The following is a 144,179-nucleotide window of genomic DNA, read 5'->3' on the forward strand; positions in this document are numbered from 1 at the left end:
AGTTGTTATACTTTGCATTCATGAGCATTCAAGTATGTCTAATGCCACCTTATGTGTATATCTATATGTTTCTTTAACACTCTGTCCTTAGTGTTGGGATACGCTAGCATCAATTCCTATATACTATACTCAAAAAAAAAAAAAAAAAATTTTTTTTTAAGAATGTATGTGCTGAGCATCTCACGTTTGGTATATTGTTTGATATGACCACTACCTGCATTATATGTTTATATTCTTGCTTAGGAGCTTTTAGTGGGGGGCCCTGGAGAGCTGCCCAGTGTAGATAATGCAAAATAATATTCGTATCATTACTATAACGTCATTGTTGTGTGCGGTAGATAATTAAACATAATCTCTTTCCCCTGGGGCTAGCGGCCGAAGCCACAGGAGAGACAGAAACGAGAAAAGACGCATACAACACATGCTTATCTGAGACCTATATACCTAACATTACGATATTATTTATAAAGTGCAGGAATGTGTTTGCACACAATACATATGGAACCTAAAACCTTGCTCCCCTTGAGTTTACTTTAATATTTCTGAAATAGTTCATACCTAAACATGGAGAGTTAGAATATATTATTCACAAGATATAGTAACCCTTTGTTAGATAACTTTGCATTTGTTATGTATGTGGGTTTTAAAAACTTTATATGGTTTTCACCCACTATATTTTGCAGCTCAAAATTATAAGTGATTGTGACCTGTCCAAGGTTGAAATCTACATACTGATTTAGGAACTGGCATTCTCACAGAATAACAAATCTATGGAGCAGTTTTAAATACTGTGGTTATCGCCATAATACTCCTTACCCTCACTTTCACACTAAAGAGCTGGCTAGCTTTAGTTCCACATCCAATGGGATATATATGTGCCCGTATCTTTCCTTTACTTTTTTAATTTTAGAGTAAATAATAATTTGCAGACCTAGCGGTCTAGCAGGTCCAATAGTTGTAAGCTATTTTATAGTATTCTGTGACAATTCAACAGAGGTTCTGTTACTTGTGTTTTTTTTTTTCTTTTTTTTCTTAAAATAGAAAATGAGGTTCGCCATTGGAGATCCAAAAGTGGTCTCCTTTGTTCATGTTGTCCCCCTATAAGTTTGCTTTATGGTTCTGAGGATCAAAAGTGTCCTCTTGTGTCATTTAGGGGGGTGGTGCGTTATTTGGCATACTGGCTGCACAATATTTTCTTTGAATTTGATTCTGTGCTATGTCTTGCATATTTTGTGCCTTTTTTGTACTCTATTGTTCTTTTTTTTTACATTTGTATGCCTTGATTTGAACTTCAATAAAAAAAAAAAAAAAAAAAAATATTTTATCTGATAAAAATGGAACAAAAATAAATATACTAATTAATTAAAAAAATAAATCTTAAAAAAAAGAAAATCTATGTAAAAGAGGCTAAAAAAACAAGAAAACTGCAAACTCAAATACTTCTAGACATTTTATACATTGTTAAATCAGTGGGGCCTATTTAACAATCTCCGTATCGGCCCCAATATCCCTGTTTCCGCTGCTCTGAGGCTGCGGACATCAATCCATCCGATCGTGTCCGCGAATCTGCAGGGGCGGCATTGCACAAGCAGTTCACCAGGGCATTTAGCTCTTTTACTGCTCAGACCCTAAACTAAAAAATAAACCCACCCAATAAACCCTTAAAAAAGCCTAACACTAACCCCCTGACAATCCACAGTTTTTGAAGTCCTGCTTGAACGATCTTCATCCCGGTGTTGAAGTCCTAATCCAGGCGGCGAGAAGTCTTCATCCAGACGGCCTCTTCAATCTTCATACCGGTGGCAATGTCCTAATCCAAGCGGCGAGAAGTCTTCATCCAGGCGTCCTCTTCAATCTTCATGCAGACGTCTTATATCTTAAACCCAGAGGCGCGGAGCGGGTCCATCTTTAAGACATCTGGCGCGGAGCATCCTCTTCACACGGTCGCCGCCGTACACTGAATCTGCAATGCAAGGTACGCCAACCAAGATGGCATCCCTTGCATTCCTATCAGCTGAAAAATTTGAAGCCGCCAATAGGAATTAGAGCTTCTAAAATCCTATTGGCTGTTCAAATCAGCCAATAGGATTTAAGCAGCTTTAATTCTATTGGATGATGAATCAGCCAATAGAATAAGAGCTGCTTAAATACTATTGGCTGATTTGAACAGCCAATAGGATTTAAGCAGGTCATTTTCATTGAGTCATTAAAAATGGACTAAGCAAGCAAGTTTTTCCAGCTTATGTTCTAAGCCCAGTTTAGTGCATCTCTGTTTTTCTGTGTCATTAAAAATGGAGCCTTAAATGGACATGAAACTCAAATTTTTTCTTTCATGATTCAGATAAAGAATACATCTTTAAACAACATTTCAATTTACTTCTATTATCTAATTTGCTTCATTCTTTAGATAACCTTTGTTGAAGAAATAGCAATGCACATGGGCGAGCCAATCATGCAAGGCATTTATGCGCAGCCACCAATCAGCAGCTACTGAGCCTATTTTAGATATAATTTTCAACAAAGAATATCAAGATAATGAAGCAAATTAGATAATAGAAGTAAATTTGGAAGAAGAAAAAGAAGGATTGGCAGCACACCGGGAATTCCAAAGATAAAAATACAAACTTTATTGCGGCTTCTTAAAAATACATACACTCAACACACAGGAGAAGGGGGCGTGTCCTTATGCATTTTGTGCCGTGCGGCACTTAGTCATACCTAATTTGAGAGATAAGCTAGTAAGGAGTGATGTAGGGCCTAGGAAGACAATGAACCAAAAGTATATAACAGCTAAGAAAACTGGCACATATCCTTGTCTTGGATGTGCAAGCTGTAATGCTGTAATTAAAGGCGAGTTCTTTTTACATCCCCTAACAGGCAAGAAATTCAAGATCAGGGATTTTTACACGTGTGACTCATCCTATGTCATTTACCTTATAAAGTGTCCGTGTTCCAGGATCTACCTAGGTGAGACCACTAGAAAGGTGAGAGATAGGATGAGTCAACACAAGTCGAATATCAGATGTGGAGATACCAATGCTCCTGTGTCCAGTCACTTTTTAGAGGCTGGACATAGTATCAGCCAACTAAGATGGCAGGTCATTGACAGTGTAGGCAAGCTACGTAGAGGAGGCAATAGGGAACAACTGCTAAAACAAAAGGAATCCTTTTGGATCCATAAATTGAATGCAATGACCCCTATGGGTTTAAATAGGGAGCTTGATCTAGCAGTGTTTCTGTAATGATGAATTTAAAATAAAGTATAATCTATTAAGTATGACTCATAAAATCTCTGTTTAAGTGTTGTTTTTAATTAGATTAACAGGTTGAAATATATGTTTTTAATTATAATGTATTTTTCATTAAAATTAAAGTCACATTATTGTGTAATTTTCACTAGATGGCGCTATTTCTAACATAAGGTGTTTAATATATGATGTTAAGACATGTGAAGGGTTAAAATTTTCCCTATATAAGCTTTGTAATCACCTGTTGATACTATGCATGATTAAGGGAAATATTCCCGAAACGTTGCTACTGTTTGTACCACAATAAATTTCTTCTTTTAAATCCTGGGTGCTGTGGAACTTCATTATATTCACTTAGTCATAGGATGACAAGTACATATCAATACAGCACTTATATAATGAGCACCTCCAATCACACACCCGCATAACGGTAGTCATGGAGATGAATCAGCATACAGGTAAACCTAAGGTTAAAACAGTTTAATTAAAACAGAATTGTCAAATAGAAATTCGGCAAATTCTAAAAGGTTAGACTGTATCAAATTCATAAGGTTACAATGCTAAGAAAGGATGGAAAGGTTAAATAAAGGGTTAAATAACCCTAATCAAGTTAGGAGTGAAATACCTAAAAGGTGTGGATTATACACAATGAAATGTACATGATAACATTCAGGAAAGTATATTATGCACAAATAAAATATGCATAATTAGGGGTATGTCAGAAATGCAATATTGAACAAATATTAACTCAGGGGGTAAACATTTTCCTCCGGTTATGGATAGTACTGGAAATAACACCAAGAATAATCATACTGTGACAAAGGGGACTATCGCAGATTCATTGATCGATTTCATTACCCTCCATTTTAACTGGTTACATTTTACCCATAAGTCCAATTTTTAGTATTAGGGTGATAGATATTGCCAAGCAACCACTCAGAGGTGGTAATAGGATAGGAATAAGATCCTCACTAAAAAAAGAGTTCTATTGGATCTTGACACTAAATACAAGAGAACCCACAGGGATGAACAAATAATGGGACATCAGTCTTTTTGTTGATTAATTGGTCATACAATGGATATTTATTGCGCTCGGCATGCATTGTCTCCGGTTAGTGCTGGCACATGTCTTCTTTTGACTCAAATTGGTGCCATGAATTAGAGGTGGTATACTCTCTCTTTTTCCTTGTTTGAATATGCCATTTTCAATGCATTTCGATTTACCGTGGGTTTCCCATGTTATTTTTACCATTTTTACATTCATTTTGTCTTTTTTGGAGGGTAATGGAATCGATCAATGAATTTGTGATAGTCCCCTTTGTTTCTAATCACAGCATGATTATTCTTAGTGTTATTTCCAGTACTATCCATAACTAGAGAAAAATGTTAACCCCCCCGAGTTAATATTTGTTCAATATTGCATTTCTGACATACCCCTAATTAGGAATATTTTATTTGTGTATAATATACCTTCCTGAATGTTATCATGTACATTTCATTGTCTATAATCCACACCTTTGAGGTATTTCACTCTTAACTTGCTTAGGGTTATTTAACCTTTCCATTCTTTGTTAGCATTGTAACCTTATATATTTGATACAGTCTAACCTTTTAGAATTTGCCGAATTTCTATTTGACAATTCTGTTTTAACCTTAGATTTGCCATACAGCCTGTATGCTGATTCATCTCCATGACTACCGTTATGCGGGTGTGTGATTGGAGGTGCTCAGTATAAAAGTTCTGTATTGATATGTACCAGTCATCCTATGACTAAGTGGCGCACGGCACGAAACGCATAAGGACACCCCCTCCTCCTGTGTGTTTAGTGTATGTGATTTTTAAGAAGCTGCAATAAAGTTTGTATTTTATCTTTGGAATTCCCGGTGTGCTGCCAATCCTTCTTTTTCTTCTTCGATGCTGTTGGCTTACTCAGCCCTTAGCTTTTGGCTTGCACCTCGCTACTTGGTATGACGACCAGAGTCTTGTCGGACGCTGCCTTGCATTGTTGTTACTGTTACCCGGAAGGAGTTGCCAATATGGTTGGTTGAACCTGTAGCTGTGCTACCCCTCTTCACTCTCTTGCAAAGAAAAATGTAGGTTTCATGTCCCTTTAAGCTACTGAAGTTTACATATTTTACACAGTGCGTGCAGTCATTTTTTTTTTTGTGTATGTGTAAGTTAACATTGTTTTAATGCTTCCATCTGACGTCGGATTTCTAAAAAATTGCACCTTAACAAGTTTGTTACCTGTGATTGCCTCTAGAAAGACACAGCATTATGTAGGTCACAAAACAAATATACAAGATATAAAAAAAATGTTTTATTTAAGGAAATTTTTTTTTTTTGTTTTATTACATTTTTACATTTGTTGCTATATGTACAAATATTTATTGCTGTCCTAGTTGGAATTATGGAGAAAAGTGCTTGATTATATTTCTCCAACATAGGTGTGTCCGGTCCACGGTGTCATCCTTACTTGTGGGATATTCTCTTCCCCAACAGGAAATGGCAAAGAGCCCAGCAAAGCTGGTCACATGATCCCCCCTAGGCTCCGTCTTCCCCAGTCATTCTCTTTGCCGTTGTACAGGCAACATCTCCACAGAGATGGTTAAGAGTTTTTTGGTGTTTAAATGTAGTTTTATTCTTCAATCAAGAGTTTGTTATTTTAAAATAGTGCTGGTATGTACTATTTACTCTGAAACAGAAAATAGATGAAGATTTCTGTTTGTAAGAGGAAGATGATTTTAGCAACCGTTACTAAAATCGATGGCTGTTTCCACACAGGACTGTTGAGATGAAGTAACTTCAGTTGGGGGGAACAGTGTGCAGACTTTTGCTGCTTGAAGTATGACACATTTCTAACAAGACTTGGTAATGCTGGAAGCTGTCATTTTCCCTATGGGATCCGGTAAGCCATTTTATTAACAAGTTATAAAGGGCTTCACAAGGGCTTTAAAGACTGGTAGACATTTTTCTGGGCTAAAACGATTATTTTATAAGCATGTTTAATGGTTTATTGCTTTGAGGAGTTATTTTAATCTTGGGAATTTTGTTAAAAAAAACGGCAGGCACTGTTTTGGACACCTTTTTCACTGGGGGCCTTCTCTAATCATAGGCAGAGCCTCAGTTTCGCGCCACTAATGCGCAGTTGTTTTTGGGAAGCAAGGCATGCAGATGCATGTGTGAGGAGCTCTGATACACAGAAAAAGCTTGTTGAAGGCGTCATTTGGTATCGTATTCCCCTCTGGGCTTGGTTGGGTCTCAGCAAAGCAGATACCAGGGACTGTATAGGGGTTAAATATAAAAACGGCTCCGGTTATTTTAAGAGTTAAAGCTTTCAAATTTGGTGTGCAATACTTTTAAGGCTTTAAGACACTGTGGTGAAATTTTGGTGAATTTTGAACAATTCCTTCATACTTTTTCGCATATTCAGTAATAAAGTGTGTTCAGTTTAAAATTTAAAGTGACAGTAACGGTTTTATTTTAAAACGTTTTTTTGTATTTTGTTATCAAGTTTATGCCTGTTTAACATGTCTGAACCATCAGATAGACTATGTTCTGTATGTGAGGAAGCCAAGGTTCCTTCTCATTTAAATAGATGTGATGCATGTGACAAACAATTTAGAGAAAATGATGCCCAAGATGATTCCTCAAGTGAGGGGAGTAAGCATGGTACTGCATCATCCCCTTCTGTGTCTACACCAGTCTTGCCCACACAAGAGGCCCCTAGTACATCTAGTGCGCCAATTCTTCTTACTATGCAACAATTAACGGCTGTAATGGATAATTCTATTAAAAACATTTTAGCCAAAATGCCCACTTATCAGCGAAAGCGCGACTGCTCTGTTTTAGATACTGAAGAGCATGAGGGCGCTGATGATAACGGTTCTGACATGCCCTTACACCAGTCTGAAGGGGCCAGGGAGGTTTTGTCTGAGGGAGAAATTTCAGATTCAGGAAAAATTTCTCAACAAGCTGAACCTGATGTTATTACATTCAAATTTAAATTGGAACATCTCCGCGCTCTGCTTAAGGAGGTGTTATCTACTCTGGATGATTGTGATAATTTGGTCATCCCAGAGAAATTATGTAAGATGGACAAGTTCCTAGAGGTCCCGGTGCCCCCCGAAGCTTTTCCTATACCCAAGCGGGTGGCGGATATTGTAAACAAAGAATGGGAAAGGCCCGGCATACCTTTTGTCCCTCCCCCTATATTTAAGAAATTGTTTCCTATAGTCGACCCCAGAAAGGACTTATGGCAGACAGTCCCTAAGGTCGAGGGGGCGGTCTCTACTCTAAACAAACGCACTACTATCCCTATAGAAGATAGTTGTGCTTTCAAAGATCCTATGGATAAAAAGTTAGAAGGTTTGCTTAAAAAGATGTTTGTTCAGCAAGGTTACCTTCTACAGCCAATTTCATGCATTGTTCCTGTTACTACAGCAGCGTGTTTCTGGTTTGATGAACTAGAAAAGTCGCTAGATAAAGATACCTCTTATGAGGAGATTATGGACAGAATTCATGCTCTTAAATTGGCTAACTCTTTTACTTTAGACGCTACCTTGCAATTAGCTAGATTAGCGGCGAAAAATTCAGGGTTTGCTATTGTGGCGCGCAGAGCGCTTTGGCTAAAGTCTTGGTCAGCGGATGCGTCATCCAAGAACAAATTGCTTAACATTCCTTTCAAGGGGAAAACGCTGTTTGGCCCCGACTTGAAAGAGATTATTTCAGATATCACTGGGGGAAAGGGCCACGCCCTTCCTCAGGATAGGTCTTTCAAGGCTAAAAATAAACCTAATTTTCGTCCCTTTCGCAGAAACGGACCAGCCTCAAGTTCTACATCCTCTAAGCAAGAGGGTAATACGTCTCAAACCAAGCCAGTCTGGAGGCCAATGCAAGGCTGGAACAAAGGTAAGCAGGCCAAGAAACCTGCCACTGCTACCAAGACAGCATGAGATGTTGGCCCCCGATCCGGGACCGGATCTGGTGGGGGGCAGACTTTCTCTCTTCGCTCAGGCATGGGCAAGAGATGTTCTGGATCCTTGGGCCCTAGAAATAGTCTCCCAAGGTTATCTTCTGGAATTCAAGGAGCTACCCCCAAGGGGAAGGTTCCACAGGTCTCAATTGTCTTCAGACCACATAAAAAGACAGGCATTCTTACATTGTGTAGAAGACCTGTTAAAAATGGGAGTGATTCATCCTGTTCCATTAAGAGAACAAGGGATGGGATTCTACTCCAATCTGTTCATAGTTCCCAAAAAAGAGGGAACATTCAGACCAATCTTAAATCTCAAGATCTTAAACAAATTTCTAAGGGTTCCATCGTTCAAAATGGAAACGATTCGAACAATTCTTCCTACCATCCAGGAAGGTCAGTTCATGACCACGGTGGATTTAAAGGATGCGTATCTACATATTCCTATCCACAAGGAACATCATCAGTTCCTAAGGTTCGCCTTTCTGGACAAACATTACCAGTTCATGGCACTTCCATTCGGATTAGCCACTGCCCCAAGAATTTTCACAAAGGTACTAGGGTCCCTTCTAGCGGTGCTAAGACCAAGGGGCATTGCAGTAGTACCTTACTTGGACGACATACTGATTCAAGCGTCGTCTCTGCAACAAGCAAAGGCTCATACGGACATTGTCCTAGCCTTTCTCAGATCTCACGGGTGGAAAGTGAACGTAGAAAAAAGTTCTCTTTCTCCGTCAACAAGAGTACCCTTCTTGGGAACAATAATAGACTCCTTAGAAATGAAGATTTTTCTGACAGAGGCCAGAAAATCAAAACTTCTAAGCTCTTGTCAAGTACTTCATTCTGTTCTTCTTCCTTCCATAGCGCAGTGCATGGAAGTAATAGGTTTGATGGTTGCGGCGATGGACATAGTTCCTTTTGCGCGAATTCATCTAAGACCATTACAACTGTGCATGCTCAGACAGTGGAATGGGGATTATACAGACTTGTCTCCGACGATCCAAGTAGATCAGAGGACCAGAGATTCACTCCGTTGGTGGCTGACCCTGGACAACCTGTCACAAGGGATGAGCTTCCGCAGACCAGAGTGGGTCATTGTCACGACCGACGCCAGTCTGGTAGGCTGGGGCGCGGTCTGGGAACCCCTGAAAGCTCAGGGTGTTTGGTCTCGGGAAGAATCTCTTCTACCGATAAACATTCTGGAACTGAGAGCGATATTCAATGCTCTCAAGGCTTGGCCTCAACTTGCAAGGGCCAAATTCATAAGGTTTCAATCAGACAACATGACGACTGTTGCGTATATCAACCATCAGGGGGGAACAAGGAGTTCCCTGGCGATGGAAGAAGTGACCAAAATAATTCAGTGGGCGGAGAATCACTCCTGCCACTTGTCTGCAATCCACATCCCAGGAGTGGAAAATTGGGAAGCGGATTTTCTGAGTCGTCAGACATTTCATCCGGGGGAGTGGGAACTCCATCCGGAAATTTTTGCCCAAATAATTCAATTGTGGGGCATTCCAGACATGGATCTGATGGCGTCTCGTCAGAACTTCAAGGTTCCTTGCTACGGGTCCAGATCCAGGGATCCCAAGGGGGCTCTAGTGGATGCACTAGTAGCACCTTGGACCTTCAACCTAGCTTATGTGTTCCCACCATTTCCTCTCATTCCCAGGCTGGTAGCCAGGATCAAACAGGAGAGGGTATCGGTGATCTTGATAGCTCCTGCGTGGCCACGCAGGACTTGGTATGCAGACCTGGTGAATATGTCATCGGCTCCACCATGGAAGCTACCTTTGAGACAGGACCTTCTTGTTCAAGGTCCGTTCCAACATCCGAATCTGGCCTCACTCCAACTGACTGCTTGGAGATTGAACGCTTGATTTTATCAAAGCGAGGGTTCTCAGATTCTGTCATTGATACTCTTGTTCAGGCTAGAAAGCCTGTAACTAGAAAAATCTACCATAAAATTTGGAAAAAATATATCTGTTGGTGTGAATCTAAAGGATTCTCATGGAACAAGATAAAAATTCCTAAGATTCTATCCTTTCTTCAAGAGGGTTTGGAGAAAGGATTATCTGCAAGTTCTTTGAAGGGACAGATTTCTGCTTTATCTGTTTTACTTCACAAAAAGCTGGCGGCTGTGCCAGATGTTCAAGCTTTTGTTCAGGCTCTGGTTAGAATCAAGCCTGTTTACAAACCTTTGACTCCTCCCTGGAGTCTCAATTTAGTTCTTTCAGTTCTTCAGGGGGTTCCGTTTGAACCTCTACATTCCGTTGATATAAAGTTATTATCTTGGAAAGTTTTGTTTTTGGTTGCAATTTCTTCTGCAAGAAGAGTTTCAGAGTTATCTGCTCTGCAGTGTTCTCCTCCATATCTGGTGTTCCATGCAGATAAGGTGGTTTTGCGTACTAAACCTGGTTTTCTTCCGAAAGTTGTTTCTAACAAAAATATTAACCAGGAGATAGTTGTGCCTTCTTTGTGTCCAAATCCAGTGTCAAAGAAGGAACGTTTATTGCACAATTTGGATGTAGTTCGTGCTCTAAAATTCTACTTAGAAGCTACAAAGGATTTCAGACAAACATCTTCATTGTTTGTTGTTTATTCTGGTAAAAGGAGAGGTCAAAAAGCAACTTCTACCTCTCTTTCTTTCTGGCTTAAAAGCATCATCCGATTGGCTTATGAGACTGCCGGACGGCAGCCTCCTGAAAGAATCACAGCTCACTCCACTAGGGCCGTGGCTTCCACATGGGCCTTCAAGAACGAGGCTTCTGTTGATCAGATATGTAAGGCAGCGACTTGGTCTTCACTGCACACTTTTACCAAATTCTACAAATTTGATACTTTTGCTTCATCTGAGGCTATTTTTGGGAGAAAGGTTTTGCAAGCCGTGGTGCCTTCCATCTAGGTGACCTGATTTGCTCCCTCCCATCATCCGTGTCCTAAAGCTTTGGTATTGGTTCCCACAAGTAAGGATGACGCCGTGGACCGGACACACCTATGTTGGAGAAAACAGAATTTATGCTTACCTGATAAATTACTTTCTCCAACGGTGTGTCCGGTCCACGGCCCGCCCTGGTTTTTTAATCAGGTCTGATGAATTATTTTCTCTAACTACAGTCACCACGGTATCATATGATTTCTCCTATGCATATTCCTCCTTTACGTCGGTCGAATGACTGGGGAAGGCGGAGCCTAGGGGGGATCATGTGACCAGCTTTGCTGGGCTCTTTGCCATTTCCTGTTGGGGAAGAGAATATCCCACAAGCCGTGGACCGGACACACCGTTGGAGAAAGTAATTTATCAGGTAAGCATAAATTCTGTTTTTTATATGTAACTACATATTGATATTTAAAGTGAATGTAAATTTTGATGATAAAGTGCCCGGTTTTTAAAAATTTGATTAAAAACAGGGGCACTTTCATCAAAATTTACATTTCACTCGTACTGTAAAAATACTTACCTTTTAATCTTGACAGCCGTTCCAGCTTCCCCCGGTCTTCGCAAGCCTCTTCCTACGTCAGAAATGACAAATCGGTCATCCTTCAATCACGGTTTCCCCCCCGGGGGAATCAGTGTCTGATTCAACGCCGTGATTGGAGGAAGCTGGATTCCTCATTTTAGACCCAGAAAGTTGCTTTGCGACGGGCGGAGGAAGCGATGCAGCGGCTGTCAAGATTAAAAGGTATTTTCACAACACAAGTGAAATGCAAATTTTGATGAATTAAAGTGCCCCTGTTTTTAATCAAATTTTTAAAAACCGGGTACTTTATCATCAAAATTTACATTCACTTTAAATAGGAACATAACTCCAACTAGTCCTAAACCTGAGCCATTGATAAATATTACATATAACAATACATTTACAAAAGTGAAACACTTGCCTTGTTTCTATACTTTAAAGGGATACTAAACCCACATTTTTTCTTTCATGATTCAGATAGAGCAGGCAATTTTAAGCAACTTTCTAATTTACTCCTATTATCAATTTTTCTTCATTCTCTTCCTATCTTTATTTAAATAAGCAGAAATGTAAGCTTAAGAGCCGGCCCATTTTTGGCTCAGCACTTGGGTAGCATTTGCTGATTGGTGGCTAAATGTAACCTTACATTTCTGTTTTTTCAAATAAAGATAGCAAGAGAACCAAAAAAAAATTGATAATAGTAGTAAATTAGAACGTTGCTTAAAATTGCATGCTCTACCTGAATCATGAAAGAAAAAAAATTGGGTTTAGTATCCCTTTAACCCCTTAATGACCACAGCACTTTTCCATTTTCTGTCCGTTTGGGACCAAGGCTATTTTTACATTTTTGCGGTGTTTGTGTTTAGCTGTAATTATCCTCTTACTCATTTACTGTACCCACACATATTATATACCGTTTTTCTCGCCATTAAATGGACTTTCTAAAGATACCATTATTTTCATCATATCTTATAATTTACTATAAAAAAATATAAAATATGAGGAAAAATAGAAAAAAAACACACTTTTTCTAACTTTGACCCCCAAAATCTGTTACACATCTACAACCACCAAAAAACACCCATGCTAAATAGTTTCTAAATTTTGTCCTGAGTTTAGAAATACCCAATGTTTACATGTTCTTTGCTTTTTTTGCAAGTTATAGGGCCATAAATACAAATAGCACTTTGCTATTTCCAAACCACTTTTTTTCAAAATTAGCGCTAGTTACATTTGAACACTGATATCTGTCAGGAATCCCTGAATATCCCTTGACATGTATATATATTTTTTTTAGAAGACAACCCAAAGTATTGATCTAGGCCCATTTTGGTATATTTCATGCCACCATTTCACAGCCAAATGCGATCAAATAAAAAAAAATTGTTCACTTTTTCACAAATTTTGTCACAAACTTTAGGTTTCTCACTGAAATTATTTACAAACACCTTGTGCAATTATGGCACAAATGGTTGTAAATGCTTCTCTGGGATCCTCTTTGCTCAGAAATAGCAGACTTATATGGCTTTGGGGTTGCTTTTTGGTAATTAGGAGGCCGCTAAATGCCGCTGTGCACCACACGTGTATTATGCCCAGCAGTGAAGGGGTTAATTAGGGAGCTTGTAGGGTTAATCTTAGCTTTAGTGTAGTGTAGTAGACAACCCAAAGTATTGATCTAGGCCCATTTTGGTATATTTCATGCCACCATTTCACCGCCAAATGCGAACAAATAAAAAAAAAAAAGTTCAATTTTTCAAAATTTTAGGTTTCTCACTGAAAACCCCCCAAAAATTGGGTTTAGTATCAATACCCTGAGAGTGCAATTATGGCACAAACTGTTGTAAATGCTTCTCTGGGATCTCCTTTGTTCAGAAATAGCAAACTTATATGGCTTTGGCGTTGCTTTTTGGTAATTAGAAGGCCGCTAAATGCCGCTGTGCACCACACGTGTATTATGCCCAGCAGTGAAGGGGTTAATTAGGGAGCTTGTAGGGTTAATCTTAGCTCTAGTGTAGTGTAGTAGACAACCCAAAGTATTGATCTAGGCCCATTTTGGTATATATTTTTTGTAACTATTTCACTGCCAAAAGCGATTAAATAAAAAAAATTGTTTACTTTTTTATAATTTTTTTTCACAAACTTGAGGTTTCTCACTGAAATAATTTACAAACAGCTTGTGCAATTATGGAACAAATGGTTGTAAATGCTTCTCTGGGATCCTCTTTGCTCATAAATAGCAGACATATATGGCTTTGGGGTTGCTTTTTGGTAATTAGAAGGCCGCTAAATGCCGCTGTGCACCACATGTGTATTATGCCCAGCAGTGAAGGGGTTAATTAGGGAGCTTGTAGGGTCAATTTTATCTTTAGTGCAGTGTAGTAGACAACCCCAAGTATTGATCTAGGCCCATTTTGGTATATTTCATGCCACCATTTCACCGCCAAATGCGATCAAATAATAAAAAAAAAAGTTCAATTTTTCAAAATTTTAGGTTTCTCACTGAAACCCCCCCCAAAAATTGGGTTTAGTATCAATACCCTGCAATACCCTGAGAGTGCAATTATGGCACAAATTGTTGTAAATGCTTCTCTGGGATCTCCTTTGTTCAGAAATAGCAGACTTATATGGCTTTGGCGTTGCTTTTTGGTAATTAGAAGGCCGCTAAATGCCGCTGTGCACCATACGTGTATTATGCCCAGCAGTGAAGGGGTTAATTAGGGAGCTTGTAGGGTTAATCTTAGCTTTAGTGTAGTGTAGTAGACAACCCAAAGTATTGATCTAGGCCCATTTTGGTATATATTTTATGTAACTATTTCACTGCCAAAAGCGATTAAATAAAAAAAAATGTTTACTTTTTTATTATTTTTTTCACAAACTTGAGGTTTCTCACTGAAATTATTTACAAACAGCTTGTGCAATTATGGCACAAATGGTTGTAAATTCTTCTCTGGGATCCCCTTTGTTCAGAAATAGCAGACATATATGGCTTTGGCGTTGCTTTTTGGCAATTAGAAGGCCGATAAATTCTGCCCAGCAGTGAATGGGGTTAATAAGGTAGCTTGTAGGGAGCTTGCAGGGTTAATTTTAGCTTTAGTGTAGATATCAGCCTCCCACCTGACACATCCCACCCTCTGATTCCTCCAAAACAGCTCTCTTCCCTCCCCCACCCCACAATTGTCCCCGTCATCTTAAGTACTGGCAGAAAGTCTGCCAGTACTAAAATAAAAGTTTTTTTTTTTTTTTTTTAAATATCTATTCAGCTGTGATGGACCCCCCCTTAGCCCCCAACCTCCCTGATCCCCCCCAAACAGCTCTCTAACCCTCCCCCGCTACCTATTTGCCGCCATCTTGGCTGTCTGCCAATACCCAGTTTGACCCAAAAACAAAGTATTTTTTTTTTTTATAACTGATAGATTTTTCTGTAGTGTAGCTGCCCCCCCTCAATACCCCCCTCTCCCAGATCCTTTGATATATTTTTTTTTACCCCCTCCCTCTCACGCTTTGAATTTCAATGATCATTGGTGGTAGTAGTTGCTGCGCGCGTGCGCCCCGCAGGCCCCCCCGCACGCTCCCGGCACCAGGCGTGCACATTGCACTTACAGGTACTGGAAGCGGGGTAGCGATGGGCCGCCCACCTGCCTCCCTGCTAAGCTCCCACCAACGATTGACACCATCGCTACCGAAGCAGAGAGGGCCACAGAGTGTCTCTCTCTGCATCGGATGCTTGAAAAGCGTATTGCAGGATGCCTCAATATCGAGGCATCACTGCAATACCCTGAGAGCTGCTGGAAGCGATAAGCCTAACATGCCTGCTGCCTCTAAACTTCTATCCCTTACCACCTCTTTTGGCCTGTCCCAGTGGACAACATCTCCAACCCACTGTGAAGGCATCTCCATAGACCTGGTCTTCACTAATCTCTGTGCTGTTTCCAACTCCCTTAACTTCCCCTTTCCTCTCTCTGACCACCATCTACTAACTTTCTCTCTTACTCTACCTGCTACATGTTTGCAAACCCCCCAAAAACTGCTACCTTACAGGAATTTAAATGACTTGGATCTCACAGACTTTTCCACTCAACTGAGTCCTCTGCTCTCTGACATTTCATCCCTCTCTTGTCCAAACCTGGTGACTCTACAGTATAATTCGGCACTAAAATCAACACTTGACAAAACTGCACCCTCCACTCTTCGACGTACATCAATCACTCAACGACAACCGTGGCACACCAAACAGACCAGATATATTCAGCGATGCTCACGGGCTGCTGAACGGCAGTGGAGGAAATCACGCACCTGTGCTGTTTTCCAGCATTATAAATTCACCCTTAAGTCCTACAACTCTGTGCTCAGCCTGGCCAAACAAGTCTATTTCTCCTCCCTTGTGTCATCTCATGCATCCAACCCCAGAAAGCTGTTCTCAACCTTTAACTCCCTTCTGCGTCCGCCTGCACCAACCTCACTGCTCAAACTATTGCTGATCACTTCAAAAATAAAATTGACACCATTAGAAAAGAGATCTGCACCTCACACCCCTCAAACCCAGCAATCCTACCCACCCCTTCTATTAACAAAACTCTATGCTACTTCCCTCCTGTAACAGAGGAAGAAGTCTCTGCACTCCTATCCTTGGCTCATGTAAGTTCCCACGGGAATAGGGCCCTCGATTCCTCCTGTATGTGTTTGTAAATTCTGTCCTGTCTCTTAGTCTTAGAAGTTTTATACTATTGTTTTATTTAAATGATCTGTATCCACGGACAGCGCTGCAGAATATGATGGCACTTCATAAATAAAGTATAATAATAATAATCTCACAACCTGCCCACTTGACCCTATTCCTTCACGACTTATTCCCTCTCTCTCTGCTTCACTAACCCCTACCCTAACTCATCTCTTTAACCAATCTCTCACCGCTGGCACATTTCCTGACACATTCAAGCATGCATCAATAATAACAATCCAAAAAAAGCCCTCGCTTGACCCCTCCACACCTTCTAACTATTGACCAGTCTCCTTGCTTCCCTTTGCTTCAAAATTATTGGAACGACTAGTCTATAATCGGCTAACTCAATTTCTCACAACTAACTCCTTACTTGATCCACTACAATCTGGTTTCCGCCCTAAACACTCAACATAAACCGTTCTTGCTAAAGTAACAAATGACCTGTTATCAGCTAAAGCAAAAGGCCATTACGCCTTACTAATTCTTCTTGACCTGTCCGCAGCTTTTGACACAGTTGACCATTCTCTCCTGCTAAAAATACTACATTCATTTGGCATCCGAGACACAGCCCTCTCCTGGTTTGCCTCATATCTCTCAAACCACTCGTTTTCAGTTTCCTTTAACACTATATCTTGTTATCCTATGCCTCTCTCAGTTGGAGTACCGCAAGGCTTTTCTCTCTCTATACATCCTACCTTGGAAAACTTATAGCCTCCTTTGGATTCCAGTACCACTTATATGCTGATAATACCCAAATCTATATTTCCTCTCCTGATATCTCTCCCTCTTTACTCAACCAGATTTCTGACTGCCTCTCTGCAATTTCCTCTTGGATGTCTTCACACTACCTCCAACTCAATCTGTCCAAAACTGAGCTGCTTCTTATCGTCCCCTCTTCGAGATATCCAACACCTGACATTTCTCTGACGGTTGGAGACTCTATTCTCAACACCTCACCCAAGGTCCGCTGTCTTGGGGTCGCACTAGACTCAGAACTCACATTCAACCCACATATACAAGCGCTTACCAAATCCTGCCGTTCACACCTTCATCCCTTCCTTACTCAAAAAAACTACAAAAATACTTATTCATTCCCTCATTTTGTCACGCATTGATTATTGCAATCTACTCCTAAATGGCCTTCCAAAACACCGCCTTTCCTCCCTCCAATCTATTATGAATGCTTCTGCTAGACTCATCCACCTAAGTTGCCGATCAGCTGCTCCTCTCTGCCAGTCTCTACACTGGCTCCCCATACACTCCAGAATAAAATTTAAAGTATTAACCCTAACTTACAAATCACTCAACAGTCTAACTCCCAACTATATTTCTTCTCATCGTGAAATATTCCCCATCCCGTCCTCTTCGATCAACTTCTGACCTACGTCTCTACACTCCTGTTATCTCTACGTCCCACTCCCGCCTCCAAGACTTTGCACGTGCTGCTCCTGTCCTCTCTACCCTGCTCCATAAGACTGTCTCCAACCTTGTATAGCTTCAGACGCTCCTTGAAAACTCACCTATTCAGAGTGGCTTACCATTTCTCCTCCATCCCTCATCCGAACCAAACTAATACATGTACATGAACTGCCTGACTCACTTCTGCAACTACAACTGATGTAACAAGCTACCCCAACCTTATGTCTCTGCACCCTAAACCTATAGACTATGAGCTCTCTGGAGCAGGGCCCTCTTCCTCCTGTACTAGATTTGTTTAGTTTTGTTATATTTTGTATTTTATCACAAATCCTTGTCATTGTATACCCCTATCATTGTACCCAGCACTACGTAATTTGGCGGCGCTATACAAATAAATGATAATAATAATAATTAGACCAAGGACGTACCAGGTACGTCCATTGTCACTGACAGTTTTTGCAGGGCGTACCTGGTACGTCCTTGGTCGTTAAGGGGTTAATAACTTAATGGGAGCTAAGCCTCAAGAAGCTTATTTTTCCTCTATTACACCTATATCACTATGCCGTAATGTTTGAGACATTATTGACAACTTCCGACAGTGCTTTACCTGTTTGCGCGTTCAATGGAAACGGAGTAATTTTGCTCTTTTCAGCTTCTATTATTTTCTATGGGACGTGTAATTAATGATAGAAAACACGCCAACAAAAACTGTAGATAAGCGTAATAGCTTCCAACAGTAGTTTTTTTTTTTTTTTTTTTTTAACGACCTCGCGAAAACCCCATTGCGGCTCAATGGAAACGAGCCCCAAATGGGCTGAGCTTCCAGGGAGTGCAGACCTCAGTAGCTTATTTATCTCTATATATTTACACAAAATCATCCTCATCTAATCTCTTTATACACAATGACACCAATCAAAAGTGGAAAGTTTTTTTTTTACACTCTATTTGAATCATGAAATACATTTTTTGTTTTGTATCCCTTTAAAGGGACAGTATAGTCAAAATTAAACTTTCATTATTCAGATAGGACATGTAATTTTAATCAACTTTCTAATTTACTTTTATCATCAAATTTGCTTTTTTCTCTTGGTATTCTTAGTTGAAACTAAACCTAGGCAGACTCATGTGCTAATTTCTAAGCCCTTGAAGGCTGCCTTTAATCACATGCTTTTTAAATTCCTTTTCAACACAAAGAGACTGAAAGTACACGTGGGCCATATAGATAACACTGTGTTCAGGCACAGGGAGTTATTTAAGATCTAGCACAACACAATGCTAAATGCAAGACAATAGATAATAAACAGTCACAGTCATGTGATCAGGGGGCTGGAAGAAGGTTCTTAGATACAAGGTAATCACAGAGGTAAAAAGTATATTAATACAACTATGTTGGTTATGCAAAACTGGGGAATGGGTAATAAAGGGATTATCTATCTTTTAAAGCAATTCTATTGTAGACTCTCCCTTTAAGTAATATTTACAGGTAACAAAAAATGTTATAATATTGTATTGCCCCCACCCGGCTACCTCATAATGGCACCCAGGGGGCAACATCTTCTGTGGAAAACATTGCAAGATATATGTCAAATGCATATTACCTTACTCGCTACACACTAGTTTCAGCGTAATAATGTAGGGTGGTTGAAATAACTTAAAATAAAGAATAAACCCAAACATGAGCCCTGTTATTTGAAGACTCCCATTTTCAAACAACATATATCTCAGTCCTACTGTATAATTGTCAGGGGTTAAGTATTTAGATTCTGACAGCAATATATAAAAATGTCAACTATCCTAAAGGTCTGCAAACTAAGCAGTGAAGCATAGTTACACTTGAAGCCAGTAGGGGTGAGTAAAACTGCTATTATGTACCATACCACTCATGTTCACGTTTCTGTCTGGCTGTGGCCTCTTCTCACTCCCCCAGCACACACAGGCCCTGAATATGATGTTTGATACAGCACATTGTGCACTAGTTAAACAGCACTTTTACAGAGAATTAAAGGGCTGCAGGGAAAGGAGTCTAATATGATGCGTGACGGTGCATCTGGCTGACAGAGAGGCTGCAGTTCCAGGCATCTGATCTGAGGTCTGAAGTAGCATCTAGTTGATAGAACAGATGCAGAGCTAGGGGTCTGATGGAAAAGCTGCAGAGCAAAGTGTGAATAGAGATTTTATAAAGGCATGAGGCTGACAATAGCGTTACATGGCTATGGGTTCGATCTGAGTTCTAATGTGGGTATGAAGCGGACGGTGGGGTTACAGGGCTAGGGGTCTGATGTAGGTATGTGACTTATAGAAAGATTGCATGGACAGGGGTCTAATTTGAAGTATACTATGGGTATGTGACTGACAGTCGGGATAAATGGCCAGGGGCTGATGTCAGTATGTGGCTCAAATAGGGGTTGCAGGACCAGCATTCTGGTCTAAGATGTGTGCAGGCAGTGTTCACACAAAAGTTAGTTTCTGTTATTTATAAATGTTACTTAAGCTATTCAAAGCACACTTTAGTTACATAATTTGACAAATGTATAAAATAATTTGTGCAACAAAGATTACAAACATTTAATATTAACACATTTTAGCTTAATATTGACTTAAATTTTAGCAGTGTGGTCAGTAAAATCAGCCGGGTGGTGCACCCGCTAAATAGGCCCTGGGGAGAGCACTGGGAAGACTCATAGAGGAGCTGAAGGACCAGCGATATGGTCAGATCTTGTGCTAACAGATGCATCATAGCCAAGGGTTTGAACTGAGGTTGAATCACCACCCAATTATACTTCCTGGACCACCATTGTCCAATATTTTATGAAGGGCAGCAAAAGTAAAAAATCTTTTAAGAACTTATCTGAAATGAGAGCAGTCTTCCTTTATTCCATTACCTTGATATATATTATTTATATATATATATATGTAAATATATATAAATAAAAAATATATATATAATATATATATATATACACCTTTATATGTAAATATACACCTTCATACACATATATATATATATATAAATCCATAAAACAATTATGGCATGCAATGGAAATTCCTTATTTTCTTTACAATCTCTGATAACAATGTGCAAGACAAGCAATGCCAAGCATTACAGTCAGTGACAGAACTTCCAGAGGAGGAAAACAAAATCCCGGATATGAACAGCAGGAAGAGACATCTACAGGGAGGAGCCTGAGACACAGGAAAAACACTGTAGAAGACAGGGCTGACATAGGACAGTATTGTAAGCTATAGACAGGAAGAGATACTTCACGGCTGGTAAACAGAGACACGCAGAGTGAAAGTAACAGAGAGACAGACAGGGAGAGAATGTAAACACGGAGACAGCTAAGAAACACCTCCAAGAAAAGACAAAAAACTTCCAGGTGGGTGTTTGCAAGGAACGATCGCAAGATGTAAGGTTACTGTTATTATATAAATCATAATGTGTGTATGTATGATACATATATGTATATAAGACATAGGCACGCACACATATATACATACAGACTCCTGTGTTAATCTCTTGTTTGTTATCAGTATACACACAGGATTTAGCCTCTCCCACTGCTCGGTGCAGTGTATTATTTATAATTATTCAGATAAAGCTGTTTGTCTTTCATAAGAGGCGTGTCCAAACCGTGTGTATCAGATCCATATACCTTGCTAGAGCAAACAATAGGGGGTAGCACGTGTTATATGTTAATAAAAGCTGCTCACCTTCAGGTGACACATTATACTTGGAATATAGACAGACTGTATATTAACAGAGAGTGGATATGTGTAACTGTGTATCAAGGTTCACAAATTCATTGAAACTATATATGCAGTAATTTAACTCATTGGTTACCAAGAACAAGGTAAATAACTGCAATGACATGCAGCAATGACTGTTTTCTAGAAACACACAACTAAGGGGTTAAATCACAGCAGCATAACATATTTCCATCAGCTTTTTAACCCCTTGATTTGCCCAAAACATACCTACACTCTTGACTTAAAGGTACATAATACTCGTATGCTAAATTACCTGAAAGTGACTGTAAAAAGCTGACAAGAAAATATCACCTGAGCATCTCTATGTAAAAAAGGAAGATATTTTACCTCACAATTTCCTCAGCTCACCAGAGTAAGTGCTTTGTAAAAAGTTATCTTTCAGTTACTGCCCAGCTGCATGTTTAAAAAAAAAAAAAAAAGGAAGAAATGAACAGCAGCCAATCAGCATCAGCAGTGCTGAGGTCATGAACTCTTTTACTGTGATCTCATGAGATTTAACTTAACTCATATGAGATTTTATAGTAAACTTCCTAAACTGAATAGGGAAATAAGATGAGTGTGCACGAGGCTCACTCCCTTGCCTGTCCCGGGACAGCCATACTGATTTGCTGCTTAAAGGGACACTAAACCCAAATTTTTTCATTCATGATTCAGACAGAGCATGCAATTTTAGGCAACTTTCTAATTTACTCCTATTATACATTTTTCTTCTTGCTATCTTTATTTAAAAAGCAGGAATGTGATGCATAGGAGCCGGCCCATTTTTGGTTGAGAACCTGGGTTATGCTTGCTTATTGGTGGGTAAATATAAGCCTCCAATAAGCAAGCGCTATCCATGGTGCTGAACCTAAAATGGGCTGGCTGCTAAGATTTACATTTCTGCTTTTAAAATAAAGATAGCAAGAGAACAAAGAAAATTTGACAATATGAGTAAATTAGAAAGTTGCTTAAAGTTTCATGCTCTATCTGAATCATGAAATATAAAAATTGGGTTCAGTGTCCCTTTAAAGTCCTTTACAATGGGGTGTTTGAGGTAAAATCTCTTTTTTTTTTTTTTTACATAGAGATGTTCAGGTGATATTTTCTAGTCAGCTTTTTACAGCTATCCTGCATCGTTTTCAAGTGTGTCAACATTTTAGTATCACGGCCCTTTAACTGTGCTATGCCTTGAACACACAATCTTGAGTTTAAACTCAGCTGTGATTTTAAAGGGACAGTATATACTCATTTTCAAATAACTGCATGTAATAGACACTACTATAAAGAATAAGATGCACAGATGCTGATATAAAAATACAGTATAAAACTGTTTAAAAACTCACTTAGAAGCTGTCAGTTTGGCTCTGTTGAAAAGGTAGCTGGAAAGCCCACTGCAAGTGGGAAAAAAGACACTCCCCCCTCCCCCTTCTTTTGCATATGAAAAGACCCTTTACACAAACAGGAGCAAGCTGGAGAAGGTAGCTGACGGTATTCACATAAAACTTTGGGGCTTGGTTAGGAGTCTGAAAATCAGCGCAATGTTATTTAAAAATAAGCAAAATTATACATTTATTTTTTAAAAAAAACTTTATGGGCTATATAAATAGATCATCTACAAAACATGTATGCAAAGAAAAAAATGAGTGTATAATGTCCCTTTAATCTTTGCTTGAGTGTATGCAGTAGTGATATTAAATGTGTCACTTCATTAGTGACATCATGCAGTTTAAAGGGACAGCAAACACTTTGTAATGATATTTTTCTGCAGTCTTCAAATAGATGTAACATATCGGCAGAGTCTAAATATTATAAGAGTAACACCTTGTTTGCTGCAGTTGTTTTTTCAATGGTCAAATTCCACTCACCGCTTTCCTTATTTGATGGAGCCAATCTGGACATGAGTTTATAGAAAATAGTGCTTGCCACTGTTATTGTGTTTAACAAGATCTCTATTATTTCACTCTAGCCGAAGCGTCAAGAATAAGTGCAAATTAAGGAGAGATAAGTGGCAGGAGTAGGCTTGTGAAGACTGCCATATTGTTCACAATTTTCAGACTTAGAACATGAAACCCCACATTTTCTTTCATGATTCAGATAGAACATCCAATTTAAAACAACTTTAACTTACTAGTTTATGTCTATTATCAAAATGTCTTTGTTCTCTTGGAATCTTTTGTTGAAAAGCAGGGATGTAAGCTCAGGAGCGTGTCCATTTGCAAGAGCAAGGAAGGAAGCACTATTTCCTGCCATGTAGCGCACCAGAGCCCTACCTAGGTATTTCTTCAACAACAACAAAAACATTTAATGGGAATGAAGCAAATTTGATAATAAAAGTTAAATAATTGGAAACTTGTTTTTAAAATTGTATGCTGTGTATGAATCACAAAATAACATTTTTGGGTTTCATATCCTTTAAAGGGACACTGAACCCAATTTTTTTTCTTTCATGATTCAGATAGTGCATGCAATTTTAAGCAACTTTCTAATTTACTCCTATTATCAATTTTCTTTGTTCTCTTGCTATCTTTATTTGAAAAAGAAGGCATCTAAGCTTTTTATTTTTTTTGGTTTAGTACTCTGGACAGCACTTTTTTTATTGGTGGATGAATTTATCCACCAATCAGCAAGAACAACCCAGGTTGTTCACCAAAAATGGGCCGGCATGAAAACTTACATTCTTGCATTTCAAATAAAGATACCAAGAGAATGAAGAAAATTTGATAATAGGAGTAAATCAGAAAGTTGCTTAAAATGTCATGCTTTATCTGAATCACGAAAGAAATAATTTGGGTTCAGTGTCCCTTTAACCCCTTAATGACCGGACCATTTTTCAATTTTCTTACCCTTAATGACAATGGCTATTTTTACATTTCTGCAGTGTTTGTGTTTAGCTGTAATTTTCCTCTTACTCATTTACTGTACCCACACATATTATATACCGTTTTTCTCGCCATTAAATGGACTTTCTAAAGATACCATTATTTTCATCATATCTTATAATTTACTATAAAAAAAATATAAAATATGAGGAAAAAATTGAAAAAACACCCACTTTTTCTAACTTTGACCCCTAAAATCTGTTACACATCTACAACCACCAAAAAACACTGATTCTAAATAGTTTCTAAATTTTGTCCCGAGTTTAGAAATACCCAATGTTTACATGTTTTTTGCTTTTTTTGCAAGTTATAGGGCAATAAGTACAAGTAGCACTTTGCTATTTCCAAACCACCTTTTTTCAAAATTAGCGCTAGTTGCATTGGAACACTGATATCTGTCAGGAATCCCTGAATATCCCTTGACATGTATATATTTCTTTTTAGAAGACATCCCAAAGTATTGATCTAGGCCCATTTTGGTATATTTCATGCCACCATTTCACCGCCAAATGCGATCAAATAAAAAAAATTGTTGACTTTTTCACAAATTTTTTCACAAACTTTAGGTTTCTCGCTGAATTTATTTACAAACATCTTGTGCAATTATGGTATAAATGGTGTTAAATACTTCTCTGGGATCCCCTTTGTCCAGAAATAGCAGACATATATGGCTTTGGCGTTGCTTTTTTGTAATTAGAAGGCTGCTAAATGCCACTGCACACCACGCGTGTATTATGCCCAGCAGTGAAGGGGTTAATTAGGGAGCTTGTAGGGAGCTTTTAGGTTTAATTTTAGCTTTATTGTAGTGTAGTAGACAACCCAAATTATTGATCTAGGCCCATTTTAGTATATTTCATGCCACCATTTCCCCGCCAAATACGATCAAATAAAAAAAAACTGTTATATTTTTCACAATTTTAGGTTTCTCACTGAAATTATTTGCAAACAGCTTGTGAAATTATGGCACAAATGGTTGCAAATGCTTCTCTAGGATCCCCTTTGTTCAGAAATAGCAGACATATATGGCTTTGGCGTTGCTTTTTGGTAATAATAAGGCCATTAAATGCTGCTGTGCACCACACTTGTAATATGCCCAGCAGTTAAGGGGTTAATTAGGTAGCTTGTAGGGTTAATTTTTAGCTTTAGTGTAGAGATCAGCCTTCCATCTGACACATCCCACCCCCTGATCCCCGCTGACCCCCCTCAAACAGCTCTCTTCCCTCCCCCACCCCACAATTGTCCCCGCCATCTTAAGTACTGGCAGACAGTCTGCCAGTACTGAAATAAAAAGCATTTTTTTTTTTTTATTATTATTTTCTTCATACAGTCTGCAGTGATGGATCCCCCTTACCTCAAAACCTCCCTGATCCCCCCATACATCTCTCTAACCCACCCCCCTACCTATTTGCCGCCATCTTGGGTACTGGCAGCTGTCTGCCAGTACCCAATTTGCCCCCAAAAATAGTTTTTTTTTACTTTTTTTATTAAAAACATTAGTTTTCTGTAGTGTAGCTGGCCCCCCTCAGTAATCTACATCCCTCCCCCTCCCAGATCCCTTACTTAACAATGGAGATCCCTTGATTCAATTGCATCATCGTTTTTTTTTTAGAGGAGTGTATAAGTTGCGTGCGCGCGCACGCGCGTGCGCGCACACCCCCCCAACCCCCCCGCCCCCAACCGCCGACAGAACAATATTTGAAGCGATCGGGCTGCTACTTTGAAAAAAAATAGCCACCGCAATTGAGAGGAGTTGCTCCCACCCACCAACGAATGTGTGAGCCGCAATAGCCGATGCAGAGAGGGCCACAGAGTGGCCCTCTCTGCATCGGTGTGTAAAGTATGGGATTGCAGTGATGGCTCAATGTTGAGGCATCACTACAATCCCTTGTAAGCAGCTGGAAGCGATCATGATCGCTTCCAGCACTTCAAACAACAGAGGACGTACCAGGTACGTCAATTGTCATTAAGGGGAGCTTTTCCTATGACGTACCTGGTACGTCCTCTGTCATTAAGGGGTTAAATTACAGAAAAAGGGGACAAAATAAATAATTAAAGCATACTGCAAAGTTATTTTATTATGCATATAAAGCATTTTATACTGCAATTTCAATGACCCTTTAATTGGTGGCTATATGTAAAGTAATATTGCATTATTTTATACACTGCCACAATCATTAGATAACAGTGTGTAGCTTAAGTATCTAAAATAGAATGTTTCAAGCTTTCCCTATCAGCAAATCAAAACAGATTTTACTTAACCTTCTCATGCAAAATGCATTTTAACGTGTTTAACTTCTCTTTCATATACATGATAGAAAATAAATAAACGTCATGCCTGCTTTTATTTGTGGTATTTGCAATGTACAAATAGTACATAGCTTACTTTACATGCTTCATGTGTGACTAATTGCTTCTAGGGATAGACCGATATTGTTTTTTCAGGGCTGATACCTATTGACTGCCGATAACCGATAACAGGGGCCAATATTCTGTACATTTAAAGTTTTGAAAAATCAACACAATTTCTACACAAATCTGGTATAAACTGAACATGCTTATTAAAATTTTAAACATTAAAAGTAAACAACTGGGAAAAATAAAGTGCTTGAAAATTATCTTAAATGGCTTCCCAAAACATAGAAAAATGGCGTAATTACCTTTTTTAAACTGCACACTGATATTAAATTTAAGTCACTACTGCAAAGCTAGACACTACACGATTTCTTCAGTACTCTCAGTTAAAGGGACACTGAACCCAAATTTTTTCTTTCGTGATTCAGATAGAGCATGAAATTTTAAGCAACTTTCTATTGTACTCCTATTATCAAATTGTCTTCATTCTCTTGGTATCTTTATTTGAAATGCAAGAATGTAAGTTTAGATACCGGCCCATTTTTGGTGAACAACCTGGGTTGTCCTTGCTGATTGGTAGATAAATTCATCAACCAATAAAAAAGTGCTGTCCAAAGTGCTGAACCCAAAAAAAAGCTTAGATGCCTTCTTATTCAAATAAAGATAGCAAGAGAACGAAGAACAATTGATAATAGGAGTAAATTAGAAAGTTGCTTAAAATTTCATGCTCTATCTGAATCACGAAAGAAAAAAATTTGGGTTCAGTGTCCCTTTAACCCCTTAACGACCGAGGACGTGCAGGGTACGTCCTCTAAAGGATGTCAGTTAACGACCAAGGACGTACCCTGCACGTCCTCAGTCTGGAAAGCAGCTGGAAGCGATTCTGCTCGCTTCCAGCTGCTTTCCGGTTATTGCAGTGATGCCTCGATATCGAGGCATCCTGCAATAACACTTTCTGGCCATCCGATGCAGAGAGAGCCACTCTGTGGCCCTCTCTGCACCGGACATCGATGGCCGGTATCGTTGGTGGGTGGGAGCCGACTTGGGAGGCGGGTGGGTGGCCATCGGTGAGCTGTGTAAGGTGGAGGGGGGTGGGATCGGGGGCGGAGCCTTCAGGGGCGCGCGCGTGCACGGGGGATGGCGGGCGGGCGTGCACGGGGCGGGAGCGGGTGGGAACCGCTACACTACAGAAAAAAAGTTACAAGAAAAGTGTAAAAAAAAAAATGAAATAAACTTTTTTTTTTTAAAGCATCTAAGGGATCTGGAAGGGGTGGGGGGTTGGTCTTGGGGGGGGGGGGAAGCTACACTACAGAAAAGGGACTTTTTTTTTTTTTTAATAAAAAAGCATATTTTTCACTAAAATGGGTACTGGCAGACAGCTGCTTGGTGGGGGATCAGTGAGGTTGGGGGCTAAGGGGGATCCTACACAGAAGCATATGTAAATATGCTAAAAAAATGCACAAAAAAGCCCAAATTTTCCTTTTATTTTAGTACTGGCAGAGTTTCTGCCAATACTTAAGATGGCGGGGACATTTGTGGGGTAGGGGAGGGAAGAGAGATCAAAAAGAGAAGAGGCGCCAAATGGTGTGTATCGTTTTAAATTCAGTAGGCCATGCCCCTAAATAAAAACTACTTACAAAATTTCCAGCACTTGAGAAGTGCCAAAAATGCCTTCTGAACTGTTAGCAGCCGTCCAGCTAGCTGAATTGTATCGGTACTGCTTCAATATTGTGCTGTGTGAGACAAAAAAACACAAAAGTGCCACAATAGTGTGTATCAGTGTGATCACTTGCAAAAGCGCAAAAATTGAAATGTACTCACAGGATATAGGGCACTTGAGAAGTGCCACAAAGACCTCCTGGACACTTGTCAGCTGTCCAGCTCACTGATTTCACCGGTATCCTCTGGGTTCAATTGTCCAGGTCACAAAAGGGCTCCAATAAAGCACTCAGGGATATACCTGCAGCTCAGTGTCCTAATACGTGCATATATGGCTAACAATATTAAATGCCAAAAATTGCCGTGCTACTTGTACTTGTGAAATAAAAAGATATTTATTAAAAACAATGTTACACTACGCGTTTCCCGGTTACTAAGACCGCTTCCTCAGGTGTAAATACAAATACAAAGTAGCAAAGTTTTATAGCCCATTGTCGGCGTCTATCCCGACCTAGGGAGCAACTTAAAAATCATTAGCCAATCCGTGCCTTTACAAAATTTATCTGTGATGTGAGACAGAGAGAGACATTTTGGATTTGGAAACTCAAGACTCTCCAACCATATGGCTTAAATGAGAATATAGACATGGCCGCATTTAATTAAGGTTTAGGACATATAAATATAGAATTATATCAAATCTGTTGATGTGGTTGTTGCCAATGACAACAACATCATCAGTCATATTAGATTGAATAGATTCTGAATATGCTCATATACATTTAGTATAAGGTACAGCATAACAAATAGTTTTTAGGTCATAAATTATAGATTCATATTAGATTTGTTGATGAGACATTTCACTGACAATAACATCATTAATATGAATCATTATATATTATATATTTTTTTATTATATTTTTTTAATGTATTGTTTGGCATCATGATAGTTATCATGAGCTTGGGAAATATTTATTAGACATCACAATTCACAACACATCGACATCAATGTTAATTCCATTCTAGGCAAATCACTTTAGAACTATAACATTTTAATTTTTAATTTTTTATCATAATTTTTATCGTATTATTTTTATGATTTTGTAAGGAATTAGATGAATGATATAGATACTGGGATTTGTAGAACTAGAACATGCAGAATTTGTGTTTTAGTTTAGTTATATGAATGAAAAAACATGTCCGAATATAATGGCTTTTTATTGAGCAAATGTATTTAGATGTCGAGATATATGCACTATGAAGCAATGCTTGTATTTGTTAATGTTTTTATGATTTGTAAATGCATGATCAACAGTCTTTAGTCCAATCTGAGCTTAATCAAGAAATACTGAAAGTATTGGGGTGATACTTTAACAATTTTCGCAATATGTAAAAAACACTTACGATGTGTTTGTTTACTGGTGCTGGCCGTCACTGTGGTACATCGGGACCTGATGTCCATCACTATACACATGTGATAGTGGGTAACGTCACAGGCCAAGCCCCTAAGTGGGAACCTATTACATCACAGATAAATTTTGTAAAGGCACGGATTGGCTAATGATTTTTAAGTTGCTCACGCATGCGCCCTAGGTCGGGATAGACGCCGACAATGGGCTATAAAACTTTGCTACTTTGTATTTGTATTTACACCTGAGGAAGCGGTCTTAGTAACCGGGAAACGCGTAGTGTAACATTGTTTTTAATAAATATCTTTTTATTTCACAAGTACAAGTAGCACAGCAATTTTTGGCATTTAATATTGTTAGCCATATATGCACGTATTAGGACACTGAGCTGCAGGTATATCCCTGAGTGCTTTATTGGAGCCCTTTTGTGACCTGAACAATTGAACCCAGAGGATACCGGTGAAAGCAGTGAGCTGGACAGCTGACAAGTGTCCAGGAGGTCTTTGTGGCACTTCTCAAGTGCCCTATATCCTGTGAGTACATTTCAATTTTTGCGCTTTTGCAAGTGATCACACTGATACACACTATTGTGGCACTTTTGTGTTTTTTTTGTCTCACACAGCACAATATTGAAGCAGTACCGATACAATTCAGCTAGCTGGACGGCTGCTAACAGTTCAGAAGGCATTTGTGGCACTTCTCAAGTGCTGGAAATTTTGTAAGTAGTTTTTATTTAGGGGCATGGCCTACTGAATTTAAAACGATACACACCATTTGGCGCCTCTTCTCTTTTCTCTTTTTGAACAGAACCTGTGATTGCCAACACCTTTCTGGAATGAGTCTGCTGCCTGGAGATTTTAAAATACCTCTGAGAGTGTGGACTATCTAACGTTTTGCTGATAGAGAGATAGTCAATTTATTGTAGTAAATTTCATTACAATATTATCTTTTGAGTCTAACAATTTATATATGTAGGTTGTTATTTTGTTTGTTACATCATACATTGCATGGTTATTATCAAAACTATTAGTGACAAGTTTTATATTCATTACTATATTGTAGCACATAGCATATTAACACTGGCAATCTAATAACAGCCAGCACATGAGGGCGCCTCTAATTTCACTTTAATATTTCTTCACTTGAGGGAAGAGAGATGTTTGCGAGGGATCAGGGGGTCTGATGTTTCAGGTGGGAGGCTGATCTCAACACTAAAGCTAAAATTAACCATGCAAGCTCCCTACAAGCTACCTAATTAACCCCTTCACTGCTAGCCATAATACACTTGTGATGCACAGCGCCATTTAGCAGCATTCTAATTACCAAAAAGCAACGCCAAAGTCATATATGTCTGCTATTTCTGAACAAAGGGGATCCCAGAGAAGCATTTAAAACCATTTGTGCCATAATTGCACAAGCTGTTTGTAAATGATTTCAGTGAGAAACCTAAAATTGTGAAAAATTTAACGTTTTTTTTAATTTGATCGCATTTGGCGGTGAAATGGTGGCATGAAATATACCAAAATGGGCCTAGATCAATACTTGGGGTTGTCTACTACACTACACTAAAGCTAAAAATACCCCAAAAAGCTCCTTACATGCTCCCTAATTAACCCCTTCACTGCTGGGCATAATACACGTGTGGTGCGCAGTGGCATTTAGCGGCCTTCTAATTACCAAAAAGCAATGCCAAAGCCATATATGTCTGCTATTTCTGAACGAAGGGGATCCCAGAGAAGAATTTACAACCATTTATGCCATAATTGCACAAGCAGTTTGTAAATAATTTCAGTGAGAAACTGAAAGTTTGTGAAAAAATTTGTGAAAAAGTGAATGATTTTTTGTATTTGATCGCATTTGGCGGTGAAATGGTGGCATGAAATATACCAAAATGGGCCTAGATCAATACTTTGGGATGTCTTCTAAAAAAAAATATATACATGTCAATGGATATTCAGGGATTCCTGAAAGATATTAGTGTTCGAATGTAACTAGCGTTAATTTTGAAAAAAAATGGTTTGAAAATAGCAAAGTGCTACTTGTATTTATGGCCCTATAAGTTACAAAAAAAGCAAAGAAGATGTAAACATTGGGTATTTCTAAACTCAGGACAAAATTTAGAAACTATTTAGCATGGGTGTTTTTTGGTGGTTGTAGATATGTAACAGATTTTGGGGTTCAAAGTTAGAAAAAGTGTGTTTTTTCCCATTTTTCCTCATATTTTATATTTTTTTTTATAGTAAATGATAAGATATGATGAAAATAATGGTATTTTTAGAAAGTCCATTTAATGGCGAGAAAAACGGTATATAATATGTGTGGGTACAGTAAATGAGTAAGAGGAAAATTGCAGCTAAACACAAACACCGCAGAAATGTAAAAATAGCCTTGGTCCCAAACGGACAGAAAATGGAAAAGTGCTCTGGTCACTAAGGGGTTAAGTAGAAAAACATTATAGTACAGAAAGCATAACATTTCAGCATGTTCTCCTGTTAAACGGCTTCTGTTTTTTTCATATATTCCTGCCACTTCACTAAAAACACGCTCATTTGGTTCACTTTACAGATAAGGGTTAAAAGTAAAGTTAAATAAATATATATATATATATATATATATATATATATATATATATATATATATATATATATATATATATATATATACTGCCACTTGACAGAGAAAGAAAGGACTGAATATCAGTGCTAGATTTATTTATTTGCTTTAATTTTTAATATGCTCATATATTTACTGGATTGCAAATACCTTCCCTGGTACGGAGGAGTGGATTATAAATTTCTTTATTAGGTCACTTATGGGCAGTTTTATACATGTGTAACAGCGCCACCTAATGGTAATAGCATTGTTATCCACTACTAGAGAATATTGAATATTAATAATAATATTGAAATTAAAACCCCTTGAGTGCTAACGACGGCTCTGAGCCGTCGCAGAGTTTCCCACTCTGGTGCTAACGACGGCTCAGAGCCATCTCTAGCACTCTCCCAACTTGAGGGAGATCTGAGGGCTCCCACCCGCTCCTACCCCGGCGATCGTGCCTGTAGAGTGACAGGCATCGCCGGGGCTTCCCGTTTTGCGTGGTAACGTCAATAACGTGATGACGTCACCGCGCAACTTTATTTAAACTTAACAATGTTAAGTATAGGAGCAGAGGGCATGCTGCTTAGAAGCCTGTATCTCAGGCATATAAGCAGCTACAGACCCCCAAGACCCACCATTGGAAAGTTAATCGCCCAACAGGGTAAGTCTTGGGGGTCTGAAAAAAAATTGTTAAAAAAAAACATTAAAAAATCTTAGCACCCAGGTGGGAAAGTGCTTAGCACGCAAAGGGTTAAAAAATCATCAAATATAGCAGCTTTAGTGAAATGTTTTGCAAATGTTTAAAATTGATCAGAATGCAACAAATACTGTTCTATTTGTGACAGCAATTAGCAAGCAGATTGATTTTATGTATTGTTGACCCCTATGAGCAAATCAAACATAATTTAGCTCTGTGTACTTCAGGGAAACTATGTAGCTTTAAGTGCCACTTAAAGATCACATTTTCCATATCACAAATCATATATGTTTGTTTATGCAAGTCCATCTACAGGCTGCCATTAGTGGTATGGTAGTTGGTAACTGAGCTCCCAGGAACACCTGGGCTTGGACTCTTTTATCAGTGCTATTTATTATTAGATTCTATGTCCAGTTTATATGTGCTATAGATGATTTGTGTGATGATTTGTGTCACTTAAAACTACATAGTTTCCCTGAAGAACACAGAGCTAAATTTCTTTTGATTTTCTCGATATCGGTAATATCGGCCGTTCCGATATATCGGTCTATCCCTAATTGCTTCTGCTCCTCTGCATCACACACTCCTTCTTAGACTCTATTACACGCACCCTCACAATTACCACTTGTAAACAAGAGTATTTTTTCATCAGGCCACAGAATGCTGAGACTTATAGTTCCAAAGTGTGGCCTAGAGTAGTTGAGGAAGACTCCCAGTTCCGATTGCAGTTGAGTAAAACATTCTGTGTATGGAGGGCAGTTTGTTGATGCATTCAGGGCTGACAGATCCAGGTCCAGTTTCAAGGAGCTATAGACTCACTGGTAAGTCATATACTCATACTATGCAGTTAAACCCTTTAGATTTAGAGCCATATACAATGGAATCTGACATACTTTTAAGGAGAAATGTAGACCTGGACACAGACACACACACACACACACACACACACACATATATATATATATATATATATATATATATATATATATATATATATATATTCTAAAAGTGTGTATAGAAAGCTTGTCTTTTTAACATTCATGCAATTTTAAACAACTTTCCAATTTACTTTTATCAAATTTGCTTTGTTTTTTTTTTTTTTAATTTTTCGTTGAAAGCTAAACATAGGTAGGCTCCTACGCTAATTTATAAGCCCTTGAAGGCTGCCTCTTATCTCAGGGCATTTTGACAATTTTTTTTTTACAGCTAGACAGCGCAAGTTCATGTGTGCCATATAGATAATATTGTGCTCACTCCCATAGAGTTACCTAGGAGTCAGCACTAATTGGCTAAAATGCAAGTCTGTCAAACGAACTGAAATAAGGGGGCAGTCTGCAGAGCCTTAGATACAAGGTAATCACAGAGATAAAATGTATATTAAAGGGACAGTATACTCCAATTTTAATTTATCGGCATGTAAGTAATAGACGCTACTATAAAGAATAATACGCACAGATACTGATCTAAAAATCCAGTATGAAACCTTTTAAAAACTTACTTAGAAGCTCCCAGTTTAGCCCTGTTAAAAAGGTTAGCTGGAACACCCACTGAAAGTGGTTCTATAGCAAAGAAAAGCAGACACTCCCCCCTTCCTCCGCATATGAAAAGACTCTTTACACAAATAGGAGCAAGCTAGTGTAGGTATACATCAGTGTTCTCCTAAAACTTTGGGGCTTGGTTAGGAGTCTGAAAATCAGCACTATGTGCTTTAAAAATAAGCAAAACCTATACATTAAAAAAAAAAAAAAACCGTATGGCTATATAAATGGATCATCTACTAAACATTTATGCAAAGAAAAATCTAGTTTATAATGTCCCTTTAATATAACAGTGTTGGTCATGCAAAACTGGAGAATGGGTAATAAAGGGATTATCTATCTTTTTAAACAATAACAGTTCTGGAGTAGACTGTCCCTTTAAATCAAAATATGTGTCTATATCTATAAAATGATAGTTAAAGGGACATGAAATCCAACTTTTTTTTCTTTCATGATTTAGATAGAGAATACAACTTTAAACAACTTTCCGATTTACTTCTATTATCTAATTTGCTTTATTCTCTTGATCTTCTTTGCTGAAAAGCATATCTAGATAGGATCAGTAGCTTATTGGTGACTGCACATAGATGCCTCATGTGCATTGCTATCTCTTCAACAAAGGATATCTAAAGCATGAAACAAATTAGATAATAGAAGTAAATTGGAATGTTGTTTAAAATTGTATTCTCTTCCTGAATCAAAATGTTTGGGTTTAGTGTCCCTTTAAATCCTAGAAATTATTTAATGTAGGTGATCTGCTCTAACCCTACCTCTTTATGCATTATTTTTATCAACACATTTCTTTAGATTTCTGACTTTTCAATGCCTCCCCACTGCCTCCTCTATGGACATCTGGAAATGCATTTTTTTTCAAAAAAATTTTTTTAGCTTGACATGCGGCCTGTACAGCCATTACAAAACACACCCCTCGCATGGTGCCGCTACCTTTCTGTGGCTTAGATTACAAGTGGAGTCCAATCGATAATGCAGGGGGAGTTATCTTGCGCTCAGACATTCGCTACGAATAGCGCACAATCTAGAATTACAAGTGTATGGTACAAATTAATACATTTTTGCCCTTATACTTTTAATGGATAGCACAAAATAGCATTGAAAAATTGTGCTGCTTTTGGAGAGCAGATGTAAAGTGATAACAAATGTAAATATACATAACAAACATATATTAAAATAAAGTATTTCACTTATACATAAAATGTAAAACAAGGGTTTATTATTGGAAAAAATATTTCATTATTGATTTTTTAAAGGGATATGGTACATGACAAGCTGTTGACTGTAAAGGGCTCAGTGGTATTTGTATGTGTGTGTGTATATAAATGTGTGTACATATTTATTTGTATGCGTTTTATATCTTAATTGAAGAACTCCACTGCTTGAGCAGAGGTTTAGCGCACCTTTGGCTTAGCGCTCAAGCAATAGCCAACATGAGTTTTTCAGTGCACCCCCATAGAAGTCTATTATGTGAGGGATTTAACACACCCATAATATCAAACACACTAGCGAACCTTACACGTGAGCGGTAAAAAGATCTTGTAATATGAGCTCAAAAGTAAAAGCACAAGTTATTTAACTCGAGTAATGTTAGCACAGAATATTGCCTATAGTTTTGAGCTCCACTTGTCTAGTCCTGGGGGCAGCAGGGCAAAAGTTTGCTGATAAAGAAGTACATAGTGCAGCTGGGAATGCGCAGAACACACTGACTCTGTTCTTGGCTGTCCGGAAAACAGTGCACTGAGAAACCAATTAGTAGTTGATAAAATACCCACACAATTCAGTTATTAACTCCTTGGTTGTCAGTAACAAAACAGTGACATGAAATTCCATGTGCCTGATTCCACACCAGTGCCCAGACTAAACCCATCTGTTCTGCCAGGCACTAGATGCTGTCGTATATGTCTCCAATTACTGGTTATAGTAGCTACAGAGTATAAAATGTATGGGAAATCAATCTTTTAGGTTTATTTTTTGAGTGAAATAGATGTTTTTGCTGATTGGCGCCTCAATTCATTCTCATGAACATGCCCATATAAATGGGATGAGCCTGCAGAAATAGCAGACTTCCTAATTTAATCTATCTCTCCTTATCCTAACTCTGCCTATACACATTAGTCAATACTTAGGGCAATTGAAAAGGAAAATATTAATACCTACAGTGTTCTCCCCAGGATCTTTTTAGCAGGTGCACCACCCGAATGGTTTTACTGAAACCCCCCACCTCCACACCACCAGCTAAAATTGTAGCCAATATTAAGCTAAAATGAGCTTATATTAAAAAATAAAATAAAATAAAAAATCAATTTTTTGTGCACAAATTATCATTAAATAGATTTGTTAATTTGTGCTTTGGGTAGCAGAAAATTATATATTTCCCCCCACTCGACTACTTCATAATGCCGCCTGGCTAGCAAACTTTTCTGTGGAGAACACTGACCAATCTCTTTTATGGCCCACTGGGAACTTGATCGCTGTTTGCTACCTCTAGTTAACAAAGCTTTTATATAGTGAATACTAAAGTACTCATATTATCAATATAGATGTTGGTTTCAACAGGCAACAACAGCTATTTTAAATGTCAAAATAAAGGTAAAAGATTTGTTTATAAACATTTTAATACACTCAAGCATGTAAAACAGATCATTGGGAACACATTAAAGGGGATACCAATTTACAGTCACCTGGGAGAGGGAAGAACAGTAGCACTGTGCCAAGCAGTGGAGACCGTACACACTGCAAAGAGAGCATATTAAGTACATGGCATGAGCCTTGTGTCACCTAGAAATCAGCCCCAGCAACAGCACGGTAAGCTCAGGTGTAGGTTCCAAAATACTGAGACAGGAAGTTTCACCAGGAGGAAAACAAGGCAGTTTGGGAAGAAAATTATAAGGGCTGGGGAAAAAGTATCTTTGTTCTCAGCAACAAGCAAAACTGATTGAAGAACCACGGCTTTATAGAAATGAATGCTACATCATGCTACAAAAAGAAAACGTTCCATTGTGTTGGAGCATTTTGCTGTTGCACTATTGCTTGCATATAACAATGTGTTTTAACTGCTGCAGAGGGGATAAACGCATAGATAAGTCAGTTTGAAGGCAGAAATTGACTTGGATGAACACAGTTGATGAGCCAATAGCAAGAGGCATATGTGTGTAGCAGCTAGCTCCCAGTAGTGCACTTCTGAAGCTTCCTAGGTATGTTTTTCTACAAAGAGAACAAAGTACTGTACATTAAAGGGACACTGAACCCAAATTTTTTCTTTCATGATTCAGATAGAGCATGACATTTTAAGCAACTTTCTAATTTACTCCTATTATCAAATTTTCTTTATTCTCTTGTTATCTTTATTTGAAATGCAAGAATGTAAAAAAATTTTCTTTCATGATTCAGATTGAGCATGACATTTTAAGCAACTTTCTAATTTACTCCTATTATCAAATTTTCTTTATTCTCTTGTTATCTTTATTTGAAATGCAAGAATGTAAGTTTAGATGCCGGCCCATTTTTGATGAACAACCTGGGTTGTCCCTGCTGATTGGTGGATAAATTCATCCACCAATAAAAAAGTGCTGTCCAGAGTTCTGAGCCCAAAAAAAGCTTAGATGCCTTCTTTTTTAAATAAGGATAGCAAGAGAACGAAGAAAATGTTATAATAGGAGTAAATTAAAAAGTTGCTTCAAATTGCATGCTCTATCTGAATCGTGAAAGAAAAAATTTGGGTTCAGTGTCCCTTTAAGGAAGTCGCTTAAAATTAAATGCTCTATTGGTGGGTTCTTCAAACCATAGATCGGGACCTATTACTGGGTCACAACACCATGTTTACTGGGTTATGACATGTGTGTGTGTTGTAGGAGATTATGTATGTTGTGTGTGTGTGATGTGTGTGTTGTATGATAGTGTGATGTGTATGTGCATTGTCTAAGAGTGGTGTGTGTGTGGGTTTTATGAGAGCGTGTGTTGTATGAGAGTGTAGGTGATGTGTATGTGTGTTGTATGAGAGTGTAGGTGATGAGTGTGTGTTGTATTAGTGTGTGTGATGTGTATGTGTGTTGTATGAGAGTATGTGTATGTGTGTTGTCTGAGAGTGGTGTGTGTGTTATTACCTTTTACAACACGTTTAAGTGTGACTACAATTGGGAATAAAGAATGCACACATTTTTGTCACTTTGCAGCTATCTTGTACTTTACTTCATACATTTTCAGACCATGCATAATAATAGGGTAATAAAATGTATGCGGTATCATTGCACCTTTTCTAGGGGAAAAAAAAGTTTGAAGAACCCTGCTCTATCAAACCCTTTGAAAGTTTTTGACTATTATGTTCCTTTAAACCTTTGTTTACTGTGCAAAGCTCATGCTCTGGAGTTGACCTGCTATCGAGTTATAAAGACTGAGGTCTAGCTTGATTTCTTCTCAGCTAGTGTTTCTAGACCAGACATCCTCAAACTTGGCCCTCCAGAGGTTTTGGAACTACATTTCCCATGATGCTTAGCCAGCATTTATATTTCTACCTTATTTTTAATCCATTTTCTCCCTGTTTATCTCTATTTGTGTTTATAACACTTGATACCACCTTGTAATTTCAGAGTGGCTAATACCTTTTAAGGTTTGAGGGTGTTTCAGTAATAAATGCAGGTGTATTACATCCCCCTATATACAATATATACACACACACACACACACAGTGTGTATATATGTATGTACAGTGGATATAAAAAGTCTACACACCCCTGTTAAAATGTCAGGTTTCTGTGATGTAAAAAAATGAGACAAAGATAAATCATTTCAGAACTTTTTCCACCTTTAATGCGACCTATAAACTGTACAACTTAATTGAAAAACAAACTGAAATCTTTTAGGTAAAGGGAAATAAAAATAAAAAAATAAAATAATATGGTTGCATAAGTGTGAACACCCTTAAACTTATACTTTATTGAAGCACCTTTTGATTTTATTACAGCACTCATTCTTTTTGGGTATGAGTTTTTCAGCATGGCATATCTTGACATGGCAAGGTTTGCCCACTCTTCTTTGCAAAAACACTCTAAATATGTCAGAATGCAAGGGCATCTCCTGTGCACAGCCCTCTTCAGATCACCCCACAGATTTTGAATTGGATTCAGGTCTGGGCTCTGGCTGGGCCATCCCAAAACTTTAATCTTCTTCTGGTGAAGCCATTCCTTTGTTGATTTGGATGTATGCTTTGGGTCATTGTCATGCTGAAAGATGAAGTTCCTCTTCATGTTCAGCTTTCTAGCAGAAGCCTGAAGGTTTTGTGCCAATATTGTCTGGTATTTGGAACTGTTCATAATTCCCTCTACCTTGACTAAGGCCCCAGTTCCAGCTGAAGAAAAACAGCCCCAAAGCATGATGCTGACCCCACCATGCTTCACTGTGGGTATGGTGTTCTTTTGGTGATATGCAGTGTTGTTTTTGCACCAAACATATCTTTTGGAATTATGGCCAAAAAGTTGAACTTTGGTTTCATCAGACCAGAACACCTTTTGCAACATGCTTTTGGGAAACTTCAGATGTGTTTTTGCAAAATTTAGCCAGGCTTGGGTGTTTTTTTTGTGTAAGAAAAGGCTTCCGTCTTGCCACTCTACCCCATAGCCATACATATGAAGAATACGGGTGATTGTTGTCACATGTACCACACAGCCAGTACTTGCCAGATATTCCTGCAGCTCCTTTAATGTTGCCTCTTCTTTCTTGGAAGTGTGTGTGTGTATATATATATATATATGCCAATCACCAGCATGCCATTAGAACTGCCTTACATCGTGGTGACTCGGACCAACCTGTGGCAAGGCATTGTGCCAAGAAAGGCCACTCCATCTCCTCTATCCGGTACATCCTTATTGACCACATTCCAGCTTTGGAGAGAGGTGGTGATCGAAACAAGTTGCTTCTGAAGCGTGAGGCACAATGGATCTATCGGTTGGGAACAATTCATCCTGGTGGATTGAACACAACTCCAGACTTTAAGGGTCTCCTATAGTTCTGATTAGTGTGATACAAACTGGGAGTGCGTCCCTGGGGAGCTGTGACTCTGTGTTTGTGCTGGGTGAGTAGAGATCCCACTTGTGGGGGTATCCGTTCACTCTATGCCCACAGCACACGGGAGTAGAAGCATCAGGTATCCCCCTCTCTGTGTGGAAGTCCTGCTTCTTGGTGGTAGACACTCGTTTTTCACGCTTTCAGAAGGTAACCTTTTAGGACATCTTTGAGTCTGAGTTGTTGGACTATCCTCTTATTACTATGCTCCCATTTATAGTTGTATTCAGTCATTTTTATGTGACCTATGAGTATCTGAATATACTAAGTGCAGCATAGATATATGCCTAGGTAATGGCTTGAGGATGTATTCCTAAAGGTCTTTTGATCCTGACAAAAGAACCAATACCTTCTCAGGTGTACTTTTTGATCACTAGTAGGGGTTTCAATAGTGGATTTAATAATAATCCATTTTTGGATAAGGTGTTATTCCACTTGATTTAACCATCCATGTCTACGGAAAAGATAGGTTTCTTGCAGCAGAGATAGAACCTGTGATTATACAGGAAATTTACAGTATAGCACTGTTGTGATATAGTCTTTCTGTTTTATTTTTATCTATTATCTATTTTTCTTATGTTATTTTTCTTATTATGTCCGTTATTAGGACACTTACATAGGGTCACAGTCTCTGAGATCCATCTCTAATCACATATCCTTTATTGTACAGAAAGAGGTGATCCATGGTCTGGAACCCCCATTTATTTCACGTTATGTGTATTTTTCTCTAAGTCACTTATGTGTGTTGCACATGAATACATGATCACTGTAATAATTTATCACACTATGGTAAGCGGAGACGATTTTAGTTGCGCTTAAGGTATTCGCTTCTGTACCTTTAATGTTTTAGCTTGTATCCATGTTAACCGTGTACACATTTAGTTGCTTTGGGTTCAACTAATATATAATTTTCTATGTACTGGCATCAGTGTGGCCATAACATACTCGTATATGACACTTCCTATACGTTTTGAATATTTGGCACTAAGAATACATTTATTAGAAGTGTTTGCTTTTTAAAAATTATTCACATATTGGTTAAGACCGGAAGTGACGAAAACTAAACTTCCGGTTTCGGCTACACAGTGGAACGCAAGATGCGTTCCACTCACGGAAAATTGGCGCTGTTTGGTGTAAATGGTTTGTTTGTATTGCTAACACTATAAAAGTTGTGTTTTGTGCCATAGTTGCATGCTGACGAAGGGGACAAGATCCCGAAAACGTTTCACATTAAAGTATTTATACTTGTGATTTAAAAAGACCTGTGAGTGCAGCCTTTATTTATTTATTTATGTGTGTGTGTGTGTAACACAATCACAGCAGAAAATGTTTTCACTTTAAAACGTTGGTGAGTGGTGAAGAAAGTCAAAATTGGCGATATTTCACTTGTATTAAGTTAATGCATACAAATAGCTATGATTACGGCTATCTAGCCGAAACATGTTAGCCTTCAGTCTGCCTGTGATGCCTTTCTAACTTGTATCTGGACACTCCTGGAACCTTTTAACATTTTCAATAAAGGACTTGTTTTTACTTGCACTGGATTGCCTTTGTTACTTTTTCAACTTTATATATATATATATATATATATATATACACACACACACACAGTATATACTGTATATATTAAATTATTGATGGGATAATTAGCAGATTGTAAACCTTTTTCTCTGAGTTTAGAGATGGCACGTGATCTCAAGATGGCTGCCTTTTTGAAAGGGATATGAAACCCAAAAAAATTCTTTTGTGATACAGACAGAGCATACCATTTCCTATTTACTTCTGTTTTAAAAAATGCCTTGTTCCCATGGTATTCTTTGTTGAAGAGATACCTAGGTTGTTGTCTGCAGTACTACATGGCAGGAAATAGTGCTGCCATCTAGTGCTCTTTCAAATAGATACAATTGTTGCTAAACTGCTGCCATATAGTGCTTCAGACGTGCACGCCCCTGAGTTTATGTCCCAACAAAAGATACCAAAAAATACAATTTGATAATAGAAGTAAATTAGCAAATTGTTTAACATTGTATGCCCCATCTGAATCATGAAAGCATAAGTCTGAGTTTTATGGTTCTTGAAGTTCATACAAAGAATTAGCTTTTTTAATTTCAGGTGATTTAATATAGACGTGCTGAACAATGCTGTTTATTATTATTATTATTATTATTATTATTAGCAAAGAGATCTAAAATATCTCAGATGCTGTTCTCAAAATGTACAAGTTTGATTGACAGACAAACTAATAGTACCTGTCTATTATGTAATTTCATCACTTAGCACACACAAAGTGATCATCTCTGGGTTAAAAGTTAAAACAAATAATAATAATTCATTTGAAAAAAAGTTAAAATAGCTGTAGAGCCCCAGTATGCTGTTGACTTTAAGGTCCTATTTAATTCTTGTTTGTATTTGATACTGTCATTCCTACTCTAACAATATTTGGCTGCTATTATACAAATATATGTTTGTAGCTGGAGTACGCACCTACTGCATTAATAGACTATATGAACTCAGAGCCTTATGCCTGAGAGAAAGATATAGCTTTTAGTTACCATTTTTGTTCTGTATATGGATTCTCTGTATTCCAAATGTAACATTATCTCCGCACACTAGGATACCCAGCCGTTGGTGAGATTGTTTTGTTTTTAGCATAATTGGGCACACGTCCACAATGGCCACCAAAGATTTAGACCTGGCTACTAGTAAACCGCCCCCTCTATTTGTGAGCCAACTGCTGTTTCACCCCTTCCCTTTTTGGCAAACGCCATAACTAGTCTTCTCTCTTCTTCCCCTCCTTATCAAGTACTGGTCAGGCTGTGCTTGCTGGGAAACAACAGTCAGAAGGGTACACCCTTAATATTTTGTTAGTATAATTGTGTTTTTAAGGGGCATGGCTTGGGTAGTTACAATTATTCACTTTGCTCATTATTTTGTATTACTGGCACAGGGACAGTAAAGTTATTTAATGTGCTTCCTTCTCTTGTTATCCTTTGCTGAAAGGTATATCTAGGTAAGCTCAGGAGCAGCAAGGAACCTAGGTTCTTGCTGCTGATTGGTGGCTGCATATATATATACCGATTGTCATTGGCTCACCCATATGTTCAGTTAGAAACCAGTAGTGCATTGCTGCTCCTTCAACAAATGATGCCAAGAAAATGAAACAAATTTGATAATAGAAGTAAATTGGAAAGTTGTTTAAAATTGTATGTTCTACCTAAATCATGAAAGAAAAAGTGTCATGTCCCTTTAATTCTTGTTCTAATTAGTGTTCTTTGTAACCAGCAGCAGGAGTTTAATCACTGCTCCGTGTTAGTGTTATATCACCATACACATGGCAGCAGGAGTTTAATCACTGCTCAGTGTGAGTGTTATATCACCATACACATGGCAGCAGGAGTTTAATCACTGCTCCGTGTGAGTGTTATATCACCATACACATGGCAGCAGGAGTTTAATCACTGCTCCGTGTGAGTGTTATATCACCATACACATGGCAGCAGGAGTTTAATCACTGCTCCGTGTGAGTGTTATATCACCATACACATGGCAGCAGGAGTTTAATCACTGCTCCGTGTGAGTGTTATATCACCATACACATGGCAGCAGGAGTTTAATCACTGCTCCGTGTGAGTGTTATATCACCATACACATGGCAGCAGGTTATGCACAATATCTCAAAACGGTTTGTTTTTCTATCTGTAGCATTTCAAAAGCTTTTTTTTTAGGGTGCACATACCCAAGAGCATTATTTATCTGGCCCAGCATTAAATGACCCAAGCTTATTTTATATAGGATCAGCCTAGGAAGTGCTATACAGAAATGGCTATTTGTTGCTTCTGGCATTTAGGATTTTTTTTATTTCAAAATCCTATTTGCCTATAAGAAACCATTATTTTACTTTTAAAATATTTTCAACTTTACAGATTTATTTGTATTTTTTACCAATATCCTTTTTTTTCTGTTTGTTTAATAGGTTGCATTACTCAACATGAGGTCACCTCATCAATCACATGTCTTGGGTACCTTGTTACTTCTTTTCTGCGGAATCCGAATCTCCAGCTCATTAATTTATGCGGTAAGCCATTCCTGTGTTCATAGATTCAGATAATCTTATGAGTTTATGGGAGATGAATTACTACTATAGATAAGATGGATTTCTCTAGTGAGTGCTTAATATATTACACATCATTTATGAGATCAGTTTTGTAATGTTAATGTCGTTATCCGTTTCAGTACTCAGAACGGAATACCACTGCACCTCAGATGTTTGATGATCTTCCTGCTTTATTTGGGCCTCCTTTACCACTGGAAGGACTGAGGGTAAGCTTTACTTTGTAAAGAAATACAGTGCATATGAGTATCAATGATGAACATGCTAGTGATGCATATTTAAAGGGACAGTCTACTCCAGAATTTGTATTGCTTAAAAAGATAGTCCCTTTATTACCCATTCCCCAGTTTTTCATAACCAACACGGCTATTTTAATACACTTTTTACTTCTGTGATTACCTTGTATCTAAGCCTCTGCAGACTGCCCCCTTTTCTCAGTTCTTTTGACAGATTTGCATTTTAGCCAATCGGTGCCCTCCACGGGCATGAGTGAGCACAATATTATGTATATGGCACACATGAACTAGCGACCTCTAGCTGTGAAAAACTGTTAAATGCATTCAGATAAGAGGCAGCCTTCAAGGGCTTAGAAATTAGCATATGAACCTACCTTGGTTTAGCTTTCAACTAAGAATACCAAGAGAACAAAGCAAATTTCATGATAAACGTAAATTGGAAAGTTGTTTAAATTTATGTGCTATCTGAATCTTGAAAGTTTAATTTTGACTAGACTGTCCCTTTAAACAATTTTTAAATAAGTATGCTACTCTATGTAATGTTTCACAATAACTATACTATGGGACCATTCTCCATAGCAGTTCTAGGAAAGGCGGGACTGTCCCGATTAGTTTCCTGAGTCACATGGTCTCAGCTCTATTTAAATAATAATGCAGTATTGATAATAAACCTACCGCTTTATATAATGACGGTGGTTATAAATAGAGTGAGATAATGAACTTCATCCTGGATTCCTTAATTATACATTAAAGAGACTCAATGCTGTATTGTCTATTTGAGACATTTTACTAAGTCTTCTGAAAGGATGTGAAGCAATTTTTTTGTTAATTTATAGATTATAAAAATACTTGTTTCATTCTATTTTTTTTTTCTTTCTTAGAATTTCCTGAATACTCTCAGCCAAAGGTTTTGTTTGCATTCAACTAATTTATTAAAGCATTTAAAGAGACATAAAGGAGAAATAAAAATGATCTAATGGGGCTGAGCATTTTATTATTGCACTATTGCTTGCCAATAACCTCTGAAAGGGGAATAAATGCATAATTAAATGCCTACAGAGCTGACTTTAGCTATGTGTTTAACCCATTTGCAGTTATTAGATAAATTAGATAAATTGTTGTGGTCAATAGAGTAATAATAAAATGTTCTAGATATTACAGAAATGTATTATTGCACCTTTATGTCCCTTTAAGATACTTGAGCAGCAATGTCAAATCAGTCTTCCATGAATAGTGAGAACCGTGCACGTGATTTTTGTGTATTCCTGTATTGTTTCTGTGCTCATTCTTTTGGTAGTAAACCGCACGCACTATGTATGCGTATTCTAGATTGGTGGGAGGTACCAGGCCCTCTGTAAATTTCTTTTGTATTGCATTAGTAATTTTAATTAAGAGTTTTTAAACTGCTAGCTGTGCTGTTTAATGTAGATGGCAAAAAATTGTGGGTTATTAACACCCCTTTAACAACAGACATTCTTCACTGTATCATGATAATATTTTATGCATTGTCCAGTATAATAATGATGAGTATCACAAGTATTGAACTTTATGTACTGTTTAACCTATCGTTTCTATCCACAGGGTTTTATAGTACAAGCAAAGCCCCAGAATGCCTGCATACCCATTGCTCCACCTCCTATAATGGACAACAGGACTGTGTTCATTGCCCTTATCCGTAGATTTGACTGCAATTTTGATGTCAAGGTAATGTATTGACAAAAACAGGACGTAGCTATTAGCCAGTCCCTGAAAACAAAGAGAGGGTGGAAGCTGGGGAACAATGCAGATACTTTGTAAGCAAATGCTGGAAGGGATGGGCTGCAAATAAGAGACTTCATACTGGCACATATGCTGGCCTCAGTAATGGCTACACCCCCCAGGGTATTTACTGGTATCCTTGACAAAGGTCATATGGCACTGCCCTTTCTTATGCAGAAGTCATTTTAATGTGACCTTGCTGTCCCTGTGTAGGTCCTCAATGCCCAGCTGTCTGGATTTCATGCTGCTATTGTTCACAACGTTGACTCTGAGAAGCTGCTAAACATGGTCTGGAATGATGGTAAGCAGTTCCAACTATTTCACAAATCTTCCCTCTATACAGGCAAAATGTTAAAGGGACATCAAAGTGCAAACAAAAAGCGCTTTTCTTTCTTTTACAAGATACGATGAGTCCACGGATTTCATCCTTACTTATGGGATATCGCCTCTTGGTCAGCAGGAGGAGGCAAAGAGCACCACAGCAGAGCTGTATATATAGTTCCTCCCTTCCCTCCCACCCCAGTCATTCTCTTTGCCTGTGTTAGTGATAGGAAGAGGTAAAGTGAGGTGTTAGTTATAGATTATTCAATCAAGTGTTTATTATTTTTTAAAGTGGTGCCACAGTGTGCTACTTTGTTCTGGGGTGTAGCCTAGACGAGATCAGTCTCTTCAGTCAAAAGAGAATCATTTGGTGGCTTTAAAGCAATGGGAACTTGTGGGACATAATTCTCACTGCGCCTCCCATATACTGTTGCTGCCCTATCTGGGGAAAAAATCTGAGGGTCTTTTGCTCAGTATTTTTCTTGTATTCTTCAGGTCTATGTGAGAAGTAGGATTTCACACGCCTGAGTGCTGCCTTTGCTGTCGGCAGCTTGTGAGGTAAGTGCCATTTTTGTTTCTGGGATTAGAAAATAGAAGAAGGATTTGGCCTCTCTCACGTTATAATTGAGCAGCCCTTTGTATATTATATGGGCTCTTTACTGGTATGCATTCTCTTTTTCATATAGGAGAGTATACAGACAGCAAATATATTAAATCTGCTGTGTCACATTTTTTTCACTTGCAACGCACTCTCGGCGGTGGTATGATTCCTGCATGCCGACCGGGAGTTTGCTATATTCTTCCTGTTGCACTACAACTGTTTGTTATAGATATGTAAATTATCGTTGTAAGGGCTTGCTTTATTCAAACATGGGGCATGTTCTCCTGGCGGTTATTTATACAAATACAAGCCGACGGGGAGCTTTCTATGGGCTCACATCGCTCTCTTCGAGCGTAATTATGGCGTAGTATTTTGCAATGCATTGTTAAGGCCCACGATGGGCGGTCCTTAAGATGGCCCTGTTCATAGCACGCCCTTTTCTTCCCCTTCACGGGGTGTTGTGAACTTGTTGCGCAAGATAAAGAAATAAAGCGCACATAATGTGGCAGATTTTTTGCACTTTGTAATGTAAAATCCTTTACAAGTACCCAATATCGTTATAAGACAGCATGTGTGACGTGTGAAGATCATCACGTTACAAGACTCTATATACACACACTTCTATTTTATTTGGGTCATGTTGCTACGAACATGACGTTCTCAGTATAAATTGAACATGAAGTGAGGGCTCATCTCAGCAAGCTCATCTGAGATGTCCGTAGTTACTCTGACGATTGTTTGCTGATATATATATATATATTTTTTTTGCAAGACAATAAAAACTTTCTCTTTAACTTTTAAAGAGACAGTAGCACACAAAACAGATAACGTTCTGTTTCAGTTTTTAAGAGTCAGTACCGTTTTTGGTGGGGTTTCTTTTATTTGAAATTCAGCTTTGTATTTAAAAACAAGTGCACACATAAAATAAAGAATTTTCTCCAACATAGGTGTGTCCGGTCCACGGCGTCATCCTTACTTGTGGGATATTCTCTTCCCCAACAGGAAATGGCAAAGAGCCCAGCAAAGCTGGTCACATGATCCCTCCTAGGCTCCGCCTTCCCCAGTCATTCTCTTTGCCGTTGTACAGGCAACATCTCCACGGAGATGGCTTAGAGTTTTTTAGTGTTTAACTGTAGTTTTTATTATTCAATCAAGAGTTTGTTATTTTGAAATAGTGCTGGTATGTACTATTTACTCTGAAACAGAAAAGAGATGAAGATTTCTGTTTGTAAGAGGAAAATGATTTTAGCAACCGTTACTAAAATCGATGGCTGTTTCCACACAGGACTGTTGAGAGGAATTAACTTCAGTTGGGGGAAACAGTGAGCAGACTTTTGCTGCTTGAGGTATGACACATTTCTAACAAGACGATGTAATGCTGGAAGCTGTCATTTTCCCTATGGGATCCGGTAAGCCATTTTTATTACATAAAGAAAAAAAGGGCTTCACAAGGGCTTTTAAGACTGTAGACATTTTCTGGGCTAAAACGATTTATATATAAGCATATTTTATACTCCATAGCCTTGAGGAATTATTTTAATCTTGGGAATTATGTAAAATAACCGGCAGGCACTGTATTGGACACCTTATTCTCTAGGGGCTTTCCCTAATCATAGGCAGAGTCTCATTTTCGCGCCTCTATTGCGCACTTGTTTTTGGGAAGCATGACATGCAGATGCATGTGTGAGGAGCTCTGATACATAGAAAAGACTTTCTGAAGGCGTCATTTGGTATCGTATTCCCCTTTGGGCTTGGTTGGGTCTCAGCAAAGCAGATACCAGGGACTGTAAAGGGGTTAAATATAAAAACGGCTCCGGTTCCGTTATTTTAAGGGTTAAAGCTTCCAAATTTGGTGTGCAATACTTTTAAGGCTTTAAGACACTGTGGTGAAATTTTGGTGAATTTTGAACAATTCCTTCATACTTTTTCACATTTGCAGTAATAAAGTGTGTTCAGTTTAAAATTTAAAGTGACAGTAACGGTTTTATTTTAAAACGTTTTTTGTACTTTGTTATCAAGTTTATGCCTGTTTAACATGTCTGAACTACCAGATAGACTGTGTTCTGTATGTGGGGAAGCCAAGGTTCCTTCTCATTTAAATAATGTGATTTATGTGACACAAAATTTAGAGAAAATGATGCCCAAGATGATTCCTCAAGTGAGGGGAGTAAGCATGGTACTGCATCATCCCCTCCTTCGTCTACACCAGTCTTGCCCACACAGGAGGCCCCTAGTACATCTAGTGCGCCAATACTCCTTACTATGCAACAATTAACGGCTGTAATGGATAATTCTATCAAAAACATTTTAGCCAAAATGCCCACTTATCAGCGAAAGCGCGACTGCTCTGTTTTAGAAAATACTGAAGAGCATGAGGACGCTGATGATATTGGTTCTGAAGTGCCCCTACACCAGTCTGAGGGGGCCAGGGAGGTTTTGTCTGAGGGAGAAATTTCAGATTCAGGGAAAATTTCTCAACAAGCTGAACCTGATGTGATTACATTTAAATTTAAATTGGAAAAAATCTCCGCGCTCTGCTTAAGGAGGTGTTATCTACTCTGGATGATTGTGAGAATTTGGTCATTCCAGAGAAATTATGTAAAATGGACAAGTTCCTAGAGGTCCCGGGGCCCCCCGAAGCTTTTCCTATACCCAAGCGGGTGGCGGACATTGTAAATAAAGAATGGGAAAGGCCCGGTATACCTTTCGTCCCTCCCCCCATATTTAAGAAATTGTTTCCTATGGTCGACCCCAGAAAGGACTTATGGCAGACAGTCCCCAAGGTCGAGGGGGCGGTTTCTACTCTAAACAAATGCACCACTATACCCATAGAAGATAGTTGTGCTTTCAAAGATCCTATGGATAAAAAATTAGAGGGTTTGCTTAAAAAGATGTTTGTTCAGCAAGGTTACCTTCTACAACCAATTTCATGCATTGTTCCTGTCACTACAGCAGCGTGTTTCTGGTTCGATGAACTAGAAAAGGCGCTCAATAAAAATTCTTCTTATGAGGAGATTATGGACAGAATTCATGCTCTCAAATTGGCTAACTCTTTCACCCTAGACGCCACTTTGCAATTGGCTAGGTTAGCGGCGAAAAATTCTGGTTTTGCTATTGTGGCGCGCAGAGCGCTTTGGCTAAAATCTTGGTCAGCGGATGCGTCTTCCAAGAACAAATTGCTTAACATTCCTTTCAAGGGGAAAACGCTGTTTGGCCCTGACTTGAAAGAGATTATTTCTGATATCACTGGGGGCAAGGGCCACGTCCTTCCTCAGGATAGGTCTTTCAAGGCCAAAAATAAACCTAATTTTCGTCCCTTTCGCAGAAACGGACCAGGCCCAAGTGCTACGTCCTCTAAGCAAGAGGGTAATACTCCTCAAGCCAAGCCAGCCTGGAGGCCAATGCAAGGCTGGAACAAAGGAAAGCAGGCCAAGAAACCTGCCACTGCTACCAAGACAGCATGAGATGTTGGCCCCCGATCCGGGACCGGATCTGGTGGGGGGCAGACTCTCTCTCTTCGCTCAGGCTTGGGCAAGAGATGTTCTGGATCCTTGGGCGCTAGAAATAGTCTCCCAAGGTTATCTTCTGGAATTCAAGGGGTTTCCCCCAAGGGGGAGGTTCCACAGGTCTCAATTGTCTTCAGACCACATAAAAAAACAGGCATTCTTACATTGTGTAGAAGACCTGTTAAAAATGGGAGTGATTCATCCTGTTCCATTAGGAGAACAAGGGATGGGGTTCTACTCCAATCTGTTCGTAGTTCCCAAAAAAGAGGGAACATTCAGACCAATCTTAGATCTCAAGATCCTAAACAAGTTTCTCAAGGTTCCATCGTTCAAAATGGAAACCATTCGAACAATTCTTCCTTCCATCCAGGAAGGTCAATTCATGACCACGGTGGATTTAAAGGATGCGTATCTACATATTCCTATCCACAAGGAACATCATCGGTTCCTAAGGTTCGCATTCCTGGACAAGCATTACCAGTTTGTGGCACTTCCGTTCGGATTAGCCACTGCTCCAAGAATTTTCACAAAGGTACTAGGGTCCCTTCTAGCGGTGCTAAGACCAAGGGGCATTGCAGTAGTACCTTACTTGGACGACATTCTGATTCAAGCGTCGTCCCTTCCACAAGCAAAGGCTCACACGGACATTGTCCTGGCCTTTCTCAGATCTCACGGGTGGAAAGTGAACGTAGAAAAAAGTTCTCTATCTCCGTCAACAAGGGTTCCCTTCTTGGGAACAATAATAGACTCCTTAGAAATGAGGATTTTTCTGACAGAGGCCAGAAAATCAAAACTTCTAAACTCTTGTCAAATACTTCATTCTGTTCCTCTTCCTTCCATAGCGCAGTGCATGGAAGTAATAGGTTTGATGGTAGCGGCAATGGACATAGTTCCTTTTGCGCGAATTCATCTAAGACCATTACAACTGTGCATGCTCAGTCAGTGGAATGGGGACTATACAGACTTGTCTCCAACGATACAAGTAGATCAGAGGACCAGAGATTCACTCAGTTGGTGGCTGTCCCTGGACAACCTGTCACAGGGGATGAGCTTCCGCAGACCAGAGTGGGTCATTGTCACGACCGACGCCAGTCTGGTGGGCTGGGGCGCGGTCTGGGGACCCCTGAAAGCGCAGGGTCTTTGGTCTCGGGAAGAATCTATTCTCCCGATAAATATTCTGGAACTGAGAGCGATATTCAATGCTCTCAAGGCTTGGCCTCAGCTAGCAAAGACCAAGTTCATACGGTTTCAATCAGACAACATGACGACTGTTGCGTACATCAACCATCAGGGGGGAACAAGGAGTTCCCTGGCGATGGAAGAAGTGACCAAAATCATTCTATGGGCGGAGACTCACTCCTGCCACTTGTCTGCAATCCACATTCCAGGAGTGGAAAACTGGGAAGCGGATTTTCTGAGTCGTCAGACATTTCATCCGGGGGAGTGGGAACTCCATCCGGAAATCTTTGCCCAAATCACTCAACTGTGGGGCATTCCAGACATGGATCTGATGGCCTCTCGTCAGAACTTCAAGGTTCTTTGCTACGGGTCCAGATCCAGGGATCCCAAGGCGACTCTAGTAGATGCACTAGTAGCACCTTGGACCTTCAAACTAGCTTATGTATTCCTGCCGTTTCCTCTCATCCCCAGGCTGGTAGCCAGGATCAATCAGGAGAGGGCATCGGTGATCTTGATAGCTCCTGCGTGGCCACGCAGGACTTGGTATGCAGACCTGGTGAATATGTCATCGGCTCCACCATGGAAGCTACCTTTGAGACGAGACCTTCTTGTTCAAGGTCCGTTCGAACATCCGAATCTGGTCTCACTCCAACTGACTGCTTGGAGATTGAACGCTTGATCTTATCAAAGCGAGGGTTCTCAGATTCTGTCATTGATACTCTTGTTCAGGCCAGAAAGCCTGTAACTAGAAAAATCTACCACAAAATATGGAAAAAATATATCTATTGGTGTGAATCTAAAGGATTCCCTTGGGACAAGATAAAAATTCCTAAGATTCTATCCTTTCTTCAAGAAGGTTTGGAGAAAGGATTATCTGCAAGTTCTTTGAAAGGACAGATTTCTGCCTTGTCTGTGTTACTTCACAAAAAGCTGGCAGCTGTGCCAGATGTTCAAGCCTTTGTTCAGGCTCTGGTTAGAATCAAGCCTATTTACAAACCTTTGACTCCTCCTTGGAGTCTCAATTTAGTTCTTTCAGTTCTTCAGGGGGTTCCGTTTGAACCCTTACATTCCGTTGATATTAAGTTATTATCTTGGAAAGTTTTGTTTTTGGTTGCAATTTCTTCTGCTAGAAGAGTTTCAGAATTATCTGCTCTGCAGTGTTCTCCTCCTTATCTGGTGTTCCATGCAGATAAGGTGGTTCTGCGTACTAAACCTGGTTTTCTTCCGAAAGTTGTTTCTAACAAAAACATTAACCAGGAGATAGTCGTGCCTTCTTTGTGTCCGAATCCAGTTTCAAAGAAGGAACGTTTGTTGCACAATTTGGATGTAGTTCGTGCTCTAAAATTCTATTTAGATGCTACAAAGGATTTTAGACAAACATCTTCCTTGTTTGTTGTTTATTCTGGTAAAAGAAGAGGTCAAAAAGCAACTTCTACCTCTCTCTCTTTTTGGATTAAAAGCATCATCAGATTGGCTTATGAGACTGCCGGACGGCAGCCTCCTGAAAGAATCACAGCTCATTCCACTAGGGCTGTGGCTTCCACATGGGCCTTCAAGAACGAGGCTTCTGTTGATCAGATATGTAAGGCAGCGACTTGGTCTTAACTGCACACTTTTACTAAATTTTACAAATTTGATACTTTTGCTTCTTCTGAGGCTATTTTTGGGAGAAAGGTTTTGCAAGCCGTGGTGCCTTCCATCTAGGTGACCTGATTTGCTCCCTCCCTTCATCCGTGTCCTAAAGCTTTGGTATTGGTTCCCACAAGTAAGGATGACGCCGTGGACCGGACACACCTATGTTGGAGAAAACAGAATTTATGTTTACCTGATAAATTACTTTCTCCAACGGTGTGTCCGGTCCACGGCCCGCCCTGGTTTTTTAATCAGGTCTGATAATTTATTTTCTTTAACTACAGTCACCACGGTATCATATGGTTTCTCCTATGCAAATATTCCTCCTTTACGTCGGTCGAATGACTGGGGAAGGCGGAGCCTAGGAGGGATCATGTGACCAGCTTTGCTGGGCTCTTTGCCATTTCCTGTTGGGGAAGAGAATATCCCACAAGTAAGGATGACGCCGTGGACCGGACACACCGTTGGAGAAAGTAATTTATCAGGTAAACATAAATTCTGTTTTTTTTCTGGCCCACATGCGGTGCTCTGTGGTTCCTTGCACTTTTCTTATGGAATTATGGGCACATGACATGGTTGCTTTAATGTACATAGCAACGTCTACTTCCAGCAAGGTTACCATGCTAATTGGATTTTTTCAGGCGCTGATATAAGAGAAGTTAAAGAAACGGTAACATTTTTACTGTGTAAACTTTATTAAAAGAATTGAGGCTGTTTGTTTGTTACTTCATCCTTTGTGACATAGGATGGTACAAAAACACAGAGAAATAAGTTACTTTGAGATTTAAAGAGACAGTAACGTTTTGTTCTGTGTATATTATAATAGATGCCTTTCAGCTGTTTGTTAGTTCATCCTTTGTGACTGAGGATGCAACAAACGCTCTCAAGAATAGAGGAATAAGAAATTAGAGGGTCTCCTTATGACAATCTATGTTCATCAAGGGTTGCTATTGCAGGTGGCAGTTTGCATTGGTACAGTTACAAGTGCAGCTGCATATTGGTTTGATACTCTGGAAGAGTCTTTTAAGTCTGAGACTTCTTTGGAAGAGATACCTGATAGGACTAAAGCTTTTAAGTCAGCTAATTCATTTATTACTGACGCTTCCCTGCAACTTACCTAATTGGCGGCTAAGAGTTCAGGGTTCTCCATTTTAGCACGCAGCTCCTTTTTGGTTGAAATCTGGGTCTGCAGATGTTTCTTCCAAATCTAATCTTTTGGCTATCCCTTACAAGGGGAAGGCCTTGTTCAAACCTGACTTGAAGGCAATTATTTCTGACTTCTCGGATCTCCTCCCTCAGGATAAGAGATCCAATCGGAGAGGTCCACAGAGTACTTTTTGTTCCTTTCGGAATTCCAAGGGTTCCCCCTCTTCCTCTTCTTCTAAGCAGGGGGGGAACTATCCGCAATCCAAGTCCAGACTGGAGACCCAACCAGTCTTGGAATAAGGATTAACAATCCAAGAAACCTGCTGCGGCTTCCAAGTCTGCATGTAGGGTTGGCCCCCGATCCGGGACCGGATCTAGCAGGGGGCGAATTGTCTTTCTTCATCCAGGCTTGGATGAGAGATGTTCAGGTTCCCTGGGCAATAGATATTGTGTCTTAGGGATACTATCTGGAATTAAAAAATTCTTTCCACAGAGGAAGGTTTTTTCTTTCACAAATTATCTGTAGACCAGAAAAAAAGAGAGGCGTTTTTACGCTGTGTTTAAGACCTCTTCTCCTTGGGAGTAATCCGTCCTGTTCCAATTCAGGAGCAGGGAAAGGTTTTTTTCCTCAAATCTGTTGTAGTTCCCAAAAGAGAGGGAACTTTCAGACCTATCTTAGATCTCAAGAGTCTAAACAAGTTTCTCAGAATTCCGTCTTTCAAGATGGAAACTATTTGTACCATTCTTCCATTGATCCAGGTGGGTCAATATATGGCGACGGTGGATCTAAAGGATGCATACCTTCATGTTCCCATCCACTGTGACCATTTCAAATTCCTGAGAGTAGCCGGGTGGATAACTCGGCATGCTAAAGGCGCTGTGGCTAAGCTCTGTAGCAACCCAAGGGTTGCGGTTCAATCCCCGGCGAGGTCCACTCAGCCTTTCATCCTTCTGAGATCGATAAAATGAGCTGCGCCTTGAGACCCTTATAGGTGATTAGCTGCGCTTTACAAGTACCCACTACATGCATGCATAAAGTGCATCTGTATCGTGCAATAATTTTTTCCATTCATGGACTACCACTTTTAGTTTGTGGCTCTTCCTTTTGGTCTATCCAGCACCCAGAATCTTCACTAAGGATCTGGGGTCTTTACTGGCGGTTCTAAGGCCGCGGGGCATTGCAGTGGCACCTTATCTGGATGATATACTGCTAGCAAGGTCCTATACCACAATTGTGCTTTCCTTCCAAAGAACCCATGGGTGGAAGGTAAACCTGGAACATGCCCTTTCTGGGAATTGTATTCGCTTTATTTCTGTGAAGATCTTTCTGATTGTCAGAAAGCTAAGAATTCTGAGTAAGTCCGTCCAGTCCTCGTCCGTCTGTGGCTCAGTACATGGAGGTAATAGGATTGATGGTGGCGGCGATGGCCACTGTACTGTCTGTACGGTTTCGTCTCAGACCTCTGCAATGAGCATGCTCAGGCAGTGGAATGGAGATTGTACAGATCTGTCTTCTTAATATTTCTAGATCAACAGACAAGGGATTATCTTCTATGTTGGTTGTCACTGGATCATCTGTCCTGGGGGACATGCTTCCCTTCCACAGACCCTCGTGGGTAATAGTGACAATGGGTACCAGTCTGTTAGGTTGGGGAGCAGTTTGGAACTCCCTAAGGGCTCGGGGTGTGTGGACTCAGACGGAGTCTCTACTTCCCATCGATACCATAGAGTTGAGAGCAATATTCAGTGCACTTCAGGCTCAGTCTCAGTTGGCTTCAGTCTAGTTCTCCAGATTCCAGTCGAACAACTTTACGTCTGTAGCTTATATCAATCATCAGGGAGGAACAGGAGTTCCTTAGCGATGACAGAAGGAGCCAAGCTCATTCAGTGGGCGGAAGGCTCACTCTTGTTATCTGTCTGTGATCCTTATCCCAGGTGTGGAAAACTGGGAAGCGGATTTTCTAGGCAGACAGACGTTTCATCCGGGAACATGGAATATTCATCCGGAGGTGTTTGCCGTCCTGATTCTCAGATGGGGCAGGCCGGAGTTGAATCTTATGGCACGGCAGAATGCCAAGCTTTCAAGATACGGGTACAGGTCCAGGGATTCCCAGGCCGAGCTGATAGATGTTTTGGCAGTGCCTTGGTCTTTCAGCCTAGTTTATGTGTTCCCTCCATTTGCTCTCCTTCCCTGGTTGATTGCTCGAATCAAACAGGAGGGTGCTTTGGTGATCCTCATCGCTCCTGCGTGGCCTTGCAGGACTTGGTGCGCCGATCTGGTGGGCATGTTATCTCAGCCACCGTGGACACTTCCTTTGCGGACAGACCTTCTAATTCAGGGGCCTTTCCATCATCCGAATCTAGTGTCTCTGCAGCTAACTGCTTGGAGATTGAACGCTTACTCTTATCTAAACCAGGTTTTTCTGATTTGGTCATAGATACCTTGATTCGGGCACGTAAGCCTGTTACTAGGAAAATTTACCATAAGATATGGCGTAAAAATCTTTATTGGTACGAATCCAAGGGCTACTCATGGAGTGAGGTTTGGATTCCCAGGATTTTGTCTTTTCTCCAAGACGGGTTGGAGAAAGGGTTGTCAGCTAGTTCCTTTAAAGGGACAGATTTCTGCTTTGTCTATTTTGTTACACAAGCGTCTGGCAGATGTTCCAGATGTTCAATCCTTTTGTCAGGCTCTGACTAGAATCAGGCCTGTGTTTAGACCAATTGCTCCTCCTTGGAGTTTGAATTTAGTTCTTAAAGTTCTTCAAGGGGTTCCGTTTGAACCTATGCATTCCATAGATATTAAGTTATTATCTTGGAAAGTTTTGTTTTTGGTTGCTATTTCTTCTGCTCGCTGAGTTTCTGAGCTTTCGGCATTGCAATGTGATTCTCCTTATCTTATTTTTCATTCGGATAAGGTATTGTTACGTACCAAACCTGGTTTTCTTCCTAAGGTTGTTTCAAATATTAATCAAGAAATTGTTGTTCCTTCCTTGTGTCCTAATCCTTCTAAGAAGGAGCGACTGTTACATAATTTGGACGTGGTCCATGCCTTGAAGTTTTACTTACAGGCAACTAAGGATTTTCGTCATTCCCTGTTTGTTGTGTTTTCTGGGAAGCGTAGGGGTCAGAGAGATACGGCTACCTCTCTTTTTGGCTGAAGAGTATCATCCGTTTTGCATATGAGACAGCTGGACAGCCGCCTCCTGAACGAACTACAGCCCGTTCCACTAGGGCTGTGGCTTCCTCATGGGCATTCAAAAATGATGCTTCTGTTGAACAGATTTGCAAAGCTGCAACTTGGTCTTCTCTTCACACTTTTTTTCAAAATTTTACAAATTTGATACTTTTGCCTCGTCTGAGGCTGTTTTTGGGAGAAAAGTTCTTCAAGCAGTGGTGCCTTTCGTTTAGGTTCCCTGTCTTGTCCCTCCCTTTCATCCGTGTCCTATAGCTTTGGTATTGTATCCCATAAGTAAGGATGAAATCCGTGGACTCATCGTATCTTGTAAAAGAAAAAGGAAATTTATGCTTACCTGATAAATTTGTTTCTTTTACGATATGATGAGTCCACGGCCCACCCTGTTTTTGTATGACAGGTCTTTTGTTTTTGTAAACTTCAGTCACCTCTGCGCCTTGGCTTTTCCTTTCTCTTCCTAACTGCGGTCGAATGACTGGAGTGGGAGGGAAGGGAGGAGCTATATATACAGCTCTGCTGTGGTGCTCTTTGCCTCCTCCTGCTGACCAGGAGGCGATATCCCATAAGTAAGGATGAAATCCGTGGACTCATCGTATCGTAAAAGAAACAAATTTGTCAGGTAAGCATAAATTACCTTTTTTTTGCACTGTTGCTTGCTTAAAACTTTGCTTAACAGCAGCAAAGGGGTTAAACACAGTTACAATCATCTCCAAAGCATCAATGCACTACTGGGACCTAGTTGAACCAATCTGGTGAGCCAATAACAATTAGGTATGTGTGTAGCTCCCAGTGAGCATTGCTGTTCCCGAGCATAACTGGGTATGCTATTCAACAAAGGATACAAGAAAAACAAAGTAAATGTGAAAATACTATTAAAGGGACAGTCAAGTCCAAAAAAATAATTTAATGATTCAAATAGGGCATGTAATTTTTAACAACTTTCCAATTTACTTTTATCACCAATTTTGCTTTGTTCTCTTGGTATTCTTAATTGAAAGCTAAACCTAGGAGGTTCATATGCTAATTTCTTAGACCTTGAAGCCCGCCTCTAATCTGTATGCATTTTGAGTTTTTCACCACTAGAGGGTGTTAGTTCATGTGTTTCATATACTGTAGATAACATTGAGCTCACACACGTGAAGTTACCTAGGAGTGAGCACTGATTGGCTAAAATGCAAGTCTGTCAAAAGAACTGAAATAAGGGGGCAGTTTGCAGAGCCATTGATACAAGGTAATCACAGAGGTAAAACGTGTATTATAACTGTGTTGGTTATGCAAAACTGGGGAATGGGTAATAAAGGCATTATCTATCTTTTTAAACAACAAAAATTCTGGTGTTGACTGTCCCTTTAAAAAATAAAAAGAGAAGTTACTTAAAATTGTATGCTCTATTTGAATCATTGAAGTTTAAATTGACTTCCATATCCCTTTAAAACAGTTAATTCCTAAACATGTCCATTGAGATTCACAGCAAATAAAACCGAGGTTAAACTCAACACTTTTTTATTATGCACATAAAAAAGAACACAATTTAAACACATTAAGAAATATTTTTTTTTTTTTTTTTTTTTTTTTTTGAAGATTTTCATGCAATGCGCTTCATTTTTTTTTTTTTTTTTTTTTTTTTTTTTTTACTTTGAAAAAGCTTTATTGAGAATTAACAAAATACAATTCACAAATGAGAGTGACAACATGGTACAGTATCCAGTATCACATTATGAAAATTACAAATATTGCAGGAGTCTATTAAGTAAGACATTCAACATAACACAGATATGTGATCATGAGGAGATCGAATTAAGTGAGAACAGCAATCATCATTATCAAATTAGAGTATGACGTGCATCAGGAACTACGATGCTCGTCCTAATAAGAAGATACAAAAAGAAAAAAGGAACAGCAAAAGGTAGAGAGAAAAAGAAGAGAGAGGGAAAGGATGTTGATGGAGAGTAAGAAATATTTTTGCATGGAAAAGTAGTTAAAAGTATTTAAATATGTGTTTGTGCACAACTAATTCCTAGGTACTAATTGCCTACTGCCTAATGAGGATAACATCCTCCTATCTGTTGGAACAAACGGATATACCGCCATCATGAAAACAAAACCCCTTACTTGAACCATTTTTATCATGTACATGAAGTAAAAGCTGTTGGAATTTAATTTGAAAGTAATACAGCTTCTTTTCTCTTGTAAGGTGTATCCAGTCCACGGATCATCCATTACTTGTGGGATATTCTTCTTCCCAACAGGAAGTTGCAAGAGGACACCCACAGCAGAGCTGCTATATAGCTCCTCCCCTAACTGCCATATCCAGTCATTCTCTTGCAACTCTCAACAAAGATGGAGGTAGTAAGAGGAGAGTGGTAAAATATAGTTAGTTTTTTCTTCAATCAAAAGTTTGTTATTTTCAAATAGTACCGGAGTTGTACTATTTTCTCTCAGGCAGTATTTAGAAGAAGAATCTGCCTGCGTTTTTCTATGATCTTAGCAGCTTGTAACTAAGATCCACTGCTGTTCTCACATATGTCTGAGGAGTGAGGTAACTTCAGAGGGAGAATGGCGTGCAGGTTATCCTGCTATTGAGGTATGTGCAGTTTTAAGTTTTTCTAGGGACTAGAAAATGCTGCTGGTACCTGATTAATGTAAGTTAAGCCTAAAAACAGTGATTTAATAGCGACTTGTATCAGGCTTACTACCAGAGATATATACTCTGATAATATGGCATTATAAAACGTTTGCTGGCATGTTTAATCGTTTTTATATATGCTTTGGTGATAAAACTTATTGGGGCCTAGTTTTTTCCACATGGCTGGCTTGATTTTTGCCTAGAAACAGTTTCCTGAGGCTTTCCACTGTTGTAGTATGAGTGGGAGGGGCCTATTTTAGTGCTTTTTTGCGCAGTTAAAATTACAGACAGAGACATTCAGCTTCCCTCAGCAGTCCCCTGCATGCTATAGGACATCTCTGAAGGGCTCTAAAGGCTTCAAAAGTCGTTTATTGAGGAAGGTAGAGCCACAGCTGAGCTGTGGCAGTTGTGACTGTTTAAAAAATGTTTATTTCGGTTTTTTTGATCCGTTTTTTGCATTAAGGGGTTAATCATCCATTTGCAAGTGGGTGCAATGCTCTGCTAACCTATTACATACACTGTAAAAATTTAGTTTGATTCAATGTTTTTCAAATTTTGACAAATTGTTTATCTTAAAGGCACAGTACCGTTTTTTATATTTGCTTGTTAACTTGATTTAAAGTGTTTTCCAAGCTTGCTAGTCTCATTGCTAGTCTGCACAAACATGTCTGACATAGAGGAAACTCCTTGTTCATTATGTTTAAAAGCCATGGTGGAACCCCATATGAGAATGTGTACTAAATGTATTGATTTCACTTAAAACAATAAAGATCAGCTTTTGTCTTTAAAAAATTTATCACCAGAGGATTCTGACGAGGGGGAAGTTATACCGACTAACTCTCCCCACGTGTCAGACCCTTTGGCTCCCGCTCAAGGGACTCCCGCTCAAATGGCGCCAAGTACATCAAGGACGCCCATAGCGATTACTTTACAAGACATGGCGGCAGTCATGGATAATACACTGTCAGCAGTATTAGCCAGACTGCCTGAATTTAGAGGAAAGCGTGATAGCTCTGGTGTTAGGCGTAATACAGAGCATACAGACGCTTTAAGAGCCATGTCTGATACTGCCTCACAATATGCAGAAGCTGAGGAAGGAGAGCTTCAGTCTGTGGGTGATATCTCTGACTCAGGGAAACCTAATTCTGATATTTCTACTTTTAAATTTAAGCTTGAGAACCTCCGTGTTTTGCTTAGGGAGGTTTTAGCTGCTCTGAATGACTGTGACACAATTGCAGTGCCAGAGATATTGTGTAGACTGGATAAATACTTTGCAGACGGTCCCTAAGGTGGAGGGAGCAGTTTCTACTTTAGCAAAGCGTACTACTATCCCTGTCGAGGACAGTTGTGCTTTTTCAGATCCTATGGATAAAAAATTAGAGGGTTACCTTAAGAAAATGTTTATTCAACAAGGTTTTATCCTGCAGCCCCTTGCATGCATTGCTCCTGTCACTGTTGCTGCGGCGTTCTGGTTTGAGTCTCTGGAAGAAGCTTTACAGACAACGACTCCATTGGAGGACATACTTAACAAGCTTAGAGCACTTAAGCTAGCTAATTCTTTTGTTTCTGATGCCATTGTTCATTTGACTAAACTAACGGCTAAGAATTCTGGATTTGCCATCCAGGCGCGTAGGGCGCTATGGCTTAAATCTTGGTCAGCTGACGTGACTTCAAAGTCTAAACTACTTAACATTCCCTTCAAGGGGCAGATCCTATTCGGGCCTGGTTTGAAGGAAATTATTGCTGACATTACTGGAGGTAAAGGTCATGCCCTTCCTCAGGACAGGTCCAAATCAAGGGCCAAGCAGTCTAATTTTCGTGCCTTTCGAAACTTCAAGGCAAGTGCAGCATCAACTTCCTCTGCTACAAAACAAGGGGGAACTTTTGCTCAGTCCAAGACGGCCTGGAAACCTAACCAGTCCTGGAACAAAGGCAAGCAGGCCAAAAAGCCTGCTGCTGCCTCTAAGACAGCATGAAGGAATGGCCCCCTATCCGGTAACGGATCTAGTAGGGGGCAGACTTTCTCTCTTCGCCCAGGCGTGGGCAAGAGATGTTCAGGATCCCTGGGCGTTGGAGATTATATCTCAGGGGTATCTTCTGGACTTCAAGGCTTCTCCTCCACAAGGGAGATTTCACCTTTCACGATTATCTGTCAACCAGATAAAGAAAGAGGCATTCTTACACTGTGTGCAAGACCTCCTAGTTATGGGAGTGATCCATCCAGTTCCAAAGGAGGAACAGGGACAGGGATTTTACTCAAATCTGTTTGTGGTTCCCAAAAAGAGGGAACCTTCAGACCAATCTTGGATCTAAAGATCTTAAACAAATTCCTCAGAGTTCCATCATTCAAAATGGAAACTATTCGGACCATCCTACCTAGGATCCAGGAGGGTCAATATATGACTACGGTGAATCTAAAGGATGCTTACCTTCACATTCCGATACACAAAGATCATTATCGGTTCCAAAGGTTTGCCTTTCTGGGCAGGCATTGCCAGTTTGTGGCTCTTCCCTTCGGGTTAGCTACAGCCTCAAGAATTTTTACAAAGGTTCTGGGGTCGCTTCTGGAGGTCCTAAGGACGCGGGGCATAGCAGTGGCCCCTTATCTAGACGACATCCTGATACAGGCGTCAAATTTTCAAATTGCCAAGTCCCATACGGACATAGTTCTGGCATTTCTGAGGTCGCACGGGTGGAAAGTGAACGAGGGAAAGAGTTATCTGTCCCCACTCACAAGAGTCTCCTTCCTAGGGACTCTGATAGATTCTGTAGAAATGAAAATTTACCTGACGGAGTCCAGGTTATCAAAACTTCTAAATTCTTGCCGTGTTCTCCATTCTATTCCGTGCCCTTCGGTGGCTCAGTGCATGGAGGTAATCGGCTTAATGGTAGCGGCAATGGACATAGTTCCGTTTGCGCGCCTACATCTCAGACCGCTGCAACTATGCATGCTCAGTCAGTGGAATGGGGATTACACAGATTTGTCCCCTCTACTAAATCTGGATCAAGAGACCAGAGATTCTCTTCTCTGGTGGCTATCTCGGGTCCATCTGTCCAAAGGTATGACCTTTCGCAGGCCAGATTGGACAATTGTAACGACAGATGCCAGCCTTCTAGGTTGGGGTGCAGTCTGGAACTCCCTGAGGGCTCAGGGATCGTGGACTCAGGAGGAGAAACTCCTCCCAATAAATATTCTGGAACTGAGGGCAATATTCAATGCTCTTCAGGCTTGGCCTCAGTTAACAACCCTGAGGTTCATCAGATTTCAGTCTGACAACATCACGACTGTGGCTTACATCAACCATCAAGGGGGAACAAGGAGTTCCTTAGCGATGTTAGAAGTCTCCAAAATAATTCGCTGGGCAGAGAAACACTCTATCAGCGATCCATATCCCAGGTGTAGAGAACTGGGAGGCGGATTTTCTAAGTCGTCAGACTTTTCATCCGGGGAAGTGGGAACTCCATCCGGAGGTGTTTGCTCAATTGATTCATCGTTGGGGCAAACCAGAACTGGATCTCATGGCGTCTCGCCAAGCTTCCTTATTACGGATCCTGGTCCAGGGACCGGAAGCGACGCTGATAGATGCTCTAGCAGCACCTTGGTCTTTCAACCTGGCTTACGTTTTTCCACCGTTTCCTCTGCTCCCTCGACTGATTGCCAAAATCAAGCAGGAGAGAGCATCGGTGATCTTGATAGCGCCTGCGTGGCCACGCAGGACCTGGTATGCAGACCTAGTGGACATGTCATCCTTTCCACCTTGGACTCTGCCTTTGAGACGAGACCTTCTACTACAAGGTCCTTTCAATCATCCAAATCTAATTTCTCTGAGACTGACTGCCTGGAGATTGAACGCTTGATTTTATCAAAGCGTGGCTTCTCCGAGTCAGTCATTGATACCTTAATACAGGCACGAAAGCCTGTTACCAGGAAAATCTACCATAAGATATGGCGTAAATATCTTTATTGGTGTGAATCCAAGGGCTACTCATGGAGTAAGGTCAGGATTCCCAGGATATTATCTTTTCTCCAAGAGGGTTTGGAGAAAGGATTATCAGCTAGTTCTTTGAAGGGACAGATCTCTGCACTGTCTATTCTTTTGCACAAGCGTCTGGCGGATGTTCCAGACGTTCAGGCGTTTTGTCAGGCGTTGGTTAGAATCAAGCCTGTGTTTAAACCTGTTGCTCCATGGAGCTTAAATTTGGTTCTTAAAGTTCTTCAAGGGGTTCCGTTTGAACCTCTTCATTCCATAGATATCAAGCTTTTATCTTGCAAAGTTCTTTTTTTGATGGCTATTTCCTCGGCTCGTAGAGTCTCCGAGTTATCTGCTTTACAATGTGATTCTCCTTATCTGATCTTCCATGCAGATAAGGTAGTTCTGCGTACAAAACCTGGGTTTTTGCCTAAGGTGGTATCTAGTAAGAATATCAATCAAGAGATTGTTGTTCCATCATTGTGTCCTAATCCTTCTTCAAAGAAGGAACGTCTTTTACATAATCTGGACGTGGTTTGTGCTTTAAAGTTTTACTTACAAGCTACTAAAGATTTTCGTCAAACATCTGCTTTGTTTGTTGTTTACTCTGGACAGAGAAGAGGTCAAAAGGCTTCGGCAACCTCTCTTTCTTTTTGGCTAAGAAGCATAATCCGCTTAGCCTATGAGACTGCTGGACAGCAGCCTCCTGAAAGGATTACAGCTCATTCTACTAGAGCTGTGGCTTCCACTTGGGCCTTTAAAAATGAGGCTTCTGTTGAACAGATTTGCAAGGCGGCGACTTGGTCTTCGCTTCATACTTTTTCCAAATTCTACAAATTTGATACTTTTGCTTCTTCGGAGGCTATTTTTGGGAGAAAGGTTTTACAGGCAGTGGTACCTTCCGTTTAAGTACCTGCCTTGTCCCTCCCTTGATCCGTGGACTGGATACACCTTACAAGAGAAAACACAATTTATGCTTACCTGATAAATTTATTTCTCTTGTGGTGTATCCAGTCCACGGCCCGCCCTGTCATTTTAAGGCAGGTCAAAATTTTAGATTAAACTACAGTCACCACTGCACCCTATGGTTTCTCCTTTCTCGGCTTGTTTCGGTCGAATGACTGGATATGGCAGTTAGGGGAGGAGCTATATAGCAGCTCTGCTGTGGGTGTCCTCTTGCAACTTCCTGTTGGGAAGGAGAATATCCCACAAGTAATGGATGATCCGTGGACTGGATACACTACAAGAGAAATAAATTTATCAGGTAAGCATAAATTGTGTTTTTTTAAGTCCAGCACAAAACACAGATTTACTCAGGACAGGAACCTGCATTAAAAACTGCACGAGATTTTGAAACCTCTTTATATAAATAAAACAAATAATGAAATGACTACAATGTTCCATTAATGTCCCTTTTAAGATTAAAAAAAATAGCAAAAATTGTTTATTTTCTGTCATCATATGTGGATATCCTGATTCTATTGCCTATTAGTTACCCAGAGAACCACTGTGTTAAAGTACTATTAAATATAGTCAAATTGTATAATCAATATATATATATATATATATATATATATATATATATATATATATATATATATATATATATATATATATATATATATATATATATATAAAATAAAAAGACAATGCAATTGCACTTAAAAAATTGGGTTTCATAACCCTTTAAGTGTATCCAGTCCACGGATCATCCATTACTTGTGGGATATTCTCCTTCCCAACAGGAAGTTGCAAGAGGATCACCCACAGCAGAGCTGCTATGTAGCTCCTCCCCTCACTGCCATATCCAGTCATTCTCTTGCAACTCTCAACAAAGATGGAGGTAGTAAGAGGAGAGTGGTGTATTATAGTTAGTTTTTTAACTTCAATCAAAAGTTTGTTATTTTTAAATGGTACCGGAGTGTACTGTTTTATCTCAGGCAGCATTAGAAGAAGAATCTGCCTGCGGTTTCTATGATCTTAGCAGAAGTAACTAAGATCCACTGCCGTTCTCACATATTCTGAGGAGTGAGGTAACTTCAGAGGGGGAATGGCGTGCAATAAGGTATGTGCAGTTAACATATTTTTAGGGATGGAATTTGCTAGAAAAATGCTGCTGATACCGGATTAATGTAAGTTAAGCCTAAATACAGTGATTTAATAGCGACTGGTATCAGGCTTATTACCAGAGAGGCATACTCTTATAAAAGTGCAATATAAAACGTTTGCTGGCATGTTTAATCGTTTTTATATATGCTTGGTGATAAAACTTATTGGGGCCTAGTTTTTTTCCACATGGCTGGCTTGATTTTTGCCTAGAAACAGTTTCCTGAGGCTTTCCACTGTTGTAATATGAGTGGGAGGGGCCTATTTTAGCGCTTTAGCTTCCCTCTGCATGATACAGGACATCTCTGAAGGGCTCAATAGGCTTCAAAAGTCGTGTTTGAGGAGGGTAACAACCACAGTAGATCTGTGGCAGTTGTTGTGACTGTAAAAATTTCGTTAGTGTAACTGCCTTTTTTCACTGTTATTTCAAATTTTGGCAAAATTTGTTTTTCTTAAAGGCACAGTAACATTTTTTATATTGCTTGTTAACTTGTTTTAAAGTGGTTTCCAAGCTTGCTAGTCTCATTGCTTGTCTGTACAAACATGTCTGACACAGAGGAAACTACTTGTTCATTATGTTTAAAAGCCATGGTGGAGCCCCATAGGAGAATGTGTACTAAATGTATTGATTTCACCTTAAACAGTAAAGATCAGTCTTTATCTTTGAAAGAATTGTCACCAGAGGGTTCTGTCGAGGGGGAAGTTATGCCGACTAACCCACGTGTCAGACCCTTTGCCTCCCGCTCAAGGGACGCACGCTAATACGGCGCCAAGTACATCAGGGACGCCCATAGCGATTACTTTGCAGGACATGGCTGCGATCATGGATAATACCCTGTCAGCGGTATTAGCCAGATTGCCTGAATTAAGAGGCAAGCACGATAGCTCTGGGGTTAGACGAGATACAGAGCGCGTAGATGCTGTAAGGGTCATGTCTGATACTGCGTCACAATATGCAGAACCTGAGGACGAAGAGCTTCAGTCTGTGGGTGACATCTCTGATTCGGGGAAACCTGATTACAGAAATTATTGGTAAGGAGTGGGATAGACCCGGTGTGCCGTTTTCCCCCCCTCCTATATTTAGAAAAATGTTTCCCATAGACGCCACTACACTGGACTTATGGCAGACGGTCCCTAAGGTGGAGGGAGCAGTTTCTATTTTAGCAAAGCGTACCACTATCCCGGTTGAGGACAGTTGTGCTTTTTAAGATCTAAAGGATAAAAAATTAGAGGGTTACCTTAAGAAAATGTTTATTCAACAAGGTTTTATTTTACAGCCCCTTGCATGCATTGCGCCTGTCACTGCTGCGGCGGCATTCTGGTTTGAGGCCCTGGAAGAGGCCATCCATACAGCTCCATTGACTGAAATCATTGACAAGCTTAGAACACTTAAGCTAGCTAACTCATTTGTTTCTGATGCCATTGTTCATTTGACTAAACTAACGGCTAAGAATTCCGGATTCGCCATCCAGGCGCGTAGGGCGCTATGGCTTAAATCCTGGTCAGCTGACGTGATTTCAAAGTCTAAATTACTCAACATTCCTTTCAAGGGGCAGACCTTATTCGGGCCTGGAGGTAAGGGTCATACCCTTCATCAGGACAGGGCCAAATCAAGGGCCAAACAGTCTAATTTTCGTGCCTTTCGAAATTTCAAGGCAGGTACAGCATCAACTTCCTCTGCTTCAAAACAAGAGGGAACTTTTGCTCAATCCAAGCAGGCCTGGAAATCTAACCAGTCCTGGAACAAGGGCAAGCAGGCTAGAAAGCCTGCTGCTGCCTCCAAGACAGCATGAAGGAACGGCCCCCTATCCGGCAACGGATCTAGTGGGGGGCAGACTTTCTCTCTTCGCCCAGACGTGGGCAAGAGATGTTCAGGATCCCTGGGCGTTGGAGATCATATCTCAGGGATATCTTCTGGACTTCAAAGCTTCTCCTCCACAAGGGAGATTTCACCTTTCAAGAATATCTGCAAACCAGATAAAGAAAGAGGCATTCCTACGCTGCGTGCAAGACCTCCTAGTAATGGGAGTGATCCATCCAGTTCCGCGGACGGAACAAGGACATGGTTTTTATTCAAATTTGTTTGTGGTTCCCAAAAAAGAGGGAACCTTCAGACCAATTTTGGATCTAAAGATCTTAAACAAATTCCTCAGAGTTCCATCATTCAAGATGGAAACTATTCGAACCATCTTACCCATGATCCAAGAGGGTCAGTACATGACCACAGTGGACTTAAAGGATGCCTACCTTCACATTCCGATTCACAAGAATCATCATCGGTTCCTGAGATTTGCCTTTCTAGACAGGCATTACCAATTTGTAACTCTTCCCTTCGGGTTGGCTACAGCCCCAAGAATTTTCACAAAGGTTCTGGGCTCTCTTCTGGCGGTTCTAAGACCGCGAGGCATAGCGGTGGCTCCTTATCTAGACGACATCCTGATACAGGCGTCAAGCTTTCAAATTGCCAAGTCTCATACAGAGATAGTTCTGGCATTTCTGAGGTCGCATGGGTGGAAAGTGAACGAAGAAAAGAGTTCTCTATCTCCTCTCACAAGGATTTCCTTCCTAGGGACTCTTATAGATTCTGTAGAAATGAAAATTTACCTGACGGAGTCCAGGTTATCAAAACTTCTAAATGCTTGCCGTGTTCTTCACTCCACTCCGCGCCCTACGGTGGCTCAGTGCATGGAGGTAATCTGCTTAATGGTAGCGGCAATGGACATAGTGCCATTTGCGCGCCTGCATCTCAGACCGCTGCAATTATGCATGCTCAGTCAGTGGAATGGGGATTACACAGATTTGTCCCCTCTACTAAATCTGGATCAGGAAACCAGAGATTCTCTTCTCTGGTGGTTATCTCGGGTCCACCTGTCCAAGGGTATGACCTTTCGCAGACCAGATTGGACGATTGTAACAACAGATGCCAGCCTTCTAGGTTGGGGTGCAGTCTGGAACTCCCTGAAGGCTCAGGGATCGTGGACTCAGGAGGAGAAACTCCTCCCAATAAATATTCTGGAGTTAAGAGCAATATTCAATGCTCTTCTAGCTTGGCCTCAGTTAGCAACCCTGGGGTTCATCAGATTTCAGTCGGACAACATCACGACTGTGGCTTACATCAACCATCAAGGGGGAACCAGGAGTTCCCTAGCGATGTTAGAAGTGTCCAAGATAATTCGCTGGGCAAAGTCTCACTCTTGCCACCTATCGGCAATCCATATCCCAGACAGGAGAGGGCATCGGTGATTCTGATAGCGCCTGCTTGGCCACGCAGGACCTGGTATGCAGACCTAGTGGACATGTCATCCTTTCCACCATGGACTCTGCCTCTGAGACAAGACCTTCTCATACAAGGTCCTTTCAATCATCCGAATCTAATTTCTCTGAGACTGACTGCATGGAGATTGAACGCTTGATCCTATCAAAGCGTGGCTTCTCCGAGTCAGTCATTAATACCTTAATACAGGCACGAAAGCCTGTCACCAGGAAAATCTAACACAAGATATGGCGTAAATATCTTCATTGGTGTGAATCCAAGAATTACTCATGGAGTAGGGTTAGGATTCCTAGGATATTGTCCTTCCTCCAAGAGGGTTTGGACAAAGGATTATCAGCTAGTTCTTTGAAAGGACAGATTTCTGCTCTGTCTATTCTTTTACACAAGCGTCTGGCAGAAGTTCCAGACGTTCAGGCATTTTGTCAGGCTTTAGTTAGAATTAAGCCTGTGTTTAAACCTGTTGCTCCTCCATGGAGCTTAAACTTGGTTCTTAAAGTTCTTCAAGGGGTTCCGTTTGAACCCCTTCATTCTATTGATATCAAACTTCTATCATGGAAAGTTCTTTTTCTGATGGCTATTTCCTCGGCTCGAAGAGTCTCTGAGTTATCGGCCTTACATTGTGATTCTCCTTATCTGATATTTCATTCAGATAAAGTAGTTCTACGTACAAAACCTGGGTTTTTACCCAAGGTGGTTTCTAACAAGAATATCAATCAAGAGATTGTTGTTCCATCATTATGTCCTAATCCTTCTTCAAAGAAGGAACGTCTTTTGCATAATTTAGACGTAGTCTGTGCCTTGAAGTTTTACTTACAAGCGACTAAAGATTTTCGTCAAACATCATCCCTGTTTGTTGTTTACTCTGGACAGAGGAGAGGTCAAAAGGCCTCGGCAACCTCTTTCTTTTTGGCTTCGGAGTATAATCCGTTTAGCCTATGAGACTGCTGGACAGCAGCCCCCTGAAAGGATTACAGCTCATTCCACTAGAGCTGTGGCTTCCACCTGGGCCTTTAAAAATGAGGCTTCTGTTGAACAGATTTGCAAGGCTGCGACTTGGTCTTCGCTTCATACTTTTTTCCAAATTTGACAAATTTGATACTTTTGCTTCTTCGGAGGCTGTTTTTGGGAGAAAGGTTCTACAGGCAGTGGTTCCTTCCGTTTAAGTTCCTGCCTTATCCCTCCCATCATCCATGTACTTTAGCTTTGGTATTGGTATCCCACAAGTAATGGATGATCCGTGGACTGGATACACTTAACAAGAGAAAACATAATTTATGCTTTCCTGATAAATTTATTTCTCTTGTAGTGTATCCAGTCCACGGCCCGCCCTGTCCTTTTAAGGCAGATCTTAGGTTTTAATTAAGCTACAGTCACCACTGCACCCTATGGTTTCTCCTTTCTCGGCTTGTTTCGGTCGAATGACTGGATATGGCAGTGAGGGGAGGAGCTATATAGCAGCTCTGCTGTGGGTGATCCTCTTGCAACTTCCTGTTGGGAAGGAGAATATCCCACAAGTAATGGATGATCCGTGGACTGGATACACTACAAGAGAAAAAAATTTATCAGGTAAGCATAAATTATGTTTTTCTTTCGTGATTCAGATAGAGCAGATGTCCTCAAACTTGGCCCTCCAGAGGTTTTGGAACTACATTTCCCTTGGTGCTCAGCCAGCATATCAGCTGGCTGAGCATCATGGGAAATGTAGTTCCAAAACCTCTGGAGGGCTGTTTGAGGATGTCTGAGATAGATAATAGAAGTAAATTGGAATGTTAAAATTGTATTCTCTAATTAGCTTTATTCTTTAGGTATCCCTTGCTGAACAAATAGCAATGCACATGGGTGAGCCAATCACATGAGGCATCTATGTGCAGCCACCAATCAGCAGCTAGGATATCAAGAGAATTAAGCAAATTAGATAATAGAAGTAAATTGGAAAGTTCATTAAAATTGCATGCTCTTTCTAAATTATGATGGGAAAAAATTGGTTTTCATGTCCCTTTAAATTAAACTTTCATGATTAAGATAGAGCATGCAATTTTTTTTTTCTCAATATTATTTATTAACCAACAAAGGCAGTATTATACAATGATGCAGGCAGAACTCATAACAGTTACAAGTGAGCATGCAATTTTTAAACAACTTTCCAATTTACTTCCATTAACAAAATGTGCACAGTCTTTTTATATTTACACTTTTTGAGTTACCAGCTCCTACTGAGCATGTGCAGGAATTCACAGAATATACATATATGCATTTGTGATTGGCTGATGGCTGTCACATGATACAGGTGGAGTCGAAATATACATAACTTTGAAATGTGTATGAAAAAAAATCTACTTCTCATTTGAAATTTAACTAAGTGCTATTGCTTAGTCTTTTTATCGTGCATTTGTTGATTATTCATATCTACTGTATTACTGGTCCTAAATTTCAAATAAGCAGTAGTTTTTTTTTGTTGTTGATAATTTTCAAAATCCTTCAATTTCACTGTCCCCTGTATCATGTGACCCCAATTAGCCAATCAGACTCGTATACATATATACTGTAAACTCTTGCTCAGTAGAAGCTGGTGGCTTAGAAAGTGTGTATAATAATATTATATACATAATATAATACATAATTAATTAAAATTTGTGCAATATGTACCAATTTCATCTTTTAAAAGGACAATACACACTGATATAAACAGTATGTAGTTGTGTAGTAGAAAAACACCCAATATTCTTTCATTATTTTTTTTATTTAGTTTACCACCTTTTTTCTGTAATTTAAGTCTGAAAATTCAAGTTCTAACATTTAGACCTGAAAATGACAGTCCTCACAAACCTAACCTTACCTCATATGTTTCTCTTATTGGCCTCAGCAAGGTTGCTCTGATAAGGGACTTCAAAATAATGGCTATTTTGTTAATAAAATTATTGTGGAAAAATGGGCAGTAAAGTCCAAAATTAAATTGTCATGATTCAGATAGAGCATGCAACTTAAAACGACTTTCCAGTTTACCTAGGTAGGCTCAGGAGCAGCAATGCACTACTGGGAGCTAGCTGCTGATTGGTGGCTGTACATATATGCATCTTGTCATTGGCTCACCATATATGTTCAGCTAGCTCCTAATATTACATTGCTGCTCCTAAGTTTACACTTAAACAAAGGATACCAAGAGAATGAAGCAAATTTGATCATAAAAGTACATTGGAAAGTTGTATAAAATTGCATGATCTATCAGAGTTATGAAAGAAAAATGTTGGTTTTAATGTTACTTTAAGCCTTGTCTACTCAAGTCCTGATTGGCTTCTTCAGATAAGGCAAGTAGTGGGTGGAGATAACATAGCATACAAGGTGTTAATGCATTAAATACGTCTTATGTCAGTTTATTTCAAGATTGCAGAAATAGCCTTATAATTACAAGGTGAATAATATATATCAGCAAGTAAACAGACATGACATTTAAACATCTTTTACTTAACCTATTTTTAATTTGTTTAAAGGGACAGTCTAGGCCAAAAAAACTTTCATGATTCAGATAGAGCATGTAATTTTAAACAATTTTCCAATTTACTTTTATCACCAATTTTGCTTTGTTCTCTTGGTATTCTTAGTTGAAAGCTTAACCTAGGAGGTTCATATGCTAATTTCTTAGACCTTGAAGGTCACCTCTTTTCAGAATGCATTTGAACAGTTTTTCACCACTAGAGGGTGTTAGTTCATGTATTTCATATATATAACACTGTGCTCGTGCATGTGAAGTTATCTGGGAGCAGTCACTGATTGGCTAAACTGCAAGTCTGTCAAAAAAACTGAAATAAAGGGGCAGTTTGTAGAGGCTTAGATACAAGATAATCACAGAGGTAAAAGTATATTTATATAACTGTGTTGGTTATGCAAAACTGGGGAATGGGTAATGAAGGGATTATCTATCTTTTAAAACAATAAAAATTCTGGAGTAGACTGTCCCTTTAACTGCTACTTTTTCATATACATGATAGAAACAAATGAGTGATATGTTCCTTTAAAGCACATTAAACACTAAATAAGATATGATGCATTCAAATAAAAGATTAGTCTGTGAATAACATGTAGATGTATTTTTTTTAAATGTCATTAGTTTATTAAATATTGACAAATTAAGTGTAAAGTTTTAATGTCAATAAAACAATGGGAGCTGCCATGTTGTAACTTAGGATTTTTTTCTCTGCTTTGGCCAATTAGTTATAAATAGGTCACTAGAGTGTGCAGCCAATAGCTGTTTAGAATATAATAGTGTTATCCACTTCCATTTTTAACTGGATCTGAAAAGCTCACAATTTCAGAATGCAATTACAGGAAAAGAGGACAAAATAAATCATGAAAGTATGTGTGTATATGTATGTATATATAAAGTGGATATAAAAAGTCTACACACCCCTGTTAAAATGTCAGGTTTCTGTGATGTAAAAAAATGAGACAAAGATAAATCATTTCAGAACTTTTTCCACCTTTAATGTGACCTATAAACTGTACAACTCAATTGAAAAACAAACTGAAATCTTTTAGGCAAAGGGAAATAAAAAACAAAAAACTAAAATAATATGGTTGCATAAGTGTGAACACCCTTTTATAACTGGGGATGTAGCTGTGTTCAGAATTGAGCAATCACATTCAAAATCATGTTAAATAGGAGTCAGTACACACCTGTCATCATTTAAAGTGCCTCTGATTAACCCCAAATAAAGTTCAGCTGTTTTAGTAGGTCTTTCCTGACATTTTGTTAGTCGCATCCTACAGCAAAAGCCATGGTCTGCAGAGAGCTTCTAAAGCATCAGAGGGATCTCATTGTTAAAAGGTATCAGTCAGGAGAAGGGTACAAAAGAATTTCCAAGGCATTAGATATACCATGGAACACAGTGAAGACAGTCATCATCAAGTGAAGAAAATATGGTGCAACAGTGACATTACCAAGAACTGGATGTCCCTCCAAAATTGATGAAAAGACGAGAAGAAAACTGGGAGGCTGCCAAGAGGCCTACAGCAACATTAAAGGAGCTGCAGGAATATCTGGCAAGTACTGGCTGTGTGGTACATGTGACAACAATCGCCCGTATTCTTCATATGTCTGGGCTATGGGGTAGAGTGGCAAGACGGAAGCCTTTTCTTACAAAAAAAAAAACATCCAAGCCCGGCTAAATTTTGCAAAAACACATCTGAAATTTCCCAAAAGCATGTTGCAAAAGGTGTTCTGGTCTGATGAAACCAAAGTTGAACTTTTTGGCCATAATTCCAAAAGATATGTTTGGCGCAAAAACAACACTGCATATCACCAAAAGAACACCATACCCACAGTGAAGCATGGTGGTGTCAGCATCATGCTTTGGGTCTGTTTTTCTTGAGCTGGAACTGGGGCTTAGTCAAGGTAGAGGGAATAATACAGTTCCAAATACCAGACAATATTGGCACAAAACTTTCAGGCTTCTGCTAGAAAGCTGAATATGAAGAGGAACTTCATCTTTCAGCATGACAACGACCCAAAGCATACATCCAAATCAACAAAGGAATGGCTTCACCAGAAGAAGATTAAAGGTTTTCCTTATTAAAGAAAGGGAATTCAGCACGCTTGTATTAAACACCATATATTTATTTATAAAAAAGAACACATTTTTTTATACAACCAAAGAAGTCTCTTTGCTACATGTTCTATAAAAAGTTACTTGCAAACCCAATTGTACATTACTGAATGACTAAATACAAAAAGGATAACTTATGATTCACATTAAACCACCTATTGTTGCAATTGTATGTGAGCCGTTAAGGATGCCCACTCTTTCCGATATATAACCGCGGTTCACACCGCACTCTAGGTTTAAACCAGACTTATATTGAGCTAGCAAAGTCAATACTATAGTGCTTACGTGACCAAAGCTATAGAAGCGGCTTGTATTCCCCTCCTGGGACTCCCTTTCACAGGAGCTCGTACACACATGAGTAGCTTGATTTCATCTGTTAAGCCCTCCTTCGTCTCTGACGTCACTGGACAGCTTGTAAAGAGCTCCGGTGCAAAAGTACACACACCTGCCTTGTATGCAAACAGCACTGCTCAGTGGGAGGCAAATAGACACATGAACCTCTCTCCTCTCAAAAGGCCATCTCCCACCAGGGTGCTATAACTGTGCAAGCCGAATCCAAAGCAGTCCCGGTATTTATATTTACACCAGCATCCAAACAAAGTTAACACTTGATCACCATACTCAGTCTCAGCGGCTCATATGAATCCAATGTACAGGGGGTATTGCATATAAAAGATGTCCAGACTCAATCTGTGTAGCAGCATGATACAGAAAGCCTTATTGCTAACAGCATATGTGTTTCACCCCTAAGGCAGACTCACACTGGGGCTTCGTCAGGGCAGTAATCCACTAGACTCCAAACAGCCTTTTAAACCTTAATTGGCCCAGCCTACTTTGTGCAGTTTTACCTGGTGCTCTTAAAGGTACATTTCAGAATTTTTCTCACATGCTTAAAAAACTTGTTTACATCTTTATATTTCCAAACCTGGAAAACATTAAACTAAAAACTTCTCATAGATAATGGCGTACACCTCCAGATAGATATCACTGTGGTATCTATCTGGAGGTGTACGCTGTGATGAGAGTAGGAAGTGTCGTCACCAGATTGGGGGCGGGGCTTATGTCTGTTTGTCTGTGTCGCAGTTAGTTAGTGAAATCAATGCTACCAGATGTATGTTTCCATGCTCTGCAATAAAATAGAGTTGTACCATCTTTGCCGTGTCCTGCATGTGTCTTGCATCTCATGACATGGTGTCAGAAGTTCTTGACTTCGCTTCTGTTTCCTGATCGATGACGATGTCAAAGTTTACCCCACCTGAGCCTTTTGACTTCTCCCAGCCTGCAGCTTGGCCCACATGGCGTCAGCGGTTTCAGCGCTTCAGGATTGCTTCCAAGCTGGACAAGGAGAGTGGTGAAGTACAAGCTAATTCTCTTTTATACTCTATGGGGAAAGATGTGGAGCCAGTGTTCAATGCTTTTACTTTCCAAGAAGGGGAAGAATTTGACTTTGAAATAGTTATGAATAAACTCAGTGCCCACTTTGTGCCCAAAAGAAATGTGATTCATGAGAGGGCTTGTTTTCACAAACGTGCCCAGCGTGTGGGAGAATCTGTGGAGTCATTTGTGCGCAGCCTGTATGAACTAGCTGAATTCTGTGAGTTTGGTGTTGCTAAAGAAGAGCAAATCAGAGACAGAATAGTTATTGGGATTACAGATACTGAAGTCTCACTGAAGCTACAGTTAGAGTCTGATTTAAGATTAGATGGGGCTATTAGGATGGCCCGCCAGAGTGAACTGGTGAAAAAGCAAAGTGCTGATCTGAGGTCTGAGAGTATTGTGGATGAAGTGCAGCAGTTCAGGAGAGCTGCAGGTGAAAGGCACAGTGTGAGCGGTAGACCTAGGGCAACAGATAGGCCCAGAAGTGGATGGGCACAGCCTGCCCGATGCACACGGTGCAACCATGCCCATGATCAGAGTGTCATATGCCCTGCTAAAGACAAAAGATGTAGAAAATGTAACAGGATGGGCCATTTTGAAGTGGTGTGTAAGACTGAATATATTAAGGAGATGCAGGTGGATAGCGACATAGGAGGGTCAAGAAGTGTCCTTTGTGGGGTCTGTTGTTGAACGGCCGGGTTCAGAAGATGATTGGAGGGTAACCCTTACTGTAATGGGAGCCAAAGTTGCCTTTAAGATTGACACAGGAGCAGACATCACTGTAATATCTCTTGCAGCGTTCATAAAACTGCCTCGACAGCCCCAGCTGGCAAAAGTTACAACAAAAGTCCATAGTCCTGGTGGCCCTATTGATTGTGTGGGGAAATTTCTTGCCAGCTGCGAGTACAAGCAAAGGAGATTTACCATGTGGGTGCATGTGATTAGAGGTCAGTGTGTTAACAACATTGAGCAGAAAAGCGGCCTGTGGTTTGGGCCTAGTAGCCAGAGTGAATGAGATCTCAGAAGATATGTTTGGTGAATTGGGCCTACTGAATTGTAACCCAGTCCGTATATCAGTCCCATACAGTATTACCACTCCCCGTATAATTCTGTTCCCACTTATGCCTCAAGTGGAGAAGGAGCTTCTGCGTATGAAGAATATAGGGTTATTGAAGAGGTTGTTGAAGCAACTGACTGGTGTGCCCCCATTGTGCCCGTTGCAAAGAAAAATGGGAAGGTACGCATCTGCGTAGACTTGAAGAGGCTGAATGAGGTGGTGAAGAGAGAGAGATATGTGCTGCCGACACTTGAAGACATAGCTCCGAAATTGGCGGGGGCAAAGTTCTTCTCTACATTGGATGCTTCTAGCGGCTTCTAGCAGATACCACTAGATCCAAAGTGCCACAAACTGACTACCTTCATTACACCAGTAGGTCGGTTTTGTTTTTGCAGACTCCCCTTCGGGATATCCTCTGCTCCTGAAATCTTCCAAAGAGAAATGAGTTCTCTCGTAAGAGACCACGTGGGCACGGCAGTCGTTATGGATGACATCTTAGTGTATGGGTCTACATTGGAGGAACACGATCAGCGATTGAGCTGTGTGCAGCAGACTATCAGAGAGTCCGGGCTGAAGCTAAACAAAGAGAAATGCCATTTTGGGAAAGCTGAGTTATGTTACTTTAGGCATATTATCAATGGGGATGGCGTCAAGCCAGACCCCAAGAAAATCCGTGCTATTGAACAGATTAAAAATCCTTCTGATGTACATGAGCTGAGACAAATATTGGGCCTTGTAAATTATGTGGCAGGTTCCTTCCAGATTTATCCACAATACTACACCCTATCACAGAGTTGCTAAAGAAAGATGTTGCCTGGGTCTGGGGACCTTCACAGGAAGAATCTTTTATGCAGGTCAAGTCCCTGCTGGGGTCTGCCCCAGTGTTGGGATTCTACGACCCTTCCAAAAAGACAGTGGTTAGTGCTGATGCGAGCAGATATGGGTTAGGGGCCGCCCTCCTGCAGCTGAATGAAAACAAACTACAGCCCATCTCCTACTGTTCCCGTACACTGACGGCTGCTGAGTCAAAATACGCCCAAATTGAGAAACAGTGCCTAGCTGCAGTTTGGGCCTGTGAGCGCTTTCAGCGTTACCTAGTGGGTTTAGAGAAATTTAGTCTGGAGACTGATCATAAACCGCTAGTCCCTCTAATCAATTCCTATGATATTGACAAAACACCCCTAAGATGCCAGAGACTTCTAATAAGGCTGCTCAGATTCAACGTACAGGCAGTGCATGTGCCGGGGAAACAACTGGTTGTGGCGGATACACTATCCAGGCTCCCGCTGGCTGCTGCTGAAGAGTCTTCAACGGAATCAGATGTGAAAGTGTATGTAGATTCAGTTCTGGCCTACAAATCCATTTCTTCAGGGAAGCTAGAACAAATAAAGATAGAGACATATTTAGACACAGACCTTCAAGAAGTTATAAAGTACATAAAAGAAGGTTGGCCAGAGAGTCGGGCAACCTGGATGTCTTAAGTTCTTGCCAGTCAGAAAGGTCGCAGCTCACGGAGCTGGATGGGTTGGTGCTGTTCCAGGACCGCATTGTTATTCCTGTTAGCATGCGGCAGAAGATGTTAAACAGGATTCACGATGGCCACTTAGGCATTACAAAGTGCAGAGGAAGGGCAGCTACGGCTGTATGGGGGCCTGGAATCAGTTCCGACATTGCAAGCCATTGCAAAATGTGCCTTTTGCCGGGAACGCCGGCCTACTCAGAGAAGAGAGGCCTTGATTTCTACTCCGCTGCCTGCAGGCCCGTGGCAGAAAATAGCTGCTGATTTGTGCGAACTGCACGGGAAAAAGTTCTTAGTTGTGATCGATTACTATTCCAGGTATTTGGAAATTGCACCTTTGAATGAAATCACAAGTCAAGCTGTTATCACTTGTTTTAAGAGCTTGTTTGCCCGGTGGGGCATACCAATGGAGCTGGTGAGTGATAACGGAATGCAGTTCACTTCCACAGAGTTCAGTTCTTTCAGCAGGGAATATGATTTTGTACATTCCACGTCAAGTCCACATTACCCGCAGACCAACGGAATGGCTGAAAGGGCAGTTCAAACAACAAAATTCCTTTTAAAGCAATCTGAGCCGTACCTGGCCCTCTTGTCCTATAGGGCGACGCCCATTCAAGCCACAGGGTTTAGCCCGGCACAGCTGATGCTAGGACGCCAGATTCGCACCACCTTACCCTCTGTGGGTGTCTTCCAGCCAACTAGCTCTATTCCTTGGGACGAAGTCCTTAGGAGGGATGAAGAGGCATAAAGGGGCTATCGATTCTTCTACGACAGGAGACATTCTGTGAGGCCCTTGCAGGAGCTGAATGCGGGAGGAAAGTGTCAGAATTAAACTGGATGATGAGAAGAAATGGAAGACGCCTGCTATGGTAATTATGGAACTGGATGCCTCAGTACCACCGCCGGTGGGATCCCCTGTTTTAAAAGGGGTGCCTTCCCCTCAGCAAGATCACAGCGGGGATATGTCTTTGCCTCCAGCGGACTCTCAATCACCTTCTTCTGTATCAGAGGACAGTTCATGTAGAGTTACATCAAGCGGAAGAGTGGTGAAACTTCCGGCCTGATATAGGGATTAACTTTAGTTAGAACAGTGACCGGAAGTATGGACAGAATAATCCCATGGTCACTGTGGACTAGGGTAGTCTACCCCGATGTTCAAGTCAGGATGTAATTCATGTTGTTTATATTTTCTGTAACTTGTTATTTGTTATATACTATACAAAATTGTTGTTGTATACTTTGTTTGTATACCTTGTTATTTGTTATATTCAAATAAAAAAAAATGTATGCTTTGTCCTTTGAAAAGGGGGAAGATGTGATGAGAGTAGGAAGTGACGTCACCAGATTGGGGCGGGGCTTAGATCCGTTTGTCTGTGTCGCAGTTAGTTAGTGAAATCAATGCTACCAGATGTATGTTTCCATGCTCTGCAATAAAATAGAGTTGTACCATCTTTGCCGTGTCCTGCATGTGTCCTGCATCTCATGACATATGCCATTATCTATGAGAAGTTTTTAGTTTAATGTTTTCCAGGTTTGGAAATATAAAGATGTAAACAAGTTTTTTAAAGGCAAGGTAAAGTGCGGTACATTTGCAAACACCTATAGTGTGCTATTTAACACTGAAATGTAGTCGCTAACTTTTTATTAACTTTGCATAACGTATGCTGATGAAAAATAAATTATTTTATCCCTACCGTTTTGTGTAAAACTCCACCCCCTTCTACTTCCTCTTTTCTTTGTCTCATCGTAGAGATCCAAGCCACCCGCTATTGACGTCAGCATTTTGCGCGTTCACGGATAAAAAAAAACTTGTGCGCATGCGCAACTTCCGTAAGATACATTGTCTTTTACCTTATTGTCCGTGAACTATCAACTTGATTATACTTACTATTTATGAGATCTCTCTCTGCGCAGCTGTTTGCTAAAGTACACTGTAATTTTCACTGAGCATGCGCGACTCATGAACGCGCGCGGTCAATAATGTAGAGGATTACGGACGGACGCATGTGCTCTGCGCTCCTATGACGTACAATATGCTGTGTTCACCACCATGTGGAGAAAGCATTGATTGGAGGACACAGTGGTAGCGAAGTGTCAATCATTTCTATAGAAAAGTCGGGCGGCCGAGGAATCGTTGATGTATGAATTTTTAAAAATAAGAATTGCGGCTATAGATATAGATAGATCCATAGAAAATGATGAATGAAAGTTATGCTAATTTTATATATTTCAGAAATAGTCAACGAGTGCACACAAGTTTACCTTGCCTTTAAGCATGTGAGAAAAATTCTGATATGTACCTTTTAAGAGCACCAGGTAAAACTGCACAAAGTAGGCTGGGCCAATTAAGGTTTAAAAGGCTGTTTGGAGTCTAGTGGATTACTGCCCTGACGAAGCCCCAGTGTGAGTCTGCCTTAGGGGTGAAACACGTATGCTGTTGGCAATAAGGCTTTCTGTATCATGCTGCTACACAGATTGAGTCTGGACATCTTTTATATGCAATACCCCCTGTACATTGGATTCATATGAGCCGCTGAGACTTTGTTTGGATGCTGGTGTAAATATAAATACCGGGACTGCTTTGGATTCTGCTTGCACAGTTATAGCACCCTGGTGGGAGATGGCCTTTTGAGAGGAGAGAGGTTCATGTGTCTATTTGCCTCCCACTGAGCAGTGCTGTTTGCATACAAGGCAGGTGTGTGTACTTTTGCACCGGAGCTCTTTACAAGCTGTCCAGTGACGTCAGAGACAAAGGAGGGCTTAACAGATGAAATCAAGCTACTCGTGTGTGTACAAGCTCCCGTGAAAGGGAGTCCCAGGGGGGGAATACAAGCCGCTTCTATAGCTTTGGTCACGTAAGCACTATAGTATTGACTTTGCTAGCTCAATATAAGTCTGGTTTAAACCTAGAGTGCGGTGTGAACCGCGGTTATATACCGGAAAGAGTGAGCATCAAATTTATGAAATGTGCATATACAAGCTTAACATATCATCTAACCTGGACGCTTTTTCACCTGCCATTACTCTGTCTTAACGTGCGGGACATTCTGTACCACATTGTTTGGTTTAAGAGGTTTCCTTAACGGCTCATATACAATTGCAACAATAGGTGGTTTAATGTGAATCATAAGTTATTATTTTTGTATTTAGTCATTCAGTAATGTACAATTGGGTTTGCAAGTAACTTTTTATAGAACATGTAGCAAAGAGACTTCTTTGGTTGTATACATTTTTTTTATATATAAATAAATATATGGTGTTTAATACAAAAGAGTGCTGAATTCCCTTTCTTTAATAAGAAGGAATAACTTATACTTCTTAGTCACTTCTTTTAAACTGTTATATATCTCTTTATTAGGGTCTGCACCATTCCCTTTAATAAGGGTTTTGAGCACTATACACCAGGTAGTGATATCCTGGCTTAGGATTTAACTTTTCTCCAACATAGGTGTGTCCGGTCCACGGCGTCATCCTTACTTGTGGGATATTCTCTTCCCCAACAGGAAATGGCAAAGAGCCCAGCAAAGCTGGTCACATGATCCCTCCTAGGCTCCGCCTACCCCAGTCATTCTCTTTGCCGTTGTACAGGCAACATCTCCACGGAGATGGCTTAGAGTTTTTTAGTGTTTAACTGTAGTTTTTATTATTCAATCAAGAGTTTGTTATTTTAAAATAGTGCTGGTATGTACTATTTACTCAGAAACAGAAAAGAGATGAAGATTTCTGTTTGTATGAGGAAAATGATTTTAGCACCGTAACTAAAATCCATGGCTGTTCCACACAGGACTGTTGAGAGCAATTAACTTCAGTTGGGGGAACAGTGTGCAGTCTCTTACTGCTTGAGGTATGACACATTCTAACAAGACGATGTAATGCTGGAAGCTGTCATTTTCCCTATGGGATCCGGTAAGCCATGTTTATTAAGATAGTAAATAAGGGCTTCACAAGGGCTTATTAAGACTGTAGACTTTTTCTGGGCTAAATCGATTCATTATTAACACATATTTAGCCTTGAGGAATCATTTATTCTGGGTATTTTGATATGATTATATCGGCAGGCACTGTTTTAGACACCTTATTCTTTAGGGGCTTTCCCTAATCATAGTCAGAGCCTCATTTTCGCGCCGGTATGGCGCACTTGTTTTTGAGGACAGCATGGCATGCAGCTGCATGTGTGTGGAGCTCTGATACATAGAAAAGTCTTTCTGAAGGCATCATTTGGTATCGTATTCCCCTTTGGGCTTGGTTGGGTCTCAGCAAAGCAGATTCCAGGGACTGTAAAGGGGTTAAATATAAAAACGGCTCCGGTTCCGTTATTTTAAGGGTTAAAGCTTCCAAATTTGGTGTGCAATACTTTTAAGGCTTTAAGACACTGTGGTGAAATTTTGGTGAATTTTGAACAATTCCTTCATACTTTTTCGCAATTGCAGTAATAAAGTGTGTTTAGTTTAAAATTTAAAGTGACAGTAACGGTTTTATTTTAAAACGTTTTTTGTGCTTTGTTATCAAGTTTATGCCTGTTTAACATGTCTGAACTACCAGATAGATTGTGTTCTGACTGTGGGGAAACCAAGGTTCCTTCTCATTTAACTATATGTATTTTATGTCATAAAAAATTTTAGTAAAAATGATGCCCAAGATGATTCCTCAAGTGAGGGGAGTAAGCATGGTACTGCATCATCCCCTCCTTCGTCTACACCAGTCTTGCCCATACAGGAGGCCCCTAGTACATCTAGTGCGCCAATACTCCTTACTATGCAACATTTAACGGCTGTAATGGATAATTCTATCAAAAACATTTTAGCCAATATGCCCACTTATCAGCGAAAGCGCGACTGCTCTGTTTTAGAAAATTCTGTAGAGCATGAGAACGCTGATGATATGGTTTCTGAAGGGCCCCTACACCAGTCTGAGGGGGCCAGGGAGGTTTTGTCTGAGGGAGAAATTTCTGATTCAGGAAACATTTCTCAACAAGCTGAACCTGATGTGATTACTTTTAAATTTAAGTTGGAACATCTCCGCGCTCTGCTTAAGGAGGTGTTATCCAATTTGGATGATTGTGATTATCTGGTCATTCCAGAACCACTATGTAAAATGGAAAAGTTCTTAGAGGCCCCGGGGCCCCCCGAAGCTTTTCCTATATCCAAGCGGGTGGCGTACATTGTTAGTAAAGAATGGGACAGGCCCGGTATACCTTTAGTACCTCCCCCCATATTTATAAAATTGTTTTCCTATAGTCGACCCCAGAAAGGACTGATGGCAGACAGTCCCCAAGGTCGAGGGGGCGGTTTCTACTCTACACAAGCGCGCCACTATACCCATAGAAGATAGTTGTGCTTTCCAAGATCCTATGGATAAAAAATTAGAAGGTCTGCTAAAAAAGATGTTTGTTCAGCAAGGTTCCCTTCTACAACCAATTGCATGCATTGTCCCTGTCACTGCAGCCGCGTGTTTCTAGTTTGATGAGCTAGGAAAGGCGATTATTAGTAATTCTTCTTCTTATGAGGAGATTATGGACAGAATTCGTGCTCTTAAATTGGCTAATTCTTTCACCCTAGACGCCACCTTGCAATTGGCTAGGTTAGCGGCGAAAAAATTCTGGGTTTGCTATTGTGGCGCAGAGCGCTTTGGTTAAAATCTTGGGCAGCGGATGCGTCTTCCAAGAACAAATTGCTTGACATTCCTTTCAAGGGGAAAACACTCTTTGGCCCTGACTTGAAAGAGATTATCTCTGATATCACTGGGGGCAAGGGCCACGCCCTTCCTCAGGATAGGTCTTTTCAAGACCAAAAATAAACCTAAGTTTCGTCCCTTTCGCAGAAACGGATCAGCCCCAAGGGCTACGTCCTCTAAGCAGGAAGGTAATACTTCTCAAGCCAATCCAGCCTGGAGACCTATGCAAGGCTGGAACAAAGGAAAGCAGGCCAGGAAACCTGCCACTGCTACCAAGACAGCATGAAATGCGGGCCCCCGATCCGGGACCGGATCTGGTGGGGGGCAGACTCTCTCTCTTCGCTCAGGCTTGGGCAAGAGATGTTCTGGATCCTTGGGCGCTAGAAATAGTCTCCCAAGGTTATTCTCTGGAGTTCAAGGGGCTTCCTCCAAGGGGGAGGTTCCACAGGTCTCAGTTGTCTTCAGACCACATAAGAAGACAGGCATTCTTACATTGGGTAGAAGACCTGCTAAAAATGGGAGTGATTCATCCTGTTCCATTAGGAGAACAAGGGATGGGGTTCTACTCCAATCTGTTCATAGTTCCCAAAAAAGAGGGAACGTTCAGACCAATCTTAGATCTCAAGATCTTGAACAAGTTTCTCAAGGTTCCATCGTTCAAAATGGAAACCATTCGAACACTTCTTCCTTCCATCCAGGAAGGTCAATTCATGACCAAGGTGGATTTCAAGGATGCGTATCTACATATTCCTATCCACAAGGAACATCAGCGGTTCCTAAGGTTTGCATTCCTGGACAAGCATTTCCAGTTCGTGGCGTTTTCTTTCGGATTAGCCACTGCTCCTAGGATTTTCTCATAGGTACTAGGGTCCCTTCTGGCGGGGCTAAGACCAAGGGGCATTGCTGTAGTACCTTACTTGGACGACATTCTGATTCGAGCGTCGTCCCTTCCTCAAGTAAAGGCTCACACGGACATTGTCCTGGCCTTTCTCAGATCTCACGGATGGAAAGTGAACGTGGAAAAGAGTTCTCTATCTCCGTCAACGAGGGTTCCCTTCTTGGGAACTATAATAGACTCCTTAGAAATGAGGATTTTTCTGACAGAAGCCAGAAAAACAAAACTTCTAGACTCTTGTCGGATACTTCATTCCGTTCCTCTTCCTTCCATAGCGCAGTGCATGGAAGTGATAGGTTTGATGGTAGAGGCAATGGACATAGTTCCTTTTGTGCGCATTCATCTAAGACCATTACAACTGTTCATGCTCAGTCAGTGGAATGGGGACGATTCAGACTTGTCTCCGAAGATACAAGTAAATCAGAGGACCAGAGACTCATTCCGTTGGTGGCTGTCCCTGGACAACCTGTCACAAGGGATGACCTTCCGCAGACCAGAGTGGGTCATTGTCACGACCGACGCCAGTCTGATGGGCTGGGGCGCGGTCTGGGGATCCCTGAAAGCTCAGGGTCTTTGGTCTCGGGTAGAATCTCTTCTACCGATAAATATTCTGGAACTGAGAGCGATATTCAATGCTCTCAAAGCTTGGCCTCAGCTAGCGAGGGCCAAGTTCATACATCAACCATCAGGGGGGAACAAGGAGTTCCCTAGCGATGGAAGAAGTGACCAAAATCATTCTATGGGCGGAGTCTCACTCCTGCCACCTGTCTGCTATCCACATCCCAGGAGTGGAAAATTGGGAAGCGGATTTTCTGAGTCGTCAGACATTGCATCCGGGGGAGTGGGAACTCCATCCGGAAATCTTTGCCCAAGTCACTCAACCGTGGGGCATTCCAGACATGGATCTGATGGCCTCTCGTCAGAACTTCAGAGTTCCTTACTACGGGTACAGATCCAGGGATCCCAAGGCGGCTCTAGTGGATGCACTAGTAGCACCTTGGACCTTCAAACTAGCTTATGTGTTCCCGCCGTTTCCTCTCATCCCCAGGCTGGTAGCCAGGATCAATCAGGAGAGGGCGTCGGTGATTTTGATAGCTCCTGCGTGGCCACGCAGGACTTGGTATGCAGATCTGGTGAATATGTCATCGGCTCCACCATGGAAGCTACCTTTGAGACGAGACCTTCTTGTTCTAGGTCCGTTCGACCCACTCCAGCTGACTGCTTGGAGATTGAACGCTTGATCTTATCAAAGCGAGGGTTCTCAGATTCTGTTATTAATACTCTTGTTCAGGCCTGAAAGCCTGTAACCAGAAAAATTACCACATAATTTGGTATATCTGTTGGTGTGAATCTGCAGGATTCCCTTGGGACAAGGTTAAGATTCCTAAGAGTCTATCCTTCCTTCGAGAAGGATTGGAAAAAGGATTATCTGCAAGTTCCTTGATGGGACAGATTTCTGCCTTGTCTGTGTTACTTCACAAAAAGCTGGCAGCTGTGCCAGATGTTCTAGCCTTTGTTCAGGCTCTGGTTAGAATCAAGCCTGTTTACAAAATTTTGACTCCTCCTTGGAGTCTCAACCTAGTTCTTTCAGTTCTTCAGGGGGTTCCGTTTGAACCCTTACATTCCGTTGATATTAAGTTATTATCTTGGAAAGTTTTGTTTTTGGTTGCAATTTCTTCTGCTAGAAGAGTTTCAGAATTATCTGCTCTGCAGTGTTCTTCTCCTTATCTGGTGTTCCATGCAGATAAGGTGGTTTTGCGTACTAAACCTGGTTTTCTTCCAAAAGTTGTTTCTAACAAAAACATTAACCAGGAGATAGTTGTGCCTTCTTTGTGTCCTAATCCAGTTTCAAAGAAGGAACGTTTGTTGCACAACTTGGATGTAGTTCGTGCTCTCAAATTTTACTTAGCAGCTACTGAGGATTTCAGACAAACTTTGTCTTTGTTTGTTGTTTATTCTGGTAAACGGAGAGGTCAAAAAGCAACTTCTACCTCTCTCTCCTTCTGGATTAAAAGCATTATCCGATTGGCTTATGAGACTGCCGGACGGCAGCCTCCTGAAAGAATCACAGCTCACTCCACTAGGGCTGTGGCTTCCACATGGGCCTTCAAGAACGAGGCTTCTGTTGATCAGATATGTAAGGCAGCGACTTGGTCTTCACTGCACACTTTTTCTAAATTTTACAAATTTGATACTTTTGCTTCTTCTGAGGCTATTTTTGGGAGAAAGGTTTTGCAAGCCGTGGTGCCTTCCATTTAGGTGACCTGATTTGCTCCCTCCCTTCATCCGTGTCCTAAAGCTTTGGTATTGGTTCCCACAAGTAAGGATGACGCCGTGGACCGGACACACCTATGTTGGAGAAAACAGAATTTATGTTTACCTGATAAATTACTTTCTCCAACGGTGTGTCCGGTCCACGGCCCGCCCTGGTTTTTTTAATCAGGTCTGATGATTTATTTTCTCTAACTACAGTCACCACGGTAACATATGGTTTCTCCTATGCAAATATTCCTCCTTAACGTCGGTCGAATGACTGGGGTAGGCGGAGCCTAGGAGGGATCATGTGACCAGCTTTGCTGGGCTCTTTGCCATTTCCTGTTGGGGAAGAGAATATCCCACAAGTAAGGATGACGCCGTGGACCGGACACACCGTTGGAGAAAGTAATTTATCAGGTAAACATAAATTCTGTTTTTTCTCTCTCTCACTTTATATATATATATATATATATATATATATATATATATATATATATATATATATATATATATATCATTTTATATTACCATCTCAAAGTGTTAAATGTCCCCTTTAAGAGCTGCTGTACAACAAATATGTACAGCATTTAAAGCTGTTATTTTGCTCTGTTTTTTAATGAAGGAACACAACCCTTTTAAAGTATTGTTTATTTTCTTTGTTGATGTGTTTTAGGGACAGGTTTAAAGGACCAGTCAACACATTAGATTTGCATAATCAACAAATGCAAGATAACAAGACAATGCAATAGCACTTAGTCTGAACTTCAAATGAGTAGTAGATTTTTTTATAAGAAATTTCAAAGTTATGTATATTTCCACTCCCCTTGTACCATGTGATAACAATCATCCAACCACAAATGCATATACGTATAGTCTGTGAATTCTTGCACATGCTCAGTAGGATCTGGTGACTCAAAAATTGTAAATATAAAACACTGTGCACATTTTTTTAAATGGAAGTAAATTGGAAAGTTGTTTAAAATTGCATGTTGTATCTGAATCATGAAAATTTAATTTAACCTGAGTTAAGCGTCTGAACTTTTTTAGAGCAGTGGAAAAAAAACATAATTTTTCAACTTAAATTACAGGCAAAGAAGACTACAATTAATTACTTTTTACTATGCATAATTAAAAATGTTATGGACAATTAAATTCTGTGTTTTTTTTTTGTTTTTTTTTAATATATATTTCTTTACTTATTTAAATTATTTGAATTCTTTTCCTGATTTTTTTTTTTTTTCCCCCCCTCAAATTCTTACAGAAAAAATCAGGAAACTGATAACTATTCCTTCAGTGTTTGCTGGTGAATCCACCGGGGAAAGTCTCAGATCATTTTTCTCCTACTATGAGAAGTAAGATTTATATTTTAATTCATATCCACTTTTCACTGAAGTTTAGTTTTTAACAGACTGCTTACAGAGTTGATCTTCGTTAGGATCTGAATGCGGAAGAAGGTGGCCGCTCATGGGATTCAGCTTTTTTCGAGCCACGTTTTTTCTTGTGAAAGTTCAACACACTAAGATCTGGATTTGAAAAAATACTAGTGTTGAACTTTCACAACAATAAATCCAGCTCCGAAAAGATTTGAATCCCACGAGCAGCCACCTTCCGCATTTAGATCCTAACAAAGGATCAAAATACACATCTCTACCTTTTAATTGTGTTTTTAATGATGGCAATAGTTATGTGAAATGGACAGTGGGAAATAAGATAATAAAACAAGATGCTGCATTCTTCTAAATTCATAATACTGTATCATTTGCTCCTTCTACAGCGCTCATGTCTTCCTGGTTCCAGAATACTACATCTCGCTAGGATACTATCTCATTCCATTTATAGTGGTTGTGGTTGTCGTGATCCTAGTTATGTGCATTGTGATGGTAAGTAATCTCATGTATGTGCATTGTGATGGCAAGTAATCTCATGTACAGTATGTGCATTGTGATGGCAAGTAATCTTATGTATGTGCATTCTGATGGTAAGTAATCAAAAAACAAACTCTTCCTAAACACTGACAAAACTGTCACAATGATCTTTGGAATGGTACCTAAATTACACAAACTGCAAAATTCCCATCTATGCATCAAAACAAAATCAAATTGCACACTGACCGCAGTCCACTCTTTCAAATACTTGAGTATGTTGTTAGACCCCAATCTATCTTTTGGCCTCCACATAGAAAAACTTGCATCTAAACTTTATCCAAAAATAGGTGCCCTGTACAGAAACAAATCCTGCCTCAGCCCTACAGTAAAGGAAAAGATTGTACAGCAAATGCTGAGGCCAATCATGGATTATGGGGATGTAGTATATGCACCTGCACCGCAAACTCACCTAAATAAACTTAATACACTGTATAACTCGTTCTGCCACTTTGTGCTACAATGTAACTACAGGACCCACCATTGTGACATGCTAAAAGAACTAAACTGGCTGTCGCTGGAATCCAGGTGCACCCTCCATCTTTCCTGCCTTGTGTTTAAGAGCTTTTCTGGGAAGCTCCCACCCTACCTGAGCAGAATGCTCTCCCCGGCTGTTCCCACCTCCCATAACCTCCGATCCAGTACCAGCACATTATTTAGCTTGCCTCAATACAAAAAGAAAGCAGCTCGGTCCTCCTTTTCCTACAGAGCACCACAATTATTGAACGACCTCCCGCACACCTTAAAACCTTCCCCAAGCCTAAAATCCTTTAAGAGATCCCTCTTTGCATATCTCAAAACAGAATGCACCTGTCATGGTTGATTATATATTTCCTACCTGTTCTATGTTCATTTTTGCATATATTGTGTATTAATACGTTGTATGTATCAGTAATTAAGCACAGCGCTGCAATAAACTGTGTACAAAATAAAACCTGGATCTTCTGCAAATCACTAAAATGGAGAAGCCTATTTTGAAATTTAAAGGGACATTCCAGCCAAAATTGGAATCCACATAGATTCATTTCAGTTTTGAATAGAATCATACATGTTGTATTAGCAACAATGCTTCTAATAAAAGCTATAGCTGTTTCAAAAGTGTATTTAAGTATGCACCGTGCACCAGCATTTTAAACACAGCACTTGCTCAGTGAGCCTAAGGGGCTTGTATCATCTGGTAATGACTTAAAGGGACACTGAACCCAATTTTTTTCTTTTGTGATTGAGATAGAGCATGCAATATTAAGCAACTTTCTAATTTACTCCTATTATCAATTTTTCCTTGTTCTCTTGCTATCTTCATTTGAAAAAGAAAGTCCAGAACCTTGGACAGCACTTGTTTATTGGTGGATTAATTTATCCACCAATCAGCAAGAACAAGCCAGGTTGTTCACCAAAATGGTCCGGCATCTAAACTTACATTCTTGCTTTTAAAATAAAGATACCAAGAGAATGAAGAACATTTGCCAATAGGAGTAAAATAGAAAGTTGCTTAAAATTGCATGCTCTAGCTGACTCACAAAAGAACATTTTTGGGTTCAGTGTCTCTTTAATTGCTGACATGATACAAACCACACTAGTGCTCTGAGCAGCTGCAGTATTTTAAATGCTGGTGCACTGAGAATATCTAGCTATGCTTCACATGCACGTGCAGATGAAAAATACCAACATTAAAATATCTTTCTATATAAACATGTAATTAATCATTGTGCCTTCAAATTTTGACCGGAATGTCCCTTTAAATTTGGTTTGTCTGGTTTGGTTGCTCAAAAAAATGAACTGCTGTTTTGAAAAGAGTGCAGCAATTTACTACTGAGGCAACAACACACTGTAAAATTTAAAATGTTTGTCAAACTCTGTTAACCCCTTGGCTGCAAGAGATAGCTTTGTTGTGCATTTCAAATTCCAACATTTTAAAGGGCACATAGTGCAGAATTATGTAACATTAATTTGAATGTTGACTGGCACTTTAAGTTTTCTCACAACCTGTGACAGAAACTGTGCACACTCACAGATCAGTAATCTTGACTACCTTTTTACAGCTGTAACATTTGCTTGGAGTTAGTGTGCATGATACACCATGTAAGCTTTATATTTTTTACACAGTTTTTCAGTTACACAAAATATATTTAAAAAAAACCCTCAACAATAATGCAGCAGCTGCAAAAATGTACAGCTCCTGCTCTGTATCATGCACACTAACCTGAAGCACATTATACAGTTGTCAAAAAGTTAACAACCTCATTGATATGTAAATGCTCACTGCTTCTGTCGGGAGAATACTTGAGTTCCAAGATGGCAGCGCCCAGTATGAAGAGGCGGAGCTTCATTGTCTAGCACCTTTAAGCTATTAAAACAGAAAAACTAATTTGAAAAGAGCAGCAGGATGCAATGCAACTACATAGTGAGTAGTTACTATTCTTTTGTAGTTTTACACAGCAGTTTAATGTCCCTTTAAACTCAAACACAAAAGGTCAAATGATTAGAGAGACCATTCTTACTGGCAGATGCTCTCACGTCTACTAACGGACAACTTTACTTATTTATACATAGTTTGTGTTAGATTCTTTTTTTATGCAAATTCATGATATATGATGTTTTTGTTTCCATTTCCCGTTACAAATGATTGTTCCCTTTCGGCTAGGAACGTCTTGTTGTTATAATTGCTGTCTTGTATTCTGTGTGTTTATATAGAATTATTTGCCTTTATGTCCCCGCAGATTGTGCGCTGTGTACAGCATAGGAAACATCTTCGTAGAAATCGCCTTTCCAAGGAGCAGCTAAAGAAAATCCCGATACATAAATTTAAGAAAGGTATTAGTAGTGTGGGACGGCGAAAGTGGATTTTCAAAAAAGCATTAATGGGGAGAGTGAACGGATATGAAACGCAAAAAGTTTCTTTCGTGAATCAGTGCTATGCATTTTAAGCAACTTTCTAATTTACTTTTATAAATCAATTTGTCTTTATTCTCTTTATATATTTTTTTGAAAATCAGGGATGTAAGCTCAGGAGCCACCCCATGTCTGGAGCACTATATGGCAGCAGTTTTGCAAGAATGTTATGGCAGCACTATTTCCTGCTATATAGTGCTCCAGACACCTATCTAGGTATCTCTTCAACAAAGAATACTATGGAACAAAGGAAATTTGGTAATAGAAGTAATTTGCAAACTTTTTTTAAAATTGTATGATCTGTCTGAATTACTAAAGAACATTTTTGGGTTGATATCCCTTTAAATTGGTACAAGACTCTGTAGATTATGGCCCGAGCAACAATCCAGTCATCTAGTGAGAGTGTCTGTTTAAAAGGATAGGAAAATGAAACCTAAACTTGCATGATTCAGATAGAGCATATAATTTTAAGACACTTTTATTAAATCCACTTCCATTTTCATATGTGCTTTGTTCTCTTGGTATCCCTTGTTGAAAAGGAATACGCACATATTCAGCACCAGTGGGAGCTGCTGCTGATTGGTGCCTGCACACATTTGTCTCTCGTGATTGGCTAACTAGATGTGTTGCGCTAGCTGCTAGTAGTGCAATGCTGTTCCTTCAGCAAATGATAACAAGAGAATGAAGCAAATTTGATAACAAAAGTAAATTGGAAAATTGTTTAATATTGTGTGTTTTATCCAAATCTTGAAAGAAAACTTAGAAATGTCCTATTCCTTTAAATTGGAGATAAACGTCTAAATAAATTCTTGCATGCGCATGGTAAAGTTTTTTTTTTTTTTTAAATTTATCAGGACCTTATAGAAACATTATTGTAATTGTCTTCATTATGTAAAACCTACTATTGATTTGTGGCATTTTGAAGAGAAATTTTACACAAAAGCAAGCGGTGATGTCGGGGAGCGGCAGATTAGGGGTTAATAACTTTATTTAGTGGTGACGATGTCCCTTTGAATCAATATATAATAATTTTTAAAAAATGATTACGCACCACAATTGTAGCAAATGCCGGTAGCCCAGAGGCAGTGCCAGTAAATATGTGTTTCATACCATCTTGGTCATAGTTTCGCCATCCTTGCTTTTTTTATTCAGGCCATCTACTGGGAGGTTATAATGAAGCAGTTGATTGTTTTTCCAGAATCATCGCCTGCACTTCCTGTTTTGCAGCTTCAAAGTACAAATCTGTATGATCCCTGCTCATGTTAGTAAAGATTTTGCTTCTTCTGAGTGCAAATGTCTGTATGATCTGAAAGGATCCAGTGCATCTGCATTTACATATAGGCTCACATTTCTCTTCTTGAACCATTACTGTACTTACTTTGTTTCAACCAATAGAACTTCTCACATTTTTCTACCATCCCCCAGTTCAAAAATACATTTCAGTGTGATCCACTTTGCTAGAAAGATACTTTAATTTCTTTCTTTCTCCACCAGATGGAGACAGATTGTTTCTAGATATATTTATGAGAGTTTGGAGAACTAAACAAAAAATGTAGTGGTAGAGCAAATATGTGACAATTAAAGGGACAGTCTACTCCAGAATGTTTATTGTTTAAAAAGATAGATAATCCCCTTATTACCCATTCTCCAGTTTTGCATAACCAACATGGTTATATTAATATACTTTTTACCTTTGTGATTCCCTTTTATCTAAGCCTCTTTAGTTCTTTTGCCAGACTTGCATTTTAAAAGTTCAAGAAGTATTAGCACCACTTGGTTCAATATTCAACAATGTTTATTGGGACATCATAAAAACGTTTAGCACAACGTTTCAGTCTAACTGACCTTTATCATTTTGCATTAACATATGCCTTAAACCACTCTATTTAAAGCCTTAATGGGAGGAGTCTGGTACCTGTACAGGTGTTTCACATTTATTACACAAACATGCAGTGATTGAAGATTTCAGGGCTCCATCTAGTGGCAGAAGGGATATTCATCTATACATATGAAACCTAAAAAACAGTACACAATCACTACCCTATATGTTCATACATTTTATCAATACAAATATTGACTGATTAAAAAAAAGCAAAGTTTCACATAAGCATAATTGAAATATACATTTTGCAAAGTATTTAAATTTCTCATATCTTTTCATGTATAGAAGTTTATAAAGTGACGTTCCAATCAATTTCTCTATTCATACCTAGAAGGATTAAGGACTGTAAGGTTTAGATCCAAAAAGTCTCCCTCCTTTTGAGGATCTTTTGTCTATCTCCCCCTCGCCTAGGTCTCTTTATCTGTTCTTTCACCTGGAACCTTAATTGGGAAATAGTATGACCTGCTTGTAAAAAGTGATTAGATACAGGGGCTTCTTTGTTTCCACAGCGTATGCTAGACTTATGTTCATTTATTCTATCCCTTATCCTGTGTGTGGACTCCCCAATATAGACTTTAGAGCAGGGGCATTTGATAAGATAGATTACATACATTGGTAAAAGGTAAAAAAACGACAGACTATGTAATCTATTGTATCAAGTGCTGAATCATAAATAACTTCACAGGAGTGAGTACAATGTTATCTGTATGGCACACATGAACTAGCGCTGCCTAGCTGTGAACAACTGTCAAAAAGTACTGAGGTTACACCTAGCAGTGCTAGGTGTACTTAGTGTATTTTTAGCGCCACCTAAACTCCACATTTTTAGACTCTTTGAGTGGGCTGAGTCTAGCGCTCCTCTCAACTACTTTTTATAACTCTAAAAAGTACTGAGGTAAAAGGTGCCGTAAAGGGCTTTGAAATTATCATATGAGCCTACCTAGGTTTAGCTTTCAACATAGAATACCAAGAGAAGAAAGCAAATTTGATGATAAAAGTAAATTGAAAAGTTGGTTACAATTGCATGCCCTATCTGAACCCTGAATGTTTAAATTTTGACTTTGCAGTCTCTTTAATGTTCTTATAATTACATTAGCTGTGATTATGCAATTGCATAGCATTTGTAATGAAAGAACATCACCAGGGATATGAGGGTTTTTGGGAGAGTGGGAGGGAAGAGAGTTTAAGGTATTGAGCGATCTTAAGAAGAGGATGACAAAAACACCTTAAAGGTTTTCTGGTTTGACTTAATTTTGGTTATTTCTCTTCTAGCTGTGATTAATGTCATAGGATTTTGTTTTCTTTTATATACTGGGCTTTGGAAACCACTGTCAGTCTTTAATGCACCATAAAGTTGGTTTCCTTGTAATGTGTTTTCAGTGACTTGCTATACCAGCTGCAGAGTATAAATTTATGGGAAATTGTTTCTTTAAAGGATAAAACGATTCAGATAGAGCACTGGTTTTCAAACCTGTCCTCAGGCCTCTCCAACAGTCCAGGTACTCAGGATTACTCTGGATGAGAGCAGGTAAAATAACCACGTTTACTAATCAGCTGATAGTTTCACCTGTGCTCTAGTTCAGATATCCTCAAAATGTGGCCTGTTAGGGAGACCTGAGGACAGGTTTAAAAACCAGTGAGATCGAGCATACAATTTTAAATCTTTCCAATTTGCTTCTATTATTAATTTGGCTTCATTCTCTTGGTATCCTTTTTTGAAGGAGCAACAATTAACTTATGGGAGCTAGCTGAACACATTGGCAAGCCAATGACAAGAAGCATATATATGCAGCCACAACTAGCTCCCAGTTCATGAGCCTACCTAAGTATGCTTTTCAACAAAGCATGCCAAGAGTAAAAATTAAATTAAATAATAAAAGAAAATTGGAAAGTTTTTAAAAAAAGGACATTTTGGGAATTCATATCCCTTTTATGCTTGATTTTGGTATGTGAAATAGCTGTTGTTGCTCATTAAAACCATAACTCGTTCAAATAGATTGAACTGCCGGGAGAGCAGGTATCCTTATCTTAGCAATCTCTGCACAAAGATAACTGTCTCTCTCTGTATATATAAATGCCTATACTAAGACAGAGGAAATGAAAAATTAACATTTTAGTACCTATTTCTACTACCCCCACCGGAATTTGATTTCATCTGCTGCCTCAGTTTTACAAAGCTTTTTGTAGGTAATGCTACAGTATTGATATTTTCAGTATAGGTGGTTTCAACAGGCAAAACAACTATTTCTAATGGCAAAATAAAGGTGAAGGGGCAATTTGTAAACCATTTAATACACATCATCAGTTAAAATGTTATCTTTGAGAACACATTAAAGGAGAGACAATTTAACAGTACACTGTCTCTTTAAATATTATATATGCTCTGAAGTTCATTTATCAAATTACTATGTTTGTTTACTAGAAACTAATTAATATTGATTTGATTCAAAGAGTTATGTTGTGTCTATAATAAACACCTCATAAAATGATTCCCTCTCAGGTGATGAATACGATGTATGTGCCATCTGCCTGGAAGAATATGAAGAGGGTGAGAAATTACGAGTCCTGCCCTGTTCTCATGGTAAGACAATAAGCCCTTTTAGTAGACATGCAGATCTTGTGCTTCAAGTAGACCATAACTAGACTGTCATTGTGTTTCTTGTCTACAGCATACCATTGTTCTTGTGTGGATCCGTGGCTCACAAAGACTAAGAAGAGCTGTCCAGTTTGCAAACACAGAGTTCTTCGATCAAATAATGATTCAGATTCTGAGAGCGGAGGGGATACAGTTGAGGGTGACCAAGGAGATGAGAGTGAAAATGAGAGAACCCCCCTTCTGCGTCCTTCACCATCCTTTGGTAGCATGGCTGAGTCCCCCCCAGCTCAGCAAGTGGAAGAGGTGGCAACTCCTAGCTCAGCACTTATTGTTTGAAAGGAATATAACTTCCCCGTCCTATTTTCCTTGGTCAGACTAGTCTCCCAAAATCCTTTACCTATACGATGTTTAAACCTCAAATTCAATTTGAGTGCCTGATTGGTCTCCTCCTTTCAACCATTTAAGTGATCCTGTCTGATAATCCTTTGTTGAGGGAAACCGATTACCTTACATAATTTTGTTTGTATGTTTTTCCTGATTATATATTAGTTCTCAGCCTTAATCATTTGGCTTTTTTGTGTCCTCAAGTAATTATTTGAAATGTGACTGGTTCCTTCTCATGATCCTTGTTTTATACTGGCCAAGCTTCTGTCTGATATTTTTAATGGATGGTTATCATGAAGATGACAATAGCTCTAATACAGGCTGGGGGAGAAATAAGCAATTTATATGTGCTGGACAAGTGCTGTCACAGTTCAGAGACTGGTTGGATTAAGAAGAGTCTGAAATTACGACTGGCAAATTGGTTGGATTGTGGCTATCCCCTTCTGTGTTTTGTATAATTACATATGTAATTAATACGTATCTAATTACCCTGTACAGGTTTTATATAAACAGTATTTCCTAACAAAATATGTTTCTTTTTTTTTATTTTCCAGCTGTTTAAACCGATAAACTGTATTAAATATATTATATGCAATACAGATTATAAATATTTTTATGTGATTCACAAGTATTTGCATTTAAATGCTACATGATGTTAAAATAGTTTTTGGGTCTTTGGTTGACTGTAAGAAAATGTTAAACTTATAAATCAGGAAAACAGTATTGTCTTTTAGGGAAAAAAAGTCAAATTTGCACAACGTTAGACATTGAAAAATACTTCTTTCTTTCATACAGGTGGTGAGAGTCCACAATTTATTACTTCTGGAAATTACTCTTCCCTACACCTAGGCGGAGGCAAAGATTCTCAAACCCCAAGAGCTCTTTAAAACCCCTCCCATCTCACAGGTAGCTCAGTCTTGTCTTTGTTTGCGCTGGAGGTGGTTGAAGATTGAAGATGTGCATTTGATTCTTCAGAGAAAGGTGTTTTGACTCTATTTTGAGGCCTGTTTTCCCCTCAGAGTTCCGTGTTTGTCAGAGGGATGTGTATGTGTATTTTTTCACCTCATGGGAAAATTTGTCAGAGACCTTCCATAATTGGTTGCGGGGACTTTATTTTTTACCTCCTTCTATGTATCTACAATATACTCCTATACCATTACCTCTGCTGATATGTTTCAGTACTTGTTTGGCATTCTACTGGCAGATGAGTGTCTTTTAGTAAGTATCATATTTTTATCTATATGACATTCTCTATAGCCTTATGTGAGTATCTATAGTTATATATTGATTTATATATACAGCCCTTGGGACAGAATCTATATATTATTATTCCCCTGTTCGTTAGATTTTTTGCACTCATCGGATTTTGGGCGTGCTTAGTCAGCTTGAATTTTTTTCGGCACATCGGGTTAGAGCTCACAAGCCTTCAGGATTGGGCACGTTGCAGTGCTAATTTTTTTTCCTTTGCTTTCGGGTTAAGGCACGTCGGATTAGCACATGTATGCCCTCTGGGATGCGCACATCTGTTTTGGCAGGCTAAACTCTTGTAACAGCGCATCTTCCAATTCAGGCTTCGGATGGCGAGTTTCTTGTCCCCTGCGTAATTTTTCAGTTTGGCTTAGCACAATTCAAAGTTTTTATATAGCTTCTGTAGGGGGGGTACGTTTTTCATTCCTCTGGAGCTTTTTTAAAGGGTTATATTTTATACAACGCTATAATGGAGTTTTCTGATTCTGTCCCTAAATCTACCTTAGAAGCAGAGTCCCCTGAATACCTTCCTCCCTTTATTAAGTGTGTTTATTATAAAAAAGCTGATTTATCTCCAGTTGTATGTGTCTTTAATTATGATCAACCTAATGCTGCTTCTATGGGTATTACTACTTTTTCTGTTTGTTCTTTACAGAGGAGCTTTACAGATTTGGCTCTGGGTGTAAAAAATCTCATCAAATCTGCAGTTTCTGAAGTGTTAGCAGCTCTCCTGCCTTCAAGTAAGCGTAAAAGGTCAGTTCAGAATTTACCTTTTTACTAGAGCTATGTCTACTGAGGCGTTTTTTTCAGAGGGGGACGGTTTCCTCTGATGATGAGGAATTCTCCTCTGATGATGAACCTGATACATTCTGTATTTTTTTTTATTTAAAATTTAACATATCCGTTTTCATTTGAAACAGGCTTTACTTACTTTAAAGGGTTATAAATATTTTCTTTTTTTCAACTAATAAAAACGTCATCAGCTAGGTAAAGGTTTACTTATTTAATCCCACTTAGTTTGAGTTTTAAACAAGGTTTGCTTCAGAATAAAAATTATATTTTTATTTCTCCTCCAAACAGCACTAATTCCCGCCCCTAAATGTAGATTGGGTTTTCTCATTACCTATGCAATTTCATTAACCAATACCAGGTTAGCAAGGATCATCTCATTTGCATATTTAGAACTGTGTCTTTTGGGCTTGTCATGTATGTACAAGAGAAGTTATTCTCCTATCTGACCTGTGTTCATGAAAGTGCCAGAAAACTGCCTGAAGCTCAGTGAGCAGCTGCTGCATGCACACTACTGTGCACCACTCCTCACACTAACGATGTGTGCTTGACGCTGCAAACAGCCCACTGTCTAGGAGCTACTGCAGCGGAGACGCCTCATTTGTCATAATGCTCAGATGTACCAGAGACCTCACGGACCAAGCCCAAACCCCTCCAGACCGGGGAATAAAAAACTTTAAAGTTGACTATATCGGAAGGTGCCCAGGGTAATGCAGGAACAAATGATAGTGGACCCGGCATTTCTTCCACATAAAACATATGAACCTTTATTGTTACATTAAAGGTCATATGTTTTGTATGGAAGAAGTGCCGGCTCTACTATAATTTTTAATATGAGGGCAATCACATGATCTGTTTCTATTAATACCCCACACTCTCTGGCGCATGATGGATGGCATGCCAACAGGCTCCTAAGCTTGACAATGAGATTTGCGCATGCGTGGGTCACAGAGAAGACGGAATGCGCATGCGGGCCGACATGACTGTTCTACCCAGGTAGAACAGTTTGATTCGATATACATAATGAGGATCTGGAGATGTTTGGCAGGATAAAGGTTTATTTTGGTAAATTGCAGGTAAAAAAAAAAATTGCTTAAAGATGTTATTTGCAAAGTAAAAGTTTATGTCACAAAGTTTGCAATCGTGTTTTTTATTTTTTTATTTTGTTTTATTTATTTTTTTAGGTTTACTATCCCTTTAAGGGTTAAAGACTCTAAGGCTTCTGGCCTTCTAATTTAGATTCAGTTTTTAAAACTGTTACTAAAACCTCTGAAGTTTTTCCTATTCCAGATGCTGTGTCTGAGATACTTTCTAGTGAATGGTCTAAGCCAGGTAATTATTTTAAACCTTCTGTTAGGTTTAAGAAGTTATCTCCTTTACTTGCCTCTAATATTGAACTGTATGAATCTGTCTCAAAGGTAAATGGGGCAATTTCCACTCTGGCTAAGCATACTTCTATCCCTTTGGAAGACAGCATTTCTTTTAAGGACCCTTTAGATACGAAGTTAGTATCCTTTCTAAGAAGGGCCTTTCTGCAAGCAGGGTATTCTTTCTTTTAGACCTGCTATTTCTATTGCTGATGTAGCTGCTGATTCTTCTTACTTGTTGTCTAGTCTTTCAGAACAGTGTTCTAATGATCCTGCTAGAGAAGATCTTTTAGGTTTACTCGAGTGCTAATTCCTTTATTTGTGATGCTGTATTTGATATTATTAAAATTAATGGCAAAAACATGTCCTTGGCAGTTCTTTTTAGAAGAGCTTTATGGCTTAAGTCCTGGTCTGCTGTTATGGTGTCTAAATCCAGAGTTTTGTCTCTTTCATTTCAGGGAAAGTAATTGTTTGGTTCTGATTTGGATTTTATCATTTCTGTTACTGGAGGTAAAGGGACTTTTCTTCCTCAAGACAAGAAGTCCAAGGGGAAATCTAAAGCTTCCAATCATTTTCGTTATTTTCATCAGAACAAGGAACAGAAAGTTTTATTCCTCTTGGGAACAAAGCACCTCTGGCCCAGTTTGGAGGCCTAGTGCTAATTTGAACAGGCCAAAACAAACCAAAAAATCCACTCGTATTTCCAAGTCTGCATGAAGGTGTGGCCCCCAATTCTTCGGCTCTTGGTTTCAATGTGTTCCAGATCCCTGGGTTCTGAATATATTTTCCCAGGGTATTTGAATAGGATTCAGAACAATGCCTCCCAGAGGATTTTTTTTTCTGTCCATTGTTCCAAGGAATCCCGTAATGGTCCAAACCTTTTTCAGTCAGTTTCAGATCTGGAAACTATGTGAGTGATTGTTCCAGTTCCTTTGCAGGTACAGGGTATGGGATTTTATGAATTGTTCCAAAGAAGGAAGGTACATTCAGACTAATTGTGGATCTGAGAGCTGTGAAAAGGTTTTTCAAAATTCCATTAATTTACAGACAGAAAAGGTAGAAACCTTTTCACATTAAAATCAAAGGTCAAAAGGATATTGAAGGAGTTTGTATTCAGGATATTAACAAACTCCTTCAAAGATTCTTCAGTGCCCCTCCATAGGACATACGCTTAAGTGAGTGCTTAATAAGCAGTATATGTACACCTGCCTCACGGAAGGAAAAATTCTTAGAGTATCTTATTTGAATTGTTTTATAACGGCAGCGAGTTCTGCCTCTTTGACATTTTTCAATGCCTACGTCAGAAGTCCCTATACATGATGTTTGTTTGTTCAATATACCATGCTTGAACAATCTGATTAATTAGCATTGTGTTTTCTGCTGATTGCTAACACTGTACCATTACCCTTGTTGTCTTATTATGGTAATATTCAGACTATTTCTGAGGTTGTACATAGATCCTTTTACATGCTTAATTTTCATGGCACCAAGTACTATTCAATATAGTGGTGTCCTCTGAAAGAGGAGTTGTCCATACCCCTTAGTCTGTTTTACCCTAATGCTTGCTGGGGCATCTGTGTATAATTGTTATAGTTGCATCTAATTATATGTGCAACATTTTAACCTATATTAATAGAGGTAATATTAACAGGCATAGATCCTCTCGGATCACTACGGTGGCCCTTTTTCGCAATCTGCGAAGCCACCCTCTAGTGGAGGTGTTGCATTGTTAATGTACACAGTTTAAACTTGCTCCTGCTCACAAGTAGTTTTTAGGTAAACAAAGCAATGTCCGTTCTTAAGTACACTGAATGGTTCATCTGTTTATATATTTCTTTGCTTATGCAGATATTTTGTTTATAATGTATATGCACGATTAGTAAGGCACTGTGGCTGACCATTTGTATATGGTGTATTTTGATATTTGTATCTTGAAATAAAATGATGTGCTGAGATCCCTGTCCTTTGTGTAGTAACTTATTTAGTTTCTACCTTTTCTGTCTGTAAATTAAATTTATATGTAACTTTTAAAGGGACATTATACACTATTTTTTTCTTTGCATAAATGTTTTGTAGATGATCTATTTATATAGCCCATAAAGTATTTTTTTTTTTTTTACATGTATAGTTTTGCTTATTTTTAAATAACATTGCTCTGATTTTCAGACTCCTAACCAAGCCCCAAAGTTGTAGTAGAATACCGTCAGCTACCTACTCCAGCTTGCTCCTGTTTGTTTAAATGGTCTTTTCATTTGCAAAAGAAGGGGGAGGGTCTTATTTGCCACTTGCAGTGGGCTTTCCAACTGCCTTTTCAACAGAGCTAAACTGAGAGCTTCTAAGTAAGTTTTTAAACAGTTTTATACTGTATTTTTATATCAGTATCTGTGCATCTTATTCTTTATAGTAGTGTCTATTACATGCAGTTATATGAAAATGAGTGTATACTGTCCCTTTAAGGGCCTGCACACTGATCCTTCATATAAGGTTTAAGTAACTAAACAATTTTTATAGCTAAACTCCCTAACAACAGTGTATATTTCAAAATTCCTACTTTCAAAATGGAAACTATTTAGGCTATTCTGCCTTTCATTCAGCAAGGTAAGTTTATTTCCTAAATAGATTTAAAGGATGCTTATCTTCATGTTCTAATCCACAGGGAACATTAGGTTTGCCTTTCTAGACAAGCATTTTCAGTTTGTTGCACTACTATTTGGTCTGGCTACAGCTCCAAGAATTTTCACAAAGGTTCTCGGTGCCCTATTGTCTGTGATCAGATCGCAGGGTATTGCAGTATTTCCTTACCTGGACAATATCTTGGTGCAAGCTCAATCTTTTCATTCAATAGAATCTCACGCCAACAGACTATTTCTTCAAAAGCATGGTTGGAAGATCAATTTTCCAAAGAGTTCTTTGGTGCCTCAGACAAGGGTTACTTTCCTGGGGTTTCAAATAGATTCAGTCTCCATGGGTCTTTTTCTCACAGATCAGAGAAGGCAAAAACTGGCGTCAGCCTGTCTGAACCTTCAGTAGAACTTGGTCTCATGGTTGCAGCTTCAGATGCAATTCCATTTGCTCACTTTCACGAGACCTTTTTCAGCTTTGTATGCTTCTTCAAAGGTGCAGAGATCATACTTTCAGCTATCTCAAAAGATTTTCCTGGATCACTGTCTCTGACTTAGTGGCTGGGTCATCAGTTTATTATTCAGGGGGCTTCTTTTGATTATCCTACTTGGACTGTGATCACTACAGATGCAAGTCTTTTAGATTGGGGAGCTGTTTGGGGTCTCTGAGTGCACAAGGGGTTAAGGCCCCTTGGGAGGCGAGGTTGCCAATACATGTTATAGAACTGTGTGCTATTTTCAGGAAATGGCCTCTGTTAAAAAGGGAGTCCCATCGGACAATGTCACATCAAGGGGGAGCTCACAGTTCTCTAGCAATGAAGGTTCATGGGCAGAAGTCAATTCCGGTCTAGTCTCTGTAGTTCATATTCCAGGTTGGTCGTTGGTCTCTGCATCCAGGGGAATGGACTCTTCACCAGGATGTGTTCAATCAGATTGTGGATCTTTGGGGTCTCCCAGAGATAGATCTGATGGCTTCTTATTTGAACAGGTACTTTTTAGTGTCCACAGACCCTCAGCCAGAGTTTGTGTATGCTATAGTAGTTCTTTGGTCATTTCAGCTTGCTTATCTGATTTCTCCTCTTCTTAGAGTGATTTCCAAGATAAGGCTAGATAAATCATCAGTAATCCTGATTGCTCCAGCTTGGCCTTCCAGAATTTGGTATGCAGATCTGGTTTAAATATCCAGTTGCCCTTCTTGGCCACTTCCTCTGTGTCAAAACCTTCTTTCTCAAGGTCTGTTTTCCATCCGGATCTGAAATCTCTAAAGTTGATGGCATGGAGATTGAACGGTTAGTTCTTGAGCATAGGGGTTTCTAAGATTCTTTCTAAGATTTCTGCTCTTTCTGTTTTGTTTCATAGGATGATTGCTAATCTTCCTGACATTCGTGGTTTTGTTCAGGCTTTGGCACATATTAAGCCTGTGATCAAGCCAATTTCTCCTCCATGGAATCCTAGCTTGGTGTTAAAGGATTTGCTTCTCCTTTTGAGCCCATGCATGAAGTGGATATTTAAGCTTCTTTCTTGGAAGGTTTTATTCCATTTAGCTATCTCTTCTGCTAGAAGAGATTCTGAATTGTCTGCTCTTTATTGTGACCCTCCTTATCTTATCTTTTATCAGGATAAGGCAGTCTTAAGGACTGTTTGATTTCTTCCCTAAAGTTGTGCCTGTAAATTTTGTCCTAATCCCAAGAATTCTTCTGAAAAGATCTTTGCATAATTTGGATTTTATTAGAGCATTAAAATATATTGATTCTACTAAGGATTTCAGACAAACTTCTAGTTTGTTAACTTTTCTGGTTCTAGGAAAGAACAAAAAGTTTCTGCTGTTTCTTAGGCCTCCTGGTTGAGACTTTTGATTCATAAGGCTTACATGGAGGCAGGTCAGCCTCCACCAAAATGGATTACTGCTCATTTTACCAGATCAGTTGCCACTTTTTGGACTTTGAAGAATAAGGTGACCAAATGTGCAAGGCAGCTACTTGTGGTCTTCTTTGTATACTAGATTCTACCATTTTTATGTTTTTGCTTCTTCTGAGGCAGCCTTTGGTAGGAAGGTCCTACCGGTAGTTGTCTTAGCTTGATTTATTTTTTTGTCTGATTGAATGTAAAAAAGTGCATTTAAAGAAAATGCCCTTCCTGGGTTTTTGTTGACTCCACAGCTTGGGTATTAGTTCCCAGTAGTAATGGATTGTGGACTCTCAAAACCTGTATGAAAGAACACATAATTTATGCTTACCTGATAAATTCATTTTTTCATGGTGGTGAGAATCCACAAGAGCTTACCATATGTTTTTGGTGTTTTCTTAGGCACATCTTTTCCCCCTGTTTTTATTGATTTTTTCCACCTCATTTTGCTTGGCTTTACTACGTTAGAATAAGGTGGGAAGGGTTTTATAGAGCTCTTGGGGTTTGGGAATCTTTGCCTCCACCTATTGGTAAGAGTAATTTTCAGGAGTAATGGATCATGGACTCTCACCACCATTAAAGAAATTCATTATTGTATCAGGTAAGAATAAATAGTTTTTAAAGTGATATTAAACAGTAAATAAATGTTAAATATAATGATTTATTAGACTCAAATATTAATTACTAGTTGTGTGTTTTGTTTTTTTAAAGTCTAAAACTTTTAAATTCTATAAAGTATTGGGGTGCCATCTTGAAACCTAGCTTCTCCTTATCTAATCTCTTATCCATTGTTAGTCAATTTATTTATCAGGTTTAGAGTGTTTTTAAAGGGACAGTTTAGTCAAAATTAAACTTTCATTATTCAGATAGGACTTGTAATTTTAATCAACTTTCCAATTTACTTTTTCATCAAATTTGCTTTTTTTTCTCTTAGTAGTCGTAGTTGAAACTAAACCTAGGCAGACTCATATGCTAATTTGTAAGCCCTTGTGGGCTGCCTCTTATCACATGCTTTTAAAATTGTTTTTCAACACAAAGAGACTGATAGTTCACGTGGGTCATATAGATAACACTGTGTTCAGGCACAGAAAGTTATTTAAGATTTAGCCCAACACAATGCTAAATGCAAGACAATAGATAATAAACAGTCAGTCATGTGATCAGGGGGCTGGAAAAAGGTTCTCAAATACAAGGTATTCACAGAGGTAAAAAGTATATTAATATAACTGTGTTGGTTGTGCAAAACTGGGGAATGGGTAATAAAGGGATTATCTATCTTTTAAAACAATAAATATTATATTGTAGACTATCCCTTTAACATTAAAAAATAATAATATATAATTTATGAAATTCCCTTGTGATGAACCAAAATATAAACTACAGTGTCACTGCTTTAATGCAGCTTTCAAAGTTGTTGCACCCTCATCTAGGGGTCGATCCGATATAAATCGTCGCCCACAAAAGCCGGCGACGCCAATATTTACGCTGATTTGGTATCCTATATACGGCCTAACCTAGAAGTTACGCGCGTATATTTCTGCCGTCGCCCGCAGTTTTTTGGGCCATAGGCAGGTATACCAAACCAGCGCAGTTTGGTATCCAATATGCAGCGTAAGGACTTACGTGGCGAAAATGGAGAAAACTTACTCCATTTTCACCTCGCCACAAAAAGCAGCCGTAAGAAGCCTTACGCTGACTATTGGAGCCCCGTAACTCCCTAAACTAACTAGAAAATAAACCTAACGCATGCGCAATGTCTATCTACCTGTCAACCGCGATCCCCCCCCCCCCCGAAATCCCTAATAAAGTTATTAACCCCTAAACCGCCGCTCCCGGACCCCGCCGCCATCTACATAAACTAACCCCCTACTGTGAGCCCCTAAAACCGCCGCCATCTACCTTATCTATCCCCTAATCTGACCCCTTACACCGCCGCCACCTATATAAAAATTATTAACCCCTAATCTAATCCCCCTATACCGCCGCCAGCTATATTAATATTATTAACCCCTAATGTAAGCCCCTTACACCGCCGCCATCTCTATTAAAATGATTAACCCCTAATTTAATCTACCTACCCCGCCGCCAGCTATATTATCTATATTAACCCTAAGTATATTATAGTTAATATAGGTATTACATTATATATATTAACTATATTAACCCTAATTATATTAGGGTTAATATAGTTAATATAGTTACTATAGTATTTATATTAACTATATTAACTCTATCTAACCCTAACTAAATTTATATTAAATTAATCTAATTCATTTATAAACTAAAATATTCCTATTTAAATCTAAATACTTACCTATAAAACAAACCCTAAGATAGCTACAATATAATTAATAATTACATTGTAGCTATGTTAGGGTTAATATTTATTTTACAGGTAAATTGTTAATTATTTTAACTAGGTATAATAGATATTAAATAGTTATTAACTATTTAATATCTACCTAGTTAAAATAATTACCCAATTACCTGTAAAATAAATCCTAACCTAAGTTACAAATACACCTACACTATCAATAAATTTAATAAACTACAAACATCTATCTAAAAATACAATTAAATTAACTAAACTAAATTACAAAAAAAAACAAACACTAAATTACAAAAAATAAAAAAAAGATTACAAGATATTTAAGCTAATTACACCTATTCTAAGCCCCCTAATAAAATAATAAACCCCCAAAATAAAAAATATTCCCTGCCCTATTCTAAATTAAACAAATTTCAAAGCTCTTTACCTTACCAGCCCTTAAAAGGGCCTTTTGTGGGGCATGCCCCAAAGAATTCAGCTCTTTTGCATACAACAAATACAATCCCCCCCCCCCATTACAACCCACCACCCACATACCCCTATTCTAAAACCACCCAAACCCCCCTTAAAAAAGCCTAACACTACCCCCCTGAAGATCTCCCTACCTTGTCTTCACCACACCGGGCCGAACTCCTGATCCGATCCGGGCGATGTCTTCCTCCAAGCGGCAAAGAAGAATTCTTCCTCCGGCGACGTCTTCCTCCAAGCGGCAGCAAAGTCTTCATTCTTCCGGCGGCATCTTCAATCTTCTTTCTTCGCTCCGCCGCCGCGGAGCATCCATCCTGGCCGACTGCTGTACTTGGAATAAGGTACCTTTAAATGACGTCATCCAAGATGGCGTCCGCCGAATTCCGATTGGCTGATAGGATTCTATCAGCCAATCGGAATTAAGTTAGAAATATCTGATTGGCTGATTGAATCAGCCAATCAGATTCAAGTTCAATCCGATTGGCTGATCCGAACAGCCAATCAGATTGAGCTCGCATTCTATTGGCTGATCGGAACAGCCAATAGAATGCAAGCTCAATCTGATTGGCTGATTGGATCAGCCAATCGGATTGAACTTGAATCTGATTGGCTGATTCAATCAGCCAATCAGATTTTTCTAACTTAATTCCGATTGGCTGATAGAATCCTATCAGCCAATCGGAATTCGGCGGACGCCATCTTGGATGACGTCATTTAAAGGTACCTCATTCCAAGTACAGCAGTCGGCCAGGATGGATGCTCCGCGGCGGCGGAGCGAAGAAAGAAGATTGAAGATGCCGCCGGAAGAATGAAGACTTTGCTGCCGCTTGGAGGAAGACGTCGCCGGAGGATGAATTCTTCTTTGCCGCTTGGAGGAAGACATCGCCCGGATCGGATCGGATCAGGAGTTCGGCCCGGTGTGGTGAAGACAAGGTAGGGAGATCTTCAGGGGGGTAGTGTTAGGCTTTTTTAAGGGGGGTTTGGGTGGTTTTAGAATAGGGGTATGTGGGTGGTGGGTTGTAATGGGGGGGGGGATTGTATTTGTTGTATGCAAAAGAGCTGAATTCTTTGGGGCATGCCCCACAAAAGGCCCTTTTAAGGGCTGGTAAGGTAAAGAGCTTTGAAATTTGTTTAATTTAGAATAGGGCAGGGAATATTTTTTATTTTGGGGGTTTATTATTTTATTAGGGGGCTTAGAATAGGTGTAATTAGCTTAAATATCTTGTAATCTTTTTTTTATTTTTTGTAATTTAGTGTTTGTTTTTTTTTGTAATTTAGTTTAGTTAATTTAATTGTATTTTTAGATAGATGTTTGTAGTTTATTAAATTTATTGATAGTGTAGGTGTATTTGTAACTTAGGTTAGGATTTATTTTACAGGTAATTGGGTAATTATTTTAACTAGGTAGATATTAAATAGTTAATAACTATTTAATATCTATTATACCTAGTTAAAATAATTAACAATTTACCTGTAAAATAAATATTAACCCTAACATAGCTACAATGTAATTATTAATTATATTGTAGCTATCTTAGGGTTTATTTTATAGGTAAGTATTTAGATTTAAATAGGAATATTTTAGTTTATAAATGAATTAGATTAATTTAATATAAATTTAGTTAGGGGTGTTAGGGTTAGATAGAGTTAATATAGTTAATATAAATACTATAGTAACTATATTAACTATATTAACCCTAATATAATTAGGGTTAATATAGTTAATATATATAATGTAATACCTATATTAACTATAATATACTTAGGGTTAATATAGATAATATAGCTGGCGGCGGGGTAGGTAGATTAAATTAGGGGTTAATCATTTTAATAGAGATGGCGGCGGTGTAAGGGGCTTACATTAGGGGTTAATAATTTTAATATAGATGGCGGCGGTGTTAGGGGCTCACTTTAGGGGGTTATAGATATAATATAGCTGGCGGCGGGGTACGGGAGCGGCGGTTTAGGGGTTAATAGCTTTTTTATTGTTAGGATAGTGAGGGGGGATAGCGGATAGAGGGTTAGACAGTGCGGGCTATGTTAGCGAGGCGTGTTAGACTTGTCGGGCTATGTTAGGGAGGCGTGTTAGACAGTGCGGGTGTTTTAGACTTTAGTCAGGTTTTATAGGCGCCGGCAGTTTCTAACGTGCCGCAAGTCACTGGCGACGCCAGAAATTTGTACTTACGCAGATTTCTGGACATCGCTGGTTTATCCGACTTACGGCACGTTAGCATCTGACGGCGACCTATATGGGATAGCTCGAGTTGCGAGCTGAAACTGCGGGCGACGCCGGTTCCCTCGCTTGCGCCGCAAACTGCGATCTATATCGGATCGCGCCCCTGATGTTAAATTATATAACTTTAGTTCTGTAAGACTGACTGCATGAAAAAAATAGTGATTTCTCTTCAACTTCACTGTCAAAACACTTTTTTTCAACAAGGTATAATATACCTTTATCTGTGAGGGATATGAAACAGTGCTTATTTAGTAAAACAAATATAACATTAATTAACGTAAACATAAAAAGAAACAGATTGTGATAAACAGCAAACAATTTACTTGTTTTGTTGGTAGATGAGTACTTAGAAATTTATGTTGCATTATACCTCTTCTGACTTCCTGTCATTCATTGAATAGTAAACCAGCTCATGTTCCTATAGAAGATTTGATAGATTTGCCTTTCTGTAGATACCCCAGCCAAATTAAGTTAATAAAAAAAACAGAAGGTAAAATCCTTGAAAAATTATAAATAATACATATTGCAATGATTTGTATTAAAGGAACACTAAAGTGAAAATTAAATGTTTATGATTCAGATAGAGCATGCAATTTTAAACAAGTTTCCAATTTGGTTATATTATCAAAATGTGCACACTTTCTGAGACACCAGCTCCTACTGAGTACTGTATGTACAAGGATTCACAGCATATACATATATGCATTTTGTGATTGGCTGATGGCTGTCACATGACGTAAGAGGAAGGAAAATGAAACAAACTGAAATTTGTCATAACAAAATCTATTCATTTTAAATTCATTTCATTTGCATTGTCTTTTTATTAAATATTTGTTGACTATGCAACTCTACTATATTTAATGGTCCTTTAAGTATAACCCACTGCATAGTGCTTTCTTATTACATCAATGAAGCAGACTGTTTTATATCGCTTTAAGAAAAAAGTATTTGTTTTTATAATATGAACAAATTTGTACCTGGTAAGCAAAAATGCATATTTATCTAAACAGATTATTACTTTTATACAGTACGACCATTTGTATATTAGCAACGTCTTTTGTGATTTGAACTGGAAAACTCCTTAATGGAGTCACACCCAAACATGGACTCTGAACCTCCAAGGTCTTATCACACATGACATGTCTTCCCTTATTGTTTTATTATGTATCATCTGTAAGGTTGTCTGACTTTGTGTGAGTCAGGTGTGCAAACAAGCAGGTTGTCCAATCAGCATGAATGATAATTGGAATTATGTAAATAATGTCTTAAGAGTCTACAGACTCTTGCTGTTCCTGTTTGTCTGAAGGTTCTTTTCATATGTAGGGAAGGGCGAGTGTCTTCCTGATTTCTCAGCATAACCTCATCAACAGTGCTAAACTGGGAGTAATTGCCAATTGCTGAGACACTGCGTAGAGAAGCCTCTGCTATTTCTCTTATTCTGGGGGCCTATGCTTCTATAAATGTAAACCTTAGATGGGACTATGTCAGAGTATCACAAAAAAGATATGTATACATGCATACATATTTTTGTACATTCATGGTATGGAAAAACATATACTAGTGCTTGCTAGTTAGGAGAGTTACTAGTCCACTAAATATGAATGTAAGGGAAAATGATTTCTTATGTTTGTATACATACATATACACACAGAAACATATATATATATATAAATAAAACACGGAAGGGAACTGCACTCTCATACCGGACCGGGTACACATCCCATGACCCTGCAACATGCTCAGCCCTGGGTGCCACTGGTCTGGGTGCAAGAACCATAGGGAAAATTACAAAACAAATTAATACAACACACAGAGAAAACACAGCACTCACTTACAAGCTCTCAGCTAAGAAATCTTATAATAATCTAATAAATCTTAGCTGAGAGCTTGTAAGTGAGTGCTGGGTTTTCTCTGTGTGTTTTATATTTATTTATATATATATATATATACACACACACACACGTACAGTGCCCTCCGCTAATATTAGCACCCTTGGTAAATATGAGCAACGAAAGCTGGTAAAAAAATGTCTTTATTGTTTAACCTTTTGTTAAAAAAAAAAAAATACACAAAAATACTCTGCTCTCATGGATATCAAACAGTTGCAAACACAGCACTAGTTTATAGAAAAAAAAAATCTTTATTAAATATATATGTGGCACAATTATTGGCACCCTATGAATTCATATGAGAAAAATATATTTGAAGTATATTCCAAATGATATTTTACACTTTTTAGTACACCTGGGTGACTAGGAACAGGAAATTGTTCAACCATGACTTCCTGTTTCACATAGGTAAAAATATGAGGTAACACAGGTCAAATTCCTTTAGTCATTCATGACAATGGGTAAGACCAAGGAATATAGCTGTGATGTGCGGCAAAAGGTTGTTGAGCTTTATAAAATGAGAAGTGGCTATAAGAAAATAGCAAAAGCATTTCCACTATCCGGTAAATAATTAAGAAGTTCCAGTCAACTGGAAATGTTATGAATCAACCTGGAAGAGGACGTGTGTCTATTGTCTCAACCAACGCATTGTGAAGATGATGGTTTGAGTGGCCAAAATATCTCCAAGGATCACAGATGGAAAATTGCAGTAGTTAGTTGCGTCTTGGGGTCCCAAAGTCTACAAAACTACAATCCTATGTCACCTACATCACCACAAGTTGTTTTGAAGGGTTTCAAGAAAAAGCTTTTACTTTAATCCAAAAAAAACTCTAGCAAATTCAGTTTGCCAGACACTACTGGAACTTTAAATGAGATCGGGTTCTATGGCCAGATGTTTTTTGGCACACACAGAGAGGTAGCCATATGGAAAAGTACCTCATGCACACGGTTAAATATGTTTGTGGCTCTTTAATGTTTTGAGGATGTTTTTATGCCAGAAGGCCTGGACATTTTGTTAAGATACATGGCATCATGGACTCAAATATCAACAGATATTAAATGAACACCAGAAAGCTTAAAATGGGTCATGGTTGGTTCTTCCTGGTTGGTTCTTCCAGCAGGTCAATGCATTGATCAAAATCAACACAAAAATGGTTTACTGACCACAAAATCAAGGTCCTGCCATGGCCATCCCTGTCCCCTGACTTGAACACTATATAAACCTATGAGGTGAACTGAAGAGGAGAGTCCACCAGTGTCAACCTCAAAATTTGAAGGATCTGGAGAGATTCTTTATGGAGGAATGGTCGCAGATCCCTTACCACATATTCTTCAACCTCATCAGGCATTCTAGAAGACTCAGAGCTGTTATCATGGCAAAGGGAAGTAGCACAAAGTATTGACTAAAAGGGTGCCAATAATTGTGCCACACATATATTTAACAAATATTTATTTTTTTATAAACCTGTGTTGTGTTTGCAATTGTTTGATATACATGAGAGCAGAGTATTTTTGTATATTTTTTATCACAGCCTTCTTTGCTCATATTTACCAAGGGTGCCAGTAATTGTGGATGGCACTCTATGTTTATTTATATATAGATATGTATGTATATACAGTATGTATGTATATATATATGTATATGTGTATACAAATCCAATAACTCCTGGGTCTCCCTTGATCCTGGGATTGGCCAAACCCTCTTAAAAATTGATAATTTTTATTAGCTATTCTTTCGTATGATGATGATAGTCCATAGGAATCCATAACATGTGGGATATATTTCCCGCCACTAGGAGAAGCCAAGAACCAACAAAAGAGCTTTAACCCTCCCACCTCACATCTCTCCTCAGTTTTGTTCTTGGCCTCCCAGGAAAAGGCTGAAGATAGAGGTGCTCCAGCTATTTGCTAATAGATTATTTATGGGAGCTCAGACCAATGTGAGACCCATCACCCTTAATTAATTACATTCACAGACAAGCAAGAAATGAACTCCAGCAATCTGAAGGAAATAGGGGCATAGTAATACCGGGTTATGTGTACAGTATTTCCCTATGGGATTTTAGCCATAACTACCCTCAGATGTCACAGGGACTTGTCTCTTAGCCTCCCCCTGTGGAATCAAGGTATTTCCTCTAAGATCCTCTGCTGTACGTGTACAAGCACTGGGTGGGCTATCTACTGGATACAGCTACAGTCATTTGCCTGGTAAGTTCAGTGGAGAAGTGCTTCACTCAGGTAAGTCATCCTACAGCACTCAGGCTATTAGAAGGTACTTTCTCCTACATTGGTGTGTCCGGTCCACGGCTTCATCCTTACTTGTGGGATATTCTCTTCCCCTACAGGAAGTGGCAAAGAGAACACACAGCAGAGCTGTCCATATAGCTCCCCTTAGGCTCCGCCCCCCCAGTCATTCTCTTTGCCGCTCTAACTAGTAGCACCTCCACGGATGTGGTGAAGAGTATGTGGTGTTTAGTTGTAGTTTTTATTTCTTCTACCAAGAGTTTGTTATTTTAAAATAGTGCTGGCTTGTACTATTTACTCTGCAGCAGAAAGTGATGAAGATTTCTGCTAAGAGGAATATGATTTTAGCACCAGTAACTAAAATCCATTGCTGTTCCCACGCAGGACTGTTGAATCCAGAGAACATCAGTTGGGGGGAACAGTTTGCAGGCTTATCTGCTTCAGGTATGATCAGTCATTTTTCTAACAAGACCATGTAATGCTAGAAGACTGTCAGAAAATCCCTCTGGGATAGGTAAGCCATTTTTCTTACACTCAGTATAAATAGATGGCTTATATTAAGGGCTCTATGCTGGTTGACACTAATTGTGGGCTTAATCGATTGCTTTTTAGCATATTTTTGGCTATAAATAAGGTGTTTTTTTCAAACTTAAAACACTTTTGGGGATTAATTTGCGCCTGGCACTTGGTTAGACACCTATTCTAGTCAGAAAGGCCCCTCCATTCTGGAATGAAGAGGAAGGAAGCCTCATTTTCGCGCCTCAATTGCGCAGCATTTTTTGACTAGGCAGTTCATGCAGCTTCATGTGGGGAGTCCAGAGGCTCAGAAAAGGACTCCAGACAAGTTTATTTGCTACCAAATTTATCCCTAAGGAAGGTAAAGGCTACAGTGGAAGCTGTGGCAGGGGACTGTACTGTGTTAACCGGTTAATAACTGTTATTAGCTCCGGTTTGGGCACTGAGGGGTTAATTGGTCTGAAAATGTGTGTGCAATCTTTTCAAAGCATTAAGACACTGTGGTGAAAATTTCATTAAAATCGGATGTGTAGGTGATAGACGGGGGGAGGGCAAGCACTGACGTATGCGTGACGTGACGCATTGAGAGCCGCGCCAAGTCGGGCTGAGCGAGACGCCACTGGTCAGGCGTCCTCGCACACGCTAGAGCCCGCTACAAAGTTTGGCTACGGGGTGGAAGTGGGCTACGGACCAGGATCCACAGCCGGTCGACTCAGTCCCACCTACAAGGCCATCTACTCAGGCATATCAGTCCAGATCCTTAGGTGAGGCGAGCAAGGGGGAGGACAACGCAAGGTAAAATTCAAATTGATTTTCTCTAAAGATGTGTTTCAAGCAACAATTCTGACACCACCATGTAGCTGTTTGGTCCCCCCTGCGTAGCCTTCCAGGATCTGGCTCTTAACTTTTTATTTCTTAGAGGCTTGCCGTATTCTCACTGCAACAGCTAGCAGTGTTGAAACCCCCTATTACTATTAGGTCTGTGGAAAACAGGGGAATGTAAGTTTAATATGCCATGGCCCATTGCACATATATTTAAAGTTATACTAAAAGGACTCCTGTGCTGGAAAATCTAATTGATAAGTGGCCTGGAAGTGTAAGAGCGATTTTACTTTACCCCCTCCGCTGATACCACGAATAGGAGACGGTGCTATAAAGGGTGCTGGGTTACTGCAAAAGGTTCAGACGGGCTTACCTGGCATTTCCTGAGGCTGCTCTATTTCTACAACGTAGCTAAACGTGAAAACAGCGAGCTGGGCTGCTGAAAAAGGCCTAGCCTGCCTCACTAGGCACATTTGGGTGCCGCAACTTTTGTGAGTATTCTGTGAAAGTTTAAGCTGAATCTTCAGATGCACTTTAAACAGATTTACACATGATTTTTTGTACTTTGTGTCTTACTTTATGCCCCTATGGCCGTGCACTTCACGCCAGAAGCAAGTCAGCTGTAAAGACATCCTGGGGAAACAGCGAGCTGGACTGCTGCTGAAAGTCCAGCCTGAAACTAACGGCACAAGAGAGTGCCTTATCAAAATGTGAGTACCCTGTGTTTACTCTATGATGGGATAAAAGGGGGAGTGACAGATACACACATGAGGAGGCCTTGTCTTCTTTCTCTCCCTGCACAGATTGGATATCGAAGTCTGGAACCTCTCTAAATTTTCTGAGGATAACAAGTGGACATAGTCTCCTTAACTTTTGCCAATTCAGAGGGGGAATCTGGGGAGAATCAACAGACAGAAAATTCATGCAGATTTGGAAGAGAATCCACTTGAGTATCTGATTGACTTTTGCTTTAAATTTTGTATTTGTTTTTTATATTTATGCATTTTTTGGGCAATTCTTACTAATGGCATTTTGTTATAAGCAGGGTTGTGCAGGGGTTAATGATTAGACCAACAGTTCTAGGTCACTATTTACTTAAAAGTCTACAGTCAATTTCAAACTAGACAAATAAGATGTAGAAGTAACAGATAGGAAAATCCTTGCAAGATTTGGAAGTGAACTCACTTGAATATCTGAATGATTCTGGTCTCTATTTTCTTCTCCTCATCTCTCTCTTTGTATTGCTCTATATATTACTGCATTTTTTGGATATTTTTCACTAATGGCATTTTGTTATAAGAATTGTTGAGAAGGAGATAACGATAAGACCAATAGCTTTAAGTCACCACTAATGCAAATGCCTCTAGTTAAATTCAAACTAGTTAATTAAGGTAAGGTCTCCTGACTAGGAGTAAATAGGGGTAAATAGAAAGTTTTAAGTTTCTCATAACCATTCTTTATGGATAAATTCCTTCTCCCTTCAGTTAACAATAAAACAGCAAGCATGGCGAGTAGAAGGCAGCAGGAAAAAAAGCTAATAAGACGCAGCACTGAAAACAGTCAGGAGATAGCACAAGAAAATGTGGTTGAAACAGTTAATAATCCTGATTTATTAAAACAAATAAGTGAATTATTTCTTCCTAAATTTGAGGCAATCCAACTAAGCATAGACTCAGTGTCACAAGATATCAAGCAGATGGTTACCAGAATTGGTCTAGCAGAACAGCGAATATCAGATCTGGAAGATAGAGACATAGAGAAAGATAAGGACTTAACATATATTCAGAAACAAGTCAAATATCTTAGTGACAAAGCTGAGGATATTGAAAATAGATCTAGGAGGAATAATGTAAGAGTGATTGTAGTCTCTGAAACAGTATCTGAAAGAGAGTTAATTCATTTTGCTTCAAACCAACTGCCCTCCTTATTAAACATCAATGAGCCAACATGTACATTTACAGTAGAAAGAGCCCATAGGTTAGGCAGGGTAAGAGATCAAGAGGATGATAAGAGTAGACCTAGACCAATTATTATCAAATACCTGAACTTTCAAGAAAAGGTCAAGATTATGCAAGCTTATAGGGCACAAAAAATAGTCCTCTTCCAAAATAAGAAAATATTAATTTTCCAAGATTTTGCATTTGAAACAGCTAGTAAGAGGAAGCTATGTGCCCCCATCTGCTCACGCCTGATCCAGGAAGGCAGGATAGTTAGGCTACTATATCCAGCCAGAATCAGTATACAGACTAAAGAAGGTTTTAGGATTTTTGATAATCCTCAGGACCTAGAGGACTTCTTGAGAACAGAGCAAAGGTAAAAGTGATCAGATGGGGGATACAAGCTCTGTATCATGGGTAGTCATGCTGAGTAAAAAGTGGAATAGGAGAAGGGAGGAGGAAGGAAATATATTTCTAGGTGCAGAAATGCGGTCTAGTAAGAAGCTAAATATTATAAGTAGGGGTCAATATAGGAAGGTCAGGTGTACGTGTGAATGGGACTCTTCTCTTTCCTCTTTTTTTTTTTTTTCTCTCCTTTTTCTTTCTCTCTTTTCTTCCCCCCCCCCCCCTTCTCTTAGTTTTCTTATGTCTCTCCCTAGAAGTAGGAAAGAAGCATAAGATATGACGGAATCATGTAAATTTGGATCATGGAACGTGGGAGGGTTTACCTCCCCGGTCAAAAGGAAAGCAATATTACAACACTTTAATAAACTTAAAATTGATATTGGCTTCTTACAAGAGACTCATTTAAATGAGTCAGAAAGTCAAAAACTTAAATGGGGATGGGTGGGCGAAGTTATCTATTCGGCAGGAGTACAGAGAAAAAGAGGGGTAGCTATAATTTTCAGGAAATCATTAAAATATAAAATTCTGAAACAAGAAATTGATCAACAAGGGAGATTTATTATACTAGAGGTAGAACTAGGCTTAAAAAGATTCGTGTTATGCAATGTTTATGGTCCAAATGCAAAAAAAAACCGAGTTCTGGGAACCTCTCCAAAACAAATTATTGGAATATAACCAAAACATAATACTAGGAGGAGACCTGAATCTGGTAGCATCTAGCATCCTAGATAGAAATCGGAGGGGGAAAGAGGCTATATCAGGCTGTAAGGATACAAACATTTTAAAAAAATTCTGCTTCAATTTAGGCTTATTAGATATCTGGAGGAATATCTATCCAGACAGTAAAGAATATACGTGTTTATCTAAAGCGTATAAATCTTTTTCACGAATCGATATGTTCCTAATTAGTGACAAATTGTTTTCGCTGGCAAAAAAAGTCGAAATCTTGCCTATCACAATTTCGGATCACGCCCCTATTACTATTTCTATGTCAATCTTGAATCCCAAACTAGGGAACCACAGATTATATTTTCCAACATATTTTTATAACAATTTAAAATTTCGAGGCTTTTTGCTAGAGAAATGGAATCTTTATTATAATGAGAATAGAGGATCAGTATTGAATACAGAATCTTTATGGCAAGCTTTCAAAGCTGTGATAAGGGGAGAAATTCTGGCTTATATGATAAAAGTCAAAAGGAAAAATGACGCTTATTGGATCCAACTTTCTAAGCAGATTATTAACAAATTTCAAAAATATGTTGCAGATAACAGTCAAGAGAACTGGCGAAACTATCTGGAAGCCAAAAAACAAAGGGACAATTGGCATATTTCAAAAGAAATTCAGCACGAGCTGAAAAGAAATAGCAATTACATGCAGTTCGGTAATAAGATAGGGAAATTCTTAGCCAGATTGGTAAGTACCAGGAAAACTAACAGTATCATATCAATAATAAAAACTAAACACAAAACTTGCACTCTCCCTCATGATATTTTAGAGGAATTTACGCACTACTTTAAACAACTATATCAGGCTCAACCTATAGATAAAATAAAAAAAGATCTCTTTTGGGACAGGATTAAAATACCTCAAATAGCCAAGGATGACCTGGATCTCCTCAACTCTCCAATTAAGGAAGAGGAGATTAAAAACTCTATTATGAAACTGAAGCTAAACAAAGCGCCAGGTCCGGATGATCTTCCTGGAGAATTATACAAAATTCTTGCAGATTCGATCACCCCCATTCTATGTGAGCTTTTTAATGGTTTCCTACAAGATAATCAAATACCTTCTAAATATTTTACAGAATCTAGAATAATCTTAATCTATAAACAAGGTAAAAATAAAGAATTAATGGAGTCTTATAGACCCATCTCTTTGCTAAATGTGGATTACAAAATCCTAACCCACATCTTAGCAGACAGATTTCAAAAAGTGATTAGCGAATTGGTCCATCCTGACCAAACCGGCTTTATTAAAGGAAGGACACTTATTAAAAATCTCAGGAAACTAGAGATAGCAATTAATTATTGTGAACAAAAAAAAGAAAGGGGAGAAAAGCTCACAGAAGACGCTGCAATTATTTCTATTGATACACAGAAAGTGTTCGATACGCTACTCTGGGATCATATGCTGACAACTATTAATAAGTTTGGTATCTGGGGTAAATTCTCCCATATTATTGCCTTACTTTACTCTAATCCAGGGGCGAGTCTAAGTGTTAACTCCTTAACCTCAGAACAATTTAGTCTCCAGCGAGGAACGAGACAAGGATGTCCGCTATCCCCGTTGCTTTTTAATCTAGCGCTAGAGCCTCTGGCAATATTGTTTAGACAAGAACTGCTAGGGATAAATATCGAAGGACACAGAATAACTCAAGCCATATATGCCGATGATCTGCTTATCTTTGCTCAAAATCTCCAATATAATCTGCCTATAATTATGGAAGCTTTAGAATCTTTCCAGGCTTTTTCCGGCTTTGCAATTAATAAAGAAAAATCGGAACTTATGTGGCTTATTAAACTAAAAAGTTCTCCAGAAATCCCTTTTAAAGTAACCAAAGATCACATTACATATCTAGGGATAAAATTTGCATCTAACTCTAAGAGTTGGTATAAGTTAAATTTTGTACCAGCTATCGCATCACTCCAGGCAGATTTAGAAAGATGGAAGAACCTGCCCCTATCTCTTATGGGTCGAATACATTTAATAAAAATGATTTCTCTCCCCAAATTTTTATACATTTTTCAGGCCCTCCCACTCCTATTACTGAGGAAAGACTGTCAGTTAATCAATAAACTAATATCGCAATTTATTTGGTGCAAAAAAAAATCGAGGATAGCGTTGAAACGTTTGAGTGCCAGGAAAGAGGCTGCAGACATGGCTCTTCCCGATTTTGAGATGTATAATATAGCTTCCAATCTAAAATTTGTTTGGGACTGGTTTTCTGAGAAAGGACATTTCTCCTTGCTTGAAATTGAAGGAGCCCTAGTAGCACCTTATGCCCTTAAAGCATTAACACACATGCCCTTAAAACTAATTCCTATAGAAACAAGGGGGATGCTTATTATAGACCAACCAATACGGGCCTGGCGTCAATTCTGTGCTAAAATTGGGATAAGCCATTGAGGTTCAGCTTTCCTCTCAATTAAAGGTAACCCTGAATTCGAGGTAGGCTATGACTCAGCTAGATTTAATGCCTGGTCAGATCTAGGGATCAACTACATCGCACAGTTACTCAAAAAAGAAGATAATTCGATTAAAACTTTTAATGAATGTAAATCTGAATTTAACATACCAAATCGCCTATTCTTTTCTTACTTACAATTACGTCACTATGCTGATCAGTGTAGGAAAATAGAGGCAATAGAATGGGACAATGATATATTAAGGCAGATAACTAGTATGTTTCAAGCAGGAAATTATTCTATCACGCACTCTTATTATGCTCTACTCACCTCTCAAGAACAAAGCAATAAAAGATATTTGGAACTTAAATGGGACATAGCAGGTGACAACTTACAAGATTCAGATTTATTTAAGAACTCTGGAGATAGGGTAGCAAAGGCAATGAGAGGGTGTTAGGGGTAATATGAACCTGATGGCAGCCATCTTGTTTCTCGCAGCCATTTTGTAATGAATAGACTTTATTATACTGGGGTATTATGCAGTGAGAATTATATGCATGTTATGAGTTTCTTTAGCTATTCGGCCTTGCCAATGTACCCTGGCCTAATGCCTAGAAGTAAGATAGAATAAGATAATGTAAACAAGAGGGTTTAGACACTCGGTTGTCTCTGCAGATGGTAGTTTGTTATGACTCTGTAAATATTGTTATGAGAAACTCATGTTCCAGTTTTTCCTTGTAAATTGCTCTGTAGAACTGTGTAAGATGACGCGGTCCTAACGTGTCATCCCCTTAACCCTGTATGTCACTATAAGAAAGGCTTGCACTGTGCAATAAACAGAATTGGCTTTCGATCATAATGCTGCGTGGTCTGAGTCATTCTAAGGGGCCCTTATCAGGTAATCTACATATGCCTCAGGTGGTACACTAGGCCCCAGGCTTTGGCCTGCACTGACACTTACCCCCTGAAGGGGACACCTAACAGTTTTGGCGTCAGGACAGTGGGATTCGCAGTGAGTAACTATGAGTGCTTTTACCATGCTTTCTTTCTGTGAATTTGAACCTAAATTTAGTCTGGTAATAGGTGTTGATAATATATGATATAAGGTTAAAGGGGTTCCTGTGGTTGAAGCACAGGTTTGCGGAGGTTAAAGTCCTGCCGGCAGTTGTGATACCCCTCCAGACAGGTAATCAGTCCTGTGCTGGGACACGACAGGTATTGTGAGTCCTGTCGGTGATAAGCGCGCAAGAAATACAAGAATGCCAGTTGACGGGAGGATTTTTTAAGATAAACTCCCCCGGGCGAACGTGGCAGTGAAGTGAGTAAGTCTCACGTGTGTTGAAGTTTCCCATATTCATTCCCATAATAGAGTTTTGTTACCCACCTGAAGCTCATGTTGATATCTGATGCTTGCTTTTGCTGCTATATAAAATGATGCTGTGCGTAGAAAATATTAAGTGGCTGTGCATGTTATTGTGGCTATTATTGTGTTGAGAATTGGGAACTGCTTATAGATAAGAATGCACAGAGAAAATTACATGTATAAGGTAAAAGAAAAGAAGAGTTAATAGTTTCTGCAAAAGACAGAAATATTTTTTTTAAAAACACGGTCAGTAAGTACTGCTGTTTGATAAATAGAGAAATCTCTGTGTTAAAGAATGTAGCAGGCAAAGAAGGGGGGCCACCACTGAGCGCGCACATAGATCAGAAGAAAAAAAAAAAAAAAAAGAAAAGAAACCTGTTACAGCAGCTTCGTTTGTAAGATTTTTTTTGTTTGCTTGCAGTAACAAAACTGAAATTTTGTATATTGAGATGCATAATGTGTGATGGTCTGTAGGTTCTCACTGTGGTATGCGTGTAACAGATTTACTTTGGACCAGGAACAGAATGTATTATTTGAAAATTATTGTCTCAAACCCTGCAAAAGTGGCCATTTTGTGGGGTTTCGAAAAAAAAGAAAAAATGCATTGTGGAAATGGTGAAAAGTTAATCTAGTGTTTTTTATATATATATATGTATGTCGTACGCTAGAAATTAGATGTTTTTATGAGAAAGGAAAAAAGGGAGTGAATCTCTGGTATGCGAGATGGAATGAACTTGTGTGTCTGTATCGTAATAATGTTTCTTTCTGTTTCTCTGCTGGGAAATCAGACGTTTTTAGAAGATATTTGGTAATGTTATTTTATATACCTGTATTTTAAAGTCACCAGCATGTTTTAAGTATGTTGTATTCATATGCAGTTTTAGTTTTAAGTGATAATTGTGTGGCGGCATGTAAAGATATGATATTGTTTTTGCAAGTGAAGTAACGGCTTTGAAAGTGCGATGGTATGGGATTTTTGTCACGCTCTGGTAAATATGAAACTGTTTCTGGTATGATTAATGGGTTAACGTATGTTGTATTTGTAAGGTCTGTGCACGGCGTGGGTGCACACAATGAAATATATTTATAGGCTGTAATTGAAAGTTTTTCTAAAAGGGCGTCCGTTTTTGTTGCAAGTAAATTAATCTGCAGGTCATGCTACAGTACAGAGGTGAAATTGGTGTGGTAAATCATACAAGCAGCCTAAATTATGGTTAGGATATACATATGTAATTTGCGTGATGAATGGTTAGTCCTTAAAGGGACAGTTCACTGTAACAAGGTGTTGCTATTAATGTATTGTCCATGACTTGTTATACAAGTGGCATATTATCTTATATTTGTCTGGAAAATCAGAGCTCAGTGCGTAGACGGAGCAATAGAAAATTGTCATTTTCTTATTTAAAGAACCAGTGCAATAACCCTGTATTAGTAGTTTGCTAAATATATTTTTAGAGACCTTTCTTTGTATATATTTATTTAAATTTGCTGTTCAGATAGCAGATATTCTTTTTGCAGCATAACTTAATTCTCTCTGTAATGCAAACTGAAGTGATAAGTTGTCTACAATTTTAGTGTAGGGATCCGTGAGACTAGAGGACAGAAAAAAAAAAAAAAAAAAACAAGAAAAAACAGAGGAGTGAAAATATTTAAAGGGATACAGGAAAACTGGTATAACATCTGAGAATTTAAGGGAATATTTACATAAAAGACGATGAGGTTTACTGTAAGCCTAACACTAGTATATTTCACTGTGTTAGCAGTTTCAATTAAAGATTATTTTTAGTTTGGTTAAAATGTCCCTTTAATTAGCCTGCATCCCACTGTGAGTGCGTTCTTATGCTGCTTATGCTTGTTTAGGCTATTTAATGAACGTCAGTATGCATTTTTTTTTTTATTATAAGGATCATTGGGAATAATTTAAAGGGGAAATTGTTTTAGTATTCTTTTGTAGAAAGCTTATTTTTTTTGTGTTATATGCGGTTGTTATATTTGGCTGGAGAGCTGCAGAATGGGGAATATCAAATTATATACAACGTTAAATCCAATAATTTTGTTGTGGATAAACTAATTAGCATTTATCAAGTTTTAGTGTGAATTTTATATTTTTAAGCAGTAAACAGTGTTTCTCCTTTAAGTAGAAATGAAACTTTGAGCTTGCCTTACTATCCTTGAGAAAGACTGATAACACTGTGCATGTTTTGGGTTTTTTTTGGCTTTGTTACAGAGAGAACAATTTGCACTGTACATTTAAAGCGGCAGTACTGGTGTTCTATGTTATAAAAAATGATAACTATAAATTGCTCACTACAAAGAAACAAGTATTTATATTATATTCTGTCATAGAATATAGCCTAAAAAATGATAATTTTATTTCTGTGGCTGTCAAACTGTATCTCACAGATATAACTCTTTATTATTAAAATAACCCCCACTGCGTTCAATAAATAAATGAGATATTATTTAATGAAGTGATTCCAGTGACACTTTAAAATATATATAGTTATTTTGTTATTAACTAGTTTACCACTATTATTGCAATGACTTTGATTGCTGCTTAACAGCTAAGCCGTGGTCTATAAGGTGTCTAGAAATAAACACCCCTAAAACAAATGATGCACAGTTTATCTGATTCTACTGCATTTATATAACTAGCTAATTTATCTGTTCACAGTTTTGGTTTTATTTATATGGCTTACGTGTATGTTGTCTCTTGGTGTTGTAATGAGATTTATACAGCTTGTGATAAGAGGCAGTCCTCAAAGGTTTAAAAAAATTAGCATATAAGCCTACCTATGTTTGGTTTAATCTAGGAAGGTTGGTTAAAATTAAAAGTCCTATCTGAATAATGAAATTTTCATTTATCCTAGAATGTCCCTTTAACAGTGGCTACTGTGGTTATCTGATCTTTCCCAAATAAGCGCAATTTTATTTGTGCAATCTGCAACTTAAGTTTCTTGGGCATCTGCTGTGATTGCTTTCTTTGTGTGATATTAAAGCATTTTGCTTGCTATTGAGAATTGTCTCTGCATGAGTGGAGTGCATGATTTATCGTTTAGTTTCTTGTTATCTTGTGTTTGCGTGTCACATGAGATGTTTCACGCAAACATGGGGGAAGTATTGATGAGTATTGATGAATATCTTTATGTAATGGAGGAGATTATTTTTAGGAGGTGAACCTACAACGTTTTGAATCTCCTCGTACAATGTTATTGTGTTAATTTCAGATGCCTAAAATGTTTTATTTTTCTATGTGGTTCTTAACACTATATTTGTATTTGCAGGATGAGAGTATGCTGTCTTCAGAGATTGAAACACACTAACTGAATTATTTTTGAGTTTCCATATTTAGGTAAAATCTGTACAGGCAAAATTCCATAAGTGCACTCTTCAAAAGATTAAAGATTGAAAGCAAGTAAACCTTTAAAGAAAGAAAAGATAAAGATGAAAGACCTTTTGTCAAGCTTGTTTTAACCATCATACTGCAGTAAAAAAAAAGTTACTGAACTATCTTTGGATCCATTCTTTGCTTTGCATGCTGGTACCAGCCCCAGAACTGGACTCTGGGTAATCCATGACTGTTTCCTCTGATGTGTGTCTTCAGGACATAAAGACTATCCTTCTCTGGACTGTGCCTTACCGCTCGATATGGAAGTCCTGTTATGCTGTTACAGGATCAACCAATTAAATTAGGGGAGTATTGTTTTAACCCTATTCCTTATATTGCTTGTTTTGTATTTTCTTGTATTTGTTTTATTTTTATTGATCATACTTGGTCTAAGAAATCATATGCTTCATTGGTATTAGTGCACATGGTAGTTTATGTGCTTAACATAGTAACTTTTTAGATAAAGGTAACTGTGAACTTTGCAGTATTGTACTCTATTGAATGGCCCACTGAGTATAGAAAATATGTTCAAGGAAAATGCTGCAACATAGCATAATATTTTAGACCCTTCACCCTTTAGAACATAAGGAGGACACGTCTAAGCTAGAAGTTTATAGTAAATATACAGAGAAATGTTTCAGGGAATAGCATAATTATAGTTTATGAAAGCAAAGGTGTTTTTCCCTTTTATTAATTAGTATGGTATCTGTTTGTCAAAGAGAGTAATTCTTACCATAAAGATGTGTTTACCTTTAAAAGAGCTTGTAGTTTTAAATGATGTTCTGTTTGTATGCTTTCCTCATATAGGAGTGTGAGAGAATTTAGGTTGGAGAATTATAAGCATTATAGATAGCAGCCATCCAGAATAAAGCAACACAAGGTTCTTTTATTTTTTAGAAGTTCAAAGTGATATAGAGAAGTTGTAAATTATTCTCTGAGAAATGTCAATGTATTTAAGTTGTATTATATATCAACAATGTTTTGTTTGATTTTAAATGACATAGGATGAAAGTGACATTTTATCTGGACATAATTGTGATTGTATTGCGGTGTGTACTCATCCTGTACTGTTTCTGTTTGCTTCCTAGACTCCCTGTGACTCGAGTGTTTGCTTGCCATGGGTATCCACTGGTTGCCTTGTCTACCCCATGAACAAACCATCAGATTTCCAGTATCTCCCTGCGGAAGAACCGTGGATAAGCACCCCTACTGCAAATGAACTGTTGGAGAACTGTATTATAGCAAAGTGTCAAGGTGCAGCGCTCTCAAATGGACAAAGACTGTTCTTAAAGTATTCAGAGGCCACCTAGAGACAGTTGTGCTGTTGCTATGTCATGCTTTACTGTGGAAAAGGAACTGTTGGACATATTGGGGGGTGCTAGCAATGCAGGTTGAGAGATAGAAGATGCAGCGTTGTTTGGGGGTAGATGGGGGGCTGGTTGGGTTTCTGTGCTGGTAGACCGGTAGTTTTGGGAGGGCTGGAGGATAGATGGAAGGTATTGGAGGGACTGTACCTATATGCAGTGACAATTAGTCTATAACAGTATATCACGACATAGGAATATTTTTCTCTTTAGTAAGGCTTTACTAATTTTCTATGCCTGGCTATTTTTATGTTATTCTGTTAGAATAAAAGGATGGTATGTTAGGGGTAATATGAACCTGATGGCAGCCATCTTGTTCCTCGCAGCCATTTTGTAATGAATAGACTTTATTATACTGGGGTATTATGCAGTGAGAATTATATGCATGTTATGAGTTTCTTTAGCTATTCGGCCTTGCCAATGTACCCTGGCCTAATGCCTAGAAGTAAGATAGAATAAGATAATGTAAACAAGAGGCTTTAGACACTCGGTTGTCTCTGCAGATGGTAGTTTGTTATGACTCTGTAAATATTGTTATGAGAAACTCATGTTCCAGTTTTTCCTTGTAAATTGCTCTGTAGAACTGTGTAAGATGACGCGGTCCTAACGTGTCATCCCCTTAACCCTGTATGTCACTATAAGAAAGGCTTGCACTGTGCAATAAACAGAATTGGCTTTCGATCATAATGCTGCGTGGTCTGAGTCATTCTAAGGGGCCCTTATCAGGTAATCTACATATGCCTCAGGTGGTACACTAGGCCCCAGGCTTTGGCCTGCACTGACACTTACCCCCTGAAGGGGACACCTAACAGAGGGGAATATTTTAAAGAACAACAGTTAAAGATCTGGTATCAATGTTATTATACACCCAGTTGGCAGGCTCGGTGGGATAAAAAACATGAGAATATAGTTTGTAGTAAGTGCAAGTACCTTGCAGCAGATATGTTCCATCTTTTCTGGTCCTGTCCTGTAATTCAAAGATTTTGGGGGAAAATCTCATTTTGGGTTACTAAAATCTTAAATCAACACTTTCAAGTAAGTAAGCATGCAGTCTTTTTCCTAGCAAACCAGGAAGAAGTTGGTCCTAGCCATTTATTAATAAATACAATGATACTGCTCGGTAGGAAACTGGTATTAAAATATTGGCAGTCTAATAAAGAACCCAAATTTTCTGAATTTAAAAATGGGATAACATACCAAATGTTTCTAGAACAAGCCTCAGTACAGGCACAGATAGATAATAATATCAGGCTCTTTTTAAACAAATGGGGGATTTTTATTAAATCTTTGGATCAGGAAACCCAAAAATTGATCTTGCAGCCATTTAAGAACTCTCTTTTCTTATTGGAAGCTAACCTTAGAGGTGAGTGGCTGCTTGCGTGAAAGATTATGGTGGAAACTGGTAGGGGAGAGGGGGGGGGGTTGTGTGCCCTTTTTTTTTTTTTTTTTTTCTCTCTTCTTCTTTTCTTTTTCTTCTTTTCTTTCTCTTCTTTGTGTGTGTGTTAGATAGGATCTAGAGTATATAGCATTAATGGAGATCATAGTTTTGGTAGGGTTTTTATGCATTAAGAAAAATTGCCAGGTCAGAGCCGTCTTTTTCTTTTCTCGAGTGGTTAGGTGAATATCTCCACCCACTTAAGGTGCCTTTTTATTTCTAAGCGAGATTGTATTCTGTTTTGTATTAACGTTTATTTTTGGAAGTATTTTGTCATCTGCTTTTTTTGTTGGAATCACCTATTGTTAACTGTTTATTTTCTTGGCAAAATAAAAAAATATAAAAAAAAAAAAAAATCGGATGTGTATTTAATGGTTTTTTGATGTTTCAGTAATAAAGTGTGCACTTTTATTATTTAAAGAGACAGTAACGTTTTTGTAAAAAATAATTTTTATTGCATTGAAGTTCTGTTAAGGTTTGTCAAACATGTCTGATCCTTCAGATAGCCTATGTTCTGTATGTTCAAAGTCCAAGGTGGTTCCCCCATTAAATTTATGTGTGAAGTGTGCCATAGCGTCCAAGCAGCTTAAGGACCATTCAATCACACTTAAAGATATAGCCCAAGATGATTCTTTAGCTGAAGGTAGTGAAGATAGCTCGCTATCCTCTCCCTCTGTGTCAATACCAGCTATGCCCGCGCCAGCGTTGCCCAGTACATCTAGCGCACCAATGATGATTACCATGCAACAGTTAGCGACAGTAATGGATAACTCTCTTTCAGCATTTTTATCTAAACTGCCAGCCTTTACTAGGAAGCGTGATTGCTCAGTTTCAAATACAGAGAATGAGCAAGCAGACGCAGAGGATAATTTATCTGTAGTGCCCTCACATCAATCTGATTTGGCGGTGAGGGAGGGCCTGTCTGAGGGAGAAATTTTTGACACAGGAAAAGTTTCTCAGCAGGCAGAGCCTGATACCATAGCATTTAAATTTAAGCTAGAACACCTCCGCGCCCTACTTAAGGAGGTCCTAGCTACATTTGATGATTGTGAACCTTTGGTGGTTCCAGAAAAATTGTGTAAAATGGACAAATTCTTAGAGGTCCCAGTACACACTGATGCGTTTCCGATACCTAAGAGGTTGGCGGATATAGTGACTAGGGAATGGGAGAGACCAAGTGTACCTTTTGTTCCCCCCCCCCTATATTTAAGAAAATGTTCCCCATTGTTGACCCCAGAAAGGACGCGTGGCAGACGGTCCCTAAGGTAGAGGGAGCAGTTTCAACACTAGCTAAACGCACGACTATACCAATAGAAGATAGTTGCGCTTTCAAAGATCCTATGGATAAAAAATTAGAAGGTTTGCTTAAGAAAATTTTTGTTCAACAAGGTTTTCTTCTTCAACCAATTTCTTGCATTATTCCTGTAACCACGGCAGCGTCTTTTTGGTTTGAGGAATTAGAAAACTCGCTCCAGAAGGAGACTTCTTATGATGAAGTCATGGACAGAATTCACGCTCTGAAGTTGGCTAATGCCTTCATTACAGATGCCGCTTTTCAGTTGGCTAAATTGGCGGCGAAAAATTCAAGTTTTGCAATCGTGGCGCGCAGAGCGCTTTGGCTAAAATCTTGGTCGGCGGATGTGTCGTCCAAAACAAAATTGCTTAACATTCCTTTCAAGGGTAAGAACCCATTCGGGCCAGAGTTAAAAGAAATTATTTCCGATATCACTGGGGGAAAGGGCCATGCCCTCCCACAAGATAGGCCTTTCAAGGCTAAAAACAAGTCTAATTTTTGTTCCTTTCGCAATTTCAGGAACGGACCAGCTGCTACCTCTTCAGCCATTAAGCAGGAGGGTAACGCATCCCAGTCCAAACCAGCATGGAAACCATTGCAAGGCTGGAACAGAGGTAAACAGGCCAAGAAGCCTGCTGCTGCTACCAAGACAGCATGAAAGATTAGCCCCCGATCCGGGACCGTATCTAGTATGGGGCAGACTTTCTCTCTTTGCTCAGGCTTGGGCAAGAGATGTTCCGGACCCCTGGGCACTAGAAATTGTCTCTCAGGGGTACCTTCTAGAATTCAAAGACTCTCCCCCAAAGGGAAGGTTCCACATGTCTCGCTAATCTTTAGACCAGATAAAGAGACAGGCATTCTTACATTGCGTAGAAGACCTTTTAAAGATGGGAGTGATACACCCAGTTCCGATACCAGAACAAGGGAGGGGGTTTTACTCAAACCTGTTTGTAGTTCCCAAAAAGGAAGGAACTTTCAGGCCAATTCTGGATTTAAAAATCCTAAACAAGTTCCTCAGAGTTCCATCATTCAAAATGGAAACCATTCCGACAATCTTGCCAATGATCCAGGAGGGTCAATATATGACTACCGTGGACTTAAAGGATGCGTACCTGCATATTCCTATCCACAAAGATCACCATCAGTTTCTAAGGTTCGCCTTTCTGGACAAGCATTACCAGTTTGTGGCTCTTCCCTTCGGATTGGCCACTGCTCCCAGAATTTTCACAAAGGTGCTAGGGTCCCTTCTAGCGGTACTAAGGCCAAGGGGCATTGCAGTAGCACCTTATCTAGATGACATTTTAATACTAGGGTCGTCTTTTCACAAGGCAAAGGCTCATACGGACATTGTTCTAGCCTTTCTAAGGTCTCACGGGTGGAAGGTGAACATAGAAAAGAGTTCTCTGTCCCCGTTCACAAGGGTTCCCTTCCTGGGAACAATAATAGACTTGGTAGAAATGAAAATTTTTCTGACGGAGGTCAGGAAGTTAAAACTTTTGAACACCTGCCGAGTTCTTCACTCCATTCCAGAACCCTCCATAGCTCAGTGCATGGAGGTAATAGGACTAATGGTTGCGGCAATGGACGTGGTTCCTTTTGCTCGAATTCATTTAAGACCATTGCAACTGTGCATGCTCAAACAATGGAATGGGGATTATGCAGATTTGTCTCCCCAAATACAAATGGACCAGAAAACCAGAGACTCACTCCTCTGGTGGTTGGCTCAGGATCACCTGTCTCAGACCGAAGTGGATCATTGTCACGACCGACGCCAGCCTCTTAGGCTGGGGTGGGGTCTGGGAGTCCCTGAAAGCTCAGGGTCTATGGTCTCGGGAAGAATCTCTTCTCCCGATAAACATTTTGGAATTGAGAGCGATATTCAATGCGCTCCAGGCGTGGCCTCAACTAGCGGAGGCCAAATTCATCAGATTTCAGTCGGACAACATGACGACTGTAGTGTACATCAATCATCAAGGGGGAACAAGGAGTTCCCTGGCGATGAGGGAGGTATCCAAGATCATAAAATGGGCGGAGGATCACTCCTGCCATCTATCAGCAATTCACATCCCAGGTGTGGACAACTGGGAAGCTGATTATCTGAGTCGTCAGACTTTCCATCCGGGGGAGTGGGAACTTCACCCAGAAGTTTTTGCCCAGTTAACTCAACTATGGGGCATTCCAGATTTGGATCTGATGGCGTCACGTCAGAACTCCAAAGTTCCACGTTACGGGTCCAGGTCCAGGAATCCCAAAGCAACATTAGTAGATGCCTTAGTGGCGCCTTGGTCGTTCAATCTAGCTTATGTCTTTCCACTGTTTCCTCTTCTCCCCCGGCTAGTAGCCAGGATCAAACAGGAGAAGGCTTCGGTAATTCTGATAGCTCCTGCGTGGCCACGCAGGACTTGGTATGCAGACCTGGTGAATATGTCATCGGTTCCACCATGGAAGCTACCTTTGAGGCAGGACCTTCTAACTCAAGGTCCATTCGAACATCCAAACCTAGTTTCTCTGCAACTGACTGCTTGGAGATTGAACGCTTGATTCTAGCGAAGCGTGGATTTTCGGAATCAGTCATAGATACTCTGATCCAGGCTAGAAAGCCTGTCACCAGGAAGATTTACCATAAGATATGGCGGAAATATCTTTGCTGGTGTGAATCCAAGGATTACTCATGGAGTAAGATTAAGATTCCAAGGATACTATCCTTTCTCCAAGAAGGATTGGAGAAAGGTCTATCAGCTAGTTATTTAAAAGGACAGATATCTGCCCTGTCTGTTTTGTTACACAAGCGTTTTGCAGCCATGCCAGATGTTCAGGCGTTTGTACAGGCTTTAGTCAGAATCAAGCCTGTCTACAGACCTGTGGCCCCTCCATGGAGCCTAAATTTAGTTCTTTCAGTTCTTCAGGGGGTTCCGTTTGAACCTTTACATTCCATAGATATTAAGTTACTATCTTGGAAAGTTTTGTTTTTGGTTGCTATTTCTTCTGCTAGAAGAGTGTCTGAATTGTCTGCTTTGCAGTGTAATTCACCCTATCTGGTGTTCTATGCAGATAAGGTTGTTTTGCGTACTAAACCTGGTTTCCTTCCAAAAGTTGTTTCTAATAAGAATATTAACCAGGAAATTATTGTTCCTTCTCTGTGTCCTAATCCAGTTTCTAAGAAGGAACGACTGTTACACAATCTGGATGTGGTTCGTGCATTAAAGTTCTATTTACAAGCAACTAAAGATTTCAGACAAACATCATCCTTGTTTGTTGTCTATTCTGGTAAGAGGAGAGGTCAAAAAGCGACTGCTACCTCTCTTTCCTTCTGGCTAAAGAGCATCATCAGATTGGCTTATGAGACTGCTGGACAGCAGCCTCCTAAACGGATTACAGCTCATTCCGCCAGAGCTGTGGCTTCCACATGGGCTTTCAAGAATGAGGCTTCTGTTGAACAGATTTGTAAGGCAGCGACTTGGTCTTCACTGCAAATTTTACAAATTCGATACTTTTGCTTCTTCGGAGGCTATTTTTGGGAGAAAGGTTTTACAAGCAGTGGTGCCTTCCGTTTAGGTTACCTGACTTGTTCCCTCCCTTCATCCGTGTCCTAAAGCTTTGGTATTGGTTCCCACAAGTAAGGATGAAGCCGTGGACCGGACACACCAATGTAGGAGAAAACAGAATTTATATTTACCTGATAAATTCCTTTCTCCTACGGTGTGTCCGGTCCACGGCGCACCCTGGCATTTAGTCAGGTTTAAATTTATTTTTCCAAACTACAGTCACCACTGCACCCTATGGTTCTCCTTTTTCTCCTAACCGTCGGTCGAATGACTTGGGGGGGCGGAGCCTAAGGGGAGCTATATGGACAGCTCTGCTGTGTGTTCTCTTTGCCACTTCCTGTAGGGGAAGAGAATATCCCACAAGTAAGGATGAAGCTGTGGACCGGACACACCGTAGGAGAAAGGAATTTATCAGGTAAATATAAATTCTGTTTTTATACAGGTATGGCATAGCCAGGGAACCTGTCTGCCTACCTGTTGACAATTTTTATTAATCATGTCACGGATTGCCCTAATTACATCTGTAGGAACCCTTATGCCCTTTTTTTCTATCCCTCTGGCAGCTCTTTTTGGACCCCTTTTGACATCTTATGAAATGGGGGTATGGACTTTGAGCAGTCAGTGGCCCCCTCAAGAGTAATGTGGTTGGCCTCTGCTAGTGGTTAGGACCTCTTAGGGGGGTATGTTTTATGTTTTTTTGCACATTTGAAAACATTTTTACTTTCTTTTACATATTTGGCCTCTGTGATTCATTGGGAGCGCTCTGGGGGTAGCCCCGCCTCCTCAGTTTGGCACTCACCCCCTGCCTCTTCAGCTGCTATATCCAGGCAGCATAGGAGATTTCACAGTTTTTGCATTTTATGAATGAAACGCATAATAATATTAGAAAAAAAGTGTTAAAAAAGGCAAAATTTTAATATTTACTTCTGGAATATCTCGCTATTTCTCTCTCACTGTGCTGTGCACAAAATAAAATGTCTGCAAGAGCACCTATCTCATTGTTCTTTGTATAAAATGTGCATGCGTTAATCACGGAATTCTTTGAGGGCAGCATCGTCGTCAACTAAAGTGCGTTTAGAAATTGGGCTAGTGCGCATGTGCATAATAAATACAGATTCAAGGCCCCTTCTGCTCGGATGTCTTAAACTACAGTAAGGCTTTGTTTTGATCTAAATAAAAGTAGGATGCATTGCATTATGCTGTATGAAATTCTTAGGATGGCTTAAAGGTAACAGTAAAAATGTTTGACTTTACATAAAAATTGTGCTTGTCTCACACTCCCTAGAGAGGTTAAAGGGACAGTGTCCACCAATTTTCATATAACTGCATGTAATAGATACTACTATAAAGAAGAATATGCACAGATACTGATCTAAAAATCCGGTATAATTTTTTTATTTTTTTTTTAAACGTACTTAGACATAGTTTAGCACTCTTAATGAGGTTATGCTGGGACACCCAGTGAAAGGGGCTGGGAAAACAGAAAGAGCAGACCCCCCCCGCATATGAAAAGACAGTTTACACAAACAGGAGGAGCAAGCAGGGATCTGTAGTCATCAGTCTACCTCTGATACTTTGGGGGCTTAGGAGTCTGAAAATCAGCACAATGTTATTAAAAAATAAGCAAAACTATAAATTGTTACAAAAACACTCCCAGAGGGGCTACATAAATGGAAACAGTTACTTAGGTTTCCTTTAAAATGCTGCAAATTGCCAAAACCAGCTATTGATTTCTCACATGAAAAGCTAAGTTACAGAATTTGCTTTACAGCCTTTCTAGGGAATGTGGGAAAAGCACAATTTTTACAGAATTTCCAATTTTCATTTAACTGCATGTAATAGACACTGCTATAAATAATAATACGAACAGATACTGATCTAAATATCCAGTATAAAACCATTTAAAAACGTACTTAGAAGCTCCCAGTTTAGCTCTGTTAAAAAGGTAGCTGGAACACCCACTGGAAGTGGGAAATAGAAGACCCTCCCCCGTCCTTTGCATATGAAAAGACCCTTTACACAAACAGGAGCAAGCTGAAGTAGGTATACGTCAGTATTCTCCTAAAACGTTGGGGCTTAGTTAGGAGTCTGAAAATCAGAGCAATGTTATTTAAAAATAAGCAAAACTTGACTTCCGGTAGGCGGTGATCCAAGATGGCCACGGATTCTTGAGGCTCCGTTCAGCTTGGAATTAAAGTGGCTATATATCTCACCATCCTATTATCCCTTGGCAATATTTGTGCCCGGGAACTCTTTGGGATCAAGGTATACCATCCCTTGGCCGCCGAGAAGCAAGAAAATAAACCGTTTGGATTTGTGGCGGGAGTATCGCCACCGTGCTGTAAAAATCTACTGCAACTTAGCAAGTGCTTAGAAACATTCCGGATCGCACACAATGGCATTACTTATCACTAAAGACTGCTCACTCGACTCCCACATTCTGGCTGAACTAAAAGATATGTTCCTGCCTAAGCTGGATCAATTGCTGCTTTCCTGTTCTAACCTGTGTGCAATAATAAAGGCAAGAGAACAACCTTACCAGCAGAGGAGACGCACTTTCAGGCCTGCCTCACAAAACGCAACAGCTACCCTCACATTGCACCGGCAAACGGGAGACAACCTTGAGGTCTCAGAGCTTACACAGAGGAGAGAAGAGATGGCTACAAGGGTGACCGGGGCAGGTACCTCTAAGATAAAAGCACTGAATTCCGTCATGGAGCCGAATACGCCATCAGAAGAAAGCGTGCTGACATCGCAGCTGATCTACCCGGCTATTGCCCTCGCTCCAGACCTGGACTGTAGACCGAGCCGACACAATCGCCTTACTTACAGAGCCCATTATATGTCTGCACTTGGAATCACCAAATTTGAAACAAACAGGTTCCCTGCTCAGATTATGGCATACCCGAATGGGAAACAACGTGATGTAGGTGTGCAAGGCTCCTGCGGCTGTTGTCCCAAGCAATCAAGCTGCATTCTACTGAATTATGGCTATTTAATTACAACCCGTGTGGGAATCGGGTAATCTACTTACTTGCACCTGCACACTTATTACCGGGTCATAGCTCGTTCATAACTTGCTGACTAAGGACATATTCGGACATTGGTTATGTTCTCAAGCAGTGATATATCAATGTTTGCTTGTATTTATCAAGTTTGATTGTTTAGTTTAATTAATTTTATTGCTGTCTCGTTTTCTAAACAAAAAAAATCTTTCTGCTGTCACACTCTCATAGCTCTGGCTAAACTCCCCACATCACAGCCTGAAATCAATTGCCACTATTCAATATACCCATATTTTTAGTACTTAGCTGTTTCGCATAGCAGCCCCTTTATGATGTAAAGAGCTATAAACCAAGATATTAATATTCACATTGTGGCAGGGAAACTATTGAAGAATCATCCCGTTCAACCCCCATAATATTTTAATGCTGCTAGTTATTATCCTCTCTATTTTATTTTTATTTATTTTCTTGCCAACTATAATACATCTTCATTTCAACATTGGATGTCATTACAGGCAACTCCCCTGTTCCTGGAGTCTAAATGCAGCTATCCTGCAATTGCCAATTGCCCCTAGATTGATGTTGGCATACTACTCCCAGGCTCTAGGCTAGGAGTCAACTATATAAATATCTGCCAGTCTTATAAATCGCCAGTAAACCTGTTTTTTTTTTTCTTTTCTTTTTTTTTTATTAACTCTGCGTACCCTGGAATTTGGTAACATATAGTCCTGGACAAGAGCATAACATAAATAAGCACCATTCCTACAAAAGTGCTAATCCCATATATGAGACTCACACTTCTGCCAGGCTACGGGATTGAGATACAATAACTATTTCCCTCACTGTTTAGAATTTACCGAATGTATTCACCATAAATTTGATGCTAAAAGCAGGGTCAGAACTACTACAGAAATACTCACAAGGCTGATTTTTCATAATATTGCCTTTGCTCTTGGGATCTGCGTATCACACCTATGTGTTATAGATCATCCGGGAGAAATTTATCGTGTGCACCAGTTTTAGTTATATTTTGTTTTTTGTTTATAGATGTTAAGTGTGTATATCGTTGTTTATTACAGACTTCCATTGCCCGACTAGAGATTACACAGGCTGTCAAACACTCCCATTCAACACCGGCTCCCTGCTGGATCCTACTGAGTATTCATGATGCTCTCATAAATCTATTGTTTATAACGTTTGCTATGGCAGTTTAGTGTAATCTCCCCACACCTAACTTGTACATATCCTCTTAAAAACCTGCATGAGTACTTCTATATTCTCTCACTAACGTAAGCCTCCCTCTCACACTTTGTTAAATATCCCAACCAGCGTTTGGAATTTGCTGTATAGCTGCCACATGAATGCCCCTTAATGCCCCCACTGACCCTGGTATTTAGTGCACTACAGATCTTAGAAATTGAATCACATTTTATCACTCTCACATATCCGTGCTGAAAGTTCTGCATTATTTTCTATATTCTAACTCTTTGTAAAATGAGTGAATCGTTATTCTCTGAGGGCCTCTAGTGGCTACTTTGGTATTGCAGCACACTTCCTTTGGCTCTGAGTTGCGATCACCCAACAGCAATTTATTGTAAGATTCTGCTCAACCAGACATCTGTTTAGAAACAGGTATGCCTTAACATTCTCTATGTATCTGCTTGATTTTTCTTTTTCAACTCTGATATGATTGTTTATTGTTTATTGTTTTTCCCTTGTATGCTTGCATTGTTTCTTCCACACTTTATATTGGTTTCAAAGGGGAGGCTGTAAGACAGATCATAACTTAATTAAAAGCAATTAGGTGTAGTTTCTCAGCTGTGTTATCATAACCCAGGTCAACTACCTAGATTTGGGACATCCCACCTCCTTACATATAAAACTGTACTTCTGAATTGCTGCACAATCATATTGTTGTTTGCTGAGACCTGTAATATGTTATAACTCTCATAATATGTCGAAATATATAATATAATATACTTTATTAGTTAATTTTCCTAATTTAAGGTGGTTAAGTTTAGTCTTGTTAGTTTATTAAACTGAAATACAGAGTATATATTATCTTACTCATGAAAATTGTGGGGCCTCTCCCCCCCCCCCCCCTCCACTTGATATATTCGCTGCACTTGATAGTTGCATTCGTGGGCTTATCCACAATACTATATGTATCAGCCTTCTCATTTTGAGATGTAATATCCTTTTGCCCCTTTGTAATTTTTGTCTCTGTTTGAGGAGGTTTAGTTTAGTCTTGATAGTTTATTATTTGTTTTATTTGTTTAGTTTGTTTATATATAAAAAAAAACCCCAGCATTGTGGTACAAATGAGCACTTCTGTTAGAAAGTTCTCTAGGCCATACAAGTCCTCTGCAAATCTAAATATAATCGTGAACGTTTCATTCTAATGCATTCAATGGATTATGTTGTTAAACCACGCTGTATAATCAATTCTATGCTATTTTATCGCACCCTGCGAGGTGTCTTGGATCTGTAACTTATCATTGTACCATGTGTTGGTTATAAATAAAATTTAAAAAAAAAAAATAAGCAAAACTTTACTTTTTTTTTTTAAAAAAACAACCTGTATAGGCTATATAAATGGATCACCTACAAAACATTTATGCAAAGAAAAATCTAGTATATAATGTCCCTTTAATTTGCCCAAAATAATTCCTTCCTTAGCATTGATGATCTAAGACTGAAATTACATTTTTCTTTAATCACCTAATACCTAATACATATATGCACCAACTTAGTTTTATGTAGACAAATGGGAGATGTCACCATCCCTGAAAACAAACACACTGGTCTCTGTACATAACTTTCTCAGGAAACTGATAAGAAGACACAGAGCAGTTATGCTATAGCTCTGTTACAGAGGTCAGAACGTTCTCCCTGTACTGTATAGGGAAATCAGCAGCTGTTTTTTTAACTTTAACAACTGCATAAATCTGTGATTTGCATTTCCCTATTCTGTTTCTGATCTAATAATTATTGCACTGCACATCAGGAGTCAAAATTCTGCATCTGTGCAAAATAACAAACTCATCAGAAGCTAAAAAAAACTGCAGCCTGAGCTATCGTACTCCAAGCTCTCTGGGAATTTTCTACCAGGTCCAAGAAGGTACGCCATAGTATAACTCGCTAGTACCTGATAAATGTCATTAAGAGTGCGTGAAAAAACTAATTTTAAAGTGATGATAAACTTTTATCAAATGTCATATATGTAATCTTTGCCATTAAAAAAGTATATGTGTACCTTTTTTTGGTTTTACTCCATCTGTGAAAGGGTTAAATTAGTTCATATAGCAAAGCTTTTATTGCAATGGTATGCCGGACCACTTGAATGAACTCTTTTTATTTATTTATTTATTTATATTTGTTTAACCCTTTCATGACAGGGTTAAAGTGTCTACATCGGAATACCTGTTCCAATGTAGACAAATTGAAACTACGCGATCGTGCATACGATCGCAAGATTTCAATTATTGGATCGCATCTGGGGGGCATCCCTACAACCCTAGGAACGCCCTCCAGACCGCGATCAAGTCCTTGAATCACAGAAGGCTTCAGGACAGCCGTTTGTTATGACGTTCTATTCCGTCATAACGGCTTTAAAGCCCAGTGTAAATATGACGGAATAGAACGGCATAACGGCGTTAAAAGGTTAAACAAGCTTTATTGTTAAGTTTGGTGAAAATTTAGGACAAACATGGGTCTATTCACACAGTACATAGATATTGTTAAGAAAGGATCACTTATACAACAATTCCTGATATTCAGAACGTTGGTGGGTAAAGATCTTCATAAAGAGGTAGTTCTTTTCCTATGTGTGTTAAAATGATTTGACAGATCTAATAACAAAGTCCGGAAGTATAATATCAAAGTTCAGTGATATACTGTGACGTGAAGTTATGAAATGGATAAAAAAAAAATGTTGTGAAATAAATATTGCATTAGGTTTTCAATTTTTAAACAGTATCATGAAGAAGATTGTAAATAACAAATAATACAACATTATTAAGACAACTCTGAATTCAACTTCAGGGCTTTCAAAATAAGCCCAAAATTAATTAGTTATGCGACATTCTGAGGTGTTGTGAGGTTCAACGGCCGGAAGAGGTGGGATGAGAGGAAAGGATTTTTTTTTTTTAAATTAGGGAGTAAGGGGGGAGTTTGAAAGAGCTTAGGATGTGTTAGTACCTGAATGCCTAGTTTCCCAATGATTTCCATAGTTCTAGCATGTTTTCATGCACCTCCACAGACCCTGATCTTAAAGGGACAGTCAACACCAGAATGTTTATTGTTTTAAAAGATAGATAATCGCTTAATTACCCATTCCCCAGTTTTGAATAACTAACCCGATTATAATAATACACGCTTTACCTCTGTAAATACCTTGTATCTAAGCCTCTGCAGACTGCCCCTTATTTCAGTTCTTTTGACAGACTTGCATTTTAGCCAATCAGTGCTAACTCCTCGGTAAATTCATGTGCATGAGCTCAATGTTATCTATATGAAACCCATGAACTAATGCCTTCTAGAGGTGAAAAACTGTCAAAATGCATTTAGATTAGAGGGGTCCTTCAATGTCTAAGAAATTAGCATATGAGCCTACCTAGGTTTAGCTTTCAACTAAAAATACCAAGAGAAAAAAGCAAAGTTAGTCATAAAAGTAAATTGCAAAGTTGTTTAAAATTACATGCCCTATTTGAATCATGAAAGTTTTTTTTGGACTTGACTGTCCCTTTAAGTAGTGATATTTTTCTATACTGAGGAGATCAGACACTTGGTGCCTCCAATCTGTTTTGGTCGGGGTTGTTGGGGTTTTCCACTTTTGTGGGATTAATAGTTTAGCGCTGTTCATCATGATCTTTAAAAGAGACATTTTAGCTGTAACTTTTAAAATAGGGAGGGAGTGTAGTAGATGTAAATTTGGAGATGGAGGGATAATGGGCTCTAGGGTAGTGGACAAGAAGAGAATAACTTCTTTCCAGAAGTCTCCTAATTTGGGGCATTGCCACCAAATGTGAAGAATGGTTCCAGTTTCTCCGCACTCGTGTGTTTGTAGAGGTGTTTTATTCTGTCTGGTGTGAGATAGCATCTAGAGATACATTTAAAGTTCATCTTTTGGATTTGTGCAGAAACAGAGGAATGTTTGTGTTCGTGGCTAATAAATATTTTTTGCCAATGTTTTAGATTCAGGGTCTCGTTTAGATCTCTGTGCCCTTTGTGTGTGTATGATGGAATAGAAGAGTTGTTTTGTGTTAGTAAGAGTTTATAGAATGTAGAGTTCGTATGTTTCAGGGAGTCTGTGACATGCTCAAGTTCTCAAAAGGGGTAAGGGGACACAGTATTTTTTGCTTGGGGGGAGTGTGCTGAAATAATATTGTACCATGATGTGAATTACGGTATATCTAACTTGATTAGTTCAGAGTGTGGTTGTAATTTACCATCTGCTGTTGTTTTTGCAACTTATCTGTTTTATGCACAAGGGAGGGTAAGTTTGGATTGTGTTTAATAGGAATCATTGGGGAGGGGCGGGAGGATATGAATGTGCTAGTGTTAATAAGTTTGTCCCATTGCAGAAATAAATCTGAAAGGAGGGGATAATCTGAAATTGGATAATTACGTTGCTGAGGGGGGATCCAGGCTAGAGTACCGACATAACTTATGTTTAAAATGTCTATATCCAGAGGTACCCAGCTCTTTTGTTGTGAGTTATGGCACCATTCTACCAGTCTTTGAAACAGAGTGGGGGATCTATAGAGGTGTAAGTTTGGGACGCCTAGGCTTCCTTTCTCTGTGGGTAGGTATAAGGTGTTTTCTGGGATATGGATTCTGGTATGCCACTGATTCTGATGTTGTTTCTTCTGTTTCCATTATCTAAGTTCTCTACTTTATCTAGGAAGAAGGAAATAGTTTCATTGTGATCTTGATGTTTTTTAGAGGATTGTAGAACATCTGCACTGATTGTAGCTTACATTTCTTCTAAAGTAGATACCCTAGTTTTCACTTCGGCTACAGTATATCTTTCCTTAGTTCTCCAAATAGCCCTTTGACTTCTTTGATGACCTCCTTTATGTCATCTTTGGAGGAGAGGGTTTTGAGATTTTCTCTTTTAAAGATAGGGTTTGGGTTGATGTCATGTATTTTTACAACAACCTGTTTGGTATTAGAGTCCAGGCTGTGTTCCACAGACAGATCCTGTGTTTTTAGAAACTGGTTTAAAGTTGGTATCTCCATTTTATTGAATTTTTTTACATGGCTTCACAATAGTTGTCAAGTGTGAACAATAATTTCAGGTATTGCTTCTGATGTTTTAGAGGTGACAAAGTTCTTACAGTCGGTCTATTCTGGAAGTGGATATTCACGCTGCACCACAATGACATGTA

General features: G+C 39.3%; 1 protein-coding gene across 2 annotated transcripts; it reads left to right on the top strand.

The window, feature by feature from the left end:
- The first annotated feature begins 21,004 nt into the window (after positions 1 to 21,004).
- Positions 21,005 to 99,083, top strand: RNF167 (ring finger protein 167). Of its 2 annotated transcripts, none has more exons than XM_053718346.1 (10): positions 21,005 to 21,201; positions 44,746 to 44,847; positions 45,006 to 45,092; positions 46,701 to 46,823; positions 47,091 to 47,178; positions 90,074 to 90,164; positions 90,587 to 90,692; positions 93,455 to 93,548; positions 98,009 to 98,089; positions 98,178 to 99,083. In XM_053718346.1, the coding sequence occupies exons 2-10, from the start codon at positions 44,761 to 44,763 to the stop codon at positions 98,438 to 98,440; spliced, it is 1,020 nt and encodes a 339-aa protein (XP_053574321.1). In that variant the 5' UTR covers positions 21,005 to 21,201; positions 44,746 to 44,760; the 3' UTR covers positions 98,441 to 99,083. The 2 variants fall into 2 exon arrangements, with proteins under 2 accessions (XP_053574321.1, XP_053574322.1); XM_053718347.1 differs by lacking the exon at positions 21,005 to 21,201 and adding an exon at positions 23,782 to 23,845.
- The last annotated feature ends 45,096 nt before the right edge of the window (positions 99,084 to 144,179 follow it).

This window comes from Bombina bombina, chromosome 6, assembly GCF_027579735.1.
Source record: "Bombina bombina isolate aBomBom1 chromosome 6, aBomBom1.pri, whole genome shotgun sequence".
Lineage (NCBI taxonomy): Eukaryota > Metazoa > Chordata > Amphibia > Anura > Bombinatoridae > Bombina > Bombina bombina.

Coding starts and splice junctions, on each gene's coding strand:
- RNF167 (XM_053718346.1), top strand. CDS start 44,761: ATGAGGTCACCTCATCAATCACATGTCTTGGGTACCTTGTTACTTCTT. Junction 47,179..90,073: donor AAACATGGTCTGGAATGATG/GTAAGCAGTTCC, acceptor AAATTCTTACAG/AAAAAATCAGGAAACTGATA. Junction 90,165..90,586: donor TTTTTCTCCTACTATGAGAA/GTAAGATTTATA, acceptor CTCCTTCTACAG/CGCTCATGTCTTCCTGGTTC.